The following is a 144,179-nucleotide window of genomic DNA, read 5'->3' as shown; positions in this document are numbered from 1 at the left end:
AGCTCATTTACCTTATTTCGTATACTGCGTCCATTCAGATACAACACCTTCAGTCCTGTATTTCCCGTCCCCTTTCTCATTGTCGTCTTTTTATCTGATGTGCTTGAAGTTAGATTCCTAGCCCTTTCCAGACACTCTTCTATTTTGTGTTCTGGAGACTTTAATAGCCTCTCCTGAACTCTCCTTTCTTTTCAGTTTTTTCATAATTTTCCATGAAGTTGAATCCACCCCCCCCTTACGCTAACCTGCTGCTTTGTTTCCCAATAGTCATACTTCTTGGAGTTTTACCTTCCCTCCCCCCCAACTTTCTAGTTTAAAGTCCTGTTGCCCACCTTATTTACCCTTTTCGCTAGAACATTGATCCCAGATTGGTTCAGATGGAGACCGTCCCAACGGTACAGATCCCTCCTTTGTAACGTCATCCCTTGTATTGCACTCTGCACAGAAGCTCCAATATCCATAATCCTGCAACTGGCTTTCCACTGAGATTAACTCCAATTCCACTGACCACAGGGAAAATCTTTAGTATCGCACTTTAGTGTTGATGATAGAGTAGTTACTATAAACACTCAGCTAGGTTAATGGTCCATGGTGGTCATTCAGAGTTTGTAGGTGTTACTTGAAACCTGAAATTTAATTGTAGCTTTATACTCGTCCCCTTTTTTACCTTTATGCTTGAGAAGCAATAGCAAACATCAATGTTTTATGTTGAAATGACATTGTTGTTAAGCGTTGTGCTGTTGACTTCTGTCTGATTGGATATCTGTGATGTGCCTTGAGAAGTTTTTTTCTACTGATAGTTCATGGTGCAGAACTTTCTGCTTCATTCTGGGCTTCAAAAATTATAAATGCTCACTTAAATTAAATACTCTAAGATGTTGATGTTTTTAAAGTGGGAAGACCTAGCTAACTGTACAATGTGTTAACTTTGTTCTACTCCAGTAACCAGTTGTTTACATGCAGCAGTGCCAGTTGTTGCTGACTGTGTCTAATGTTATAAGTAATATCTAATTGATTGAGATGGTCATTTTGACCTAACTGGGCATTTATCTTATTACTATTTACAAAATTCTATTCTGTTTGTCTACATTAAAACATTCCACGAGTAATTCATTAGCTGTGAAACGCTTTGGAACAACTTGTGAACACAAAATATGCTGTACAAACAAGTTCCTTCCCTTTCTTCCTAAACAATGTATATGTTTCACCAGGAGAATGTGCATGTAAAATCAAAGGTTCATCATCGTTTGAGCTCTGCAAAAACCCCTACTCCTCGTGCCCCATTACAAGATGAAAACTCTGCTTCAAATAAACAAATGAAGTTCCAAGTGAAATGTACTGTCAAACGTGAAATGCAGAAAGAGGAAGGAGGTATGCGAGGTTAACAGCTGCAGATGTTTCAGGAGCACTTCTGTTAAGAAAGCAAACAGTTTCAGTTTCAGTAGGCTTCTATTTTTGCTTAGTGTATCGTTATAATGGTTGGTGCAGGACGTTAAACACAGTGTTGCTTCGTAGGGTAAGATTGTACATATGCTATATAATTACAGAAATGCATTGTACATCGGGATCCAGATAATCCTTAAGGCCAGAATATTTGTGTCGGTGCGAGGTGTTAACAAAATGCAAATGTAATTATTTGCTGGTTTATTTTGAGTTGAATGGCTTACATTTTTGCCTGCTACATGCTATGCTGTAATGGTGCATTAATAGTGGCCTGAGTCTGGTTGCTGAGCACAGCTTCAAGTAAGGCCTACTATGTGCATGCTGCATGGCTTAAACTGCAATCCTCTTGTATAGCAGGAAGCTCCAGTTAAAATTCAAACACCCAGTGCCTAAGTTCTACCCATTTAAATAAATCTATTCCAATTACATTTTAGCAGTGCTTTTAAGAACAAAGAGCTCAGCAGCATTTTTAAATTCAGTCTGGCACTTGTCAAACCAAAGAGAAACACAGGAACAGGAGGAGGCCATTCAGCCCTCCAGCCTGATCTGTCAATGAATTAGATCATCGCTGACCTGTATCCTCTGAGTTGGTTTACTTGTGATCCTTAATCACTTGATACCTTTACCTAACAATCTTCACTATTAACATATTGAAAATTTTAATCATGCCCAGCAGCCCCCATCCCCTCACTTTATGTGAAGAAATGCTTTCTGAAATCACCCCTGAACAGCCTTGCTCCAATTTTACATTTCTGCCCCTTGTTTTGGACCCTGCCCTCATTATACAGTATTCCTTTTATCATTTTAAAGAGCTCAGTTAATGGATTTTTTTTTAACCCTCGGAGTTGGGTTGGCTTTGTCTCCTGTTATGCTGTAACATTGTGCCTCAAGGAAGTGGAACAGCTCTGCAGTAGTGCCAAACAGCAGTATGCATCATGCAGTCCTCAGCCTTATAAAGCACTTCACTCAAATGTCCAACTGTGTTCCTTAATGCAAATGTGAGATTTGAGAGGTTTGTTGGTCAGATTTCCAGCTGATTAACTGCCCAGCTAGGCATGGAATTATTTATTCCAACCAGACTCCATTAGTCAATGATGTAGAAGCAAGTGGAGCAGTGATTCATGCCGCAATCTGTTCTGGAGGAGGGGCTCAAGTTAGCCTTTGAATAACAATTGAGACTAGTGTGGTTCCATTTCCAACATGTTGAAGCCACAAATCAGGATTATTCTATTTCAAGATATATTAATTATATCAAATCATGCAACTGGGAAGACCACTCAGCATACCATGCCTGTGCTGGCTCCATGGAAGAGCTATTCAACTAGTTCCACATCTGGTTCTTAACCCATAGTCCTGCAAGATTTTACTTTTTCAAGTATTTATCCAATTTCCTTTTTAGTTATTGTTGATTGTCTTTTTATTTCCCATTTTATTGCTGGTCTTGATGAGAGATTTGGACATCTTCGTTTCATGGAGACAGAAACATAAGGCTGGTTACTGTGTGAGCAGAATGGCTTTTTTGAGTTAATTCTTTATTTTTAATAATTTAGGCTTATAATTTTCAAATCTGTTATACCTGCAGATGAACAAAACGGTTGTGTGTTTGATGCTGACAGTTCCACTAAGTCCAGTAAGGAGTTGAACAGTGAAAGAAATGCGGCTATTGAGGAAGGAGCAGAGACTGCAGCAACTGTCACACCCACTGGCTGTGAGACTGCTATAAAGGATGAGCCTACTGCTCAGCTTTCTGTGGGCAAGAATGGCACTAAAACAAATGCAAAACCTGTTCAGCGGAAAGGTAAAGGGAAGTCTCCAAAACGCACAGGGTAAGTTAAACACTTCATAATGACTTTGTTAATCACCTGCATTTGAGCTTTTCCCCCTATAGCAAAGGCTATTGCCTCTAGTTTCAATAGCATAGGGAATGAGAAACTGTTTCCAGTGATGATAATCACAGGATATAGGGAATGAGAAACTGTTTCCAGTGATGATAATCACAGGATATAGGGAATGAGGAACTGTTTCCAGTGATGATAATCACAGGATATAGGGAATGAGGAACTGTTTCCAGTGATGATAATCACAGGATATAGGGAATGAGGAACTGTTTCCAGTGATGATAATCACAGGATATAGGGAATGAGGAACTGTTTCCAGTGATGATAATCACAGGATATAGGGAATGAGGAACTGTTTCCAGTGATGATAATCACAGGATATAGGGAATGAGGAACTGTTTCCAGTGATGATAATCACAGGATATAGGGAATGAGGAACTGTTTCCAGTGATGATAATCACAGGATATAGGGAATGAGGAACTGTTTCCAGTGATGATAATCACAGGATATAGGGAATGAGGAACTGTTTCCAGTGATGATAATCACAGGATATGGATTTAAGATCATGGGAGGTGGGGAGAGGTTTTTTTTTTACTCAGCAAATTGTGATCTGCAGTGCGCTGCCTGGAAGCGTGGTGGTTGCAGATTCAATAGTAACGTCAAAAAGAGAATAGTATAAATGCTTTTTTTAAAAAAAATATAGGAATAATTTGCAAGGCTGTGGGGAACAAGCAGGGAATTGGGATTACTGGACAGCTTTATCAAAGGGCCAGCAGCATATGCATGATAGGGTGAAGGCCTCCTATGCTGTGTAATTTTGTATTTCTGTCAAATCCCTAATATTTATTTTAGATCAGATGGCTCTGGGCAGCAGGCAACGCCTTGCCTCCAGACCACTGGCTGTGCTCTTTCGGACGGCTGGTCAAGAATAAATGTTGCAACCTTGGCAGCACTTCGTTTAGGGACACACAGGAGCCTCTGTGCTCCAGGTCATGTGAACTGAACAGAGCGAGGGTTTGGAGTTCCAACACCTTCACCCTCCCCGCCCCTTGACTTGATTATGTTGGTACAGCAGCAACGGCATCATCCCCTGAGGTGCGCTTGTTTTCTAATTGAGCAATTGTATAAGCTGTGGGGAGGGAGGAGGCAATTTCCACAAAAGGTATTGCCCAAACGTTTGAAGTACCTGGGTGGGATCTTATTGCTGGTGTGTTTGCCTCAGCTGAGCCATGTGCTGGGATAGGGAAGTAACTCCCGTTCAGTCATTTAGGAGATGAATGGAGGTGAATCTTTCTGGCTTTCATTCTGCAAATTCTGTGCTGCTTCTGACTGTTTTGTTCTCTTTTATCCCGTCTCCATCAGTGTGAAAAACTCAACAGGACAGAATCGTAAGGTCACTGATTATTATCCTGTTCGCAGAAGTTACAGGAAGTGTGAAGGGCAGCTGAAGGTAAATATTTATTAACAACCCTTGGTCTTAATTTAAAGTCACATGAGTCACTCTCCATACTGCCTGGTGCTGCTGGGATGGGTGGTTGACTTGAAACCATTACTGTACAATGCACAGACTGACACTGGAAATTCCAAAGACCCATCGACTGGATCTGTTTTTTATTCTCCCAATAGTCAGAAGAAAAGAAAATAATCGATGATCTGATTCGCAATGGGAAGGAAGAAGGAATGAAGGTAACATTGAAATATGGAAAGTGTGACATGAAAAGTTGACTTGCCTGGAGGTCTGGATGGTTCAGTGGGTTTGCCAAAGTCATGACTTCAAAGCCAGCCCAGGCTGGTAGGATGTTGCCATGTGTGAACTGTAAGGTTATGTTGTGAAAGTAACTTGACCAGTGGTCCAGTGCATAGTGGATTTGGGCCTGCATTAAGCTGGCACTAATTGGCATTCTAGGACACCTATGGCTTAGGAGATGGCCAATGTACGTCTGATTTCCCCCTCCCCATTTACCTGTATCATGTTTTTCCTGTATTAGTGCTTGAGGCTGAAACATTGTCCATCGTCTCACCTGTGGCTAGTCAGTGACTCTTGGACAAGCCCTCTTCTAACTGTTGCCTTCATTCTCACAGGTTGGTATAATTGATGGAAAAGGTCGTGGTGTGATGGCCACAAAACCTTTTCAACGTGGAGAGTTTGTGGTGGAATACAATGGAGACCTCATTGAATTTACAGATGCAAAGAGTCGAGAGGCGAAGTACGCACAAGATCCTTCCACTGGCTGCTACATGTACTACTTTCAATACCTCAGTAAAAATTACTGGTGAGTCCTCCTCCTGTTCTCCTTCCCTTCTGTTAGGCTACACTTGCTGAATTCACCATCAGTATTGACTAGTTATATAATAATTTTGACCTGGATTTTCATGAGAGTAGTGGAGACTTTGGGGACCATCCAGAATGGCAGGCAAGACCCTGGTGCCAAAGTCCTGCCCCATTTCCACCAGGTTCTATTTTCGCCACAGGTGGGAGGGGCAATGGGGTGGGTGGGCGGGATGTGACTCCTACATGTGGGTAACCCAGAACTCGGCACTGAGTTCAAACAGACCCCGTTTTCACTGGAGCGAGGGCCTCGTCCTGCAGTAAGGGGAGTTACAAACCTTTAGAGAGATTGTAAATGCTCTGAAAGGCAGCTAAGGTCTATAGAACTTACAAGTTATCAATTGATTTAAAGGGTCAACCCTTTTTTAAAAAAACTGACAGCCTGTGTCTGGGAGTTGGGGGGGAAAAAACTTCTGCAATTTCAATAGCTGGTGACATAACCCTAAGTTGCTATCATTATAGCATTATTGATGCTTGGCTGCTTTCAACAATGTTTTTATTCATTCATGGGATGTGGGCTTTGCTGGCTGGGCCAGCATTTATTGCCCATCCCTAGTTGCCCTTGAGAGGATGGTGATGAGCTGCCTCCTTTAACTGCTGCAGTCCATGTGGTGTTGGGAAGGGAGTTCCAGGATTTTGACACAGCGACAAGGAAGGAACGGTGATATATTTCCAAGTCAGGATGGTGAGAGTTCCCATCTTTCTGCTGCTGTTGTCCTTCTAGAGGGTAGTGGTCGTGGGTTTCAGATGTGCTGTTGGAGGAGGCTTGGTGAATTCCTGCAGTGCATCTTGTAGCTGGTGTACACTGCTATTGTGTGTTGGTGGTGGAGGGAGCGAATGTTTGTGGATGTGGTGCCAATCAAGCAGGCTGCTTTGTCCTGGATGGTGCCAAGCTTATTGAGTGTTGTGGGAGCTGCACTCATCCAGGCAAGTGGGGAGTATTCCACCACACTCCTTACTTGTGCCTTGTAGATGGTGGACAGGCTTTGAGGAGTCAGGAGGTGAGTTACTTGCCACAAGATTCCTAGCCTCTGACCTGCTCTTGTAGCCACCAGTTCAGTTTCTGGTCGATGGTAACCCCCAGGATAGTGATAATGGGGGATTCAGTGATGGTAATGCCATTGAATGTCAAGGGGTGATGGTTAAATTCTCTCTCTTGTTGGAGATGGTCATTGCTTGGCACTTGTGTGCCACATATGTTATTTGTCAGCCCAAGCCTGGATGTTGTCTGGGTCTTGTTGCATTTGGATATGGACTGCATCAGTATCTGAGGTATCGTGAATGGTGCTGAACGTTGTGCAATCATCAGCGAACATCCCCACTTCTGACCGTATGATGGAAGGTAGGTCATTGATGAAGCAGCTGAAGATGGTTGGACTGAGGACGCAACCCTGAGGAACTCCTGCAGTGATGTCCTGGAACTGAGATGACTGACCTCCAACAACCATAACCATCTTCCTTTGTGCTAGGTATGACTCCAACCAGTGGGGAGTTTTCCCCCCATTCCCATTGACTCCAGTTTTGCTAGTGCTCTTTGATGCCACACTCCGGTCAAATGTGGCCTTGATGTAAGGGCAGTCACTCAACTCACCTCGGGAGTTCAGCTCTTTTGTCCATGTTTGAACCAAGATTATAATGAGGTCAGGAGCTGAGTGGCCCTGGCGGAAACCCAAACTGGGTGTCAGTGAGTTGCTTAGCATGTGCCGTTTAATAGAGCACTTTTGATGGCCCCTTCCATTACTTTTTGATAATCGAGAGTAGATTGACAGGGCAGAAATTGGCCTGGTTGGATTTGTCCTGCTTTTTGTGTACAAGGTATACCTGGGCAATTTTCCACATTGCCTGGTAGATGCCAGTGTTGTAGCTGTACTGGAACAGCTTGGCTAGGGGTGTGGCAAGTTTTGGAGCACAAATCTTCAGTACTATTGCCGGAATATTGTCAGGGCCCATAGCCTTTGCAGTATCCAGTGTCTTTAGCTGTTTATTGATGTCTTGCGGAGTGCATCAAATTGGCTAAAGTGATGATATCTGTGATGCTGGGGAGCTCCAGAGAAGGCCAAGATGGATCATCCACTCGGCATTTCTGGTTGAAGATTATAGCAAATGCTTCAGCTTTATCTTTTGCCCTGATGTGCTGTGCTCCCCCATTATGAGGATGGGTATATTTGTGGAGTTACCTCCTCTACTGAGTTGTTTAATTGTTCACCAGTCATGACTGGATATGGCAGGACTGCAGAGCTTAGATCTAATCTGTTGGTTGTGGGATCGCTTAGCTTTGTCTATCACTTGCTGCTTATGCTATTTGGCACGCAAGTAGTCCTGTGTTGTAGCTTCACCAGGTTGACACCTTATTTTTAGGTATGCCTGGTGCTGCTCCTGGTATGCCCTTCTGCAGTCTTCATTGAACCAGGGTTGATCCCCTAGTTTGATGGTAATGGTAGAGTGGGGGATATGCTGGGCCATGAGGTTACAGATTGTGGTTGAGTACAATTCTGTTGCTGCTGATGGCCCACAGCACCTCATGGATGCCCAGTCTTGAGTTGCTGGATCTGTTCAGAATCTATCCTATTTAGCACGGTGGTGGTGCCACACAACACGATGGAGGGTATGCTCAATTTGAAGGCAGGACTTCGTCTCCACAACAACTCTGCAATGGTCACTCCTACCGAGACTCTTGGAGCGATGCATCTGAGGCAGGCAGGTTGGAGAGGTTGAGGTCAAGTATGTTGTACCCTCACCCCTGCTACAGACCCAGCCTAGCAGCTACTGAGCTACTGCTGGTGATGAACGTTGAAGTCCCCCAGTAGAGTACCTTATGTGTTCTTGCCACCCTCATTGCTTCCTCCAAGTATGTTCAACACGGAGGAGCACTGATTCATCAGCTGTGGGAGTGTGGTACGTGGTGATCAGCAGGAGGTTATCTTGCCCATGTTTGACCTGATACCATGAGACTTCATGGGGTCTGGAGTTGAGGACTCCCAGGGCAACTTCCTCCCGACTGTATACCACTGTGCTGGGTCTGTCCTGCTGGTGAGATAAGACACAACCAGGGATGGTGATGGTGGTGTCTGGAATATTATCTGTAAGGTATGATTCCATGAGGATGACTGTCAGGCTGTTGCTTGAGTAGTCTGTGAGACAGCTATCCCAATTTTGGCACTAGCCCCCCAGATGTTAGTAAGGAGGACTTTGCATGGTCGACAGGGCTGAGATTGCCATTGTCCTTTCCAACGCCTAGGTCGATGATGGGTGTGATGGGTGGTCCCTCCAGTTTCATTCCTTTCTTGAGATTTCGTAGCGGTTTGATGCAACTGAGTGGCTTGCTCATACATTTCGGAGGGAAGTTAAGAGTCAAGCACATTGCTGTGGGTCTGGAGTCACATGTAGACCAGGTAAGGACAGCAGTTTTCCTTCTCTGAAGGACTTTAGTGAACCAGATGGGTTTTTACAACAGTTGACTGTGGTTTCATGGTCATCATCAGACTTTTAATTCTGGAATTTTTTTTCATTGAATTCAAATTCCACCATCTACCGTGGTGGCATTTGAACCCAGCATAACTCTGGGTTTCTGGATTATGCCATGGCCAGCACTATGCCATCGCCTCCCCCAAACCTGCCATTACCACAGTGGGGGTGGGGTTGTAAATTCATAGTTTGTCTCTTTGTGGGACTATGAATACAAGTGTTTGTTTTATAAAGTACTTAGGATCTAAACGTATTAAATGGGCTTTTGTAAATGGGAGGGATTTTTATATATAGTGAAGCCTGTAATAAATGTTTAGAACTTTATTTTATTTCATCTCAGCATGGCTCCTAAGGTCTTTGGTGGGTACTGGGTGAGATGTCATTGAGGGTGTAAGGGCAAAGGTGAGTGCAGGGGGCATGAGTTGGCACTAAGCTGGCATAGGGGCTATAAGGGTCCTAATTTTTAAGAAAACAACCAAGACCAAGTGCTAGAGAAAAGAGGTTGGCCTCCTAAATAGCCCACCTCAGCAGTCTCAGTGACTGCCTCTGATCTGCGTCCTGGGGCAGTGGGCCCAACTCCATTGCATCCATTTAGGACACTTATTTCCCAAGGTGGGTGCAGCGAGCTTGGGAAATTTCCTAACTCCAGCTACCTGACTCAGGACCAAAAATCCAGGCCCTTGAATCTGCATGCACTTCCTGTTAATTTTGCCATTCTAAATTCTGCTGTCCCTTAATCGAGTTTGCCTATTTAAACTTTCCTCACTGTAATCACTCCCTCCTGCCTGCGCTGTTCACTTTATGTATTTGTTCTGTCCTCAAACTTGTTGTCGCTGTTATTTTAAACTTTATTATTGGGCGATTGTAGGACAAGGCAGTAAAAGTTAAAATTCCCATTCCTCCCTGTATGTAGTACCACAGGAGATCAGCTAGTATATTATGAACATTTTAAACTTTGAACATTGCAGCACATCATTGCTGACCCCACATCCCAACTTTGGCCTTGACTATGACTAACAATATTTTATCCTCCATTACATGGACAGAAGTAGATTTTAAAGACAATTAGTTCTATTGCTTTCAGTAAAGCAGAAAATACTAGGAACTCAGTAGGTCAGTCAGCCTCTGTTACAAGAGAAACAGTTCATGTTTCAGATCAAGGACATTTTTATATTTGTTCACAGAATGAGTATCACTGGCAAGGCCAACACTCGTTGCCCATTCTTAATTACCTTTGAAGGTGGTGGTGAGCCTCCTTGAACCGCTGCAGTCCATGTGGTGTTGGTACACCCAGAGTGCTGTTAGGAAGGGAGTTCCAGGATTTTGACCCAGTGACAGTGAAGGAACGGTGCTATAGTTTCAAGTCAGGATGGTGTGAGACTTGGAGGGGAACTTTCAGGTGATGGTGTTCCCAAGCACCTGGTGCCATTGTCATTCTAGGTGGGTGCAGTTGTATGTTTGGAAGGTGCTGTCAGAGGAGGCTTGGCAAACTGCTATAGTGCATCACCTGCTGCATGTCTCCAGCATTTTCCATTTATTTCTGATTTCCAGCATCCACAATATCTAGCTTTGTTTGCTTCTATTGTTTTAAGCTTCACTTTCAATGATCAGAAATGCAAAGGCACTTTAATGAGTGTGCTCTATACAATGGAGTGAATGCATGTACAATGTGGAGTAGTGACAGGATTACAGGTGTATCATGTGAGCTGGCACCTAGGGGGGAGGTGGTGGCATAGTTGTATTGTCACTGGACTAGTATTCCAGAGACCTAGGGCAATGTTCTGGGGACCTGGATTTGAATATCTCCATGGCAGATGGTGAAATTTGAATCAGTAAAAATCTGATGGTGACCACGAAACCATTGCCGATTAGTGAACCAGGTGGGCTTTTATGATACAAAAACAGAAAATGCTAGAAAAATTCAGCAGGTCTAACAGCAACTGTGGAGAAGAAAAAAAAAGCTAACATTTCAAGTCTGTATAACTCCTCTTCAGAGCTCTGAAGAAGAATCGTACAGACTTGAAACGTTAATTGTTTTTTTTCTCTACAGATGCTGTTAGACCTCCTGAGTTTTTCCAGCATTTTCTGTTTTTGTTTCAGATTTCCAGCATCTGCAGTATTTTGCTTTTATCTTGGGTTTTTATGATGTCCTTTAGGGAAGGAAATCTGCTGTCCTTACCTGATCTGGCCTAAAAGCCCTCCGAATAACGGATGGGCAATAAATGCTAGCCTAGCCAGTGACGTCCACATCCCATGAATGAATTTTTAAAAGTACAGCATAATTCTCTCAGACACAGCTGGTCATCATTGAACTCAGGCTGGATCAGAACTGCAAATAGCTGACTGGAAAACCTTAATCCTGCTGTGTGAACAACTAGTGGAGTTGTTAAAATATTTTTCACAACATCATCTGTTTCAAAAGAAGCATGAACGAAGGTTTATCTGATCTTCTCTTCCAGAAGCAGTGTGTTTCTTAAGATGAATCCACACTCTCTGGCAATGAAGATGGAAAGGGCTCTCTCTATACATGCAATAGTTTTATTGGCAGATTTTATATTCCCAGCTTTCACTGGGTTTCAGTGCTGTGTGAAGTATGGTTCACAAAGTATTTCCGCTTGAGAGTGATCAATGGAGACTTTTATCAGAACACTAATTTTCTTAGCTCTCTTTATTTAAGATGTAGAACGTGTAGTTTCTTTTAAATATAAGAAATAGGAGCAGGAGCAATGCCACTTTAACCTTCTTTCATCTCTATCGAGGAGTTACCTTGAGACTACAGCTCAAATTGCTGGGAATCTTGCAGTATTCAGATTTTTGTCCAGAATTCATTCATTTGAATAGCTTACTTGCTTTACCCAGATAGTGGGTTAAAATGTGGATCTTGCTACCATATGGAGTTAGCCAAGGTATGGATGCATTCAGGGGGAACCTAGACAAATGCATAAGGAAGAAAACAGGAAAAGAATATCCTGATAGCGCAAAATGTATAGGGTGTGAGGAGGTTTGTGCATAAACCACTTGGGCTGAATAGCCTGTTTCTGTGCTAGATATTCTATGTAACTGTTGTGCCCTGGTATCCTGCTGTTTGTAACCTTTTGAGGATTTTTTTTCTAAATATTATTAGTTTAAATTTTTTTTTTTTAGTGTGGATGCAACGAAGGAAACCACACGTCTCGGTCGCCTGATCAATCACAGCAAGAACGGGAACTGTCAAACTAAGTTACATAACGTTGATGGGAAGCCTCACCTTATACTTGTTGCCTCTCGGGACATTGCAAAGGGCGAGGAGCTGCTTTATGATTATGGAGACAGAAGCAAAGCATCAATTGCTGCACATCCCTGGCTGAAACAGTGAGCCAAATTTCAAAGTTTTAAAAGAGCATAACTATTTAAAGTATTTGGTTTGTTGCTTGCTCTGATTTGTGATGCAGCACTTAATCAAGATCGCCAAAAGAGACAACTGGATTCTACGAGCACTGCTGAGGAGGTGATCTGGCATCTTTAAAACTTTTATATCTTAATGCTTTTGTATATTTTGTACACTAGTGTGCTTTCGGAGCTTGCAGTCATGAGGCAGGTTGTGTTTTTTATATAAACTATTCAAGAATGTCCAGCTGTTGTACAGTATTAGTAACCTAGGTCTGCTTTGTGCTCTGAATCATAAATCTACTTTTGCCTATTTAAGAGATCAAATGGTATCATTTATCAAGTAATGAACCATTTTTAGCCCCCACATTCTGGATAATGAATTTGGTGTCACTTCCAACTGGAAGCTGCAATTGGACGTTACAGAATACGAAGTATGAACATTTATTTGCATTAGCTTGGAATCAATTTTAAAGCAGGGCTTCACATCATATGCCTGTGCGTCTGTTGTAAACAGCTATTTAAAGTTCGTATACAGAAGCTTCATGTTGAAGAATATTTAAATAAACTCTGTGACTTAATTGCATTGCAGGAGTGTTTTTTTAATTACTGGTGATTTGAGTGTGTAGATGGAGTGTTCAACACCTCTCCTAGAGACTCTTTGTTTGAATATACTTCAGTGAGATACTGGTCTCCTTCAGCCCACTGTAATGAGCCAGTGCTGAATAATCGTAATCCAGTTCTCGGTACAAAAGAATGGAATGGCTGCACAAATCTGCCATCTTGCACAATAGGAAAGGATGGATTGTTACTTGGCTTGCTGCATTGTTCCAGTGAAGCCCAACGCAAACTGGAGGAACAACACCTCATCTTCCGACTAGGGACTTTACAGCCTTCCGGACTGAATATTGAATTCAACAACTTTCGGTCGTGAGCTCCCTCCCCCATCCCCACCCCCTTTCTGTTACCCCCTTCTTTTTTTTCCAATAAATTATAAAGATTTTCCTTTTCCCACCTATTTCCATTATTTTAAAAAAAACCCACTAGAGCTATACCTTGAGTGCCCTACCATCCATTCTTAATTAGCACATTCGTTTAGATAATATCACCAACTTTAACTTTAACACCTATGTGTTCTATTGTACTATTGTCGTTGACATCTTTTGATGATCTGCTTCTATCACTGCTTGTTTGTCCCTACAACCACAACCCCCCCCTCCACCTCTTTGTTTCTCTATCTCTCCGCCCCCCACACACACACCTTAAACCAGCTTATATTTCAGCTCTTTCCTGGACTCGAACTCCAGTTCTGTCGAAGGGTCATGAGGACTCGAAACGTCAACTCTTTTCTTCACCGCCGATGCTGCCAGACCTGCTGAGTTTTTCCAGGTAATTCTGTTTTTGTTTTGGATTGTTACTGGTCTGTTTATAGCCTGATTGACCAGCATAGAAACTGCTTCACTGCCTCGAAAGGAACCATGCTATTTGATGTAAGTTAAGCACAACAACTAATCAGGATGTGGCCTGTTATGATCCATTCCATCCATACCTGTACACACGTGCTTCACAGTGTTAGCGGTGTGTGGATTCACTCGGCTCATTGTGGTGCTGATGGGCCATCATCTTGCAACATTTGCAGTTCGGAGGTTGACAGGGCAATTAGTAGTACTGAAATCGCATAGAGGGGCAGACCAGGCAAGGACATTGTAACTGGATCACCAGCTTTATGGACACTGACCAATGCTGCTTTTTGTTTTACTTCTAAATCTTTGTCACTAAAGTGAGTCTTGCCATTGAAATTTAATTAAAGATTTTCATGTTCCTGACAATTCTCAAGTGCAGGTGTGTTGCCTTTCTTTCAACACCTGTGAACACTATCATCTAGAAGGACAAGGGCAGCAGATGCATGGGAACACCACCACCTGAAAGTTCCCCTCCAAGTCACTCATCATCCTGACTTGGAGCTACATTGCTGTTCCTTCACTGTCACTGGATCAAAATCTGAAGCTCCCTTCCTAACGGCACTGTGGATGTACCTATACTACATGGATTGCAGCGATTCAAGAAGGCAACTTACCACCACTTAAGGGCAAGTGGGTTTGGGCAATAAATGCTGACCTAGCCAGCAACACCCACATCCCATGAATTGTAAGGAACGTATCTTTTTAATTTCTGTTGGGCAGTGGATTAGAATTACAATGGCTGCAGTTTAAAGGATATGTCCACTGGAACAGAATGAGACATATATACAATGTTGCAGTCCTAGAACAGTGTGTGCTATGAAAGACAGGATGGTGCCAGAAAGGAGTCCTGGACCAAGGGAGCTGCCTGACAACAGCATTTTAATTGGCTCCTGACCAGGTTTTTGTGTGAAAGCAGTGGAGCAGAAAGATTCTGGCCTGCAAAGAGAAAACATCTAATATCGCTCTTCCTCTGATATCTATAACCTGCCCTCTGAGGAAACCCCTGTAAAAAGGAAAAGAGGAAAACCACTGTTATATTGGAAAGCAAGTTTTCAACCAGTGAACTAAATACTGAAAGTGCTGGAAGACCACCTCATGTCATCAAGACTGAAAGGAATTTGGAAGACATCTATCAAAATTAACCCATCGAATCCTGTATCCAGATTGGTGCTATTGAACATTTTTATCCCATCCTTAAAACCCATGTTTTGTGTGTCTTGTGTGTTTTTTTAATTGTTCATGGGATGTGGACATCACTGGCTCGGCCAGCATTTATTGCCTATCTCTAATTGCCCTTGTTCAGGAGGCATTAAGGAGTCAGCCACATTGTGTATAGGGATTTAAGAAGTGGTTAGAGTTTAAGTCATAGCATTAGAAGATAGCAATTCATATTTTTCTTTTGCTGCCAGTTAAGGACAATTTGTTCAATATGTTATTTACTTATTAAGTTTACAAACCTGGTGCTCTTATTCTGTTTACCTAAATGAAACAGGTAGAATTGGGGCAATCTCGTGGTTTGGTCAGACTTTTCACATTTGTTGTGGCTCAGGGAACAGGTGGGGTTTGATGTTACAGCGCACCGTCCCCACTGAGTCACGACAATGAATAAATAAAAAATATAACTTGTATGGTAAGATTTGTGTGGTTGGATGCGTGGATTCAAACACAATGGGTCTAAAATGGCACTGAAATTCTGCAGGTATATTCAAATTTATCTACTCCCAGTATTTCTTCAGGTGTAACACTTTTGTCCTATTATATAAATAAAAATATTACAATGTTGGCCAGGATTACTCTTTTCCCCCCAAGTGACTATTTCTCTTCAATGCTAATTAATGACAAAAATACCATCACCCCTGTTTCCTAAATCAGTATCGCTGGCAGCATTTTAGAGAAATAACTAGGTAAATAAAATACATATTTTGGGTCTATAAAACACACGAATATGTAATCATGCAATTTTAGTTTGTTTTATTCTCTCTTTGCCTGTGTCAGTGGGGTTAAATTTATATAAAATGGAAGAATAATACAATCATTTGGGTAGCTTAATCCCATATTGGATTGGAGAACAGATGTGATGGGCCGAATAGCCATCTCTTGCTGTGGGATTGAGTCCTTTGCATTCCAATACTTGCTTTCTTGTCCATCTTCAGAGGTTTATTTTAACTTAAATTTGCACTTGTAACTCTGGAGCTAATTACAACAAACATGCTGTGCAAATTCGGAAAAATCTTTTCACACCCAAATCAGGTTTTTCTTCAATTAATGCAATGGGCTTCTTGATAGAATGGTGGGGCAGGAAACACAGGCATGGCCTATCACATGCCCTAATTGGGGCAGGAGGTAGTGGAAGAGAGGGCTGCTGTGTATTTCAACTGCTTTTTGTTTCTATTTTTTTGATTCCTTGAATTTTCATTTTTAAACATAAAATTTGACCTGGAGCCTGAAAATGCCTTTTCAAAGTCTGGACAAGGAGAAAAATGGAAAAGTTTTTTCTATTTTCTGTTGGCTTAGGGTGCGTTGAATAGTTGAACGAATGTTGCTCATGGCTCCGTGACTAACACACTTGCGTGAGGCTGCATTCTGGTGCTATGAACTCCTTGTTCATTTGCATTTCTGAATGTGAAGTTCACCAGTGTCCTGATAAAGAGATATGCATGAAATTTTGTCAGAGCTTTCTGATCATGTCAACATTGATGCAATTTGTAACAAAAACAGAAATACCTGAAAAATTCAGGTCTGGCAGCATCGGCGGAGAAGAGTACAGTTGACGTTTCGAGTCCTCACGACCCTTCAACAGAACTAAGTAAAAATAGGAAAGGGGTGAAATATAAGTTGGTTTTGGGGTGGGGGATGTTGTAAGGACAAGCAGTCAGTAATAGGTGGAGATAACCAAAAGAGCAATGAGGTGTTGAGGGTGGTGATATTATCTAAAGGAATGTGCTAATTAAGAGTAGAGAGCAGGATAGGCAAGGTAGATAGCTGTAGTGGGGGTGGGGTGAAATAATATTAAAAGGGCATAAAAGGTAGAGATAAACAATGGGTGGAAATACATTTAAAAATAATGGAAATAGGTGGGAAAAGAAAAATCTATATAAATTATTGGAAAAAAACAAAAAGGAGGGGGAAGAAACAGAAAGGGAGTGGGGATGGAGGAGAGAATTCAAGATCTAAAATTGTTGAACTCAGTTTTCAGTCCGGAAGGCTGTAAGGTGTCTAGTCGGAAGATGAGGTGCTGTTCCTCCAGTATCCGTTGAGCTTCACTGGAACAATGCAGCAGCCCAAGGACGGACATGTGGGCAAGAGAGCAGGGTGGAATGTTGAAATGGCAAGCGACAGGGAGGTCTGGGTAATGCTTGAGGACAGACCGAAGGTGTTCTGCAAAGCGGTCACCCAGTCTGCGTTTGGTGTCTCGAATGTAGAGGAAACCGCATTGGGAGCAACGAATGTAGTAGACTAAGCTGAGGGAAGTGCAAGTGAAAAGCTGCTTGACTTGAAAGGAGTGTTTGGGACCTTGGACGGTGAAGAGAGAGGAAGTGAAGGGGCAGGTGTTGCATCTTTTGCATTTGCATGGGAAGGTGCTGTGGGAGGGGGTTGAGGAGTAGAGGGTGATGCAGGAATGGACCAGGGTGTCACGGAGGGAACGATGCAATTGGTGATGTGAAAACTTTTATCCTCCCTTCAGCAGAAAGATAATCCTACAGGTTCAGCAATATGCCTGTTGAATACTAAACCACACCAGGCCTCCCTCCTCTTCCTGGAGTGGAATTAAGCTCACTGGCTCCTGTTGGGTATATTACCCCTGTTTCAGGCATAATTCTCCAGTATCTGATTACTCACTGAATCACAGAGTCTTAATGGCACCAGAAGGAATCCATTTGGCCCATCATGTCTGCACCAGCTCTCCAATGAGCATTATGACCTAGTGCCATTGCCCTGCCTTTTCCACAAACCCCTGCACATTGTTTCTATTCAAATAATCATCCAATATCCTCTTGAATGCCTCAATTAAACCTGCCTCTGCCATACTTCCAGGCCGTGCATTCTAGACCCGAACCACTCGTTGTTTGAGAGAGTTTTTCCTCATGTCACATGTCACATTTGCTTCTTTTGCAAATCACTTTAAACCTGTGCCCTCTCGTTCTCGATTCTTTTACGAGTGGGAACAGCTTAGACCATAAGACATGGGAGCAGAAATTAGGCCATTCAGCCCATCGAGTCTGCTCCACCATTCAATCAAGGCTGATAAGTTTCTCAACCCCATTCTCCCACCTTCTCCCCGTAACCTTTGATCCCCTTACCAATCAAGAACCTATCTATCTCAGTCTTAAATACACTCAATAACCTGGTCTCCACAGCCTTCTGTGGCAATGAATTCCATAGATTCACCACTCTAGCTAAAGAAGTTTCTCTTCATCTCTCTTCTAAAAGGTCTTCCCTTTACTCTGAGGCTGTGCCCTCGGGTCCTAGTCTCTCCTACTAAGGGAAATATTTTCCCCACGTCCACTCTATCCAGGCCTTTCAATATTCTGTAAGTTTCAATCAGATCCCCCCTCATCCTTCTAAACTCCATCAAGTGTAGACCCAGAGTCCTCAAACGTTCCTCATATGTTAAGCCTTTCATTCCTGGGATCGTTCTCGTGAACCTCCTCTGGACCCTTTCAGGGTCCTTCCTGAGATAAGGGGCCCAAAATTGCTCACAATATTCTAAATGTGGTCTTACCAGAGCCTTATAAAGCCTCAGCAGCACATCCCTGCTTTTATATTCTAGTCCTCTTGAAATAAATGCCAACATTGCATTTGCCTTCCTAACTACCGACTCAACCTGCAAGTTAACCTTAAGAGAATCCTGGACTAGGACTCCCAAGTCCCTTTGCACTCCAGATTTCTGAATTCTCTCCCCATTTAGAAAATAGTCCATGCCTCTATTCTTCCTACCAAAGTGCATGGCCTCACACTTCACCACCTTGTATTCCATCTGCCACTTCTTTGCCCATTCTCCTAACCTGTCCAAATCCTTCTGCAGCCTCCCCACCTCATCAATACTACCTGTCCCTCAACCTATCTTTGTATCATCTGCAAACTTAGCCAGGATGCTCTCAGTTCCTTCATCTAGATCATTAATGTATAAAGCGAAAAGTTGTGGTCCCAACACTGACCCCTGCGGAACTCCATTAGTCACAGGCCACCATCCTGAGAAGGACCCCCTTATCCCCATTCTCTGCCTCCTGCCAGACAGCCAATCTTCTATCCATGCTAGTACCTTGCCTCTAACACCATGGGCTCTTATCTTACTGAGCAGCCTCCTGTGCGGCACCTTGTCAAAGGCCTTCTGGAAGTCCAAGTAGATAACATCCATTGGCTCTCCTTTGTCTAACCTACTCGTTACCTCCTCAAAGAATTCTAACAGATTTGTCAGGCATGACCTCCCCTTGATGAAACCATGCTGACTTTGCCCTATTTTATCATGCATTTCCAAGTATTCTGAAATCTCATCCTTAATAATGGACTCTAAAATCTTACCAACGACCGAGGTCAGGCTAATCGGCCTGTAATTTCCCTTCTTTTGCCTCACTCCCTTCTTAAACAGGGGGGTTACATTAGCGATTTTCCAGTCCTCTGGGACCCTCCCTGACTGATTCCTGAAAGATCACCACTAACGCCTCCACTATCTCTTCAGCTATCTCTTTCAGAACTCTGGAGTGTAATCCATCTGGTCCAGGTGATTTATCCACCTTCAGACCTTTCAGTTTTCCTAGCACCTTCTCCTTGGTAATGGCCACCATACTCACCTCTGCCCCCCAAACTCTCTTGAACTTTGGGGATGTTACTCGTGTCTTCCACCGTGAAGACTGATGCAAAGTACCTATTCAGTTCCTCCGCCATTTCTTTGTTCCCCACTACTACTTCTCCAGCGTCAATTTCCAGCGGCCCAATGTCCACTTTTGTCTCTCTCTTACCCTTTATATATCTAAAAAGATTCTTGCAATTTTTTTTATATTACTGGCTAGTTTACCCTCATATTTAATCTCCCTCCTTATTTCTTTTTTACTTGTCCTCTGTTGGTCTTTGTAGGCTTCCCAATCCCCTGGTTTCTCACTGCTCTTCGCTGCATTGTATGTTTTCTCTTTAGCTTTTATGTTGTCCCTGACTTCCCTTGTCAGCCATGGTTGCCTCATCCTCCCTTTAGTATGCTTCTTCTTCCTAGGGATGAATTTTTGCTGTGTCTCCCAAATTACTCCCAGAAACTCCTGCCATTGTTGTTCCACTGTCTTTCCTGCTAGGCTCATCTCCCAGTAAATTCTGGCCAGCTCCTCCCTCATGCCTCTGTAGTTGCCTTTATTCAACTGTAATACTGTTACATTTGATTCCAGCTTTTTCCTCTCAAATTGCAGGGTAAATTCTATCATATTATGGTCACTTCCTCCTAAGGGTTCCTTCACCTTAAGCTCCCCTATCAAATCCGCCTCATTACACATCACTAAATCTAGAATTGCCTGTTCCCTAGTGGGCTCCACCACAAGCTGCTCCAAAAAGCCATCTCGTAGACATTCCACAAATTCCTTTTCTTGGGATCCATTACCAACCTGATTTTCCCAGTCTACCTGCATATTGAAATCCTACCTGTTTATTGATAGGATGTATATCCTTGGATATTTAGCTCCCAGTCCTGATCCCCATGCAGCCATGTCTCCGTGATGCCCACCACATCATACCTGCCAATTTCAATCTACGCCACAAGCTCATTTACCTTATTTCGTATACTGCGTCCATTCAGATACAACATCTTAAGTCCTGTATTTCCCATCCCCTTTCTCATTGTTATCCCTTTATCTGATGTGCTTGAAGCTAGATTCCTAGCCCTTTCCAAACACTCTGTCCTGTGTTCTGGAGACTTTAATAGCCTCTCCTGGGCTCTCCTTTCTTTTCAGTTTTTTCATAATTTTCCATGAAGTTGAATCCACCCCCCCACATGCTAACCTGCTGCTTTGTTTCCCATTAGTCATACTTCTTGGAGTTTTACCCATCCCTCCCCCCAACCCCACTTTCTATTTAAAGTCTTGTTGACCACCCTATTTACCCTTTTCACTAGAACATTGGTCCTAGATCGGTTCAGGTGGAGACCGTCCCAACGGTACAGATCTCTCCTGTTCCAATACTGATTCCAGTGCCCCATGAAATGGAACCCCTCTTTCCCGCACCACTCCTTAGCCACATGTTTACTTCCCTTAGTCTCACATCCCTATGCCAATTTGCACGTGGCTCAGGTAGTAATCCGGAGATTATAACTCTTGAGGACCTGTTCTTTAATTTAGTTCCTAGTTCCTGATAATCCCCAAACAGGTCCTCTTTCCTAGTCTTACCTATGTTATTTGTCCCAACTCAATCCTCCCCCTCCCTCTCCAATATCCTTTCAGGCCGGTCAGAGATGTCCCTCACCCTGGCACTGGGCAGGCAACATACCATGCTTCTCCCTATCTACTCTATGCAGCCCCCTCATGACTTTGAAAACTTCTATCAAGTCTCCTCTCAGCCTTCTCTTCAAGGAAAACAGTGCAAACTTTTCCAATCTATCCTCATAGCTGAAGTTCCTCATCCCTGGAACCATTTTTGTAAACCTCTTCTGCACTCTCTCCAATGTGTTCACATTCTTCCTATAATGTGGTGCCCAGACTGTACAATGTACCAGCTAAGGTCTAACGAGTATATTATATAAATCCAGCATAACCTCCCTGCTCTTGTACTTTATCCCCCTATTAATAAAGCTCAGGATGCTATATGCTTTATTAACTGTTCTCTCCACCTGTCCTGCCACCTTCAATGATCAATGCACATATACACCCAAGTCCCTCTATCCTGCACTCCCTTCAAAATTCCATTATTTTATATTGCCTGTCCATGTTCTTTCTACCAAAATGCATCACCTCACACTTCTCCACATTGAACTTTATCTGTCACCTATCTGCCCACTCAACCAACTTGTCTATGACCTTTTGAAGTTCCACACCGTCCTCCTCATAGTTCACATCACTCCCAAGCTTCATATCATCCACAAACTTAGAAATGGTCCCCTGCACACCTAGAGTCTAGATCATTAATATATATCAGGAAAAGTAAGGGTCCCAATACCAACCCCTGGGGAACTCCGCTACAAACCTTCCTCCAGCCCGAAAAACATCCATTAACCATTATTCTCTGCTTCCTATTTGTTAGCCAATTTTGTATCCACGTTGTTACTGTTTTTATTCCATGAGCAATAACTTTTCTCAAGTCTGTTGTGTGTCACTGTGTCAAATGCCTTTCAAAGTCCACGTATACCACATCAACAGCATTACCCTCATCGACCTTTTCTGTTACCTCTTCAAAAAACCCCAGAAAGTTAGTTGAACATGATTTCCCCTTCAGAAATCCAAGCTGGGTCTTCCTTATCAACCTATATTTTTCCATGTGGCTGCTAATTGTACCGCGAATAATTGTTTCGAGAATCTTTCCCACCTTGGAGTTAAACTGGTCTGTAATTGCTGGGCTTATTCTTACAACCTTGTTTGAACAAGGGAGTAATGTTTGCAATTCTCCGGTCCTCTTGCACCACCCCTGAATCTAGGGAAGACTGAAAGATTATTGCCAGTGTCCCTGCAATTTCTACTCTTACTTCCTTTAGTATCCTTGAATCCATCTTATCTGATCCTGGTGCCTTGTCAACTTTAAGTACCAACTGTCTATTCAACACTTCCTCCTTATCAATTTTAAACCTTTCTAGTGACAGAGTTTCCTTGTCTGTCACCATGGCCTGGGTAGCATCTACCTCCTTGGTAAAGATGGATGCAGAGTATTCATTTAATACCTCAGCCCCTTCACCCATGTGTAAATTCCCTTTTGGGTCCCGAATCAGTCCTACTCCTCCTTTCACCACCCTTTTACTATTTATATGCCTATAGATCAAAGGTTACGGGGAGAAGGTGGGAGAATGGGGTTGAGAAACTTATCAGCCGTGATTGAATGGCGGAGCAGACTCGATGGGCCGAATGGCCTCATTTCTGCTCCTATGTCTTATCATCTTATGTCTTATAGAAGACTTAGGGATTCCCCTTTATGTTGGCTGCCAGTCTTTTCTCATAATCCCTCTTTGCTTCTCTAATATGATTTTTTCACCTCCCCTTAGAGCCTTCTGTATTCCTCTTGGTTCTTAATTGTATTTTCTACCTAACACGTGTCATAAGCACACTTTCTCTTCTTTATCTTAATTTCAATTTCCTTTTTCATCCGGAGAGCTCTGGATTCGTTTGCCCTACCTTTCCTTTTCGATGGAATATACCTTGACTGTGCCCAAACCAATTATTTTTTTGAAGGTAGCCCATTATTCAGCTAGTTTTTCCTGCCAATCTTTCATTCCAGTCTATCTGGCCCAGCTCCATTCCTGCCCCATCAAAGTCTGCTTTTGTCTAGTTAATTATTTTCACTCTGGATTGCCTATCGTCCTTTTCTATCATCATCCTAAAACAAACAATGCAATGATCACTGTCTCCTAAATGTTCCCCCACTGACACTAGATCTGCTTGGCCCACCTCATTTCCAAGAACCAGGTCCAACAGTGCGTCTTGTTGGATTGGACACATACTGCTGTCGGGACTTTTCCCTCTCTCCACCCTTTACAGTACCACTGTCCCAGTCAACATTTGGATAATTAAAGTCTCCCATTATAACTACTCCTAATACCTGCATCTCTCTGTAATTTCCCTGCAGTTTTGTTCTTCTACATCCTTCTCACTATTTGGTGGTCTATAGACTACACCGAGCAATGTAATTGCACCCTTTTTGTTCCTTATCTCTAGCCAAATTGATTCTGTCCTTGAACCCTCTGGGACATCCTCTTTCTCCAGCACTGCAATGTTCTCCTTAACCAATACCGCAACCCCTTCTCCTTTCCTATCTTTTGTACCCAGGAATATTTAACACCCAGTTCTCCCCTTCCTTGAGCCAGGTCTCTGTTATTGCCACAACATCGTATTTCCACATGGCAATCTGCGTCTGTAACTCCCCAATCTTATTTACTATACTCTGTGCATTTACATACAGGCATAGTAACCCTGATTTAGATTTTGTTACTTTCTCCCTTACCCCAACTTTACCGATTAACTTATTCTCTATACTAGTGCTATCTGTCCCTCCCAGTATTTTGTGCACCCTGGTATTCCTGTCTAATATTTTTCTTGGTTCCCACACCCCTGCCGAGTTAGTTTAAAACCTTCCCAACAGCACCAACATAACGCCCCACAAGGAACTCAGTCCTAGCTCTGTCCAGGTGCAACCCGTCCAGCTTTTACAGGTGCCATCTCCCCCAGAGCCTGTCCCAGGAATCTAAAGACCTCCCTCCTGCACCATCTTTCCAGCCACGCATTCATCTGCCTTATCCTCCTATTTCTGTACTCACTGGCATGTGGCAGTGGGAGCAATCCGGAGATTACTACATCAGAGGTCCTGCTTGCTAATTTTCTACTGAGCTCCCTAAATTCTGATTGCAGGACCACATCCCCCTTCCTACCTAAGTCATTGGTCCCAGTATGGACCACAACCTCTGGCTGATCACCGTCCCCCAGAAAAATGTCCTGCAGCCACTTTGTGACATCCTTGACCCTGACACCAGGGACGTAACATACAATCCTGGAGTCACATCTATGGCCACAGAAATGCCTGTCTGTTCCCCTAACTAATGAATCCCCTGTCACTATAGCTCTTCCTTTCTTCTCCCTCCCCTCCTGTATAGCCGAGCCGCTCGTGCTGCCACAAACCTGGCTCTGACTGCTCTCCTCTGAGGAATCAGCTTCCTCACCAGCTTCCAAAATGGAAAACCGATTTGTGAGTGGGACCCCAGGGACTCCTGCACTACCTGCCTACTACCCTTGGACTACCTGGTGGTCACCATTCTCTCTCTGTCTCCAAGCCCTTAAGCTGCGGTGTGACCACCTCTCTGAACGTGCTATCCACATAGCTCTCAGCATCGAGGATGTGCCACACTGACTCCAGACACCGCTCGAGCTCTGAAACCCGGGGCTCAAGTTTCTGCAGCTGGCAGGACTTCCTGCTCATGTGGTCGTCTAGGACACCAGTAGCATCCATAACTTCACACATATTACAGGACACACATTCCAATTGACTGAGCTGCCCTGCCATGCCTTAACTCTACTTCCCTTACGTTAACCTTATTCTACTTTGGATTATTTATATTACTTTATTATATTGGCCCTAGATTTCCCTTATTCCTGGCGCTTCTGTTAAATCCAAGTAGATGAACTTTAAAAATAGTACAAATTTCTAATGTACTCACCAGTTCCTACTTACCAAGGCTGCCACTCTTCTTGCTGAGGAAAAGTAGAAAAGAAAGAAGCACCTCCTCCCTTCTCACCAAACTCCTTCAGTCAGCAAACTCTAACTGAAGCACTCTACTGCAGCCAAAGACAGCACTCCAGGGCAGACAAAGTCAGCACTATAAAGTTGCTTTTATACTCTCTGAACCGAGCCTCTGAAAACCTGATTAAGTGAGTTATCTAATTAACTAGTTTCAGTTGCAAGCAGAGCCTGTATGAGCCCTGTTTTAAGGCTGGACTAAAACTTATCTTCTTCCAACCCTAATAGCAACAGTTAATTGCTAAATTAAAGAAAGACTAGACTTTAGATAGAATTTAACCCTTAAACTCCCTCAGTCACCAATCTCCAACTGAAGATCTCTACTGCAGCCAAACACAGCACTCCAGTGCACAGCTGCTATGTTTCAGGATTTTATTCCTTCCCCCTCTGCTGTTTGCTAACCTGTCTACACTGGATATATACAGTATTTCTGTCATTGGGACACCACCAGCAACTGGAACCATAGTTTTAGTCCAGATCCAAGAAATCAAGATAGCAATCAACAGCGTCTGCTTGATCTACAGCAACAGGTCCCCATTCACATTGTTTCACGGACTCTAGTTTGAGAACCGCTGCCATTATGATGCAATTATAATATCTACTCACATTCTAGCAAGTGTAATTTTCCCATTTCCAGTACTAGCACTTGCTTCATTGTCAATCTCCACAGCCTGAGGTTCCTCTTGAGCAATGATTATGTTGAGACAAGGATACATACATCGCCTCAACATAATTGAATAAAGATACATTTGCTGTACAAAGTGACTGAATCATAAAAGTGAAGTTTTTGTACTTATACATATCAGTCCTGTTTGCTTCTGCTTCTCCAAGTAGCACCCTCAATTATTTGGCAGTTGCCCCACCAAATATGCCTGTCCCTGCCTGTGTCAGCAGCAGCGATCTCTGGATCATGAACAGAATTTTCACTTCTGTACAACATGACCATGACAACATTTATGTTTTTCCACATTGTATTCCATCTGCCAGGTTGTTGCCCACTTAGTCTGTCTAAATCTCCTTGAAACCTCTTTGCATCCTTCTCACAACTCACATTCCCACCTAGTTTTGTGTCATCAGCAAACTTGGAAATATTACATTTGGTCCTCGCATCCAAATCATTGGTATGGATTGTGACTAGCCGGGGCCTAACCTTCTGAAAATCTAAATACACCACATCCACTGGTTCTCTCTTATCTATTCTGCTAGTTAGATTCTCTAGAAACTCCAGCAGGTTTGTCAAGCATGATATGTCTTTCATAAATCCGTGTTAACTCTGCCCAATCCTATCATTATTTTCTATGTGTCCAGTTATCACATCCTTTATCATCATAGTGGGGAAAATGTTAGAATCTAACAGGTCTGTAGTTTCCTGTTTTCTCTCTGGATCATATTTTCTCCCTCCCAATCCACAGGAACCATTCCAGAATTTGTAGAATTTTGGTTCATTCACCAGATTCTCTTCAGTTTCCCCTCATGCCCTCTCTGAGCTCATCTTGTCCATGAGACCTACCTCCTGCTCCCTTGACCCAAAGCCACTAAACTGCTGGCCACCAACTTCCCCTACAGGTAACCATGTTAATTATTATTGTTAACTCCCTTTTCTTCAGATACCATCCCACTCTTCTGTCAATCTGTCATCATTAACTCCCTTTCAAAAGACTAACACTTGACCCCTTCTGTCTTGAAATTCCATGTTTGAATCCCTCCTATGTTTCTGTCCCTGCCACAGTCCTGAAAGGCTCTAATCAAAGTCACAGAGGACTTCCTGGGTGACTATGACAAAGGGAAACTATCCCTCCCTATCCTATCCTACCTGTCGGCAGCCATTGACACAATTGACTATATCATCATCCTCCAACGCCTCTCCAGTGGGTGGGACTGGCCTTGCCTGATTCCTTTCTTATTTACCTAATTGTAGCCTGGAATCACTTTCAGCGGCTTCTCTTCCTGCTTCTACACCATTACTTTCTATTGTCCATTAAGGATCTATCCTTGGCCCTCTCCCATTTCTCATCTACAGATTGCCATTTGGTGACATCATCTGAAAGCATTGTGTCAGTTTTCCTGTGTATGCTGATGACACACAGTTCTACCCCTTTCAACTCCTCCACTGTTGCTAAATTACCAGGTTACTTGTCCAGCTTTTGGTACTGAATACACAGAAATTTTCTCCAATTAAATGTTGGGAAGACTGAAGCCATTGCCTTTGGTCCCCACTACAAACATTTTTTCTTGTCTCCTGACTTATCTCTCCCTGGCAACTGATTGAGGCTGAATCTAAAATTCCCTAGATTCTGGAAAGTTCCCAGCAGATTGGCAAACTGCAAATGTAATACTTTTATTTGAGAAAAGGGGGAGACAGAAAGCAGGAAAGGATAGGCTAATTAGTCTAACATCTGTCATTCGGAAAATACTAGAATCCATTATTCAGGAATTATTTAGAAAATTATAACATGTTTTTATGGAATGGAAATCGTGCTTGGTAAATTTATTTGAGTTCTTTGAGGGCGTAACAAGAAGGTTATATAAAGGGGAACCAGCAGGTGTGTATTTAGATTTCCAAAAGGAATTCAATAAGGTGCCACTTAAAGGGTTACTAGAAACATAGAAAATAGAAACAGGAGTTATTCAGCCCTTCGAGCCTGCTCCGACATTCAATATGATCATGGCTGATCCTCTATCTCAACTACACAAGAGCTCATGGTGTTGGAGGTTATATATTAGCATGGATAGAGGATTGGCAAACAGGAAACAGAATCGGGATAAATGGGTCATTTTCAGGTGGGCAAACTAGTGGAGTGCCACATGGACCATTGCTGGGCCCTCAACTATTTATAAGCTATATTAATGACTTAGATGAAGGGACTGACTGTATTGTAGCTAAATTTGCTGATGACACAAAGATAGGTAGGAAAGCAAGTTGTGAGGACAAGAGTCTGCAAAAGGCTTAATTGAGAGGACAAAAAATCGGCAGATGGACTATAATGTGGGAAAATGTGAGGTTGTCCACTTTGGTGGAGAGAATAGAAAAACAGGATATTATTTACATAGGAGCAGGAGTAGGCCATTTGGCCCATCAAGCCTGCTCCAATGTTCAAACAGATCATGACCGATCATCTACCTTTACACAATTTTTCCCCATTTTCTCAAATCCAATAATATAATTTTTATCCAGAAATCTATTGATTTCTGTTTTGAACCTGCTCCAAAGCACTCTGGGATAGAAAATTCCAAAGATTCACCACCCACTGAGAGAAATGGAGAGAGACTGCAGAATGCTGTGGTACAGAGGGATCTGGGTGTCTTTTTACATGAATCATTAAAAGTTAGCATACAAGTACACCATGTAATTAGGAAGGTAAATGGAATGTTGACCATTATTGCAAAGGGAATGGAGTATGAAAGTAGGGAGGTATTGCTACAAATGTACAGGGCAATGGTGAGACTGCACCTGGATTACACTGTATAATTTTGATCTCCTTGTTTAAGGGGTGAGATGGGGTAAGAGGCAGGGTTGTTTCCTGGGATATAAACTAGGAGCAGGAACAGGCCGGCCCTTTGAGCCTGCTCTGCCATTCAATAGGATCATAGCTGCTCTGACTGTAACCTCCCCTCTATCCCTGGAAACCTTTCACCCCATTGCTTATCAGGAATCTATCTATCTCTGCCTTGAAGACATTCAAAGACTCTGATTCCACTGCCTTTTGAAGAACGGAATTCCAAATACTCATGACCCTCAGAGAAAAAAAACTCTTCACTTCTGTCTTAACGAGCGACCACTTATTTTTAAACAGAGACCCCTTGTTCTAGATTGGCCCACAAGTGGAAACATCCTCTCCATAACCACTCTGCCAGGACCCCTCAGGACCTTATGAGTTTTAATCAAGTCGCCTCTTACTCTTCTAAACTACAGCAGATACAAGCCTTGTCTGTCCAATCTTCCCTCATAAGACAACCTGCCAATTCCTGGTATTAGTTTAGTAAACCTTCTCTGAACTGCTTCCAATGCATATACATCCTTCCTTAAAGAAGACGACTAATACTGTCATTAGTATTCCAGATGTGGTCTGGAATATTTATATTTAATTCCCCTCGCAATAAACAATAACATTCTATTAGCTTTCTTAATTACTTGCTGTACCTGCATACTAGCCTTTAGCGATTCATGCGCTAGAACACCCAGATCCCTCTGCATCCCAGAGCTCTGCAATGTCTCACCATTTAGATAATATGTTTTTTCTTAATTCTTCCTGCCAAAATGGATAATTTCACATTTTCCCATATTATACTCCATTTGCCAGATCTTTGCCCCCTCACTTAACCCCTTGTAGTCTCCTTATGTCCTTTTCACAACTTACTTTCCTACCTATCTTTCCATCATCAGCAAATTTAGGATTCATACCTTTGGTCCTTTCACCCAAGTCATTTATAGGAGTTGTAAAAGGTTGAGGGCCCAGCACTGATCCCTGTGGCACACCACTAGTCACATCCCACCAACCTGATGTTGGGCTAGCTGGATGAAGGATTTGTCTAATGAGGATCGGTTGAGCCTATACTCATTGGAGTTCAGAAGAATGATAGGTGATTTTATTGAAACATGTAAGATCCTAGGGGGCTTGACAGGGTAGATGTTTAGAGAATGTTTCTACTCGTGGGGGAGTCTAAAAATATGGGGCACAGTTTCAAAATAAGGGGTCTCTCATTTAAGATGGAAATGAGGAGGAATTTCTTCTTTCAGAGTGTCATTAATTTTTGGAATTCTCTTCCCCGGAGAGCAGTGGAGGCTGGGTCATTGAATATACTCAAGGCTGAGTTAGATGGATTTTTGATCTAGTGGGGAAGCAGGGGTTATGGAGGGTGCAAGGCAGGACAGTGGAGTTAAGGCATCGTTCAGGCCAGCCATGGCATCATTCAATGGTAAAGCAAGCCTGAGGAGCAAATTGGCTTATTCCTGCTCTTATTGTGTTCTTATCTAGGCTGAACCAGATTATTCGTGACCTTAATGTCACATGACATGAGCTTTCAACTACATAAACACACCACCACTTAAACTGCCTAATTCAACCTCTGTAACATCACTTGATCCCTCCCCTGCCTCAGCTCATCTGCTGTTGAGCCTTAGTTACCTCCACCCCCGACTGTTCCAACAGTCTCCCACACTCCTTCCTCTTTAAGCTTCAGCTCATCCAAAACTCTGCTGCCCATGACCTGATTCATTCAAAGTCCCATTCACCTATCGCCCCCCCCGTGCTCACTGACCGACACTTGTTCCTGGTTAAACAAAGCCTCAATTTTAAAATGAACATTCTTGATTTCAAATCGCACCTTGACCTCGCCCTTCTCTGTCACTGTGATCTCATCCAAACCCCAATCCTCTGAGATACCTGTGCTCATTTAATTCTGGTCTCTTGTGCATCACTGATGCACAATTGGTGCATCCCTCAATTGGTGGATGTGCCTTGACCTAAACTCTAGAATTCCCTCCCTAACTCTCTCCACATCTGTTTCTTTATGGGCTCCTTTAAGATGCTCCTTAAAACCTATCTCTTTGACAAAACTTCTGGTCACTGGCCCTAATATTTCCATATACAGCCTGGTGTTAAATTCTGGTTCACAATGCTCTTCAGGTGCCTTGGAACTTTTTTTGGTGTTGAAGGTGCTATATAAAGGCACATGCTATGTGAATTGTGATTTGGGAGGAACTTTCTGAATGAGAACAGGAAGCAAACGCAATAGCAATTTTCAAAAATGGGATTTGTTAAGTACTTGTAAAAAGAAAAATTTGCAGGGCTATGGGCAAAAAGTAGGGGGAGTGAGACTAATAGGACGCCCATTTTAGAGAGGTGGTACACACATGATGGCCTCCTTACTGTTTGTTTCTATTGAAATACAGACTAAAATCTTGGGTCTCCATCTAACTTGGGGTGTTAAAGTGCAGATTCAAAGTAAGGAAACTAGTTATATTCTTCTATCTTGTTTTAATCTTTTGATAACCCAATCCAGCACCAAGATTAGGAGGCAGGAATTTACAAGTGGCTTCCAAACTAGAGAACCAACAATGAGCCAATTTAGCCTCCTGCCACTGGGTCAGGCCTTAACCCGCAAAGTATCTCTACTTCAGCAGTGAATTATCATAACCAGGTCTAAACCCCAGACTATCCAAAGGCAATGCCACACTACTGGAGATCAGTGAGTAATAATTGAAAACATATTAAATGTATCCTTACCAGCTCCTCCTCTGTGTTACTAGCTTTATTTTGAAGTTCTCCAATAATTCTTCCTGGTTCTGTTTTCGGATTGGCTCACTCAAATTTCAATTCTTCCAGAGTCGAGTTTTATTTGTTTACCAGTATTTCAAACCTTTCTAAAACTTTAATTCAGAAATTGTACACTAATTTTGTGAGCTGCTAATTTTCACCATGTGGTGGCCAACAACATAAGTTAAATCATTGACATCTCCAGCAGTCAGCTTGAATTTTTCTGATATTCTTTCATGGGATGTGGGCATCACTGGCAAGACCAGCGTTTGTTGTCCATCCCTAATTTCCCTTGAACTGAGTCGCTTGTTGGACCATTCCAGATTACTTGTGGGTCTCGCAGATTGTGTAAGGACAGCAGATTTCCTTCACTAAAGGCCATTAGTGAACCAGATGGGTTTTTACAATAACTGATGGTAGCTTCAGGGTCACTATTACTGAGATTAGCTTTTCAATTCCAGATCATTAATGGAACTTAAATTCCACCATCCACTGTTTTGGGATTTGAACCCATGTCCCCAGAACATTAGCCAACCCCTCTGTGCTATGATGTTACCACAATGCCACTGTCTCCCCCATAAAGGACCTTTATCAAAGGCTGAACTGGGACCAAATTCCATGTTTTCCCTTGGTTCCCAAATCTTGATTTACAGAATGTGACTTAAGCAAAACCAAAGATCTGATTGAAAAATTTGCAACAATTTTTTTAAAAAAGTAAGCAACACATTTTTTATATCCATTAAAAAAACTCTTGTCACACAATTATCTTCAATTCCTAATCTCTACAGAAAGTTCAACCGACTGGAGGTAGTTGGGAGGGAACTTTTCTTGACTCACTCAGTTTGTGGCTGTGTTGATGCCAGTTGCTCGGCAACAGCAGTTAGAGAGAGGGGCTCGGATGAAAGGTACGGACCTGATACACAATTAGGTACAGGGTACCTTCCTGCACTGCACATCTGAATCTAAACACAGAATAATTCCAGGATACTGGAAATCTGAAATAAAAACAGAAAATGCTGGACAAAACTCAGCAGGTTAGGCTGTGAAGAGAGAGAAAAACAGTGTTAATGTTTCAGGTCTGTGACCAATCATTAGGACAGGGAACAGTTAGAGATGTAATTGGTTTTGAGCAAGGGAAGGTGGGACAAAGACAACAGGAAAGTCTGTGATAAGGTGGAAGATAAAAGAGATTGAATGACAGAAAGGTTAGTTTTCCAGAGCCATTGGGAATGGTGATGGGGCAATCCAACATTTTCTGTTTTTATTACTTCGCATCTGAATGTTTTCCTTTAACAGTGTCTATCCATGCATTGGTGTTACACTTCAGAGGTCAAAGTGTCAGAAGTTTTTGTTTAAATAAAAAGGAAGTAATTTCATATTGCCTTTATCTGGTCTACTTATCTTTGGCTAAACAAGGTTATCAAATGGTTCAAAACAGGAGAATTTACTTTTAACATCTCGTGACAGGGAGATGTAAGACTTTCGTCTGTACATCAAAGAATCATACAGCAGAGAATGAGGCCATTCAGCCCATCGTGCCTTTGCCAGTTCTCAAAGTGATATCTCATTAGTCCCATTTCCCCCTACTGTTTGTCTATATTTACCCAAATCCCTTTTGAAAGTTACTGTTGAATCCACTTCCACCACCTGGTATTGTGCAACTTTATCAACAGGTAACAATTCAACTGATTGACCTCAGGGCCCATGTAGTCCACCTACCCACATGAGGTGGTGAACAGGGACCTGTTAGCAGCTGACTGTACTCCAGATCCAAGACTGGTTGATAAAGGTAGAATGAAAAAAAAATTAAATGCTTTCAAGATTGAAAGATTGGATTAGTGGCAGTTTCTAAGGCACTAGACTCTGAAATTCACTCTTTAAAGCTCTCCACCCCTCCAATGCTCTTAAGCTGGACCTTACCTGTTCTATTATCTCCTTGCATAGCTCAGCGTCAAATTTTGGTTTATAATGCTCCTATGAAGCAGCTTTGGGACATTTTACTACGTTAAAGGCACTATATATATCGCCAAGTTTGCAGATGACACAAAAATAAGTGGGAAGGCAAGCAGTGAAGATGACACAAAGAGTCTACACAGGGAGGGATATAGACCGGTTAAGTGAATGAGCAAAAACATGGCAGATGGAATATAATGTGGGAAAATGTGAGGTTATGCACTTTGGCGGGAAGAATAGAGGAGCTGAATATTATTTAAATGGAGAAAGACTGCAGAAAGCTGCAGCACAGAGGGATTTGGGGGTCCTTCTGCATGAATCCCAAAAAGCTAACATACAAGTTCAGCAGGTAATAGGGAAGGCAAATGGAATGTTGGCCTTTATTTCAAAGGGAATGGAGTATAAAAATAGGGAAGTCTTACTAAAACTATACAAGGCACCAGTTAGACCACACCTAGAATACTGTGAACAGTTTTGTTCTCCTTATCTAAGGAAAGATATACTGACATTGGAGGCAGTCCAGAGAAGATTCACTACGTTGATCCCGGGTATGGAGGGATTTTCTTATGAGGAGAGATTGAGTAGGTTGGGCCTGTGCTCATTGGAGTTTAGAAGAATGAGAGGCAGCCTAATTGAAACATATAAGATTCTTAGGAGGCTTGACAGGGGAGATACTGAGAGGTTATTTCCCCTTGTGGGAGAGTCTAGGACCAGAGGGCATAATCTCAGAGTAAGGGGTCACCCATTTAAAACAGAGATGAGGAGGAATTTCTTCTCTCAGAGGGTAATTAATCTGTGGAATTCTGTACCGCAGAGGGCTGTAAAGGCTGGGTCATTAAATATATTCAAGGCTGAGATAGACAGATTTTTGATCAGTAAGGGAATCAAGGGTTCTGGGGAAAAGACAGGAAAGTGGAATTGAGGATTATTAGATCAGCCATGATCTCATTGAAAGGTGGAGCAGACTCGATGGGCTGAGTGGCTACTTCTGCTCCTACATCTCATAACAATCCAAGCTGCAGTTGTTGTCCATTAGCATTCTCCAGCCCACAATCTAATCTGCCATTTCAGTGCAGTTGGGTGAAAGGTGAATGTTGGATAGGGCATTGGTTGTTCTCCTGCTGTCTTGGCCAACATTCATCTCCCAAACATCTCCACCAGCTATCAGTTGACTTAACCATTCATCTTGTTTGCAGTTTGTGGGAATTGGTATGCACAAATTAACTGTCAAATTTCCCCAAGTAATGATGAATCAAAATTATTTATTTGGCTGTGATGCATCTCCCCTCCCACACAGTAGGTGTAATGCTTGTGAGTTCCATACCTCCCCCACAGAATCTGTCTGGCTGAGCCAGATGCAGCACCAAAACATGCTCGAGAGTTGTTCATCCCCTGAGCTGACTACAATTCCAGAGCTTGTGCAGTAGGGGGCAGCGTTGCACTGGCTGGCAGAACCAGAATAGATTCCTGTATACAAAAAAAAAATAAAAATACCTAGAAAAACTCAGCAGGTCTGGCAGCATCTGCAGAGAGAAACACAGTTAATGTTTCGAGTTCAACAGAACTAAGTAAAAATAGAAGAGAGGTGAAATATAAGCTGGTTTAAGGGGGGGATGAGACAGGTAGAGCTGGATAGAGAGCCAGTGATAGGTGGAGATAACCAAAAGATGTCACAGACAAAAGGACAAAGGGGTGTTGAAGGTGGTGATATTATCTAAGGAATGTGCTAATTAAAGGTAGAAAGCAGAACAAGCAAGGTACAGATAGCCCTAGTGGGGGTGGGGTGGGGTGAAGGGAAGGGATCGAAAAAGGCTAAAAGGTAGAGATAAAACAATGGATGGAAATACATTTAAAAATAATGGAAATAGGTGGGAAAAGAAAAACTTATATAAATTATTCGGGGGAAAAAAAGGGGGATCGGAAAGGGGGTGGGGATGGAGGAGAGAGTTCATGATCTAAAATTATTGAACTTAATATTCAGTCCGGAAGGCTGTAAAGTGCCTAGTCGGAAGATGAGGTGCTGGTCCTCCAGTTTGCGTTGAGCTTCACTAGAACAATGCAGCAAGCCAAGGACGGACATGTGGGCATGAGAGCAGGGTGGAGTGTTGAAATAGCAAGCGACAGGGAGATCTGGGTCATGCTTGCGGACAGACCGAAGGTGTTCTGCAAAGCGGTCACCCAGTCTGCATTTGGTCTTTCCAATGTAGAGGAAACCGCATTGGAGCAGCGAATGCAGTAGACTAAGTTGGGGGAAATGCAAGTGAAATGTTGCTTCACTTGAAAGGAGTGTTTGGGCCCTTGGACAGTGAGGAGAGAGGAAGTGAAGGGGCAGGTGTTGCACCTTCTGCAGTTGCATGGGAAGGTGCCTTCGGAGGGGGTTGAGGAGTAGGGGGTGATGGAGGAGTGGACCAGGTGTCCCGGAGGGAACGATCCCTACGGAATGCCGTCAGGGGGATGAAGGGAAGATGTGTTTGGTGGTGGCATCATGCTGGAGTTGGCGGAAATGGCGGAGGATGGTCCTTTGAATGCGGAGGCTGGTGGGGTGATAAGTGAGAACAAGGGGGACCCTATCATAGTTCTGGGAGGGAGGAGAAGGCGTGAGGGCGGATGCGCGGGAGATGGGCCGGACACGGTTGAGGGCCCTGTCAACGACCGTGGGTGGAAAACCTCGGTTAAGGAAGAAGGAGGACATGTCAGAGGAACTGTTTTTGAAGGTAGCATCATCAGAACAGATGCGATGGAGGTGAAGGAACTGAGAGAACGGGATGGAGTCCTTACAGGAAGCAGGGTGTGAGGAGCTGTAGTCGAGGTAGCTGTGGGAGTCGGAAGGCTTGTAATGGATATTGGTGGACAGTCTATCACCAGAAATTGAGACAGAGAGGTCAAGGAAGGGAAGTGTCAGAGATGAACCATGTGAAAATGATGGTGAGGTGGAAATTGGAAGCAAAATTAATAAATTTTTCCAGGTTCAGACAAGAGCATGAAGCAGCACCGAAGTAATCATTGATATACTGGAGAAAGAGTTGTGGAAGGGGCCCGGAGTAGGACTGGAACAAGGAATGTTCCACATAACCCATAAAAAGACAGGCATAACTGGGGCCCATGCAGGTACCCATAGTCACACCTTTTATTTGGAGGAAGTGAGAGGAGTTAAAGGAGAAATTGTTCAGCGTGAGAACAAGTTCAGCCAGACGGAGGAGAGTAGTGGTGGATGGGGATTGTTCGGGCCTCTGTTCGAGGAAGAAGCAGAGAGCCCTCAGACCATCCCAGTGGGGGATGGAGGTGTAGAGGGATTGGACGGTTGGGGCCAGGAAACTGGAAGTTGTTGATATGATGTAGGGTGTGAGAGGAATCGCGGATGAGGTGGGAAGGGACTGGACAAGGGGAGAGAGAATGGAGTCAAGATAGCAAGAAATGAGTTCTGTGGGGCAGGAACAGGCTGACACAATCAGTCTGCCGGGGCAGTTCTGTTTGTGGATTTTGGGTAGGAGGTAGAAGCAGGCCGTCCGAGGTTGGGAGACTATGAGGATGGAAGCTGTGGAAGGAAGATCTCCAGAGGAGATGAGGTCAGTGACAGTCCTGGAAACAATGGCTTGATGTTCAGTTGTGGGGTCATGGTCCAGGGAGAGGTAGGAGGAAGTGTCTGCGAGTTGACGCTCAGCCTCTGCGAGGTAGAGGTCAGTGCGCCAGACAACAGCACCACCCTTGTCAGCAGGTTTGATGATAATGTCAGGGTTGGACCTGAGAGAACAGAGTGCAGTGAGTTCAGAAAGAGACAGGTTAGAGTGGGTGAGAGGAGCAGAGAAATTGAGACGACTAATGTCGCGCCGACAGTTCTCAATGAAAAGACCAAGAGAAGGTAAGAATCCAGAGGGAGGGGTCCAGGTGGAGGGAGAATATTGGAGGTGGGTAAAAGGATCTGTTGAACAGGGAGAAGACTCCTGCCCAAAGAATTGAGCACGGAGACGATGACGGCGGAAGAAGAGTTCAGCATCGTGCCGAGCCCGAAATTCATTGAGATGAGGGCGTAAGGGTATGAAACTAAATCCTTTGCTGAGCACTGAACATTCAGTGTCGGAGAGGGGAAGGTCAGCGAGTATGGTGAATACACGGCTGGGGCTGGGATTGGAAGACGGGGTGGGGACAGAGGGACAGGCTGGGGTGGAGGGTCCTGGATGGGTGTTGGTGTCGATGAGTTGTTGGAGTTTGCGTTCCTTTGCACCTGAAAGAAAGAGACAAAGTTTCTTGTTGAGGCGTCGGATGAGACGAAGACTAAAATGAAACTGGGGGCAAGGACAGCTTAGAAATAGGGTGAGTTGGTGCTGCTGGAGGGAGAGGTTGAGTGTGTTCATATGGCGGCGCATGGCACTGAGTGTGGATCTCAGAATACGACGAGAACAGCAGTCCGCGGAGCGTTGTATGTCCTGGAGATACCTGTAATCCTGGGTGGGTTCAAAACATGAGGGATGCAACTTCAGTTGGAATCCATGTGGGGTAAGTCAGAGACGGAGACAGTCACTGAGGAAGGAAATATGACTGTGAAAGCGAGTTTTAGTAAACACCTTGTCAAACACCAGGAGAGAAATGGAAAGCAATGAAGTGAACAAGGCAAAAGAGAGAGGCAGAGAACCTGTCGGAGAGAAGAGCAATACTTCTTCAAGGTAGGCATTCCTTGAAGAGAAGTGGCAGTCAATTAAACACTAAGATAAAAGCAAAAAATTGCGGATGCTGGAAATCCAAAACAAAAACAAAAACAAAAATACCTGGAAAAACTCAGCAGGTCTGACAGCATCTGCGGAGAGGAACATAGTTAACGTTTCGAGTCGGTATGACTCTTCACCAGAACTAAGGAAAAACAGAAGCGAGGTGAAATATAAGCTGGTTTAAGTGGAGGGGGAGGGGGGTGGGGAGTGGGACAGGTAAAGCTGGATAGAGGGCCAGTGATAGGTGGAGATTGCCAAAAAATGTCAAAAGAGCCAGATTCCTGTATCCCTTCTCTCCATTCCTCAGAAACAACAACTTGCATCACACAAACTGTTTCACAGAAGCATAATCAGACCAACCTGAACACTGAGCCACAAGAAGAGACACGATGAACGTTTGGTCAAAGCACTAGGTTATATCTGCCTTTGCTCCATATCTGTTAATAGCTTTGGTTAACAAAAATCTATCAATCTCAGATTTAAAATTAATCAACTGCAGTTTGCAGAAAGGACTTCAAAATTTCTATCAACCGATGCAGTTTCACTCCTGGCTCTAATTTTTAGACTAGCCTTTGATTTCCTAACCAGCAAAAAGCATTTTTCTATCAACCTAATCAGTTCCCCTCAATGTCTTGAAACCTTCGATCAATTCATCCTGTAACCTTATAAATTCCTGGGAATGCAACCCTATAATCTTTCCTCGTAAATTTAACTCTTGAATTCCAGCTATCAATCCAGTAAATTTACAGCCAATTCCCTCCAACTGCCTATATGCCCTTTCTAAGCTGTGGCACCCAGAGCTGCCCACAGTTACCCCAGGGGCAAAATTTTTAGCTCGGTGGATGGGCATGCGCCTGACCTGCTCGAGTGTGAAATGATGCACGTTGATGTCAGGCCAGCGTCCCGATGTTAATGCACAGTTGCTCAATATTTCAGTCAGTGGGCACCGCCAGAGTCGGACTTTTATCTCCACCTTTTAGCCTATTTCGATCCCTTGCCCCCACCCCACCCCCACTAGGGCTATCTGTACCTTGCTTGTCCTGTTTTCTACCCTTAATGTCACCATTAGCACATTGCTCAGCTAATATCACCACCATCAACACCCCTTTGTCCTCTTGTTTATGACATCTTTGGCAATCTCTTCTTTGCCTCCACCAATCACTGGCCCTCTATCCAGCTCTCCCTGTCCCACCCCCCTCAGCCAGTTTATATTTCACCTTATTTCTATATTTCCTTAGTTCTGATGAAGAATCATATAGGCTCGAAAGGTTAACTCTGTCTCTCTCTCCGCAGATGCTGTCAGACCTGCTGAGTTATTCCTATTTTTATTTTTGTTTCAGAAAGCAGTTGGTCTGACCTTGTACAGACACTATTAACTTTATTTGCAGATGCTTAGTTTTCAAGTGTTTTGTCTACAGATCTAATATAAAGTGGAAGCGATTCCTCCATGTAGATTCTCTTAGTATTGGCATAATTTTAAACACTTCACTTCCTTCACTGCTGATTATTGTGAGGGAAGTGGAGCTGACACTGTGCATTAATGAATGAATGAAACTTGTGCATTTATGGATTCATAAACTATCAGGGGTTCATCTCCTCTAACTATAGGTCAACAAGATTTATCCAGTAAATAATTGTTACATACAGTCTGGAAAGGGCTCAGTTTTGATGTCAGGTCTGTCATACAGGAAGCAGGTAGATTACCTATCCATTGCCTTGGTGTTCTTTATCATCCAGAGTTTAGTGAATTAATGGAGGTTAACCTACCTACAGGCTCTCAGAGAAAGCAGCATGATATGTTTGGTGTCCACTCCTTTCTGACATTGACACAGGCATTGTCCATGTACCTAGGTGGGGCACCAGCAGGACCAGCTGGTACTGGCAAAACAGAGACAACTAAAGACTTGGCCAAGGCTCTTGGATTGTTTTGTGTTGTAACTAATTGTGGGGAAGGCATGGATTTCAAAGTAAGGATTAATAATCGCTCTTTATTATATTTCAGATTTGATAAAGAATTAGTGATTAACTTGCTGTACATAGATTTTAACTGGAAGCTTGGGAAAAGAGCCCTTTGGCTAAGGATGTGAAAGCATTGAAGAGAGTGCAGAAAAGATTCACAAAAATGGTTCCAGGATGAGGAACTTCAGTCATGAAGATTGATTGGAGAGGTTAGGACTGTTTTCCTTGGAGAAAAGAAGGTTGAGAGGAGATTTGATTGAGGTATTCAAAATCATGGGGGGTCTGGACAGAGTAGATAGAGAGAAACTGTTCCCATTCATGAAAGGATCAAAAACGAGGGGGCACAGATTTAAAGTAATTGGCAAAAGAAGCAAAAGCGATATGAGTAACATAATTTTCACGCAGCGAATGTTGAAGGTCTGGAATGCACTGCCTGAGAGTCTGGTGGAGGCAGGTTCAATCGAAGCATTCAAAAGGGAATTAGACTGTTATCTAAAAGGAAGAATGTGCAAGGTTACGGGGAGAATGGCACTAAGTGAATTACTCATTTGGTGAGCCAGTGCAGACACGATGGGCCAAATGGCCTCCTGCGCTGTAACAATTCTGTGATTCTATCCTGGAATATTATCACAAGAACAGCTGGAGGTCGTTCAGCCTATTGAATGGTGGAACAGGCTCAATCAGATCATGGTTGAACTGTATCAACTCCATTTACCCACCTTTTCCCCCCTATCCGGTGATATTCTTTCCAAACAAAAGTATCTAGCTGATCCACACAGTTTAATCAGAGCTTTATACCTCTAACCCCTCGTTGTCCAGTGCCTTTGAGATAAAGTTTTCGAAATCAGATTACATCGGGATGATTTTAGTGTGCTGATTTCAAAGGTCAGGTTTCTGATGCCAAATGGATGGGATGAAGGCAGAGTAACTTGGGGACAATGCTCACCTTCACCAGCTGGTCAGTGGTCAGGCATCAGCCCACTGTCAAAGCTGCTCCATGGTCATTCTATCGATTACAGTGGGATGAAAAATGAATGGATTTACCATGGACAGGTGATGGGCAACACACAATGAGCAGGCGATGAGTGTTGTCACATTTCTGCAAGTCAAGAAGGTGAACGGTACTCTCTGTAGAACAGTTTGTTGATAAGGAAACCACCAGCTAAACATAAGAGATGTCTTCATATTAAAAGGTTGCTAACTTTTATTGTGCAAAATCCACTCGTATCAGCTGTGGCTCAGTGATAACTCTTGAAGCCTGAAGGGCATATATTCAAGTGGCACTTCAAGAGTTTGAGCATGTAACAAGGTAAAGCTCTCAGTAGAGTACTGAGGGAGCACTACACGGTCAGAGGTGCTGCTTTTGGACAAGATGTTAAATCATCTGTCCTTGCGGATGGACGAAAAAGATCCCATGGCACAATCTGAAGAGCAGGGGAGTTCTGCCCAGTGTCCTGGTCCTTATTAAAAAGTGGATGTAAGACTAAAGGAAGTCACTAAGGGAGGGTGGGGCAACCTATATAAACAGACGAGAGCATAGCAATCCTCGGCTGAAAAAGTCCAAGCTTCACCTGCTCCACCTTCTACCATCTTGGTAATCACATGATAATAGAGTTGACTAATCAGTGATTAGTCTCTCTCAACAGACCCAGACATTACTGAAACAAAAACAGAATTACCTGGAAAAACTCAGCAGGTCTGGCAGCATCGGCGGAGAAGAAAAGAGTTGACGTTTCGAGTCCTCATGACCCTTCGACAGAACTTAGACATTACTGAACCCCAATTCAGGGGGAGAGCTTTGGGAACCATAGGTCCAACTTCACATGTTCCTCTCATGCACATTCCAATCACCACACACTGAGTCATAAATTACTCATACTGTATCCCAAAATTGATCTGATTTGCATGAGAATTAACATAAACTGCTCCCAGTGCCTCCCGTGTCATGGGTTAGCCGCACATGTCTCCCAGGAAAAGTTTAAGACCAATTAAGATACCTTTTGGATTAGTTTCAATTCTGAAAATAATTTCAACTGAATAATTAAACAACTGTAGTATGCATGAATAAAATAAGTGAATTACACTTTTATCTTAACTTGCACCAAGCCCTGTTCAACCTTACAGTGGCTGCCAGTTAAGCAACACCTTGATTTTTAAAAGTCTCATCCTTGTTTTCAAATCCCTCCATGGCCTTGTCCCTCCCTATCTCTGTAATTTCCTTCAGCTCCATAACTCTGAGGTATCTGCAGTTATCTAATTTCAGCCTCTTAAGCAGACCTGATTTTAATTGCTCTAACATTAACAGCTCTGCCTTCAACTGCCTGGACCCCCACCTTTGGAATTACCTCCCTAAACCTCTCTGCCTCCCTCTCCTTGAGCTTTTGATCACCTGTCCTAAGATCTAGTGTGGCTCGATGACAACATTTGTTTGATAACACTCTTGTGAAGTGCCTTGGGATGTTTTAATATATAAAAGGCACTACATAAATGCAAGCTGTTGGTGTCAATCTTCCATATCGCACAAGGAATTAAGAACAAGTGTGGTCTTCGGATAAAGTGGGTTTCAAGGTCAGGTGTAATTGGATCAGGAGATAGTTACAATTTAACCTCCATTAGAAAATCAATAATTCATTGTTCTTTATATTTCCATAATAAATTCCTAAATCCACTTTTAGAATGGAAACTGCCCATGTGTATGTGTCACGTAGTAATTACACCCTCCAGCCAGCAGTGCTGCTGCAGTAGCTCCGCTGCTGGGAGGGCGCAGTCACACTGTGACAAGCTTACATACAGTTTCCATTCTAAATATGTACATAGAAACTTATAATGGTAAAAATATTGAAAGAAAATGCCCGTAGATGCAATACTTTTATTATAGATAAACACACATTAGATGCCTACCAGCTGTATGGGTTACATTGTACTTTAATCAGTAGCCACTCTTCAGTTAATACTTCACAACTACTTTGGCAAAACAGAAGGTATTTGCGAGTTGGAGCATCCATGTAGTATCTATGTTATTTTAAAGAAATATTAAAGGCACAAAATTAAAACCTACAGTTAACAAATGTGATTCCACAGTCTATCCCACTGAAGTATACATTTTGTTGGAGCATGAAATTTGTTTTTAATCTGTTCTTTCAAAAGATACAATGACGAAGCAGAAATCTGCTGTGCTTCCAGATTAGGGCATCTGATCAGTATCCTAAATTCACCAATGTGCTGGTTCAACTCATGTTGGCCTGTATGAATAGCTCAGAGTTAAGCAGCGTCAAGCTGATGATTTGTTGTTACCTCCACTGTAAAACAATGGCAGTTTTAATATGAATAGTGTCAGGACCTTGCTGAGAATCTGCTTCACTGCTCAAGACAACCTCCAAGCTCACAAGGAGTTTCTGCTCCTGATGAGTCATTTACCCATGAACCACTTGTAATGAATTTGCATTGTCAGCTGTAAATTTACAGACAAGCACAAATGTGGCATTAAGCTGGGCGTCAGTTGAACACGTCCTCAACCTGCACTGATTACACTCCTTCAGCACGCACACAGGTTACTTCCTGCAATCATCCTCACAAACAGCAATTACATGCTCAACATTCATTTTGAATGAAAATTATCCATGTAAACATGTCATGCTGTAATGACACCCACCCACCAGTGGTGGTGCTATAGCATCTATGTAGGTAGGAAGATGTAATTACAGCACAAAGTACTGCATTGAATTTATTCAACATTCAATTTTGGGGGCAAATTGTGACTTTAGTGGAACATTATGATTTTTTGAATCATAAATAACATGTTGCTTGGCCATATTCAGTATATTTTGCTGGGGCTGTATCTGATTGTAATGACCAAAGAAGTTTACAAAAATTAATTTTGCCTTTAGTTGATGTGGGACATGTTGTTAGTTTTGCAAATACTCAAAACATGAATTTATCTAAGCAGCTGTAACAAACTTTGGCATATTCCATTTTGCTTTCCTCAGTCAAAGATCTGTACAGTTTAGGTGACCTGCAAACTAATGTACAGTATAATACTGAAATTAACATCCCTTTTAAAAAAACTGTTAAATACAATGTTAAATTATCTGTGCACAGGTCACTGTAGACTTATCGTGTTGTGTTCAGTGATACACAACACAGAAACGGTTAACAGAAATGGACAAAGCTTCAAATTAAAAACCTGTTCCTTTTGACCTGAAATTCAGAAACATGTTCCTCATATTCCTCCTACAGAGAGGAATGCTCTAACCGTCAGCTTGTAATTTGAGACCGTATATACTTGGGAAATAGGTTGTGTCTGATTCTTCAGAAAGCACACGTTGGAATTGCCTTTTATGTGACGGTTATTGGAACACAGCAGGCTGTATAATCCACAGATAAATACCTTCTGGGTTTGGTGTATAACATTGCAGGTTCTGCATACACAAGAGAAGCCAATACTATTACTATCATGATGCTGTGAGGTCATCACATTAATTTACCTTTCCAAAAATAAGGTTAGTGATTAGAATACAACAGTTCACCACTGTAGGCAATCCAGTTCTCGCAGCCCATTAACTGTTAACCTGCACTCGGATTTTTCAATGTTAAAGATTTGAGAAAAGTCACTTTCCAATGATTCTCATTATTCAGTTGCAAAAAGCGACTTTCCGGATTCCTAAACCAGAGGACCTGTCCAGGGGCTGCAGTTATAGATGTTGTAGTGCTTCTTGACCTTGCTCTGTGACGATCCCTTCCTGCTCTGAAATTCCCCAAACTCCACCAGATCCCTGCCATCGATGACGCATTTCCGCTCGTTTGTCCCGTGAAAATAAATTAAACCTGGGCAGGACACAAAAATAAATGATTTTTATTACACGGCAAACTGCGTTTCAAAGTCCGCAAAATTTATTTTCTCATATTCCACTCAAAAAAAAAAATGGAGTTAAATGGAACTTGCCTGTAAAATAATTCAAGAGAAGACAGCATGTTTGTCACCACTGATTTATTTAACAGCTTAACGTATCCCAGAACTCTACTCAAACACTAATCATACAGTAATTAAAGGCTAGAAAACTCCTCAGACTCCATAAGAAAATCTTAGAACACAAATACTGCAAGGACTTTTCGAAGAAAGTTCAGTTTCCATTCAATATTATAGAATTATACAGCAAATGAGGCTATTCAGCTCTTTGAAAAGAGTGATCCAAAAAGGCCCAATCCTCCCTGCTTTTTCCCCATAGTCCTGAAAATATTTCCTTTTCTATTATAAATCCTGTTCTGGAAGCAGATTCAACAGTAATTTTCAAAGGGAATTGCATATATAGATGAAGAAAACATTTTGGGATCATGGGTAAAGAATTGGGTGGGTGGGGGGGGGGGGGGGTGGGTGCAGGAAAGTCAGGATGGATAAATTGGATAGCTCTCTTAAACAGCCAGAACAGTCATGATGTTCTGAATGACTTTCTTCTTGTGCTGTAAGATTATATCATTCCAACCACTAGCAGATATCCCATGGTGTCACTCAGGTGTAGTCAGGGGTCAGTATAGTTGTGATCTTTTATTAATCAAGTCCTCCATGTTGGATTCTACAGAGTTACCGTTCTCCATAAACTGCTCAAATCAATTACAGATCAGTAAATTGCTTGTAAATTTCAGGTCCAGGTCAACAAATTGTTCTGATGTTAATCAACTGATCACACACTGTTTTAGAAGCACCAAATGATGCTAAATGTATTTGCCTAATGCTAACCTGAAGCTCTGCCCCTTTAAAGACCCAAAGTCCAACTGCTATTGAGTAAACTAGGTGAGGTCAGAGTTTAATTGCTATTTCGAATACAAGTTCAAATGCTGGAGTTTATCCTATTTTGAAATAACATGGTGATTGATGAAGATCACACAGGAGGTACAGAAGTTCTGGCTCCTGCATCATAATTATTTTTCTTTACTCTTGTATATCCACAGAAATTTAAAAGCAATGCTTGAAGTGTGATATGTAGGGAAGGAGAACTATGTCAGTTGGGCTGCAGATCAGAAGCACCCGGCGTTTAAAAATTGTTTTGCATCTGTAACAATCTGTGGTGCACATGAACCGATTTTCTATTTTAAAGTCAGCATATCATGGAATTATACAGCACAGACAGAAGAGAGCCATTCAGCCCATCATGCCGGTGGTCAACTCTTTAAAAAGGTCTATCCAAATGGTCCTGCTCTCCTGCCTTTTCACCGCAATTTTTTGTTTGCACCTGGTTACTGGTTTTAACAAAAGTCACTCAATACTGAGGTGTTCTCCTGCTGGCTGGAGACATTTCTTCATTCAGAGAGTTGTGAACCTTTGGAATTCTCTACCCCAGAGGACTGTGCATGCTCAGCCTTTGAGTATATTCAAGACTGAAACTGAGATACGGGGATAGTGTGGGAAAGCGACGCTGAAGTTGAAGATCAGCCATGATATTATTGGATGATGGGGCAGGCTCGGGGTCCACATTGTCTACACCTGCTTGTTATTTTTTCCATAGAGAGAGTGCAACGAAGGTTCACCAGATTAATTCCTGGGATGGTGGAATTGTCCCTATGGGGAGATACTGAGGAGACTGGGCCTGTATGCTGTAGAGTTTAGAAGAATGAGAATGTTCTCACTGAAGCATGCAAAGTTCTCACAGGGCTCGACAGGAAGGATGTTTCCCCTGGCTTGATGGGGTTGGAGGGGGTGGGGTGGGGGGCGGAGTGGGGGTGGTGGTGTGGTTCTAAAGCCAGGGGCCAAGAACATATGAACAAGGAGCAGGAGTAGGCCATTCGGCCCCTCAAGTCTGCTCCACGAATCAATAAGATCATGGCTGATCCGAATGTAACCTCAACTCCACATTCCCGCCTACCCCTAATAAACTATCACCCCCTTGCTCACCAGGAATCTATCCACCTCTGCCTTAAAAATATTCAAAGACCCTGCTTCCACCACCCTTGCAGGAAGAGAGTTCCAACTCCAGGTTCACGACCCTGTAACAGAAAAAAATTCACCTCATCTCAGTTTTAAATGGGCATTTTGAACAGTGACCCCCAGTTCTAGATTCTCCCACAAGAGGAAACTTCCTCTCCACATCCACCCTGTCAAGACCCCTCAGGGCCTTAAATATTTCAGTTAAGTCACCTCTTACTCTTCTAAACTCCAGTGGAGACAAGCCTAACCTGCCAAACCTTTCCTCATAAGACAACCCACCCATTCCAGGTATTAGCCTAGTAAACCTTCCCTGAACTGCTTCCAATGCATTTACATCTTTCCTTAAATAAGGAGACCAATACTGTACACTGTACTCCAGATGTGGTCTCACCACTGCCCTGTATAACTGAAGCTTAATCTCCTTACTTTTGTATTCCATTCCCCTTGCAATAAATGACAACATTCTATTAGCTTTCCTAACTTTTATTAATTTTCCTGATTTTCACAGTCTCAGAATAAGGGACAGGCCAGTTAGGACTGAGATGAGGAGGAATTTCTTCACTCGGGGTTATAAATCTTTGGAATTCTCAGGGCTGTGGAGGCTCAGTTATTTGAGTACATTCAAGACCAGGATTGATAAATTTGTAGATAATAAAGATACTAAGGGATTTGGGGATAGTGCTGGAAAATGCCATTGAGTTGAAGATCGGCCATGATGTCGCTGAATGCTGGAATAGGCTCCAAGGGCCGAATGGCCTACTCCTGTTCCTCTGTTGTGGGACACGAACATTGAACTTTATTTGATCTACTGAGATAATCTACTAAGTTCCACAATGCAAGTCACCTTGGTGATTTTTATTATAAACATTTTCAAACATGTCCATTGATGCCTCTCTCAAATAGAAAAAGCTGATATCAGAGATGTTTTCTTAACCTGAACCAGGTCCCTTCACATCTTAGAAATTATTCATTCAGCGTGAAATGATCTAACCACAGTGTATAAAACAAACATGGCCAAAAACTGCTAAATGAAAATAAATCATGAATATTCATGATAATTTCATGAATACATTAACTCACAACTTCAGAGGTGTGAAATGAGGTATTTTGGAAGGAGGATTGAGGAGAAGCAATATCATTTACCTGGTACAATTTTAAATAGGTGCAGGATGAGGGATTCCAGTTATATGGAGAGACTAGAGTATTGTTATTCGTAATAATCATCAATCACAAATTTCAAAAGGGAATTTTGCAGGTGCACGGGGAAAGAGCAGTGTGAGTGGGACAGATTGGATAACTCTTTCAAAGAGTTGGCACAGGCACGATGGGATGAATGGCCTCCTTCTGTGCTGTATCATTGTGTGTGTTCTAATTACTTTGGGCATGAGACAGAGCACTCATGCTTTGAGAGCACTCACCACGCAACCTGCCTTCAAAATCAAAATTTCACCTACTAGAATTGGGTAGAGACACCAGTACAAAAGCAAAATACAAACAAAAACAGAATTACCTGGAAATACTCAGCAGGTCTGGCAGCATCGGCGGAGAAGAAAAGAGTTGACGTTTATTTATTTGACGATTTATTTATTTATTTATTTATTACATCTTTTATGCTCTCCCCACCCCCACTAGAGCTATACCTTGAGTGCCCTACGATCCATTCTTAATTAGCACATTCGTTTAGATAATATCACCAACTTTAACACCTATGTGTTCTTTTGTATTATTGTCGTTGACATCTTTTGATGATCTGCTTCTATCACTGCTTGTTTGTCTCTACAACCACACCCCCACTCCACCTCTCTCTCTCTCTCCGCCCCCCACACACACACCTTAAACCAGCTTATATTTCAACTCTTTCTTGGACTCGAACTCAAGTTCTGTCGAAGGGTCATGAGGACTCGAAACGTCAACTCTTTTCTTCTCCGCCGATGCTGCCAGACCTGCTGAGTTTTTCCAGGTCATTCTGTTTTTGTTTTTGTTTTGGATTTCCAGCATCCGCAGTTTTTTTGTTTTTATCAAAAGCAAAATACTGCAGCTGCTGAAAATCAGAAATAAAAATAGAAAATGCTGGAAATATTCGGGCAGGTCAGGCAGCTCATGTGGAGAGAAACAGAGTTAATGTTTCAGATCTGTGATCCTTCAGCAGCTCCGAAAAAGTCATTGACCTGAAACATGGGCAGAATCTTCCAGTCCTGTCAGCAGTGAGAACCCTGGCACGTGGGGGAACTTAATTTTGCGAGGGACAAAAAATGAGTTTCCTGACGTTGGGATGAACCTTTTTGGAAATGTGTTCTCAGGACTGTAAAGGCAGGTCGAACTTCCGGCGAACGATGTTGGGAAGCCCTCTAGCTTGTCCTGCGTGCTCATGAAAAATCCACCCCCGCTGGAATCAAGCTCCCCATTGGTCAGAAATTCAAATGTTCACTTTTAAGACTGTACATAAGTGACGTGCACCTGATGAGCTTCACTTCTTCCATGACTTTGAGGTGAGTAGATGCTGCTTTCGCCTCCTTGTGGTCCGCTCACAGCTTGACACTTATCAGGTGTCAGTGGGACATGTTGTGTGAAGGCTGGACATGGGGAGCAGGCAAAGTTGGGGGGGCGGGGTGCGGAAGGTGGTGGGTAGGGTGGAGCAGAGGCTGGACATGGGGGATATGTGAACGGGAAGAGGCTGACCAGGGAAGGGAGAGACTGCCTGGGGAAGGGAGGGAGGCAGTGAGGGAATGCGAGGGCGCAGCGACATGGGACAGAGGGAAGGGTCTTTATTGTTGTGTCTGAGGTTCCTGTGGTTGGGTAGGGGAAGGAGGGTTTCCAGCAAGGATGGTTGGAGAGAGAGAGAGAGAGAGAGAGAGAGAGCGAGCGAGCAAGAGAGAGAGAGCAAGCGAGAGGGGGAGAGAGAGAGAGAGCGCGAGCGAGATGGGGGAGAGAGAGAGAGACCTAATGGGTGGTGTCAGCGCTGTCGATGGTAGGGTCCTGGGGGTTGAACTGAAGGTATTGGGAAGTGGAGGGCACTGTCAGAGGGTGGAATGGGAATGCAGCAGGGTGGTAAGTCCAGGGTGATAGAAATGTGGTGAAAGTTTCATTGAGGGGGTTATGAAAGCGAATGAAACATGTGGCTCAAATAATGAGAGGGGTCAGGGTCAGGGTGGGAATGGGGACAGTGAAGTGTGTAGGCTTAGAGTGGAGTGAAGGCATGTAGAGGTGGATGGCAAGAGGGTCCAGGGCAACAGGGTGGGGTGGGGAGATTCCAGGGTGACAGAGGGGAGAGGGATAGTTATACTGGGTGGGTCAAGGACGATGAGGGCAAGTTGGTGGGTGACAGGGGGAGGGTTGAAGGTTGTGGAGTGATTTGCAAAGCTAACATGCACCATTTTTTGATTATCAACAATGCAACGCAGCCGATATAAAACTGCGATACCTTGAAGTGAGAGGGAGGTCTTTTTAGGTGGGTGGAGTTCAAGGGCAGCACAATTGGATGGCTAAAGGGACACCTAAATAATCACGAGGCAACTGAATGAGAACAATACTCAGCGTGTCCTCCTCTCTACGGTGAAGCCCACAAAGCCGCAGGTTTGTTCCTGACTCATGGCTCTCATAACATCGAGGTCCCGGCGAGGTGTGGAACTGCCGATCGTTCTGTTGGCTTTTGCCATCGGCTGCAGTCAGGGGCAGGGCTGAAGGGAGGTAGGGAGGGAGGTGGATGCCTCCAAGGGGCATGGCTGGTGGAGGACAGCCAACCCGTGACTTCAAACCTCCATCCTCCCAAGTGATGGTCATGGCTGACAAGGGATCATGCTTTTTATGCTGCCAAGTCAATGATCTCTCTATAGAGTCTCGAGGGTAGTGGAGACAAGTGAAACAGTGAGAGAGGGAGGGTTCTCGCACATAGTTCTCATCACCCTGGTCAAAGAGCAATGTCTTCATGCACATTCATGTATGAGCAGGAGAAATACTAATCTGTTCTTCCAGGAGACGCCATGTCTAGATGGACCCAGGCACAGGGCTTAGCACTGATTTGCTGGCTCTGAGATGGAGGCAAACCTGAAAAGAATGTGCTCACTAGAATGATTACTGCAATCCGTTCACAGATCTACTGAGGCCTAGATGATACAGGCTCCAGGGAACCCTGCCTTTCTACTGGCTCTCGTCCAGATGAGGAGGAGGGGGGACTGGTGCAGGTTGGCACAGGGGCCAGGAGAAGCAACAGCCTGAGCAGCAAGAGGCAGCGAGACCTCAAGGTCAGCATACTGGCAAACAGGGTCCACTGCAATGGTGAGCACTGGGCCGATCACGGATATATCGCAAACGGTGCAGCGTCTACAGGTGAGCGAGAGGCAATGCCGGAGGTACCTTCGAATGCCCCAGAATGGGGTTCCTCACATCTGTCAGCTTTTCCACAATGACCTGCAGCCACAATGACCTGTAGATGATCTCATGCTGGTGGCATTAAAGGTCACTGCTGCCTTAAACCTTTTTGTCTGTGGCTCCTTCCAGGGCACCACTGGGGACCTGTACTGCATCTTCCAGTCAGAGACACACAAGTGCATCCAGACAGATGCCCTGATCAGGAGAGTGCACCAATTTGTCTCATTCTGCCTGGATTCTGAAAGCCAGGCTGCAAGAACATTGGCTTTTGCAGCAATCTCAGGTTTCCTGCCAAGTGCAGGACGCTATTAACTGTACACATGTGGCCTTGAGAGTTCCCTGGCAACAGCCAGTCACATTCATCAACGGTAAAGGTGCAGCCAATACGTGATCACAGAAGGCAAATCCTGTATGTTTGTGCTCGGTTCCCAGGGAGCTCTCACGATGTCTACATTCTGAGCTACTCCCAGGTGCCACAGGCTTTTGAGAGACCTCAGCAATTGCAGGGACAAAGGATACTCCCACAGGATCTGACTGGTGACACCAGTTCACCATCCACAAAGTGCCACTGAGGAGAGGTAACAATGCCACACATTCTGCCACCTGGTCCACGGCTGAGCAGATGATAGGTCTCCTCAGGACGAGGTGCAGATGTTTGGACTGGTGAGGTGGACCTCTCCAACACTCAGCATAGAGTGTGTCCTGCATCATCATCGTCTGCTGTGCCCTGCATAAGTTCGCGCAACACAGGGGGCGGGATTTTTGGCTCAGGGAGATATGGAGAACTGAGACGTCTCCTCCAATGATGAGGATGGTGAATGAGATGAAGGTGATGAGGTCCAGATGTTGCCAAGCCACATTGCAAGGATACATTGAGGCAGACAATCTGATAGCTAACAGGTTCCAGGCAGAGTAAGCTGCTGAGTCATGTTCTTTACTCTTTGGTTTGCTATCCTCTGCTGGCTGGCAGCCCCCAGCTCCTTCTTGGTAACGTTCCTTGATACATGATAGTGAATCAAATTGCACGACTTAATGCTGGGGGTTGGATCCTTTGCTTGTGCCAAACTGTGCTGATATACAGAGCCCTGGCGCTAAATGCACACATTCGAACCAGCAAAGCACTCCGTTCTCCTGCAACCTCAGGCACCTGTGAGTAGAATTGAGATTTTTCCCATGTCCTCACAAAGTCAGTGTGCATGGCTACATGGGAGCAACATAAAATCTAACCTCAGCAGGGACGCACTCATATCTCACTCACACCTGCTCCTAATGGGGGACAGACCTTGCTGAGAGCTCTTTCAGGCAGAACTAGATAGATGGGTCCACAGGGAGAAGCAACATGAGAACACCATTTGGCCCCACGAAATCGCTCCTCCATGCAGATTGATCAGGGAAGATGGTGCTCCTATCCCCCCATCGCCACTTGCCCACAGTAAACCCATATCCCTTAACATCTTTATCACACTGAAAAGTTTCGCGGTTGCTTTGGAGTCCACTCACTGAGAGTGCCTTGGCTGCAAGGGTTGTTGAGTAGTAACCAGACTGGACCCTCCAATTGAAAAGACTCCTACAAGTCTTAGTCCGGGTTTGCCTTCGTATTAGTGCAAGAGTGTGATCCATCATTGTGACCACTCCAGCCAAGGTAAACATCTTTTCTGCATGGACTCTGCTGAGGCCTGTTAGAGTTGCTGATGCTCCACAAGGATAGTCTCATAGTCCTCGCCATGGTCCAGCACACAGGCCCATTCTACTCTCTCTCACCTCATGGACTAAGACCCCAGTTTTTCAATGAACTCCGATGCACTTTGATTGCAAACCCTTTATGTGAGGTCTACTGCCACCCTTGACAAGGTGGTGAGCAGGCCAAACAAATCTCCAAGCGAGGTCTGACAAAGGCTTCGCACACACCTCTTTCATCTTACACTCAATCCCTCTTGCAGTCAAGGCTAACTTGCCTGTTGCCTCTCAAAATGACAAATCACCAAGAATGGCCAGCAACAATTGGATATGCCCACGAAAGCTTTCTCCAAACATGTAGGCAAGGCTCTGGTTTGTTAGGACGACAGTGCAGAGTTTATATCTCTCAGCCCTGAAATTGCAACTGCTGTGTTCCCTGTCACTCACATGGCCTAACTCCTTTTGAGTACTCCTTGCATCCATCCCACATTTCACATCAGGGCAACAGCAGCAGGAGATGCAATGACCTCACTGGAAACTCTGCACAAACATCATTCTCAGAACCTGGTGAGCTGCAAGTAATGGATTGCACAATGTGTACCCAGACCGCACACTCACAAATGATGGTCAGTGTTTAACCATCCCCACGTTGGAATATTCAGTAATCACAATGTTGATAATGTGAGAGAAGTGAATCTATAGGAATTCATTATCGGACTCCGATAGGGGCCCACATTCCGGATCCTTAAATGCCCACAACCATTGAAGCAACGAGCAGCAAGATAGAATCCAGGAAACTTCCAAACTGTGCATGTGAACATATACTTACAAGTGTCGGAAATATATACAATGGTTGTACATTTGTGCCACCTGTGTGCCTTCCAAACGTCTTTATCATTCTTTCTCTACCATGATGTCCAGGTGCAATCCCGACACTCACAGCTGAGGTGGAGGCAGCCTGCTGACTGCTGTGCCCTGTTGACTGTGATGACTTTGGCGGGTGTCCTCTGGTAGTCCGAGGCCTTGAGGGCCCTGGCCTGCTTAAGGGTTTCCTGTTCAGGTGCAGGTTCACCTCCTTGGCCTGACCTGTTGGAGGTGAAGGGTCACTAGCAGAGGGGAGGTGGAGAGGCAGGGCACCCTTGGAGTGTCCTGGGATGAAGCCCCTGGGATCCTGGCTGCCACTCTTGCTTCCAGTGGGTGCCTCATGGCACCTCCCTGATTCCTTGAGGAGAAGGGACACCTGGAGGGGGTCGAGGTGCCCAGTCCCGCTCTCACCTGGCCACTGCTGCACTGCACCCATGGCTAAAGTGACGGAGTGCAGGTCAAAGCACATATCCAGCAGACACTGTGGATGCTGCTGGACCTGGGTCTCCAAGGCAGCTGCCACCCTGTCCATGGAGGCAGCCAAGCACTCGCATGCCGGAGTCACAACATCAGACAGAACGTGGACTGACTCCTCCAGCCTTCGGTCCAGTCTGCGCATGGCCTCTGGCATCTCTGTCTGATGTTCCCCTGTCTGTCTCTGTATCTCCATCGGGTCTCTTATGGCCAAGTCTAGAGGCTCATCATCTGCATGGGGCTGAGCAGGGGCCTGGTCTCCAGCACTCCTCCGAGTAGCAGAGACCTCGGCTGTCACTTCCTCTGCCAGCTGTGGACCCATGTCTGTGATGGTCACCAGATTGTGACCCTGAACCTATTGTAAAACATGCACCCACCGAGGTGACAGTATCTGCTCGGGTGGAGGGTGCAGGTGAATCTCGTGATGGTGAATCCTCTGAGGCTTTGGAGGCATCCTCCTCAGAGGGTTTGGACATGGAGCTGTGGCTGGTCTCTGTTGTCAGCCTCCCCCTTTTTGTGCTTGTAACTAAAATGGAGAAATGGAGGATTTAGTGGATGCCTAAACAGGTTCCTTAAATAAAGCAATGTATTATTCTGTGGATGCAGCTGACAACTGAAGACTGGAGGCATCCTTACTGGCTTCCTGGAAGAGTCCTATCTCTCCTTTAGCACAAGCACAGTCCTGCTCCTCCCTGACTAGCTCAGTGACCTCCTCCTCTTACAGGGTGGGAATCGAATGTCTGGAATGCTGTCTCTGATCTTTGTCTGCTCCCTCTTATTGTGGGCATTTTTATCCTGCAGACAGACACAAGGATTGATTGCCATCCCAATGGGTGCATGAGCAGTTTAGGAGCATGCATGCCTATGTCAGCTGCTGAGCCCAAGCAGGGTGTCCTGCAACTGATAGAAGATTGAGCGCATGAAGTGAGTGGCAAACATTCAGTGCACACATCCCATCTTCTACTGAGTCCTGCAACCCAAACTCCTGCCTGACATCCCTCTGCACTCCCACCCTTACACTGCCTGACGCCCTTACGAGTGTCACTTTGCAGTGAGAGTAAATGGTGCACTTACCCTGGTGGAGTGCAGCAGATCATTCATCCCCTTTCGAAACTGCTGGGCGTTTCTGTGCTGGGCCCCAGGGGTGCTAACCTCTGCTGTGACCTTGGTCTAGGCTGCCATGGTCAGTTAGGAGGGCCTCTTGCTGCCGTCCCAGAGAAACAGCACCTCATGCCTTTCCTGGGCGGCCGGGAGGAGAGTCTGCAGGGAGGCTTCTCTGAACTGTGGGGCCGCACGATGTTTTCTTCTCTGGGACCTGCTCGTGCAGTGCTGAATGGCAGCCAGACTGAAGCTCCTGGCCTGCAGTGAGTCAATGGCTGTCCAGGTGCCCTTTCAATATGGTGTCAAGAGCTTTGACCCCACGAGGTAACTGTGGGTACGGCGACTTCCTGCCCGCCCTCGCCGCAAGATTTGCCATATAGTTCCAAACTATGCGAGTGAGCATATAACTACAAGTGCCAGAAATATATACATTGGTTGTACACCCAAGACGTCTGTGCAGTTCCAAAACTTCTTAACCTTTCTTTGCCTGTTACTATGTCCAGGTGCAACGCCGACACTCACAGCTGAGGTGGAGGCAGCCTGCTGACTGCTGTGCCCTGTTGACTGTGATGACTTTGGCGGGCGGCCTCTGGTGGTCTGAGGCCTTGAGGGCCCTGGCCTGCTGAAGGGTTTCCTGTTCAGGTGCAGGTTCACCTCCTTGGCCTCCCACCCACAGTTTGGAAGTTTCCTGGATTCCATCTTGCTGCTGGTTGCGTGAATGGTCCTGGGCATACTTTTACTGTTTCTTACTCTAGAGTCACCTGTCTCACCCAATCCTTTGAGCACTTGTTTCTCCTTTCGATTGCTACATCTTGGTTGCGTGAATGGTCCTGGGCATATTTAATGAGCCGATCAACAGAAGATCGCACGCGGTCAGCTATCCTGCTCCACAGCGTACACCACTCCGGCTTCCACTCCCACCACCGAACTTAGACTCCAGAATGGAAGATTCCGCCCATTAACTCTGTTTCTTTCTCAGCAGATGCTGCTTGGCCTGAGTGTTTCTATCATTTTCTGTGTTTATTGGATACAGGGACGTGCCCATGAGGAGTACATGCAGGACAGGAAGAAGAGCCTCAGTTTTCAGTGACAGATTCAGGCACAAGCTGTGATTGAGAGTGAAGAGGGAGTGTATGCAAGTGTGTCTCACACTCCTGTCAAATACACTACTTGATCGCATGGGACCTGGCTACAGGATGGACTGGGAAATTGGCAAGTCGTCATAGAAACCACAAGACTTAAAGCTCCGACTTTACTTCAACAATACCGTCATTTACATTCCAGGTTTGCTATTTTTAAAATCAAATTTACCAATTTCTCAAATCAGATGCATTAAAAAGCAAGCAATAAAACACAGAGAAAGGCACACGTCAAAGGTTAGCACACAGAACGGCGCAGGTTAAAGGTCAGCACACAGAGAAAGCCACGGGTCAGAGGTTAACACACAAGAAAGGCATGGGTCAAAGGTTAACACACGAAAGACAAAATGGCTGATTACGCAAACAACATGCATTCAGTGCTTTGATTGGCTGATTTAAAAATCCTTCGATCAACCGATCAGAATGACATCAGTAGAGGTCAGTTTCATGCAAGAAGCTAAAAATGGGAAGATAATAAAATAACTGATCGTACAAGGGAAACAAGTCTTCTGATTGGCTGTAATGTGGGATCATCTGGAATCAATCCAGCTGCTACCATTGGCATTATGGCAGTAAAGATCCTGGTCAGAGAGTAACAGACACACAGAATAAACAGCAGGAAACAGGTCAAACAGATGCTCATTCCAGTACAGCACAGCAAGAGATTGCGACTGAACAATTACTGCTTTCAAAATTGGTTCTGGTATCATGACAGAAAACCCTTCTCTACATTCATTGTGATGGCCCCACTCCAGCAACCTACACATTCTACACAGAGATTGATGACTGATCAAATCCACAGGGAGAGAAGAGAATCAGTTACTAACACTGCATAGAAATTCATTCCATTGGTGATATTTTAGTAAGATGTTGTAAATTAATTTATGTCGGAAAAATGGAATTAACAAGATTAGACAAACGTGAACATTTCACAGTCAGTAGAAAAATGGAATAGGGACAAATTAAATTATCCAATCAGTTTTTGTGCATTAAAGGGAGGGAGAAAATCATGTGCAGCTCCTTAAGCTGCAGTGTAGCTGATAGCACTGCAGGGCACCCAGCAACACTGCACGGCAACATGCGACGCTGCAGGGCACCCAGCAACACTGCACGGCAACATGCGACGCTGCAGGGCACCCAGCAACACTGCACGGCAACATGCGACGCTGCAGGACACCCAGCAACACTGCACGGCAACATGTGACGCTGCAGGGCACCCAGCAACACTGCACGGCAACATGCGACGCTGCAGGGCACCCAGCAACACTGCACGGCAACATGCGACGCTGCAGGGCACCCAGCAACACTGCACGGCAACATGCGACGCTGCAGGGCACCCAGCAACACTGCACGGCAACATGCGACGCTGCAGGGCACCCAGCAACACTGCACGGCAACATGCGACGCTGCAGGGCACCCAGCAACACTGCACGGCAACATGCGACGCTGCAGGACACCCAGCAACACTGCACGGCAACATGCGACGCTGCAGGGCACCCAGCAACACTGCACGGCAACATGCGACGCTGCAGGGCACCCAGCAACACTGCACGGCAACATGCGACGCTGCAGGACACCCAGCAACACTGCACGGCAACATGCGACGCTGCAGGACACCCAGCAACACTGCACGGCAACATGCGACGCTGCAGGACACCCAGTAACACTGCACGGCAACATGCGACGCTGCAGGACACCCAGCACAATGCAGCAAGTCCTGCAACAATATAAGGCACAAAGCAACATTCAAACTCAACCACCAAGTTAGGGAAAGCAGCCAGAAATCACCTCTTTTAACAACTAGGGCATCTTAACCTCAAGCACATCACTGGGACTGAAAATGTTTCTCTGATCTAGAAAAGATGGCTTTCCCAAAAGTACATTCATGAAAAAATACAAACAGAATCAGGCCAATGATTTATTTACTGTGAACATTATTGCCAAACTTCAACAAAAGTGAACTATGTCACTGAACGCCACCATACATTAGGAAGGCCTGGGACCAGGTGCAGAGGAGTTTTCTTAGAATGGGACCAGGGGTGAGAGACCTCAGTCCTGTGGAGAAACTGGAGAAGCTGGGCCTGTTCCTCTGAGAGAAGATTAAGGAGCACGAAGAAATTATAAAGGATTTGGATATAGTAAATGAGGAGAAACTGTTGCCACTGTTGAAATTGTCAGTAACCAGAGGACATAGGTTAATATAATTGGCAAAAGAACCAGAGGGGAGATGAAGAGTTTTTTCAAAACAAGAAGAGTGAGTTGTGATGATCTGAAATATGCAGCCAGAAATTGCGGTGGAAGCGGATTCACTAACTGTTCTTGATAGAGAATTTGATATATATTTGAAGAGGGAAATTTTCAGGGCTGTGGGGAAAGAGCAGGTTGTGTGGGATTTACTGGTAGCTCCTGTATAGAACCAGCAGGGGAATGATGGGCCAAACAATTTTTTTGTGCTAGAAGATTCTAAGAAAAAAATCTTGTTCCTGAGCTATAATCAGATTAAAGTCGTAACAAGGAAATGGACTGCTGGACCGAGTGTGGTGTGAGCTGTGGGACTGTCAGTCTGCTGGACCGAGTGTTATCTGAGCTGTGGGACTGTCAGTCTGCTGGATCGAGTGTTATCTGGGCTGTGGGACTGTCAGTCTGCTGGATCGAGTGTTATCTGAGCTGTGGGACTGTCAGTCTGCTGGATCGAGTGTAATCTGAGCTGTGGGACTGTCAGGCTGCTGGATCGAGTGTTATCTGAGCTGTGGGACTGCCAGTCTGCTGGATCGAGTGTTATCTGAGCTGTGGGACTGTCAGGCTGCTGGACCGAGTGTTATCGGAGCTGTGGGACTGTCAGTCTGCTGGATCGAGTGTTATCTGAGCTGTGGGACTGTCAGGCTGCTGGACCGAGTGTTATCTGAGCTGTGGGACTGTCAGGCTGCTGGACCGAGTGTTATCTGAGCTGTGGGACTGTCAGGCTGCTGGACCGAGTGTTATCTGAGCTGTGGGACTGTCAGGCTGCTGCAGAGAGCATCATGGGTAAAATCCTACATCTGCTGCTGTGTTTTGCCTCATCAGCACCAGGAGAGGCTGGTGAGATCACTCGAACACAGGATGTGCAAGGGCAGGGGAACTGAAGCACTGAGTAAAAATAATTTTAACCATTCTCTGAGCTAATGGTACAACATTAAGCCTCAGACATCAGAGGTTTTTGCTGCAATCCTTGCTGTGGGCAGAATTAAAAAGAATGAACTAAGAAACTTGCATTTCTACAGTGCATTTCACTTCCTCAGGAAATCCCAAAGTGCTTTACAGCCAGTGAAGAACTTTTGAAGTGTAATGACTATTGTAATCTAGGGAAACACAGCAGTCAATGTGTGCACAGCAAGATCCCACAAACAGCAATATGATAAAAACCAGCTGTTCTTTAGTGATGTTGATTGGGGACTAAATACTGGCCAGGACAGCAGGGAGTACTCCCTTTCTCTACTTCAAAACTGTACCACTTGATGGGATAGAGAGGGCCTCAGTTGAAAGTCTCATAAAAAAAGCAGTAACTCTGACAATGCAGCACTCCCTCAGTACTGGCCAGTCTTACTGAGAAAATACCTCCCAACTAAAACTATCTACGGTGACAATGAGCACAAAGATGTGAAGACCTGAAGATCTTTTGCTAATCATTGAGTCAATAAATCACATGAATTTCAGAGGCTATGCTTTGAACTGTAAAACCACAGACCAGGCCAGGCTTTTATTTGAGATGTAGAAAGTTTGAAGTGACGATGCCAAGTCACAGTGATTAGCCAGCTGAATATCTCTGTGCAATAAGGAAGGAGTCACACTTTAACTTTACGTCTATTATTACAGGTAGGAGAATACAGAGCAAGCCTGAGGTTAGCGAGTTAGTACTGTTTAGTTGCAATATATCACTGGAGAGAAGGTGACCTCACTGTGAATGAACAAGTTGCAGGTTAATTAACTGAAAAAGCTGCTGCTGTGACAGAACTCAAGCCAGCCAGTGCAGACATGATGGGCCGAAAGGCCTCCTTCTACACCGTACCAATTCTGAGATTCTGGGATAGACCCGATTGCTCTTAAAGGGTCAAGTGATGAACTGCTCACCTCCTACTAAAAGCCAAGTCCACAGGTTCTTAATGGAAAATCAGTCTCAATCATTTCAGACATCCAGGAAAAAAAACACAGCAAAAGTAACTGATGCACTTCGAGTCACAGAGCTCTGAATGAGCAATGGGTCTCATTTTGAAATTTTAAATATAAACTTGGTTTTAAAAACTCAGCAGTTAACAAGAACAATTTTCTTTGTGAGCACTCCATGTAGATCAGCCATTCGAGCACGTTTTGCATGTCTGAGTGGAGATTATGAGGACAATTTGCATAATTTTGGTTGCATTCCTTTGAGATTAGAAGGCTGAGCAGTGATCTGATCGAGACGTTTAAAATAGTAAAAGGAATTTGATTGGTTAAATACAGAGAAACTTTTCTCTAGTGGGAGAATCCAGAACAGAGGGCACAAACTTAAATTTAGTGCCAGGTCAAGCACTTTCTTCACACAAAGAACATAACAAGTAGGAGCAGGGGTGAAACCTGCACCACTCTTCAAAAGGGAGAAACAACAGCTTAGTCACTATGTCGCTGGACTAATAATAGAGGTCCAGGCTAATGGTCTGGGGAGGTGGGTTCAAATCCCACAACAATTTAGATTCAATTATTAAAATCTGGAATTGAAAATTAGTCTCGGTAATGGTGACCATGAAACTATCGATTGCCGTAAAAACCTATCTGGCCCTTTAGGGAAGGAAATCTTCCAACCTTCCCTGATCGAGCCTACGTGTGATTCCAACTCACAGAGCGGACCAGCGAGCCGCTCTATTCAAGGGCAGTTGGCGATAGGCAACAAATGCTGGCCTTGCCAGTGACGCCCATCAGAGAAGAAGAAGAAAAAAATCAACTCCAAAGGGTTGTAGAAATCTGGAACTCACTCCCCAAAGGTTGTGGATTCTGGATTTGTTGGTGCTTTCAAGATTAAGATCGATAGGTTTTTGTTGGGTAAGGGTGTTGAGCGACTAAGGAAGGTAAATGGAGTTGGAGGTACAGATTACTCATGAACAAACTGAACAGCTGAACAATTTTGAGGGGCTGAATGGCCTCCTCCTGTTGCTATATAAATTGTGAAATCATGCACTGTATTGGCAAAGCAGGTCCATGAGATTCAGTGTATGAGACCAGCTGTATAACACTCACGGGCTGGATGGCTAATGGATATTCGTGATGATGCTGGTGCCCAGCCCTGTTTAAACATGGACCAATGAAGGGAAATGGGAGCCAGTTACACTTGTCAACAGTGGCTTACTATCACCAAAAAACACCATCAGTCCAGCAACCTGCAGGACCCTGCACTGCACAACTTTCAAATTAGACATACGCATCGAATGAGCAACAGAGCCAGACAATGAATCTTCTGGATACTATTATGCCAAGAGGAAAGCTGCCTTTACTTACAATCGCCTGATGCCGGATTCTGGCTGGGTTGCCGTTTTTGGCTGCAAGTGTGGGGTGGGGGGAGGGTTTGAAGGCCCATTTTCTTCCTCCGATTCCTCGCTGTGAAAACAAGGCGGACAATTAACACCAGCCGCTCATGGTGGAGCGAAGGATGTCAATCTGAACACAGAAACCTGGCTGGGAGAAACAAATCCCTACCTTTTGTAATAAGCCATTTCTTCCTGGAGGAGGAAGACCTTTGCCTTCAGCTCATTCCTCTCATGGAGGACATCCCTCAGCTCTTGTAACGTGAAGCGAGGCCGATTGGGATCATTTAAATCTAGAAGCGTCTTATCCGATTGAAAGTCTTCTTCACTCATGGGTTCTGTCTGTTAAAAAAAAATAACCTATTGTCAATCTTTACCCAACAATCAATGGCGTGAGTATCACTCACCCCCTTGCATCTTAATCAACATTTGGCTCAATAACATGAGACTCCACAACAGAGGTGGCACCCGGTGGCTGTCAGGCCCCAATCATTTTGAGATCGGCTAATGTGGTTTCGCAAAAATCGCTTCCATTTTACTCCAAGGAGCCTCTGTCACCGTCTTCAGTCTCCTGGTTTGATGTGTGCACCCAGCTCTATCACCTTCCTTCCTGCCAAACCTCAACCTTGAGCACTGCATCCCCCACATCTCAACAGCAGCCCCAAGGTTACCACACCATTGCCAAAAAACACACACAAGGACAAAACAGTTAAAATGCTTTCAGAAGAGGCTGACCTTTGTCTCCAAGGTGGAGACAGTAAAGAACAGCACCAAATGTTGGTAGCGATGTCACAAGAAAGCAATGCTGAGACAGCCTTCGGAGTAAAGGCACCACCCTTTTAAAAAGGGGTAGAAGCAGTTAGCACAAACAGTTCAACCAAGCCATATCAGAATTATGCAATATCACATTCCTTCAGCTTACAAAAGGCCATCACACACTGAACTTAAACACAGCAAGCGGGGAAGCAATCTGTACAACGTTCATCACACAGCAACTGCTCTGGCTTTGGTCATCATTCAAACCCAATATCACTGATGTCCTTCAGTGGAGGGACCCTGCCAGTCTCAACCTATAGTGTGACGTGACTCCAGTCCCACCCTGTCTGATTGATGCTTAATGGTGTCTGAAGTGGCAGAGCAACCACTTCAGTTGTGCAAGCAACAGGCCTATGGCGAGATTGCCAATGTCTCCGGGGAGACTGTCAGTGTGAAGCACAGAACAAGAGAGTTTGTCAGATGGGTCACCTTGTCACCTTTAACAAAGCAAAATGTCCCTCTGTGCTTCACATGAAAGTTATCAGACAAATTATGACACTGAGCCATGTAAGGAGATATTAGGACAAATGACCAATAGCTCGGCCAAAGTAGGTTTTAAAGAGGAGAGAGTGGGAATTCCAGAGCTTAGGGCCTAGCCAACTGAAGGCACTGCCACCAATGGTGGAACAATGAAAATCAGGGGATGCTGAAGAGGCCAGAGTTAGAGAAGCACGGGGACCCCAGGGTGCTGTAGAGCTGGAGGGGGTTAAGGAGATAGGGAGGCCTGAGGCCAGGGAGGGATAGAAACACAAGGAAAAGAACTTTAAAATCAAAGTATTGCTTAACTCAGAGCCTAGGTAGCTCAGCAAGCACAGGGGTGATGGATAAACAGGACTTGACGTGAGTTAGGTTACACAGCAGAGTTTTGGGTGAACTGGAGTCTATGGAGGGTGGAAAGTTGGAGAGGAATGGTCGGGGACCGTTGCTGAGTGAGCAGCATGTGTATTGGGGTGGGGGAGGACTCTACACAGTCCGAAGGTAAATGCAATTGCAAACATCTGTGTAATTGGTTGCAATGAACAGCCAGCTGTGAGCCAGTGGTTTGTGCAGCTGATGCGAATGGTCAAACAGGACAATCTGGCAATGTTTTGGATGCTTGACAGGTTCTGTCCCCACAAGTGAGCCATCGCCACCCCATCATTATGGAACGGCCTTAGGACAATACCATAGATTCAAAACAATATTAAACATATCTTAGAATAGATAGGTGCTGGCACGGACACGATGGGCTAAGGGGCCTGTTTCTGGGCTGTAAACTCCATGACTCTATAAATTGAGCAAAACAAGAGGCACTGGACAATGTGTAAAAGTAGTTACAAGGATTAGAATTGAGAAGTTATAACTATCTGAAAAGACTGAACAGGCTGGGACTCTTGTCTCTTGAAGTGTGAAGGTTGGGGGTGACCTGATGGAGTTCTTTAAGCTTACAAAGGGGTTTGATGGGGTAGACATTGGGAAGATGTTTCCACTTGTGGGGCAGACCAGAATTGGGGACCATGAATATGAGATAGTCACCAATAAATCCAATAGGAAATTCAGGAGAAACGTCTTTACGCAGGGAATGGTGACAATGTGGAACTATGAGAAAAGTTTGAGCAAGTTATTCATTGGAAATTAGAAGAATGAGCAATGATCTTATTAAAACATATAAAGGTTCTGAGGGGGGTTGACAAGGTAGATGCTGAGAGGATGATTCCCCTCATGGGGGAATAGACAACTAGGGTAGGGTTTAAAAATAAGGAGTCTCCCATTTAAGATAGAGATGAGGAGGAATTTCTTTTCTCAGGGGGTGGTTAGTCTTTGGGATTCTATACTCCAGAGAGCAGTGGAGGCTGGGTCAGTGAATATATTCAAGGCTGAGTTAGACAGATTTTTGCTTGACAAGGGAATCAAGGGTTATTGTGGGCAGACAGGAAAGTGGAGTTAAGGCCGCAAACATATCAGCCATGATCATATTGAATGGTGGAGCAGGGTTGAGGGGCCGAATGACCCACTCCTGCTCCTATTTCGTATGATCTCATGAAGTAAGGAGGAGGTGACTGATGGGATGGGCAGAATGGCCTGTTTCAGTGCTGTATGTTCTGTATAAAGTTAAAACTTCCAAATTAAATGTTTCTATTACACATAACTTGCAATTACTGAAGCTGAAAGTCATAATTACTAATATTGGTTGATTTTATTTCTATATATAGTTATGTTTTCCAAATTAATATTGCATCAAAGCTTTTGAAAGCAAGATCAAACACTCATGCATTGTGCCATATTTTTGGAAGTTCCTACACTGATGCTGATGACCTTGGGGAGATTTTAGACGTGCAATCTCTCAGGTCAGACGTAGGAGGATGTCAGCACGAACCAGCTTCTGGTGTCAGAACAGAGGGAAAAGCACTGCAGACACTGCACCAAGACAGCTGGAATGTCAGCAATTAGAATGCAGGTCATTATATATGAGCACAGTACTAGGCCTGGCACAGTTAACTCTGACTGCAGCAACACCTGCTGGGGAGAAGTTCCTTGACCTTCTGCATAACACAAATCTCAAGTACAACGTAACCATGCTCTCACTGTTAAAACCAAACAAATATTGATATAATGGTGTTCTAAAAATGATCTACCCTTGGTTTTTGGGCATCACTGCCAAGGCCTTTCAGAAGCTGTCTTCTTGAACAATTACAGTCCATGTGGTGTAGGTACACCCACTGTGCAGTTAGGAAGGGAGTTCCAGGATTTTGACCCAGGGGCAGGGAAGGGGTGGACGATACATTGCCAAGTCAGGATGATGTGTGACTTGTAGGTGATGGTTTTCCCACGATGTTACTGCTTCCGTCCTGATTGGTGATGGAGGGTTGTGGGGTCAGGAGGTGTTGTCGAAATTCGTTCATCAATACAACGATGGACACACAGTGATCCAGAGAGGTAGGATGAGAAGGGATTTGATCTCCCATTCTGGGGTTATCCAACTTGACTCCAGCACCTGAAACTCCTGCCTTAACTTCAACACTCACAGCGCAAAGTCAACCTCATTGGCCAAAATCTACCAATCAGGAAGCAGCCTTTCCCAGCCAGCTAGGCTCAGGCAGTATGAAGGGCAGAATGACTTCCTGTGTTTTTAGAGAGGGGGAACTGAAATATGTGACATTTTAATTGCACCTTAAGGAAAAAGTTAAAAGCTGGAACCAAACATACATTACATCCTTCTAAATTTCCACAGGGGTTCTTTTTTGGTTTCACCTTGACAAACCCCCTGCTGCAAAAATCAATGGTAGGTTCCGAACTCCATTGGTCCCATCCAGACTCAGCTGATGTCAGTAAAGCAACATCCCTGATTCCTGAATTTATTGTTTTGCTTTCAGAGTAGCTTTATTAAGTTTAAAATGATTAAAGTTCTGGAAGTTTTACTTTATTGGGAATAAACATGTTTCACATATTACTTTTCACACATTATAACGAGAGATCAGCTTTAAAACCCAAACAGGCAAACGCAACTCAATCCTCTACGTGCGCACACAGCAGAAGGAAATACTGCAACACAACCAAAGCATTACCATGAAATACTCCCTTTCATATTCCTCAAAGCTCGGGAAGAAGGCCAGGCGATGTACCTGAAGGTAATGAACAGAGCAACAACAGGTTACTCACACAACCCATTATCCCCTAGGCAGTGAACCCCTTTCACAGAACAGGTTTACAGTTGGTGTAGTGTGTCAGTTACACAGCGGGGGGGATGCCGAAACATTTCGGAAACCAGAGTGTTGCTCACACCCTGAAAATATACTTCACATCACAGTCACAGAAATGAGTGCAACCTGCTTTTTTAATGTAGTTTTTTTCAATCGAATGCCAAAGGGAACACATTGAAGGCAAATGCTTCAGGAAGAACGGAAGACAGAAAGAATCCTCCTTCCCCGGCTCTGAAGTTAATCCACAACATAAAACAGGGCAGTGTGGTCAAAGAAACGCCAGCTTTGTCTGTGAACCTGAGGCAGTATTACACCAAACATATTTCCGAAATTGCCCGTGCTTTCACATGCTCTGTGGAATCATAAAGAAAGGAACAAACTTGCATTTCCATTTCAGGATGACCCAAGGAGCTTCTTGGTCAATCAAGTACTTTGAGGCGCACTCAGAACAGGTTTATCCCACTGCAGTTTGTGGGACCTGGCAGTGTGTAAATTAGCGGCTTCATTCTCTGACAACAGGAAGGACTCACAAGAAGTACTTCATTCACTCGGGTTGTGAAAGGTGCTACGAAGTTCAAGTCTTTTTAACGCTCAAAGCTGCAGATAAATGGAAGGGCCAATTTTGCGATCATGTCGAGCTTTGTCCGGTGACAGCAGCAGAGTGGGAAGCTGCAGCTGTTTCTCCACTCAAATGCAAACTTGTAGGGACTGCACCCACGGTCACCTGGGGGGGGGGGAAGGCTCGGGCTCTGAACATCCAACAGGAATATTAGGAGCCGGGGTCTCTGGGACTGCTGCTGAAAGCATTCCCAGTGTACAAATGAAGGAAGAGGCCCAGATTTGGTCCCACATCAACCAACTGAACATGTAGGATGAATTGGGAACAGACACAAGACACTGTAGCCAAGTCTAACTATTTTAACCATGTGAAAGGTGTTAATATTCCAATTCTTCCTGTGTGAACATTGAGCTGTTTGGCCATTGCGGCATCACACCTGCCCTGGTCCTGCCTTCACTTGGTCACCACACAAATGCACTTTCCCTCTTTAAAATGTTGTGACCCAGCTAACACAGCAAAAATCAAAAATCAAACCTGGACCCTCCTCACTGGTGAAATAAACCCACCGAGAGCCACCAAGGAGCCCAAAAGATTCTCACAAACACATCAAAGAAACAAAATACCTTCAGCTGCTCGTTTCCATTTTCTGTGGGCTGTCCCTGGAATTTCTCCCTCAGCTTCCCGATCTCCATCCTCATGTTTCCCATTTCCTGTTCTTTGGTCTGCAAAGTGGTTTCCAGCTCCACTTTCTGCTCGATCAGCCCTTTCCCCTGGGCATCGATCACTGTCACCTTGTGTCGCAGCTCGTGGTTTATCTTCATCAGCCTGTTCTGCTGCAGCTGTAACTGAAAGGGACAGAAGGACAAGGGCAGCACTTGGTGAATAGATCAAGGACACGTTACAGTCCCATCCTAAAGACAGGGACACGTTACAGTCCCATCCTAAAGACAGGGACACGTTACTGTCCCATCCTAAAGACAGCGACACGTTACAGTCCCATCCTAAAGACAGGGACACATTACAGTCCCATCCTAAAGACAGCGACACGTTACAGTCCCATCCTAAAGACAGCGACACGTTACAGTCCCATCCTAAAGACAGGGACACGTTACAGTCCCATCCTAAAGACAGGGACACGTTACAGTCCCATCCTAAAGACAGGGACACGTTACAACCCCATCCTAAAGACAGGGACACGTTACAACCCCATCCTAAAGACAGGGACACGTTACAACCCCATCCTAAAGACAGGGACACGTTACAACCCCATCCTAAAGACAGGGACACGTTACAACCCCATCCTAAAGACAGGGACACGTTACAATCCCATCCTAAAGACAGGGACACGTTACAACCCCATCCTAAAGACAGGGACACGTTACAACCCCATCCTAAAGACAGGGACACGTTACAACCCCATCCTAAAGACAGGGACACGTTACAACCCCATCCTAAAGACAGGGACACGTTACAACCCCATCCTAAAGACAGGGACACGTTACAACCCCATCCTAAAGACAGGGACACGTTACAACCCCATCCTAAAGACAGGGACACGTTACAACCCCATCCTAAAGACAGGGACACGTTACAACCCCATCCTAAAGACAGCGACACGTTACAGTCCCATCCTAAAGACAGCGACACGTTACAGTCCCATCCTAAAGACAGCGACACGTTACAGTCCCATCCGAAAGACAGGGACACGTTACAGTCCCATCCTAAAGACAGCGACACGTTACAACCCCATCCTAAAGACAGCGACACGTTACAACCCCATCCTAAAGACAGCGACACTTTACAGTCCCATCCTAAAGACAGCGACACGTTACAGTCCCATCCTAAAGACAGCGACACGTTACAGTCCCATCCTAAAGACAGCGACACGTTACAGTCCCATCCTAAAGACAGCGACACGTTACAGTCCCATCCTAAAGACAGCGACACGTTACAGTCCCATCCTAAAGACAGCGACACGTTACAGTCCCATCCTAAAGACAGCGACACGACACGTTACAGTCCCATCCTAAAGACAGTGACACGTTACAGTCCCATCCTAAAGACAGCGACACGTTACAGTCCCATCCTAAAGACAGCGACACGTTACAATCCCATCCTAAAGACAGCGACACGTTACAACCCCATCCTAAAGACAGGGACACGTTACAACCCCATCCTAAAGACAGGGACACGTTACAACCCCATCCTAAAGACAGGGACACGTTACAACCCCATCCTAAAGACAGCAACACATTACAGTTCCGATCCTAAAGACAGTGACACGTTACAGTCCCATCCTAAAGACAGGGACACGTTACAACCCCATCCTAAAGACAGCGACACTTTACAATCCTATCCTAAAGACAGCGACACATTACAACTCCATCCTAAAGACAGCGACACGTTACAACCCCATCCTAAAGACAGGGACACGTTACAATCCCATCCTAAAGACAGGGACACGTTACAGTCCCATCTTAAAGACAGCGACACTTTACAACCCCATCCTAAAGACAAGGACACGTTACAGTCCCATCCTAAAGACAGGGACACATTACAACCCCATCCTAAAGACAGCGACACGTTACAATCCCATCCTAAAGACAGCGATACGTTACAATCCCATCCGAAAGACAGCGACACGTTACAACCCCATCCTAAAGACAGCAACACATTACAATCCCATCCTAAAGACAGGGACACGTTACAATCCCATCCTAAAGACAGCGACACGTTACAATCCCATCCTAAAGACAGCGACACGTTACAACCCCATCCTAAAGACAGCGACACGTTACAACCCCATCCTAAAGACAGCGACACGTTACAACCCCATCCTAAAGACAAGGACACGTTACAGTCCCATCCTAAAGACAGGGACACGTTACAACCCCATCCTAAAGACAGCGACACGTTACAACCCCATCCGAAAGACAGCGACACGTTACAACCCCATCCTAAAGACAGCGACACGTTACAACCCCATCCTAAAGACAGCGACACATTACAACCCCATCCTAAAGACAGCGACACGTTACAATCCCACTCACCCACACGAAGCATCACCAGTTAGGATATGTCAACAAAACAATGCAAACTTGCACAAGTGATGTTTCAGAGCAATAATCCAGGAAAGGTTTGAACCAACAATGGCCCAATTTTCACCCTGCAGGGTTCAGTATAAGGAACTGATGGATCAAAGGGCAACACATACTCACTGTACAGGTCAGGTGTTTTACCACACCCTGAGCTCACTGTGATGGCACAACACAACATCTTAACAACTCACATTTCTTTCTCCTCACTTCTCTAATCTGGTCAGTGTGTCTCTTCCAGATTCCCCAGGGAGATTCGACATCATAGGTCAGTGGTCCTCGACGTTTGACGATTCTTCCCAGGAGCCACTTTGTTGTTCCACAGTAATTTCAGGCCCAAACAGACTGATTCAGATTAAACTCACAAGCTGGTTTACTTGTGTCACGTCACCTTTTCTGGTCAAGCTGCCTTGAACCAATCTTTCCTTTCAAATCCGGACACAGTAAATCCATTCTGGTACACAGTCGTCTTCCAAACATCAGCTCAGCAGGAGGTATGCCTGTTGTTGAATGTGGGGTGTTGTGATATATCATCAAAAAGTTCTTCAGTTTCAACTTCCAATCAGTTTGTGTCCTCCTCTTCAATATGGCTGTTTTGAATGGCTGGACAAAGTGCTCCGCTTCACCACTTGAGGGTGGGTGTGAGATGAGATGAGAATCTGCTTGGTCCCGTTGTTTTTCAGGAATGTTTGAAATTCAAATGATGTGAACTGTGTGCCATTGTCAGACACAATCTGCTCCGGCAATCCAGAAGTAGTGATCACATTCCGAAGAGCATCAATGGTCTTTGCTGAAATCGTTGACTTCATGGGAATAACGAGACCACTTTGTGAGGGCATCCAACACAATCAGGAACGTATGTCCGAGAAGTGGTCCGGCAAAGTCCATGTGAAGTCTCTGCCATGGGGAGGTCAGTTCAAGCCCACTGATGTAATGGGGCAGGTACAGGAAAAGACCTCATTTCTTGGCCTGGAAGACAATCACTGACTGTGCCTTCAATGTCTTAATCCAGGTGTGGCCACCATGCTATGTAGATGAGCTAATGTTTTCATTTTGACGATTCCCATGTGACTGAGGTGAAGTTCATCCAACACTCATGTTTGGAATTTTGGAGGAATAACAACTCTGATTCCCCATAACAAACAACTGTCTTGCAGAATCAGCACAAACCTACGCATGTAGTAAGATTTAAGCTCAGTAGTCACTTCTTGAGGTACACACCAACCCTTCCATGTGTACATTAGAGACCACAGCATCCCTCTGCATCTCAAGTTGAATTTGATCCGCTTTAACAGGTAACATGTCTACCTGGTTCACACTGGAAGCAGTGACTTCACTTCGGGTTGTGGAGCTGTGATGTAACGGAATTCTGGAAAGTGCGTCCACCAGCTCTTTAAAGCTTTCAGCTGCTGGCTTGTCAGGAGCAGTGAGATTTTGAAGTAAAAATGCAATTTTTCATTCCGATGACTATAAGAAATACTGAGGCCTGCTTTTCCCCTTCAACCTCATTTTCAATAAAAAACTGTTCCATTTGCTCCACATAAACTACAGGGTCCATAGTAGTTGGATCAAAAGCCTCTAATAATGATCCCATCCTCATCACCATTTGAAATGTTTTGTCACTTGTTAACAGTTAAGAATACACACACACAGCTATCTGCTTCTGAACTCCAACTTCCTGTGTGAAAAACAGGAGGCTCCTTTATTCCTTATTCTCTGCCAGAGGGCAAAACATCTGGGACTTAGCGCACCTTACTGGCAGGTTTTATACAACAATGCTTTTTAATGAAAATGTCTTTTTACAAAAAAAGTATAAACATTAAACACAAGCATCACGCACACTGGACAACATCTAGTCATCAGGTGTCAGGTAATCAATGGGGAGGTTTAAAGCTACAGTGAGGGGGTCTGAATAATGATCAGGGGTGAACAGTGATCGGGGTGAGGGGAACTCTGTGCAACTTTCTCTTTCCCTTGTATGGAAACAGAAAATTCTGGAAATACTGAACAGGTCAGACTGCATCGGTGGGGTAAGAAACAGTTAATGTTTCAGATCGATGAACTTCCATCACAATAGATGCGAGATCATAGAATAGAAATATTTCTGACTCCACATGTGCTGCCCGAATTGCTGAGTATTTTTTTTTTATCATTTTCTGTTTTATTTCAGATTTTTTCAGCAGCCATGATATTTTGCTCGAGTATCTCCTTTTATTGGGTAGAATGGGATGATACTCTCTGGAGTTCAGAAGAATGACTGGTGATCTCATTGGAACAAATAAAATTCTTAGCAAGTTTAACAGGTTAGATGGCTGAGGAGTAACATAACAGTTAGGAGCAGGAGTAGGTCATTCGGCCCCTCGAGCCTGCTCCCCCATTCAATGTGATCATCGCTGATCCTCTTTGTCAACACCATATTCCCGTGCTCTCCGCATACCGCTTGACGCTTTTAGAGTCTAGAAATCTATTTCCTTCTTAAATATATTCAGTCACTTGGCCTCCACAATCTCTGTCGTAGAGAATTCCACAGGTTCATCATCCTCTGTGTGAAGAAACTTTTCCCCATCCCAATCTTAAATGGTCTACCCCATATCCTGAGACTGTGACCCCCTTGTTCTTGACCCCGCCCCCCCCCGGACCCCAGCCAGAGGTAACATCATCTCTGCATCCAGTCTGTCCATCCCTGTCAGAATTTTATATGTTTCAAATGAGATCCCCTCTCATTCTTCTAAACTCCAGTGAATACAGGCCTAGTCGTCCCAATCTCTCCTCATATGACAATCCTGCCATCCCAGGAATCAGTCTGGTGAACCTTCGCTGCACTCCCTCTATGGCAAGTATGTCCTTTCTTAGGTAAGGAGATCAAAATTGCACACAATACTCCAGGTGTGGTCTCACCAAGTCCTGTATAGCTGCAGTAAGACATCCGTGCTCCTGTACTCAAGTCCTCTCGCAATGAAGGCCAACATACCATTTGCCTTCCTAACTGCTTGCTGCACCTGCATGCTTGCTTTCAGTGACTGGTGTACAAGGACACCCAGGTCCCTTTGTACATCAACACTTCCCAATCTATCACTATTTAAATAATACTCTGCCATTCTGTTTTTCCTACCAAAGTGGATAACATCACACTTTCCCATGTTATACTGCATCTGCCATGTATTTGCCCACTCACTCAACATTCTAAATCGCCTTGAAGCCTCTTAACGTCCTCCTCACCACTCACATTCCCAAGTAGTTTTGTGTCGTCAGTAAATTTGGAAATACTACATTTGGTTCCCTCATCCAAATCATTGATATATATTGTGAATAGCTGGGGCCCAAGCACTGATCCGAGGTACCCCAATAGTCACTGCCTGCCATTCGGAAAAAGATCCATTTAATCTTACTCTGTTTCCTGTTTGCTAACCAATTCTCAATCCATGCCAAAATATTTCCCCAATCCCATGTGTTTTAATTTTACACATTAACCTCTTACATGGGATTTTATCAAAAGCTTTCTGAAAATCCAAATACACCACATCCACTGGTTCTCCCTTATCTATTTTGCTAGTTACGTCCTTGAAAAACTCTAATTGAACTATAGAACCATATTAAGGTTACGGTGCAGAAAGAGGCCATGACCTGGAGTTGTTGAACTCAATATTCAGTCCGGAAGGCTGTAAAGTGCCTAGTCGGAAGATGAGGTGTTGTTCCTCCAGTTTGCGTTGAGCTTCACTGGAACAATGCAGCAGGTCAAGGACGGACATGTGTGCATGAGAGCAGGGTGGTGTGTTGAAATGGCAAGCGACAGGGAGGTCTGGGTCATGCATGTGGACAGACCGAAGGTGTTCCGCAAAGCGGTCACCCAGTCTGCATTTGGTCTCTCCAATGTAGAGGAAACCGCATTGGAAGCAGCAAATGCAGTAGACTAAATTGAGGGAAGTGCAAGTGAAATGCTGCTTCACTTGAAAGGAGTGTTTGGGCCCTTGGACAGTGAGGAAAGGGGAAGTAAAGGGGCAGGTGTTGCACCTTCTGCAGTTGCATGGGAAGGTGCCGTGGGAGGCGGTTGAGCTGTAGGGGGTGATGGAGGAGTGGACCAAGGTGTCCGGGAGGGAACGGTCCCTACGGAATGCCGACAGTGGGGGTGAAGGGAAGATGTGTTTGGTGGTGGCATCATGCTGGAGTTGGCGGAAATGGTGGAGGATGATCCTTTGAATGCGGAGGCTGGTGGGGTGATAAGTGAGGACAAGGGGGACCCTACCATGTTTCTGGGAGGGAGGAGAAGGCGTGAGGGCGGATGCGCGGGAGATGGGTCGGACACGGTTGAGGGCCCTGTCAACGACCGTGGGTGGGGAAACCTCAGTTAAGGAAGATATGTCAGAAGTGCCGTTTTGAAAAGTGGCATCATCGGAACAGATGCAACGGAGGCGAAGGAACTGAGAGAATGGGATGGAGTCCTTACAAGAAGCAGGGTGTGAGGAGCTGTAGTCGAGGTAGCTGTGGGAGTCGGTAGGCTTGTAATGGATATTGGTGGACAGTCTATCACCAGAAATTGAGACAGAAAGGTCAAGGAAGGGAAGGGAAGTGTCAGTGATGAACCACGTGAAAGTGATGGAGGGATGGAGATTGGAAGCAAAATTAATAAATTTTCCAAGATCCAGACGAGAGCATGAAGCCACACTGAAGCAGTCATCGATGTACCGGAGAAAGAGTTGTGGGAGGGGGTCTGAGTAGGACTGGAACAAGGAATGTTCCACATACCCCAGAAAGAGACAGGCATAACTGGGGCCCATGCGGGTACACATAGCCACACCTTTTATTTGGAGGAAGTGAGACGAGTTTAAGGAGAAATTGTTCAGTGAGAGAACAAGTTCAGCCAGACGGAGGAGAGTAGTGGTGGATGGGGATTGTTTGGGCCTCTTTTCAAGGAAGAAATGGAGAGCCACCAGACCATCCTGGTGGGGGATGGAGGTGTAGAGGGATTGGACGTCCATGGTGGGGGATGGAGGTGTAGAGGGATTGGACGTCCATGGTGGGGGATGGAGGTGTAGAGGGATTGGACGTCCATGGTGGGGGATGGAGGTGTAGAGGGATTGGACGTCCATGGTGGGGGATGGAGGTGTAGAGGGATTGGACGTCCATGGTGGGGGATGGAGGTGTAGAGGGATTGGACGTCCATGGTGGGGGATGGAGGTGTAGAGGGATTGGACGTCCATGGTGGGGGATGGAGGTGTAGAGGGATTGGACGTCCATGGTGGGGGATGGAGGTGTAGAGGGATTGGACGTCCATGGTGGGGGATGGAGGTGTAGAGGGATTGGACGTCCATGGTGGGGGATGGAGGTGTAGAGGGATTGGACGTCCATGGTGAAGAGGAGGCGGTTGGGGCCAGGGAAGTGGAAATTGTTGATATGATTTAGGCAGTGAATTCCAGGCGGCCACCACTCTCTAGATGAAAAGATTTTTCCTCATGCCTCCCCTAATCCTTCTATCAATCATCTTAAATCTATGCCCCCTGGTAACTGACCCCTCAGCTATGGGAAACAGGTCTTTCCTGTCTATCATATCCAGGCCCCTCATAGTTTTGTGCACCTCAATTAGGTCACCCCTTAGCCTCCTCTGTTCTAAGGAAAACAACCCCAGCCTATCCAATCTCTCCTCATAGCTGCAATTTTCAAGCCCTGGCAACATTCTTGTAAATCTCCTCTGCACGTTCTCCAGAACTGTGTTGTTATGTTGTGACCAGAACTGTACACAAAATTCTAGCTGTGGCCTAACTAGCATTTTATACAGTTCCGTCATTATGTCTCTGCTTTTGTATTCAATACCTCGCCCAATAAAGGAAAGCATTCTATATGCTTTCTCGACCACCTTGTCCACCAGTCCTACCACCTTCAAGGACCTGTGACCATGCACTCCAAGGTCTCTCACTTCCTCAACCACTTTCAATAACTTCCCGTTTATTTGAGTATTCCCTTGCTTTGTTTGCCCTCCCAAAATGCATTATCTCACTCATTTCAGGACTGAATTCCATTTGCCACTTCTCCGCCCATTCAACCGGGCCATTGATATCATTCTGGAGTTGATCGCTATCCTCTTCGCTATCAGCTACATGGCCAATTGTGTGTCATCTGCAAATTTCCCAATCATGCCTCCCACATTTAAGTCTAAATCATTAAAATATACAACAAACTGCAAGGGCCCTAACACTGAGCCCTGTGGAACACCACTGGAAGCCAGATTCCATTTGCAAAAACATCCATCAACCATTGCCCTTTGTCTCCTGTCACTGAGCCAATTTTAGATCCAATCTGCCACCTTCCCCTCAATCCCATGGGATCTCACTTTCCTGACCAGTCTGCTATGTGGCACCTTTACTGAAATCCATGCAGGCAACATCCACTACACCACCCTCATCAACCCTCTTCGTTAGATCCTTTAAAAATTCTAATAAGTTAGTAAAACACTGCCTTCCCCTAAAAAGCCATGCTGACTATAAACATGATTTCCCTTTCATAAATCCATGCTGACTTTGTGTAACCCTGTTGATATTTTCTAAGTGTCCTGTTATTACATTCTTTAAAATAGATTCTAGCATTTTCCCTACTACTGATGTTAGGCTAACCGGTCTGTAATTCCCTGTTTTCTCCCGCCCTCCTTTTGTAAATAGTGGGGTTACATTTGCCACCCTCCAATTTGGCAGGAGTGTTCCAGAATCTATAGAATTTGGAAGATGATAACCAACACTTCCACTATTTGCACAGCCACCTCCTTTAGTACCCTGGGATTATCAGGCCCTGGGGATTTATCAGCTTTCAGTCCCAGTAATTCCTCCAGCACTGTTTTTTCACTAATACTAATTTCCTTCAATTCCTTTTCTCAATAGACCTTTGGTTCCCTAGCATTTCTGGGAAGTTATGTGTGTTTCCTCCGTGAAGACGGAACTAAAGTAGTGTTTAATTGCTCTGCTATATCCTTGTTCTCTATTATAAATTCACCCCTTTCCAACTGTAAGGGACCTACAATTGTCTTCACTAATCATCTTCGTTTTACATACTTATAGAAGCTTTTACAGTCCACTTTTACGTTTTTTTGCAAGTTTACCCTCATACTCTATTTTTCCTCTATTAATCAATCTCTTGGTTCTCCTTTGGTGAATTCTAAACTGCTCCCAATCCTCAGGCTTGCCACTTTTTCTAGCAACTTTATATGACTCCTCTTTAGATCTAATATTATCCTTAATTTCTTTTATTAGCTATGGTTGGGCCGCTTTTCCTGTTGTGTTTTTGCGCCAGTAAGGAATGTATAACTGTTGCAATGCATGCATTCGTTCCTTAACTATTCACCATTGCCTATCTACTGTCATGCCTTTTAATGAAGTTCCCCAATGTATCTTAGCCAACTCACCCCTCATACCTTCGTAGTTTCCTTTTTATAGATTTAGGACCCTAGTTTCAGATTGGGCTACTTCACTTTCCAACCTAATGAAGAATTCTGTCTTGTTATGATCACTGTTCCCTAAAGGTGCCCGCACAACAAGATCATTAATTAACACCTTCTCGTTGCACAATATCAAATCTAGGATAGCCTGTTCCCTAGTTGGTTCCTTGACAACTGGTCTAAAACACCATCTTGTACACACTCCAGGAATTCATCCACCACAGTATTGTTGCTAATTTGGTTTGCACAGTCTACATGTAGATTAAAGTCACCTATGATTATATTAGTACCCTTGTTACGGGAATCTCTAATTCCCTGTTTAATGCCACCCCCTACCTTACCACTACTGTTTGGAGACCTGTAGACAACTCCCATTAATGTTTTCTGCCCTTTGTTGCTTCTTAGCTCCACCCAGACTGATTCTACACCTAGATTTTCTGAGCCAATATCCTCTCTCACTATCGCACTGATTTCATCCTTAACTAACAATGTCATGCCACCTCCTTTTCCTTTTTTCCTGTCCTTCCTAAATATTGAGTACCCTTGGATATTCAGTTCCCAGCCTTGGTCACCCTGCAACTAAGTCACTGTAATTGCATTCATATCGTACCCGTTTACATCTATTTGAGCTGTTAATTCATCTACTTTATTGCGAATGCTCCGTGCATTCAGATACAATGCCTTTAGACTTGTCTTTTTAACATTTTTACACACTTTTTTGTACTACGGCTCTATTTGCTGCCAGCCCTTGTTTCTTTGGTCTTCCACCTTTTGCTTTCTCCTTTTGTCTTTTATTTTTATCTTTGTTTCACTCTCATGCCTTCCTGCTCAGGTTCCCATCCCCCTGCCACTCTGGTTTAAATCCTCCCCCATAGTGCTAGTGAATACCTCTGTGAGGATATTGGTCCCGGTCCTGATGGGGTGCAACCCGTCCAGTTTGTACAGGTCACATCTTCCCCAGAATCTGTCCCAATGCCTCAGGAGTCTAAATCCTACCCTCCTACACCATCCCTCCAAGCATGCATTCATCTTGTCTATTCTCCTATTCCTGATCTCACTAACACGTGGCACTGGGAGTAATCCTGAGATTACTACTTTTGAGGTCCTGCTTTTTAATTTATTTCCTAGCTCCATATATTCTGCTTTCAGGACCTCTCCCTCTTTTTACTTATGTTGTTGGTACCGATATGGACCATGACCTCTGGCTGATCACCCTCCCCCTTCAGAATGTCCTGCAGCCGCTCAATGACATCCTTGACCCTGGCACCATGGAGGCAACATACCACCCTAGTGGCCACAGAAATATCTATCTGTTCCCCTCAGGATACAATCCTCTATCACTATTGCTCTTCCACTTTTTTTTCTCCCTCGCTCTCCCCGTGCAGCTGAGCCACTCCTGGTGCCACAGATTTGGCTCTTGCTGCATCCCCTGAGAAACCATCTCCCCCATCAGTATCCAAAATGGACAACCTGTTGGAGAGGGAGATGGACCCAGGGGACTCCTGCACTACATGCCTCGTGCCTTTACTCTGTCTGGCAGATACCCTTTCTGGCTGTGCACTCTTCACCAGCGGTGTAACCACCTCAGTGGCTATCTGACAGTCTAAGCGTGCTATCCACGAAGGTCTCATCCTTGTGGATGCTCCGATGGAGAGTTTAGAAAACAGGGTTATAGCAACAGGATAAGGGTTCAGCCAATTAAGGCTGGGATGATGAGAAATTTCTTCAATCAAAGGATTGTGAATCTTTATAATTCTCTACCCAAGAGTTGTGGATGTCAGTCTTTGTATATACTCAAAGATTGAGATGGATGTATTTTTGCTCACTAAGGGATATGGGGATAGTGCGGGAAAGTGCAGTTCATGTGGAAAATCAGCCGTGACGTTATTGAATGGTGGAGCAGGCCTGACTTTAGTCTTTTCATGTTCCTAATGCTGGTATTCTTATGTAACCCCTCACTAACCTGCTGAGAGAAAGTAACTGGACGCAAGCAAATGTGGGACTTGGCAATGGACCAGTACCACAAGACATGGGCTGTTCACATTTCAAGACATCCAGTGCCAGGTCCCAAGCGGACAACATGCTATTCCAGAGGCTGCCTGGGAACGTATACAATATAACCAGGCAAACCCCCCTAACCACACCCAATCCGGAGTTGGAAATTATCGCTGCTTCTGCATCATCGCTGTGTCAAAGTCCTGGAACTCAACACCCTCATGTCACATACTGCAGAGGTTCAAACTGCCACTGTGGGATTTGATGTTGCATCCTCTGGATTACTAATCCAGTAACGTATTAACTACACTGTCATACTCCATGATCTATGTTCCTGTACTGGACCTCACCAGCCTGCTCTGCTGGCTTCAAAAGGCATCAAATATCCTACACCATAACAGGAACTATAATCCAAAGTAGCCCATCACTTCGGAATGTCTCCAAGAGACGAGACAAGGCACTCTCAGTCCAAGTCCGGGCCGCGAGTGAACTAATTAGGGTGTAGCTACTTCTGGTCATTTAATCCACTTCTTTCCAAAGCTTTTATCAATGTCAGGGAACCATTGTAATAATTTCCTTGGAAACAGGGAAGAGTGAAAATTACAAGTAAAAGCGACATGCCCTGCATCAGAGGTATTATTAATCTCAGTCCATGTTGAAGGGACAAACACTTACTGCCTCCACATCTTCGTTTTTCAGAGTTAGCTCTCGGTCTTTAGCTCTGAGCTCGTCCCGCTGTTTATCAACCACCTCCTTCAGCTTCTTCATCACTTGCCATTCCCTTTCTGACATCCCAGCTGAAAGACAAGTGAGAGGTGTTAGTGGAGAACAGTAAGCGAGAGCTACCAATCAGGTCTTTCTTTTCCAACTCTCCTGTTAGAATATTAAATCAATTTTCAGGGACATGGGCATCACTGGCATTTATTGCCCACTTCATGCTCGCAGGTGTCAAAGCTGTGTAACTTGCTTGCCGCTTCAAAGACCCTGCGATAGAGAGAGTGAGGAGTGGTATCATGCTGGAGTGTGACCAGATTGAGTTATCAGATATTTGAACGACAAAGACTGTGTAAATAAGCAAATCTGTTGAGCTGGTTGTAGCATATTGTGCAATGCTATGTTTTATAAGGATAGGAAACTGCCACGTTAAACAGATAATACACTGGAGCTAAAATGCACATGCAAGATCCTTTGAGGACACAGAGATTATCTCTGTTAAACTATGATTGAGTTCATATAACAATCAGTTATGGGACTGCAGATAGTCTGGCTCTGGCCCCTGAAGAACTCCTTTTTTAAAAATATTATTTTTGAAAGGGTAACACAGAAATTTGACTTTGAGACAGGAAATATATACCAGACATTGTTTTTAATAATCAATTGACAGATAAAATTCCATCTGGTCGTATTACCAGCAGCATACTGAAACAATTGCGTACTGCAGACCCGGATGATATGCTCGGGTGTGAATACCTCAGTCAGAAGGCAGCAATTAAAGCCGTGAGCCTCTGATCTCAAGACAAGCGGCCCAATTTACATGGACCACTCTTGTCAGAGTGATTCCAATATCGATTCCACTCTCTAACAAATCAATAAGACTGTTAAATATATTCTGAACATAACAAACTTGTGACTTAGGATACAATAAATAAATATCTGGTGTGACATTCAATGGAGTCAGTATCCTACAGAGAACAGAATAGTCATTGCTCTCCAGCTCTCCTTTGAGAGTGGAACAGATCAGCATCGAGATCTGGGAAGCTTTCAAATGGGGAGCTGGAGCTACTCCCCAAGCTCATTTCATTTAGTCTCCTTCGTGGGGCAAGTTTAACCTGACCTGCTCCATATGGAGACTGACAGGATTGGGAGCAATGCTCATTTTATGACCCTCTCGACTTTACTCTCTATTGAAATCAGTGCAATAACGAGTGGTGTGTAAAAATTGGCATTCCCATGGAATTCCACTCAGTGAACTGAACTCAGCTAAAATTTCTCCGTCAGAATCAGGAGGGGGAGGAGCTCATAATCATTAGTCTGGGCTGGAATCCAATTAGATTCCACACACAAGGGTGCTCAAATTCACTTGTGCTGCTTATTGTGACTAGACAATTCTGCTTGTGGTAAAAATACATTTAATTTTCCTTACAAAATGACTTGACCTTTGGTATTTTGATCTCTTTTCACATATCAAAGTTCAAATATAAGGGCTCACCAGAAACACAGAAGTGGGTCTCCACATTAAGATGTACTCTTCATGCTTTAGATGTCATCCTGTGAGACTTAGGGGGCATACGGTGGTCAAGAGTCTCCCCAGCAAGGTCTGACTGATCTCTAGGTGTGTTTAGCACCTGCTAATCCACTCAGGCCTTAGGGCGGGGAGGTGGGATTGAATCTCAGCTTAGAACATCCAGGAAACAAAAATAACTTTACAAATTAATGTCAGAGGGCTCTCAGATATTTAGATGACAGATCCTGAATTCTGTTTCTATTTTAGTTCTCACATCACATCCCAGGATACCGAAAACACAGCCTGCTGTTGCAATGCACTTCATAATGTCACTCATTGTTTGAGGCATTTTAGGATAAAGCACTCGATGTAAGTGGGGATATTATTAGAAGAGTCAAAGTTTTACATGCCTATTCCACATTTGTATTCATATATGTGACCAGATGGAATTTTATCTGTCAACTGATTATTAAAAACAATGTTTGGTATATATTTCCTGTCTCATACCTCAAGTTTCACAGTCAAATTTCTGTGTTACCCTTCCAAAAAGGAGTTCTTTGGGGGCCAGAGCCAGAATACCTGCAGTGTGCAGGAAACGTGTGTTTGGACACATCAAATCCAGAATTGTACTAGGAACAACTGGATTTCGGAAGCTCCTCCCACAAGCTCAGTGTGCCCCAAAGTGCTTTGCAGCCATTGGAGTACCTCTGAAACAAAGATATTACTGCGATGTCAGTAACACAGCAGCCAACGTGCACACGTCAATCTCTGCCAAACAAGGGAACAGAGAAAATAGGAACAGGAGTCAGCCATTTGACCCCTGAAGCCTGCTCTGCCTTTCAATAAGATTGTGGCTGATGTGATTATGCCCTTAACTCCCATTTCCTGCCTGTCCTACCCAACCTGCCCAATAACTCTGGACTCTCACAAAGATCAAAAACCTGCCTTGAGTATATTCAATGACCCTGACCTCTACTGCTCTCTGTGGAAGAGAATTCCAAAGATTAAACACCCTCAGAAAAGCAATTTCTCCTCTCCTCCATTTTAGGTGCGAGGCCCCTAGTTCTAGACTCCCCCACGAGGGGAAACATCCTCCCAGCATCCACCCTGTCAAACCCCCTCAGAATCTTATATGTTTCAATAAGATCACCTCTCATTCTTCTAAACTCCAGTTAGTATAGGCCCAACCTGCTAAACCATTCCTCACAAGACATTCATCCCAGGAATTACCTTAGTGAACCTTCTCTGAACTGCTTCCAATGCAAGTATGTCCTTCCTTAAATAAAGAGACTCTATACACAGTAGTCTAGACGCAGCCTCACCAATTGTACAGCTGCAGCAAGATTTCCCTACTTTAACACTCCACGCCCCTTTGCAATAAACAGTCCATTTGTTTTCTTAATTATTTGCAGTACCTGCATGCTAACTTTTAGTGATTCATGTACAAGGACACTCAGATCCCCCTAAACCACAGCATTCTGCAGTCTCTCTTCATTTAAAAAAAAGAGTCAAATCTTTACGAGCTGGCATATGCAGGGAACGGGTGATGCTGGTTAATCAAAAATGCTACTTCATGAAGAGTTTGGTTTACCAATGGAATACAGTGCAATATTGTAGCAGGAACTAATATGCAAATATTCACCAAGTAAAAAAAGTAGTCTTTTTACTTTGAATCTTCAACAGCACTTTAAAACATTAAGTATAAAAGAATACAGTCTCCAGGTACAGAATCCAGATAACTTTGCAACAGCTTCCAGTTAGTAAAGTGATGATTCATATTCGGGGAACATCAGAAATTCCGGTGAAAGGAGAATTCCAGTTGTTGAGTGCCGGATAACACAAAGTTTATTATATTGCTTGCTTACCTACCTTCGTACCGTCATCAAATTTGGCTAAAATACACTCGGTCCCTTCATGAAAGTCATTAACATAGATTGTAAATAGTTGAGGCCCCCACACTGAGCCTGTGGCTCTCTGCTAGTTAGTTTGCCCACCTGAAAATGACCCATTTATCCAGACTCTGTTTTCTGTTAGTTAGCCAGCCCTCTATCCATGCGAATATATTACGCCCAACTCCATGAGCTCTAATCTTGTGCAGCAACCTTTTATGTGCCATCTTATCAAATGCTTTTTGGAAATCCAAATACACTACATCTACTGGTTCCCTTATAACCACCCTGCTGGTTATATCCTCAAAGAACTTTGATAAATTTGTCAAACACGATTTCCCTTTCACAGAACCATGTTGACTTTGCTCAATTGTCTCATGGTTCTCGAAATCTCCTGCTCCTACTTCCTTAATAAAGGATTTCCAGCATTTTCCCAATCACAGATGCTAGGTTATGAAATTGTAATGAGTTAATGATCAGTTAATCTGTTTTAGTGATGTTGATTGAGTGGTAAATGCTGCTAGGACACTGGGGAGAACTCTCCTGCTCTTCTTTAATAGCGCGGTGGGAGTTTTTACTTGCTTCTGAGGGGGCAGATAGGGGCCTCCCCCCTCAGTCCTGCAAGGGGAGGGTCAGTCTAGACTTTTGTGTTCCAGTCTCTGGAGTGGGACTTGAACCCATGACCTTCTGATTCAGAGATGCAAAAGCGCCACCAATTGAACCAGAGGGAGGTCACAGGACAGATGACTAAAAGCTTGGTCAATGAGATAAGTTTTAAGGAGTGTCTTCAAGGTGAAGAGAAAGGTAGTGAAGCAGAGAGGTTGAGAGAGCGAATTCCAGAGTTTAGGATCTAGGCGGCTAAAGGCACAGAAGGGAAATGAAGGATGTACAAGAGGCCAGAGCTGAAGAAGTGCAGAGATCTTACAGGGCTGTGAGGTTGAAGGAGTTACAGAGATCGGGCAGGATGAGGCCACAGAGGAATTTGAAGACAAGGAAGAGAATTTTAAAAATTGAGCTGTTGCTCAATCAGGAGCCACTGTCAGTCAGTGAGTACAGAGGTGATGGATGAATAGGACTTGGTGTAAATTAGGATACGAACAGCAGGACGTTGGATGAGCTGAAGCTTATTAAAGGTGAAAGATGGGAGGTCAGCCAGGAGAACTTCAGAATAGTTGAGTATGGAGGTAACAAAAACATGGACGAGAATTTCAACAGCAGTTAACGGAGGTGGAGTTGGGCAATATTTAGCTGGTAGCAAGGGAAGAGTTTGTACAGGGGACCAAAAACAATGCCCTTGGATTTCCCAGTGTTTAACTGGACAAAACTGTCTTTCACCCTAGACTAGGTGGACGAAGCATGAAAGGATCCGTGAGGTGGTCAATGCAGCCCAGAAGAATGAAGCTTCAGGTGAGGAGGAACAGAAAAATACTCTGGATAGAGGTGGTGTTCAAATCCTCACATTGCCATTGTGGAATGTGATCATCTTCTCTGGATTAATAATCCAGTAAAATAAACACCACACCAGTCTCCCATACGGTGCAAGTGGGAGTAAACATAGAAACATAGGAACTGAAAGCCATTCAGCCCATCGAGCCTGCTCCACCATGCTGATCAAGCACTTCAATGCCTTTTTCCCACACTATCCCCATAACCCTTTATATTATTGTTAATCAGAAATCTATCAATCTCTACCTTAAACATACTCACTGACTGAGCTTCCACGGCCCTCTGGGGTAGAGAATTCCAACGATTCACAACCCTCTGAGTAAAGAAATTTCTTCTCCTCTTGGTCCTAAGTGGCTTCCCCCTTATTTTGAAATTGTGTCCCCTGGTTCTAGACTCCCCAACCAGGGGAAACATCTTCCTACATCTACCTTGTCTAGTCCTTTAAGTATTTTGTAGGTTTCAATGAGATCACCTCTCATTCTTCGAAACTCTAGAGAATACAGGCCCAGTTTCCCCAATCTCTCTTCATAAGACAGTCCCGCCAGCCCTGGAACAAGTCTGGTGAACCCTAGTTGCACTCCCTCTATGGCAATAATATCCTTTCTGAGGAAAGGGGACCAAAACTACACACAGTACTCCGAGTGCGGTCTAACCAAGCTTCTATAAATTGAAGCAAGACTTCACTACTCCTGCACTCAAATCCTCTTGTGATAAAGGCTAACATTCCATTAGCTTCCTAATTGCTGCTACACCTGCATGTTAGCTTTCAGTGACTTATGGACAAGGACACCCAAGTCCCTTTGTACATCTACACTTTCTAATCTCTTACCATTTAGGAAATACTCTGCACATCTCTTCCTTCTACCAAAGTGGATAACCTTGCATTTTTTCACATTATATCCCATCTATCATGTTCTTGCCCACTCACTAAGTCTGTCCAAATCCTCCTGCAGCCACTTTACATCTTCCTCACACCATCTAGCTTTGCATCGTCTGCGAGCTTGGAAATATTACATTTGGTCCCCACATCCACATCATTGATATATATATTGTGAACAGCTGGGGCCCAAACACTGATCCTTGCAGTACCCCACTAGTCACAGCCTGCCAACGCGAGAATGACCCGTTTATTCCTATTCTCTGTTTTCTGTCTATTCGTCAATTTTTAATCCATGCCAGTATACTGCCTCCTATCCCTTGTGCTTTTATTTTGCTAATCAACCTCCTGTGGGGGACTTTAACAAGAGCCTTCTGAAAATCCAAGTACACTATGTCCATTGACTCTCCTTTATCAATTTTGTTAGTAACATCCTCAAAAAACTTCAACAAGTTTGTCAAATATGATTTCCCATTCGCAAGTTCATGCAGACCATGCCCAATCAGAACTAGTTAAGCCCTCCTGGGAAGGTATATAAAGTACACCAGTCCCAAATTCTGATGCTCATCCTGTCCTGTTGGGCCAGTCAATCCATTTTGTTTTCCACTCCTCAATATCTGATTGTGTTAATGAGAACCACAGAATACACAGCACAGAAGGTGACCATTTCTCTCACCGAGTCTGCGCTGGCTCTTTCAAAGAGCAAGCCACTTAGTTCTACTCTCCTGCTCTTTTCCCATATCCCTGCAATACATTTCTCCAAACCATCCCTTTTGGAAGCCAATATTGAACCTGTATCCACCACTCATTCTACCAGTCAGTGCATTCCAAATCCTAACTACTTGTGTGAAAGGTTTTTGCCATTTGCCCCGGTTCTTTTGCTAATCATCTTAAATTTGGGCGAGTTATTGTAATATATCATTTCAATCGGAAACACTACATTCCACATGGAATCATTGTGCTGAATCCTGGGCTGTCCTGGGTAATTATTCTATGGTCAGTGATGGAACCAATCATTTCAAGCAACTGACAATAAATGGTGAGTTCAGGAATCTTCTTGTTTTTACCTTCCTGTTTCAGGATTTCTTCCTCAGTCAGGTTCACATCTTTGTGGGAAAGATTCATCGTCAGCTGTTTGTTTTCCTCCTGAAGTTTAGCGATCTGAGTGAGTAAATCCTGAGCTTCCCCTCTCCACACATCCTCGACAAGCACGAGCTCCTGATCAAAGACAGCAGTGTTAGAAAGTTCAGCGGACTCTGCTCCTGTAAACCTGCTCCCCACTCGCCTCCTGTACACTCACTATCCCAACAGGTTGGACTGTTTACTAACGGCTCCGTAACACTTCAGGGAACATCATCTGTGCAGCATGAAAATGAGAGTTACAGATAGTTTGCATTGGAGACAAAGTAGAGAAGGCAAAGCTTTGTTTACATCAGTACTGGATCAACAATTTTATCAATTTAGGACACCATCATTAAAAAAAGTAATAAATTGAATTACTGGCAGATCTCATGACACCCTGTGATCAGGGTCCCGAGCTCAGTTGTCAAGTGTAATTACCGCTCAGAAACAAGGCCACCCATCCAATAGACGATGCCACCATTTATGCTCCACAATTCCACTTCCACCTTACTTCATTGCACCCACTGTCCTGTCTTTCTAAGTTTTTACTAACAGTGATGAGAGCCATTGCTTGAATATCCTTCCAGGGAAATTCCTGAAAGAGATAAATCAAGGAAATTGTAACCACTCTTCACCTTGCTGATACGAGGCTCTCCCTGTTTCATCCTCTAGCACTGGCCACTCAGCTAGCCACATCATTCCTGTCTAGATCCCTCTGCCTTGCTACACACCTGCTCTCAGCATTCAAAAACCTCCTCCAAACCCTGCTCTTTCAGCCATGCTGATTATCCCATTTCATTTCCCTTCCTCTTGTTGACATTCAACCAGATAAAAGTTTTTTTGAAATCTTCCTTCACAAGGAGTGTGGTAGTTTATTTGATAACACCTCCCAAACCCACGACCACTACCATCTAGAAGGACAAGGGCAGCAGATAGATGGAAACACCAGCACCTGGAAGTTCCCCTCCAAGTCACTCACCATCCTGACTTGGAAATATATCAACGTTCCTTCACTGTCGCTGGGTCAAAATCCTGGAACTCCCTCCCTAACAGCACTGTGGGTGTACCTACACTACATGGACTGCAGCGGCTCAAGAAGGCAGCTCACCACCACCTTCTCAAGGGCAACTAGGGATAGACAATAAATGCTGGCCTAGCCAGTGACACTTATCCCAAGAATAAAAAAATACCAAAAATAACTGACTATCAGAGATCAGTCTAACAACATACCTGGCATCTTCAAGGACAATTTGATCAGTTTTAATAGAACAAGACACATTATTACAAAATAAGCACACCCTTTAACTGAACACAATACATAGGAATATGTAGAATTACAGCATGGAAACACACGACTTGGCCCAAGCTGTCCATGACGGTGGATCTACTTGATCCTTCTCCCATAATCCTTCATTTAAATTTATATTGGGGACCATCTATTCCCTTCGACCCAAGTGCTTGTCCAGCTCCCCTGAAATGCATCCATACTATTTGCTTCAAGCACTCCCTGTGGTAGCAAGTTCCACATTCTCAACACTTTTTGAGTAAAAAAAGTTTGTTGCCAATTTTCTGTTGGATTTCTTTGTGACTATCTTATATTGGTGACCTCTAGTGTTTTTCTTTCCATGAGGAAACATTCTCTCTGCTGTATCCACGCAATCAAAACCTTTCTTAATTTTAAAGACCTCAATTCGGTCACCCCTCAGTCTTCTGTTTGCAAGAGAGAAGGGACCCAGCCTGTCAATTCTTTCCTGATATGAATACTTGTCCCACGAATCTTCCCCTGACCATGGACAAATAAAAGGGTTGTTATTAAAGTCGCAATTTTATCACTCAACTTGCTGCCTTTATTATGTACAGACTTTTCTTCCAGTGAACTAGAAGAACTACTTAACACAATGACAAAAATCTAGATCTTTTTTATTCATTCACAGGATGTGGGCTTCGCTGGCTGGGCCAGCATTTATTGCCCATCCCTAGTTGCCCCTTGAGAAGGTGGTAGTGAGCTGCTTTCTTGAACCGCTGCAGTCCCTTGGTGTAGATACACCCACAGTGCTGTTAGGAAGAGAATTCCAGGATTTTGACCCAGCGACAGTGTAGGAACTGCAATATATTTCCAAATCAGGATGGTGAGTGGCTTAGAGGAGAACTTCCAGATGGTGGTGTTCCCATCTATCTGCTGCCCTTGACCTTCTAGGTGGTTGAGGTTGCGTGTTTGGAAGGTGCTGTTGAAGGAGCCTTAGTGAGTTGCTTGTGGCCCACAGCGCCTCATGGATGCCCAGTTTTGAGTTGCCAGATCTATTCAAAATCTATCCCATTTGGGTAGTGCCACACATTATGATGGAGGGTATCCTCAATGTGAAGATGGGAATTTGTCTCCACAAGGACTGCTTGATGGCCACTCCTACCGATATTGTCATGGACAGATGAATCTGTGACAGGAAGATTGGTGAGGATGAGGTCTCTTCGCATTGGTTCCCTCACCACCTGCCACAGACCCAGCCTAACAGCTATGTCCTTTAGGACCTAGCCAGCTCGGTCAGTAGTGGTGCTATCAAGACACTCTCAGTGATGGACAGTGAAATCCCCCACCCGGAGTATATTCTGCACCCTTGCCACCCTCAGTGCTTCCTCCAAGTGGTGCTCAACATGGAGGAGTACTGATTCACCAGCTGAAGGAGGGCGGTGTGTGGTAATCAGCAGGAGGTTTCCTTGCCCATGTTTGACCTGAGGCCATGAGACTTCATGAGGTCTGGAGTCGATGTTGAGGACTCTCAGGGCAACTCTCTCCCGACTGTATACCACTGTGTCCCCACCTCTACTGGGTCTGACCTGCCAGTGGGACAGGACATACCCAGGGATGGTGATGGTGGAGTCTATAAGATATGATTCCGTGAGTATGACTATGTCAGGCTGTTGCTTGACTAGTCTGTGGGACAGCTCTTTTGGCACAGGCCTGCCAGTGGGACAGGACATACCCAGGGATGGTGATGGTGGAGTCTATAAGATATGATTCCGTGAGTATGACTATGTCAGGCTGTTGCTTGACTAGTCTGTGGGACAGCTCTTTTGGCACAGGCCCCTGGATGTTAGTAAGGAGGACTTCGCAGGGTCGACATTGTTGATTCCGGTGCCTAGGTTGACGCTGGGTGGTCCGTCCAGTTTCGTTCCTTTTTGTAGGCTTCTGCTCGAACTGAGTGGCTTCCTAGGCCATTTCAGAGGGCATTTAAGAGTCAACCACAATGCTGTGGGCCTGGAGTCATGTTGGCCAGACCAGATAAGGATGGCAGATTTCCTTCCCTGGAAAGGACATGGTGAACCAGGTGGGTGTTGACAATGGGTTTATGGTCACTATTACCGAGGGCAGCTTTTAATTCCAGATTTATTAACTGTGCTGGGATTTTAACCTGTGTCCCCAGAGCATTAGCCTAGGCCTTGGATTGCTGGTGTGGTGACATTGCCACTATGTCACTGCTTCCCCCACAAAGAGGGGAAGATGCATTACACCGCCCATTAACTGGAGATCATTTGATATTCTCTGCTGGTGATGGGCGCGGCAGTCATTGTAACACAGCCGTCAACTAATCTGAACCACGGTTGAGATTAGAGTTTCACAATATGTCCAAGTGTCGCTGTGGGTCAGGCTGAGGGAAAAAGGTTGAGAGGAATCAGCCGGCATTCCAGGTCTGATCACTGCCTCGATGTCCATGTTGGAAACTGTGCATGAGAACATGTTGGGTGAAATGCAATCAGCCTCAGGCTATCAGGTTGTGCAGGAATTATCCTGGACGAGTTTAGATCACTGAAAGGGATTGGAGAGAACTTGCCAGATTTTATTTCCCCCCCGATTGGCCTGGGTTATTAATCTGGATGTTCATCTCTCCGAGGAGAATCCGATGGTTTTGGGTGGGGTGTAGAGTGTAAATTGAGTAAGTTGTGGGGGACAGGCTGGATGGAGCAGGGGGTCATTACCTGTCTGTCAATGTTCTTATCTGCCACATGCTGAATTGGAGAAAACTCAAGGAGAGCTGGCAATCAGGTGGGGACAAAGTGGTGACAGCCCCAGAGATCTCTCCCTACTCACAAATAAGCAGCTTCAGACAAGGATGGCCATAAAGCAGTGAAAAATAAAATAAAACGGCAACAATATGCAGAGCATGTCTGTGTCCAAAGAAGCCAGGAGTTGCAAGTACTGATTCTGACATTTACTTTTCCCAATTAAACCTTACCTCGGGTCTTTTAAAAAAACAATTAAAAGTGGCGTCACGGTAAATCTGTTATCTGATAGGCTGGTAGAGATTCTACACTGAATTTGAAACTAAAACATTGTTAAACTAATTAAACCAAATAAATTAATCACTTAATTAATAAGTAGAGGGTATCGAGACCAGAATCAGGGGATTACTGTTCTTAGAATTTAGCATTTATAGTAGAAATCTAGCCCTAGGGAACATATAGTTAATAAGGAGTCAATATGCAGTTATTAGATTTAAATTAATTTATTAAATAGTTCTAGAAATGGCAGTTGCTGGGGTGAAGTGCTTCACCTGTGGGATCTGGGAAATCTGTGATGCTTCAAGTGTCCCGGACAACTACATCTGCAGGAAGTTTACCCAATTGCAGCTCCTCACAGACCCGCATGGATCGGTTGGAGCAGCAGTTGGATGCACTTAGGAGCATTCAGATGGCAGAAAGCGTCATTGACAGGAGTTTTACAGACATGGTCACACCCAAGGTACAGACAGATAGATGGGTGACCGCTAGAAGGGGCAGGCAGTCAGTGCAGAAATCCCCTGTGGCTGTCCCCCTCTCTAACAGGTATACCGTTCTGGATACTGTTGGGGGGGATGGCCTATCAGGGGAAAACAACAGCAGTAGCAGAGCAGTGGCACCATGGCTGTCTCTGTTGTTCAGCAGGGGGGGTCAAAGCACAGAAGAGCAATTGTCATAGGGGAATCTATAGTCAGGGGCTCAGATAGATGCTTTGGTGGTCGTGAAAGAAACACCAGGATGGTATGTTGCTTCCCTGGTGCCAGGGTCCAGGACGTCTCTGATCAGGTACGGGACATTCTGAAGGGGGAGGTCGTTGGACACATTGGTACTAATGACAGAGGCAGGAAGAGTGACGAGTTCCTGCAGCAGGAGTTCAGGGAGTTAGGCAGAAAGTTAAAAAAAAGGACTTCTAGGGTTGTAATCTGAGGCTAGAAATAGGCTAAACACACGGTTGAACAGATGGTATAGGAGGGAGGGTTTCCGATATCTGGATCATTGGGATCTCTTCCGGGGCAGGTGGAACCTGTACAAGAAGGACAGGTTGCATCTAAACTGGAGGGGCACCAATATCCTGGCTGCGAGGTTTGCTAGTGTCACTCAGGAGGGTTTAAACTAGTATGGCAGGGGGGTAACCAGAGCAATAGGTCAGCAGGTGAAATAAATGACTGGGGACCAGTGAATATGGCCAGTAGGACTAAGAGGAAGGGCAGGCAGGGAGAAATTACTGAACACAGTGGGACTGGGGGTCTGAAATGCCTTTGTTTCAATGCGAGAAGTATTAGAAGCAAGGCGCAAGGCAGATGAGCTTAGAGCTTGGATTAGTACTTGGGACTATGATACTGCTATTACAGAGACTTGGTTGAAGGACGGACAGGATTGGCAGATAAACATTCCAGGATTGAGATGTTTCAGGCAGGATAGAGAGGGATGTAGAAGAGGTGGGGGAGTTGCACTGCTGGTTAAGGGGAATATCACAGCTGTACCACAGGAGGACACCTCGGTGGGCTCATGCAGCGAGGCAATATGGGTAGAGCTCCGGAATAGGAAGGGTGCAGTCACAATGTTGGGGGTTTACTATAGGCCTCCCAATTGCCGGCGGGAGATTGAGGAACAGTTATGTCAGCAGCTTTTGGAAAGATGTAAGAGCAATAGGGTTGTTGTGGTGGGTGATTTTAACTTTCCCTATATTGACTGGGAATCACTTAGTGCTAGGGGTTTGGATGGTGCAGAATTTGTAAGGTGCATCCAGGAGGGCTTCCTGAGACAATATGTAGATAGTCCAACTAGGCAAGGGGCAATACTGGACCTGGTATTAGGGAATGAACCCGGCCAGGTGGTCGAAGTTTCAGTAGGAGAGCATTTTGGGAAAATTATGGGAAAACCATAATTCAATAAGTTTCAAGGTACTGGTGGATAAGGATAACAGGAGTCCTGGGGTTAAGGTGCTTAATTGGAGGAAGGCTAATTATAACAATATTAGGCAGGAACTGAGGCATCTAGACTGAAGGCGGATGTTTGAGGGCAAATCAACAACTGACATGTGGGGGGCTTTCAAACATCAGTTGATAAGAATTCAGGACCGACATGTTCCTGCTAGGATGAAGGATAAGTATGGCAAGTTTCAGGAACCTTGGATAAGGAAGGATATTGTGAGATTAGTCAAAAAGAAAAGGGAAGCATTCGTAAGGGCTAGAAGGCTGGGAACAGATGAAGCCCGTGGAGAATATAAAGAAAGTAGGAAGAAGCTTAAGCAAGGAGTCAGGAGGGCTAAAAGGGGTCATGAAAAGTCATTGGCAACCAGGATTAAGGAAAACCCCAGGCCTTTTATACATATGTAAAAAGCAAGAGGGTAGCCAGGGAAAGGGTAGGCCCACTCAGGGACAGGGAATCTGTGTGTGGAGCCAGAAGAAATGGGAGAGGTACTAAATGAATACTTCTAATCAGTATTCACCAAAGAGAAGGACTTAGCAGTCAATTTGTCTAAGGAAGATTTGGCTAGGGAAAAGTGTGTAGATAGCCTGGATCATGTTGAGATCAAAAAAGAGGTGTTAGGCGTCTTGAAGAATATTAAGGTGGATAAGTCCCCAGGGCCAGATGGGATCCACCCTAGAGTACTGAGGGAGGCAAGGGAGGAGATTGCTGGGGCCTTGACAGAAATCTTTGTATCCTCATTGGCAACGAGTGAGGTCCCAGAGGACTGGAGAATGGCCAACGTTGTTCCATTGTTTAAGAAGGGTAGCAGGGATAATCCAGGAAATTACAGGCCAGTGAGCCTTACGTCAGTGGCAGAGAAATTATTGGAGAAGATTCTTCGTGACAGGATTTACTACCATTTGGAAGCAAATGGGTGTTTTAGTGAGAGGCAGCATGGTTTTGTGAAGGTGTGGTCATGTCCCACTAACTTGATCGAGTTTTTCGATGAAGTGACAAAGATGATCGATGATGGAAGGGCAGTGGATGTTATCTACATGGATTTCAATAAGGCCTTTGACAAGGTCCCTCATGGCAGACTGGTACAGAAGGTAAAGTCGCACGGGATCAACAGGGAGCTGGCAAGATGGATACAGAATTGGCTTGGTCATAGAAGACAGAGGGTGGCAGTGGAAGGCTGCTTTTCTGAATGGAGAGCTGTGACTAGTGGAGTTCCGCAGGGATCAGTGCTGGGACCTTTGCTGTTTGTGGTATACACAAATGATTTGGAGGAAAATGTAACTGGGCTAATTAGTAAGTTTGCAGACGACACTAAGGTTGCAGGAGTTGCAGATAGTGAAGAGGATTGTGAAAGGATACAACGGGATATAGATCGGTTGGAGACTTGGGCGGAGAAATGGCAGATGGAGTTTAATCTGGACAAATGTGAGGTAATGCATTTTGGAAGGTCTAATAGAGGCAGGAATTATACAGTAAATGGCAGAACCCTTAAGTGCATCGACGGGCAAAGGGATCTGGGTGTACAGGTCCACAGGTCACTGAAAGTGGCAGTGCAGGTGGATAAGGTAGTCAGGAAGGTATATGGCATGCTTGCCTTCATTGGCAGGGGTATTGAGTATAAAAGCTGGGAAGTCATGCTGCAGCTGTATAGAACCTTGGTTAGGCCACACTTGGAATATTGCGTGCAATTCTGGTCACCACATTACCAGAAGGATATGGAGGCATTGGAGAGGGTGCAGAGGAGGTTTACTAGGATACTGCCTGGTCTGGAGGTTATTAGCTATGAGGAGAGGTTGGAGAAACTCGGATTGTTCTCACTAGAGCGACGGAGATTGAGGGGCGACTTGATAGAAGTTTACAAAATTATGAATGGCATGGACAGAGTAGATAGTCAGAAGCTTTTTCCCAGGGTGGAACAGTCAATTACTAGGGGACATAGATTTAAGGTGAGAGGAGAAAACTACAGAGGAGATGTGCAGGGCAAGTTTTTTACACAGAGGGTAGTGAGTGTCTGGAATTTGCTGCCAGAGGAGGTGGTGGAAGCAGCTACGATAGTGGTGTTTAAGAGGCAGCTTGACAAATGCATGAATAGGATGGGAATAGAGGGATACGGACCCTGGAAGTGCAAAATGTTTTAGTTGACGGGCAATATGATCGGCGCAGGCTTGGAGGGCCGAAGGGCCTGTTCCTGTGCTGTACTTTTCTTTGTTCTTTTTTGTGGCGTTGGCAAATTCAACAGAGAGATTATTGCCCACAAATTCAAGGGCTTTTCAGAAACCCTCAAACTCCCCATCACTTGCCAACTAAACAGCAATTAGATCAACTGCCACCCACCCCTGGACAACATACTGAAAACAGCCGCATGGTAATTTTGTATCTGTTACTGAGTTTATGCAATTAGGGTCAATACAAACAGGAAAGCCATCAACAGGAGTTGCTATGTCCGATAATTAGATTTCCAGATGCACGTGGCAATTTTAGAAACATCGTGTCATTAACATGAGACTGACATAACCCAAGAGGACAGTCTGTTACCCAATCACAACCTTCAGGAAATTTCTCTCAGCCAGGAAGGTTCAGTGATGTACAGATAAGGTCCTTTATGTTTGGATCACAACATGCGTGTCAAAATGTGGGCGTAGCTATTGTCCAACTGAGATGTGCTATAAAAAGGACAGTGCCTGTGATGCCAGTGGTTGGATGTATTTGTGTGTTTACTCGGTTACCTATTAGTGACCGTGTCAAGTATTTTTCTCCCAGCCAGAGTTTATTTTGGGAGCTGGCATGATGCAGGAGCTGCTGCCAGTTGTTTAGATGCTTACGTCATCCCATAATAACAGCTCAGGACTAAACATGCAATCTTGTTAATGGCTGTATGATTCCATTCTGCTAAAATTACACCAGAAACTCTATGTTCAAACTCAGTCTGCTTTTGATTCTACCTTTCCAAAAGTTAGACTGCTTTCTCTTCGGATAAATGTCTGCGTAAGGTGGGTTTTGTGTCACCTATGGCTCAGTGAGTAGCATCCTTGCCTATGAGTCAACAGTTGTGGATTCAAGGCCTACTCCACAGTCACTTGAGCTCAAAATCCAGGTGGACACTCCCAGTCCAGTGCCCAAGGGGTGCCACACTATTGGGGGAGGGGGGGGGGAGCAGGGCGCCGCACTGTCAGGGGGAATGGTGCTGGAGGGGCGCCGCACTGTCAGGGGGAACAGTGCTGGAGGGGCGCCGCACTGTCAGGGGGAACAGTGCTGGAGGGGCACCGCACTGTCAGAGTGGGGGGGGAATGGTGCTGGAGGGGCACCGCACTGTCAGGGTGGGGGGGGAACAGTGCTGGAGGGGCACCGCACTGTCAGAGTGGGGGGGGAATGGTGCTGGAGGGGCGCCGCACTGTCAGAGTGGGGGGGGAATGGTGCTGGAGGGGCACCGCACTGTCAGAGTGGGGGGGGAACAGTGCTGGAGGGGCGCCGCACTGTCAGAGTGGGGGGGGAACAGTGCTGGAGGGGCGCCGCACTGTCAGAGTGGGGGGGGAACAGTGCTGGAGGGGCGCCGCACTGTCAGAGTGGGGGGGGAATGGTGCTGGAGGGGCGCCGCACTGTCAGAGTGGGGGGGGAACAGTGCTGGAGGGGCGCCGCACTGTCAGAGTGGGGGGGGAATGGTGCTGGAGGGGCGCCGCACTGTCAGAGTGGGGGGGGAACAGTGCTGGAGGGGCACCGCACTGTCAGAGTGGGGGGGGAACGGTGCTGGAGGGGCACCGCACTGTCAGAGTGGGGGGGGGAATGGTGCTGGAGGGGCACCGCACTGTCAGGGTGGGGGGGGAACAGTGCTGGAGGGGCGCCGCACTGTCAGGGGGAACAGTGCTGGAGGGGCGCCGCACTGTCAGAGTGGGGGGGGAACAGTGCTGGAGGGGCACCGCACTGTCAGAGTGGGGGGGGAATGGTGCTGGAGGGGCACCGCACTGTCAGAGTGGGGGGGGAACAGTGCTGGAGGGGCGCCGCACTGTCAGAGTGGGGGGGGAATGGTGCTGGAGGGGCGCCGCACTGTCAGGGGGAACAGTGCTGGAGGGGCACCGCACTGTCAGAGTGGGGGGGGAACAGTGCTGGAGGGGCGCCGCACTGTCAGAGTGGGGGGGGAACAGTGCTGGAGGGGCACCGCACTGTCAGGGGGAACAGTGCTGGAGGGGCACCGCACTGTCAGAGTGGGGGGGGAATGGTGCTGGAGGGGCACCGCACTGTCAGAGTGGGGGGGGGAACAGTGCTGGAGGGGCGCCGCACTGTCAGAGTGGGGGGGGAATGGTGCTGGAGGGGCGCCGCACTGTCAGGGGGAATGGTGCTGGAGGGGCACCGCACTGTCAGAGTGGGGGGGGAATGGTGCTGGAGGGGCGCCGCACTGTCAGAGTGGGGGGGGAATGGTGCTGGAGGGGCGCCGCACTGTCAGGGGGAACAGTGCTGGAGGGGCGCCGCACTGTCAGAGTGGGGGGGGAATGGTGCTGGAGGGGCGCCGCACTGTCAGGGGGAACAGTGCTGGAGGGGCACCGCACTGTCAGAGTGGGGGGGGAACAGTGCTGGAGGGGCACCGCACTGTCAGAGTGGGGGGGGAATGGTGCTGGAGGGGCGCCGCACTGTCAGAGTGGGGGGGGAATGGTGCTGGAGGGGCGCCGCACTGTCAGAGTGGGGGGGGGAACAGTGCTGGAGGGGCGCCGCACTGTCAGAGTGGGGGGGGAACGGTGCTGGAGGGGCACCGCACTGTCAGGGTGGGGGGGGAACAGTGCTGGAGGGGCGCCGCACTGTCAGAGTGGGGGGGGAACAGTGCTGGAGGGGCACCGCACTGTCAGAGTGGGGGGGGAATGGTGCTGGAGGGGCACCGCACTGTCAGAGTGGGGGGGGAACAGTGCTGGAGGGGCACCGCACTGTCAGAGTGGGGGGGGAACAGTGCTGGAGGGGCGCCGCACTGTCAGGGTGGGGGAGGAACAGTGCTGGAGGGGCACCGCACTGTCAGAGTGGGGGGGGAATGGTGCTGGAGGGGCGCCGCACTGTCAGAGTGGGGGGGGAATGGTGCTGGAGGGGCGCCGCACTGTCAGAGTGGGGGGGGAATGGTGCTGGAGGGGCACCGCACTGTCAGAGTGGGGGGGGAACAGTGCTGGAGGGGCACCGCACTGTCAGAGTGGGGGGGGAACAGTGCTGGAGGGGCGCCGCACTGTCAGAGTGGGGGGGGAACAGTGCTGGAGGGGCACCGCACTGTCAGAGTGGGGGGGGAACAGTGCTGGAGGGGCACCGCACTGTCAGAGTGGGGGGGGAACAGTGCTGGAGGGGCACCGCACTGTCAGGGGGAACAGTGCTGGAGGGGCACCGCACTGTCAGAGTGGGGGGGGGAACAGTGCTGGAGGGGCACCGCACTGTCAGGGGGAATGGTGCTGGAGGGGCACCGCACTGTCAGAGTGGGGGGGGAACAGTGCTGGAGGGGCACCGCACTGTCAGAGTGGGGGGGGAACAGTGCTGGAGGGGCACCGCACTGTCAGGGGGAACAGTGCTGGAGGGGCACCGCACTGTCAGGGGGAATAGTGCTGGAGGGGCACCGCACTGTCAGAGTGGGGGGGGGAATGGTGCTGGAGGGGCGCCGCACTGTCAGGGGGAACAGTGCTGGAGGGGCACCGCACTGTCAGAGTGGGGGGGGAATGGTGCTGGAGGGGCGCCGCACTGTCAGAGTGGGGGGGGAACAGTGCTGGAGGGGCACCGCACTGTCAGAGTGGGGGGGGGAATGGTGCTGGAGGGGCACCGCACTGTCAGAGTGGGGGGGGGAATGGTGCTGGAGGGGCGCCGCACTGTCAGAGTGGGGGGGGAACAGTGCTGGAGGGGTGCCGCACTGTCAGAGTGGGGGGGGGAATGGTGCTGGAGGGGCGCCGCACTGTCAGAGTGGGGGGGGAATGGTGCTGGAGGGGCGCCGCACTGTCAGGGTGGGGGGGGAATGGTGCTGGAGGGGCACCGCACTGTCAGAGTGGGGGGGGAATGGTGCTGGAGGGGCACCGCACTGTCAGAGTGGGGGGGGGAATGGTGCTGGAGGGGCACCGCACTGTCAGAGTGGGGGGGGAATGGTGCTGGAGGGGCGCCGCACTGTCAGAGTGGGGGGGGAATGGTGCTGGAGGGGCACCGCACTGTCAGAGTGGGGGGGGAATGGTGCTGGAGGGGCACCGCACTGTCAGAGTGGGGGGGGAACAGTGCTGGAGGGGCACCGCACTGTCAGAGTGGGGGGGGGAACAGTGCTGGAGGGGCACCGCACTGTCAGGGGGAACAGTGCTGGAGGGGCACCGCACTGTCAGAGTGGGGGGGGAATGGTGCTGGAGGGGCACCGCACTGTCAGAGTGGGGGGGGGAATGGTGCTGGAGGGGCGCCGCACTGTCAGAGTGGGGGGGGAATGGTGCTGGAGGGGCACCGCACTGTCAGAGTGGGGGGGGAACAGTGCTGGAGGGGCACCGCACTGTCAGGGGGAACAGTGCTGGAGGGGCACCGCACTGTCAGAGTGGGGGGGGAACAGTGCTGGAGGGGCACCGCACTGTCAGGGGGAACAGTGCTGGAGGGGCACCGCACTGTCAGGGGGAACAGTGCTGGAGGGGCACCGCACTGTCAGGGGGAAGAGTGCTGGAGGGGCGCTGCACTGTCAGAGTGGGGGGGGAACAGTGCTGGAGGGGCGCCGCACTGTCAGAGTGGGGGGGGAACAGTGCTGGAGGGGCGCCGCACTGTCAGGGGGAACAGTGCTGGAGGGGCACCGCACTGTCAGGGGGAATGGTGCTGGAGGGGCGCCGCACTGTCAGAGTGGGGGGGGAATGGTGCTGGAGGGGCGCCGCACTGTCAGAGTGGGGGGGGAACAGTGCTGGAGGGGCACCGCACTGTCAGAGTGGGGGGGGAATGGTGCTGGAGGGGCGCCGCACTGTCAGAGTGGGGGGGGAATGGTGCTGGAGGGGGCGCCGCACTGTCAGGGGGAACAGTGCTGGAGGGGCGCCGCACTGTCAGAGTGGGGGGGGGAACAGTGCTGGAGGGGCGCCGCACTGTCAGAATGGGGGGGGAACAGTGCTGGAGGGGCACCGCACTGTCAGAGTGGGGGGGGAACAGTGCTGGAGGGGCACCGCACTGTCAGGGGGAACAGTGCTGGAGGGGCGCCGCACTGTCAGAGTGGGGGGGGAACAGTGCTGGAGGGGCACCGCACTGTCAGTGTGGGGGGGGGAACAGTGCTGGAGGGGCGCCGCACTGTCAGAGTGGGGGGGGGGAATGGTGCTGGAGGGGCGCCGCACTGTCAGGGGGAACAGTGCTGGAGGGGCGCCGCACTGTCAGAGTGGGGGGGGAATGGTGCTGGAGGGGCACCGCACTGTCAGAGTGGGGGGGGAATGGTGCTGGAGGGGCGCCGCACTGTCAGAGTGGGGGGGGGAACAGTGCTGGAGGGGCACCGCACTGTCAGAGTGGGGGGGGAACAGTGCTGGAGGGGCGCCGCACTGTCAGAGTGGGGGGGGAACAGTGCTGGAGGGGCGCCGCACTGTCAGAGTGGGGGGGGAATGGTGCTGGAGGGGCGCCGCACTGTCAGGGTGGGGGGGGAATGGTGCTGGAGGGGCGCCGCACTGTCAGGGGGAACAGTGCTGGAGGGGCGCCGCACTGTCAGGGGGAACAGTGCTGGAGGGGCGCCGCACTGTCAGGGGGAACAGTGCTGGAGGGGCACCGCACTGTCAGAGTGGGGGGGGAATGGTGCTGGAGGGGCACCGCACTGTCAGAGTGGGGGGGGAACAGTGCTGGAGGGGCGCCGCACTGTCAGAGTGGGGGGGGAACAGAGCTGGAGGGGCACCGCACTGTCAGAGTGGGGGGGGAACAGTGCTGGAGGGGCACCGCACTGTCAGGGGGAACAGTGCTGGAGGGGCACCGCACTGTCAGAGTGGGGGGGGAACAGTGCTGGAGGGGCACCGCACTGTCAGAGTGGGGGGGGAACAGTGCTGGAGGGGCGCCGCACTGTCAGAGTGGGGGGGGAATGGTGCTGGAGGGGCACCGCACTGTCAGAGTGGGGGGGGAACAGTGCTGGAGGGGCGCCGCACTGTCAGAGTGGGGGGGGAATGGTGCTGGAGGGGCACCGCACTGTCAGAGTGGGGGGGGGAATGGTGCTGGAGGGGCACCGCACTGTCAGGGGGAACAGTGCTGGAGGGGCGCCGCACTGTCAGGGGGAATGATGCTGGAGGGGCGCCGCACTGTCAGGGGGAATGATGCTGGAGGGGCGCCGCACTGTCAGGGGGAACAGTGCTGGAGGGGCGCCGCACTGTCAGAGTGGGGGGGGAATGTTGCTGGAGGGGCACCGCACTGTCAGAGTGGGGGGGGAACAGTGCTGGAGGGGCGCCGCACTGTCAGAGTGGGGGGGGAACAGTGCTGGAGGGGCACCGCACTGTCAGAGTGGGGGGGGAACAGTGCTGGAGGGGCGCCGCACTGTCGGGAGGAATGGTGCTGGAGGGGCACCGCACTGTCAGAGTGGGGGGGGAACAGTGCTGGAGGGGCACCGCACTGTCAGAGTGGGGGGGGAATGATGCTGGAGGGGCACCGCACTGTCAGAGTGGGGGGGGGAACAGTGCTGGAGGGGCGCCGCACTGTCAGGGTGGGGGGGGAATGGTGCTGGAGGGGCGCCGCACTGTCAGGGGGAACAGTGCTGGAGGGGCACCGCACTGTCAGAGTGGGGGGGGAATGGTGCTGGAGGGGCGCCGCACTGTCAGAGTGGGGGGGGAACAGTGCTGGAGGGGCACCGCACTGTCAGAGTGGGGGGGGAATGGTGCTGGAGGGGCGCCGCACTGTCAGAGTGGGGGGGGAACAGTGCTGGAGGGGCGCCGCACTGTCAGAGTGGGGGGGGAACAGTGCTGGAGGGGCACCGCACTGTCAGAGTGGGGGGGGAATGGTGCTGGAGGGGCGCCGCACTGTCAGAGTGGGGGGGGAACAGTGCTGGAGGGGCACCGCACTGTCAGGGGGAACAGTGCTGGAGGGGCGCCGCACTGTCAGGGGGAATGGTGCTGGAGGGGCGCCGCACTGTCAGAGTGGGGGGGGAACAGTGCTGGAGGGGCGCCGCACTGTCAGGGGGAATGGTGCTGGAGGGGCACCGCACTGTCAGAGTGGGGGGGGAACAGTGCTGGAGGGGGCGCCGCACTGTCAGAGTGGGGGGGGAATGGTGTTGGAGGGGCGCCGCACTGTCAGAGTGGGGGGGGAACAGTGCTGGAGGGGCACCGCACTGTCAGGGGGAACAGTGCTGGAGGGGCACCGCACTGTCAGGGGGAACAGTGCTGGAGGGGCGCCGCACTGTCAGGGGGAACAGTGCTGGAGGGGCGCCGCACTGTCAGGGGGAACAGTGCTGGAGGGGCACCGCACTGTCAGAGTGGGGGGGGAACAGTGCTGGAGGGGCACCGCACTGTCAGGGGGAACAGTGCTGGAGGGGCGCCGCACTGTCAGAGTGGGGGGGGAATGGTGCTGGAGGGGCACCGCACTGTCAGGGGGAACAGTGCTGGAGGGGCACCGCACTGTCAGGGTGGGGGGGGAACGGTGCTGGAGGGGCACCGCACTGTCAGAGTGGGGGGGGAATGGTGCTGGAGGGGCGCCGCACTGTCAGGGGGGAATGGTGCTGGAGGGGCACCGCACTGTCAGAGTGGAGGGGGAACAGTGCTGGAGGGGCACCGCACTGTCAGAGTGGGGGGGGAATGGTGCTGGAGGGGCACCGCACTGTCAGAGTGGGGGGGGAACAGTGCTGGAGGGGCACCGCACTGTCAGAGTGGGGGGGGAATGGTGCTGGAGGGGCACCGCACTGTCAGAGTGGGGGGGGAACAGTGCTGGAGGGGCACCGCACTGTCAGAGTGGGGGGGGAATGGTGCTGGAGGGGCACCGCACTGTCAGAGTGGGGGGGGAACAGTGCTGGAGGGGCACCGCACTGTCAGAGTGGGGGGGGAATGGTGCTGGAGGGGCGCCGCACTGTCAGAGTGGGGGGGGAACAGTGCTGGAGGGGCGCCGCACTGTCAGAGTGGGGGGGGAACAGTGCTGGAGGGGCACCGCACTGTCAGAGTGGGGGGGGAATGGTGCTGGAGGGGCGCCGCACTGTCAGGGGGAACAGTGCTGGAGGGGCGCCGCACTGTCAGAGTGGGGGGGGAATGGTGCTGGAGGGGCACCGCACTGTCAGAGTGGGGGGGGAATGGTGCTGGAGGGGCACCGCACTGTCAGAGTGGGGGGGGAATGGTGCTGGAGGGGCGCCGCACTGTCAGAGTGGAGGGGGAACAGTGCTGGAGGGGCGCCGCACTGTCAGAGTGGGGGGGGGAACAGTGCTGGAGGGGCACCGCACTGTCAGAGTGGGGGGGGAACAGTGCTGGAGGGGCACCGCACTGTCAGAGTGGGGGGGGAACAGTGCTGGAGGGGCACCGCACTGTCAGAGTGGGGGGGGAACAGTGCTGGAGGGGCACCGCACTGTCAGGGGGAACAGTGCTGGAGGGGCGCCGCACTGTCAGAGTGGGGGGGGAACAGTGCTGGAGGGGCACCGCACTGTCAGGGGGAACAGTGCTGGAGGGGCGCCGCACTGTCAGGGGGAACAGTGCTGGAGGGGCACCGCACTGTCAGAGTGGGGGGGGAATGGTGCTGGAGGGGCACCGCACTGTCAGGGGGAACAGTGCTGGAGGGGCACCGCACTGTCAGAGTGGGGGGGGAATGGTGCTGGAGGGGCACCGCACTGTCAGGGTGGGGGGGGAATGGTGCTGGAGGGGCGCCGCACTGTCAGGGGGAACAGTGCTGGAGGGGCACCGCACTGTCAGAGTGGGGGGGGAATGGTGCTGGAGGGGCGCCGCACTGTCAGAGTGGGGGGGGAATGGTGCTGGAGGGGCACCGCACTGTCAGGGGGAATGTGCTGGAGGGGCACCGCACTGTCAGGGGGAACAGTGCTGGAGGGGCACCGCACTGTCAGAGTGGGGGGGGAATGGTGCTGGAGGGGCGCCGCACTGTCAGAGTGGGGGGGGGAATGGTGCTGGAGGGGCGCCGCACTGTCAGAGTGGGGGGGGAATGGTGCTGGAGGGGCGCCGCACTGTCAGAGTGGGGGGGGAATGGTGCTGGAGGGGCACCGCACTGTCAGGGGGAACAGTGCTGGAGGGGCACCGCACTGTCAGGGTGGGGGGGGAACGGTGCTGGAGGGGCACCGCACTGTCAGAGTGGGGGGGGAACAGTGCTGGAGGGGCGCCGCACTGTCAGAGTGGGGGGGGAACAGTGCTGGAGGGGCGCCGCACTGTCAGGGGGGAATGGTGCTGGAGGGGCACCGCACTGTCAGAGTGGGGGGGGAATGGTGCTGGAGGGGCGCCGCACTGTCAGAGTGGGGGGGGAATGGTGCTGGAGGGGCGCCGCACTGTCAGAGTGGGGGGGGAATGGTGCTGGAGGGGCACCGCACTGTCAGAGTGGGGGGGGAACAGTGCTGGAGGGGCGCCGCACTGTCAGAGTGGGGGGGGAACAGTGCTGGAGGGGCGCCGCACTGTCAGAGTGGGGGGGGAACAGTGCTGGAGGGGCGCCGCACTGTCAGGGGGGAATGGTGCTGGAGGGGCACCGCACTGTCAGAGTGGGGGGGGAATGGTGCTGGAGGGGCGCCGCACTGTCAGGGGGGAATGGTGCTGGAGGGGCACCGCACTGTCAGAGTGGGGGGGGAACAGTGCTGGAGGGGCACCGCACTGTCAGAGTGGGGGGGGAATGGTGCTGGAGGGGCACCGCACTGTCAGAGTGGGGGGGGAATGGTGCTGGAGGGGCGCCGCACTGTCAGAGTGGGGGGGGGAACAGTGCTGGAGGGGCGCCGCACTGTCAGAGTGGGGGGGGAACAGTGCTGGAGGGGCACCGCACTGTCAGAGTGGGGGGGGAATGGTGCTGGAGGGGCGCCGCACTGTCAGGGGGAACAGTGCTGGAGGGGCGCCGCACTGTCAGAGTGGGGGGGGGAATGGTGCTGGAGGGGCACCGCACTGTCAGAGTGGGGGGGGAACAGTGCTGGAGGGGCACCGCACTGTCAGAGTGGGGGGGGAATGGTGCTGGAGGGGCGCCGCACTGTCAGAGTGGGGGGGGGAACAGTGCTGGAGGGGCGCCGCACTGTCAGAGTGGAGGGGGAACAGTGCTGGAGGGGCGCCGCACTGTCAGAGTGGGGGGGGAACAGTGCTGGAGGGGCACCGCACTGTCAGAGTGGGGGGGGAACAGTGCTGGAGGGGCACCGCACTGTCAGAGTGGGGGGGGGAACGGTGCTGGAGGGGCGCCGCACTGTCAGAATGGGGGGGGAATGGTGCTGGAGGGGCACCGCACTGTCAGAGTGGGGGGGGAATGGTGCTGGAGGGGCACCGCACTGTCAGAGTGGGGGGGGGAACAGTGCTGGAGGGGCACCGCACTGTCAGAGTGGGGGGGGAACAGTGCTGGAGGGGCACCGCACTGTCAGAGTGGGGGGGGAACAGTGCTGGAGGGGCACCGCACTGTCAGAGTGGGGGGGGAATGGTGCTGGAGGGGCACCGCACTGTCAGAGTGGGGGGGGAACAGTGCTGGAGGGGCACCGCACTGTCAGGGGGAACAGTGCTGGAGGGGCGCCGCACTGTCAGAGTGGGGGGGGAACAGTGCTGGAGGGGCACCGCACTGTCAGGGGGAACAGTGCTGGAGGGGCGCCGCACTGTCAGAGTCGGGGGGGAACAGTGCTGGAGGGGCACCGCACTGTCAGAGTGGGGGGGGAATGGTGCTGGAGGGGCGCCGCACTGTCAGAGTGGGGGGGGAATGGTGCTGGAGGGGCGCCGCACTGTCAGAGTGGGGGGGAATGGTGCTGGAGGGGCGCCGCACTGTCAGAGTGGGGGGGGAATGGTGCTGGAGGGGCACCGCACTGTCAGGGTGGGGGGGGAATGGTGCTGGAGGGGCACCGCACTGTCAGGGGGAACAGTGCTGGAGGGGCGCCGCACTGTCAGGGGGAACAGTGCTGGAGGGGCGCCGCACTGTCAGGGGGAACAGTGCTGGAGGGGCACCGCACTGTCAGAGTGGGGGGGGAATGGTGCTGGAGGGGGCACCGCACTGTCAGAGTGGGGGGGGAACAGTGCTGGAGGGGCGCCGCACTGTCAGAGTGGGGGGGGAACAGTGCTGGAGGGGCACCGCACTGTCAGGGGGAACAGTGCTGGAGGGGCACCGCACTGTCAGAGTGGGGGGGGAACAGTGCTGGAGGGGCACCGCACTGTCAGAGTGGGGGGGGAACAGTGCTGGAGGGGCGCCGCACTGTCAGAGTGGGGGGGGGAATGGTGCTGGAGGGGCGCCGCACTGTCAGAGTGGGGGGGGAATGGTGCTGGAGGGGCACCGCACTGTCAGAGTGGGGGGGGGAACAGTGCTGGAGGGGCGCCGCACTGTCAGAGTGGGGGGGGAATGGTGCTGGAGGGGCACCGCACTGTCAGGGGGAACAGTGCTGGAGGGGCGCCGCACTGTCAGGGGGAACAGTGCTGGAGGGGCACCGCACTGTCAGAGTGGGGGGGGAACAGTGCTGGAGGGGCGCCGCACTGTCAGAGTGGGGGGGGAATGGTGCTGGAGGGGCGCCGCACTGTCAGAGTGGGGGGGGAATGGTGCTGGAGGGGCACCGCACTGTCAGAGTGGGGGGGGAACAGTGCTGGAGGGGCGCCGCACTGTCAGAGTGGGGGGGGAATGGTGCTGGAGGGGCACCGCACTGTCAGAGTGGGGGGGGAATGGTGCTGGAGGGGCACCGCACTGTCAGGGGGAACAGTGCTGGAGGGGCACCGCACTGTCAGGGGGAATGATGCTGGAGGGGCGCCGCACTGTCAGGGGGAATGATGCTGGAGGGGCGCCGCACTGTCAGGGGGAATGATGCTGGAGGGGCGCCGCACTGTCAGGGGGAACAGTGCTGGAGGGGCACCGCACTGTCAGAGTGGGGGGGGAACAGTGCTGGAGGGGCGCCGCACTGTCAGAGTGGGGGGGGAACAGTGCTGGAGGGGCGCCGCACTGTCGGGAGGAATGGTGCTGGAGGGGCACCACACTGTCAGAGTGGGGGGGGAACAGTGCTGGAGGGGCGCCGCACTGTCAGAGTGGGGGGGGAATGGTGCTGGAGGGGCACCGCACTGTCAGAGTGGAAGGGGAATGATGCTGGAGGGGCACCGCACTGTCAGAGTGGGGGGGGAACAGTGCTGGAGGGGCGCCGCACTGTCAGAGTGGGGGGGGAATGGTGCTGGAGGGGCGCCGCACTGTCAGGGGGAACAGTGCTGGAGGGGCACCGCACTGTCAGAGTGGGGGGGGAATGGTGCTGGAGGGGCGCCGCACTGTCAGAGTGGGGGGGGAACAGTGCTGGAGGGGCACCGCACTGTCAGAGTGGGGGGGGAATGGTGCTGGAGGGCACCGCACTGTCAGAGTGGGGGGGGGAACAGTGCTGGAGGGGCACCGCACTGTCAGGGGGAACAGTGCTGGAGGGGCGCCGCACTGTCAGGGGGAATGGTGCTGGAGGGGCGCCGCACTGTCAGAGTGGGGGGGGAACGGTGCTGGAGGGGCACCGCACTGTCAGGGGGAACAGTGCTGGAGGGGCGCCGCACTGTCAGAGTGGGGGGGGGAACAGTGCTGGAGGGGCACCGCACTGTCAGGGGGAACAGTGCTGGAGGGGCACCGCACTGTCAGAGTGGGGGGGGAACAGTGCTGGAGGGGCGCCGCACTGTCAGAGTGGGGGGGGAACAGTGCTGGAGGGGCACCGCACTGTCAGGGGGAACAGTGCTGGAGGGGCACCGCACTGTCAGGGGGAACAGTGCTGGAGGGGCACCGCACTGTCAGGGGGAAGAGTGCTGGAGGGGCGCCGCACTGTCAGAGTGGGGGGGGGAACAGTGCTGGAGGGGCACCGCACTGTCAGAGTGGGGGGGGAATGGTGCTGGAGGGGCGCCGCACTGTCAGAGTGGGGGGGGAACAGTGCTGGAGGGGCGCCGCACTGTCAGAGTGGGGGGGGGAACAGTGCTGGAGGGGCACCGCACTGTCAGGGGGAACAGTGCTGGAGGGGCGCCGCACTGTCAGGGGGAACAGTGCTGGAGGGGCGCCGCACTGTCAGAGTGGGGGGGGGAATGGTGCTGGAGGGGCACCGCACTGTCAGGGGGAACAGTGCTGGAGGGGCGCCGCACTGTCAGAGTGGGGGGGGAACAGTGCTGGAGGGGCACCGCACTGTCAGGGGGAACAGTGCTGGAGGGGCGCCGCACTGTCAGGGGGAACAGTGCTGGAGGGGCACCGCACTGTCAGAGTGGGGGGGGAATGGTGCTGGAGGGGCACCGCACTGTCAGAGTGGGGGGGGAATGGTGCTGGAGGGGCGCCGCACTGTCAGGGGGAACAGTGCTGGAGGGGCACCGCACTGTCAGAGTGGGGGGGGAATGGTGCTGGAGGGGCACCGCACTGTCAGAGTGGGGGGGGAATGGTGCTGGAGGGGCGCCGCACTGTCAGGGGGAACAGTGCTGGAGGGGCACCGCACTGTCAGAGTGGGGGGGGAATGGTGCTGGAGGGGCGCCGCACTGTCAGAGTGGGGGGGGAATGGTGCTGGAGGGGCACCGCACTGTCAGGGGGAATGGTGCTGGAGGGGCACCGCACTGTCAGGGGGAACAGTGCTGGAGGGGCACCGCACTGTCAGAGTGGGGGGGGGAATGGTGCTGGAGGGGCGCCGCACTGTCAGAGTGGGGGGGGGAACAGTGCTGGAGGGGCACCGCACTGTCAGAGTGGGGGGGGAACAGTGCCGGAGGGGCACCGCACTGTCAGAGTGGGGGGGGAACAGTACTGGAGGGGCACCGCACTGTCAGAGTGGGGGGGGAACAGTACTGGAGGGGCACCGCACTGTCAGAGTGGGGGGGGAACAGTACTGGAGGGGCACCGCACTGTCAGGGTGGGGGGGGAACAGTGCCGGAGGGGTGCCGCACTGTCAGAGTGGGGGGGGAACAGTGCTGGAGGGGCACCGCACTGTCAGAGTGGGGGGGGAACAGTGCTGGAGGGGCGCCGCACTGTCAGGGGGAACAGTGCTGGAGGGGCGCCGCACTGTCAGAGTGGGGGGGGAATGGTGCTGGAGGGGCACCGCACTGTCAGAGTGGGGGGGGGAACAGTGCTGGAGGGGCGCCGCACTGTCAGGGGGAACAGTGCTGGATGGGCGCCGCACTGTCAGAGTGGGGGGGGGAATGGTGCTGGAGGGGCGCCGCACTGTCAGAGTGGGGGGGGGGAACAGTGCTGGAGGGGCGCCGCACTGTCAGAGTGGGGGGGGAATGGTGCTGGAGGGGCACCGCACTGTCAGAGTGGGGGGGGAACAGTGCTGGAGGGGCGCCGCACTGTCAGAGTGGGGGGGGAATGGTGCTGGAGGGGCACCGCACTGTCAGAGTGGGGGGGGAACAGTGCTGGAGGGGCACCGCACTGTCAGGGGGAACAGTGCTGGAGGGGCGCCGCACTGTCAGAGTGGGGGGGGAATGGTGCTGGAGGGGCGCCGCACTGTCAGAGTGGGGGGGGAATGGTGCTGGAGGGGCACCGCACTGTCAGGGGGAACAGTGCTGGAGGGGCGCCGCACTGTCAGAGTGGGGGGGGAATGGTGCTGGAGGGGCACCGCACTGTCAGAGTGGGGGGGGAATGGTGCTGGAGGGGCGCCGCACTGTCAGAGTGGGGGGGGAACAGTGCTGGAGGGGCACCGCACTGTCAGAGTGGGGGGGGAATGGTGCTGGAGGGGCACCGCACTGTCAGGGGGAACAGTGCTGGAGGGGCACCGCACTGTCAGGGGGAACAGTGCTGGAGGGGCGCCGCACTGTCAGAGTGGGGGGGGAACAGTGCTGGAGGGGCACCGCACTGTCAGAGTGGGGGGGGAATGGTGCTGGAGGGGCGCCGCACTGTCAGAGTGGGGGGGGAACAGAGCTGGAGGGGCACCGCACTGTCAGGGGGAACAGTGCTGGAGGGGCACCGCACTGTCAGAGTGGGGGGGGAATGGTGCTGGAGGGGCGCCGCACTGTCAGGGGGAACAGTGCTGGAGGGGCACCGCACTGTCAGAGTGGGGGGGGGAATGGTGCTGGAGGGGCACCGCACTGTCAGAGTGGGGGGGGAACAGTGCTGGAGGGGCACCGCACTGTCAGAGTGGGGGGGGAACAGTGCTGGAGGGGCACCGCACTGTCAGGGGGAACAGTGCTGGAGGGGCGCCGCACTGTCAGGGGGAACAGTGCTGGAGGGGCACCGCACTGTCAGGGGGAACAGTGCTGGAGGGGCACCGCACTGTCAGAGTGGGGGGGAAACAGTGCTGGAGGGGCACCGCACTGTCAGAGTGGGGGGGGAATGGTGCTGGAGGGGCGCCGCACTGTCAGAGTGGGGGGGGAACAGTGCTGGAGGGGCACCGCACTGTCAGGGGGAACAGTGCTGGAGGGGCGCCGCACTGTCAGGGGGAACAGTGCTGGAGGGGCGCCGCACTGTCAGAGTGGGGGGGGAATGGTGCTGGAGGGGCACCGCACTGTCAGAGTGGGGGGGGGAACAGTGCTGGAGGGGCACCGCACTGTCAGGGTGGGGGGGGAACAGTGCTGGAGGGGCACCGCACTGTCAGAGTGGGGGGGGAACAGTGCTGGAGGGGCACCGCACTGTCAGAGTGGGGGGGGAACAGTGCTGGAGGGGCGCCGCACTGTCAGAGTGGGGGGGGAATGGTGCTGGAGGGGCGCCGCACTGTCAGGGGGGAATGGTGCTGGAGGGGCGCCGCACTGTCAGAGTGGGGGGGGAATGGTGCTGGAGGGGCGCCGCACTGTCAGAGTGGGGGGGGAACAGTGCTGGAGGGGCACCGCACTGTTGGGGGGGAAACAGTGCTGGAGGGGCGCCGCACTGTCAGGGGGAACAGTGCTGGAGGGGCGCCGCACTGTCAGGGGGAACAGTGCTGGAGGGGCACCGCACTGTCAGAGTGGGGGGGGAATGGTGCTGGAGGGGCACCACAGTGTCAGAGTGGGGGGGGAATGGTGCTGGAGGGGCGCCGCACTGTTGGGGGGGAAACAGTGCTGGAGGGGCGCCGCACTGTCAGGGGGCACAGTGCTGGAGGGGCGCCGCACTGTCAGGGGGAACAGTGCTGGAGGGGCACCGCACTGTCAGAGTGGGGGGGGAACAGTGCTGGAGGGGCGCCGCACTGTCAGGGGGAACAGTGCTGGAGGGGCGCCGCACTGTCAGAGTGGGGGGGGGAACAGTGCTGGAGGGGCACCGCACTGTCAGGGGGAACAGTGCTGGAGGGGCACCGCACTGTCAGAGTGGGGGGGGAATGTTGCTGGAGGGGCACCGCACTGTCAGAGTGGGGGGGGAATGGTGCTGGAGGGGCACCGCACTGTCAGGGGGAACAGTGCTGGAGGGGCGCCGCACTGTCAGAGTGGGGGGGGAACAGTGCTGGAGGGGCGCCGCACTGTCAGAGTGGGGGGGGAACAGTGCTGGAGGGGCACCGCACTGTCAGAGTGGGGGGGGAATGGTGCTGGAGGGGCGCCGCACTGTCAGAGTGGGGGGGGAATGGTGCTGGAGGGGCGCCGCACTGTCAGAGTGGGGGGGGAACAGTGCTGGAGGGGCACCGCACTGTCAGAGTGGGGGGGGAACAGTGCGGGAGGGGCACCGCACTGTCAGAGTGGGGGGGGAATGGTGCTGGAGGGGCGCCGCACTATCAGGGGGAACAGTGCTGGAGGGGCACCGCACTGTCAGAGTGGGGGGGGAACAGTGCTGGAGGGGCACCGCACTGTCAGGGGGAATGGTGCTGGAGGGGCACCGCACTGTCAGGGGGAACAGTGCTGGAGGGGCACCGCACTGTCAGAGTGGGGGGGGAACAGTGCTGGAGGGGCACCGCACTGTCAGAGTGGGGGGGGAACAGTGCTGGAGGGGCACCGCACTGTCAGAGTGGGGGGGGAATGGTGCTGGAGGGGCACCGCACTGTCAGGGGGAACAGTGCTGGAGGGGCGCCGCACTGTCAGAGTGGGGGGGGAACAGTGCTGGAGGGGCGCCGCACTGTCAGGGGGAACAGTGCTGGAGGGGCGCCGCACTGTCAGAGTGGGGGGGGAATGGTGCTGGAGGGGCACTGCACTGTCAGGGGGAACAGTGCTGGAGGGGCACCGCACTGTCAGAGTGGGGGGGGAACAGTGCTGGAGGGGCGCCGCACTGTCAGAGTGGGGGGGGGGAACAGTGCTGGAGGGGCACCGCACTGTCAGAGTGGGGGGGGAATGGTGCTGGAGGGACGCCGCACTGTCAGGGGGAACAGTGCTGGAGGGGCACCGCACTGTCAGAGTGGGGGGGGGAACAGTGCTGGAGGGGCACCGCACTGTCAGAGTGGGGGGGGAACAGTGCTGGAGGGGCACCGCACTGTCAGAGTGGGGGGGGAACAGTGCTGGAGGGGCGCCGCACTGTCAGAGTGGGGGGGGGAACAGTGCTGGAGGGGCACCGCACTGTCAGAGTGGGGGGGGAATGGTGCTGGAGGGGCGCCGCACTGTCAGAGTGGGGGGGGAACAGTGCTGGAGGGGCGCCGCACTGTCAGAGTGGGGGGGGAATGGTGCTGGAGGGGCGCCGCACTGTCAGAGTGGGGGGGGAATGGTGCTGGAGGGGCGCCGCACTGTCAGAGTGGGGGGGGAACAGTGCTGGAGGGGCACCGCACTGTCAGAGTGGGGGGGGAACAGTGCTGGAGGGGCACCGCACTGTCAGAGTGGGGGGGGAATGGTGCTGGAGGGGCACCGCGCTGTCAGAGTGGGGGGGGGAACAGTGCTGGAGGGGCGCCGCACTGTCAGAGTGGAGGGGGAACAGTGCTGGAGGGGCGCCGCACTGTCAGAGTGGGGGGGGAACAGTGCTGGAGGGGCACCGCACTGTCAGAGTGGGGGGGGAACAGTGCTGGAGGGGCACCGCACTGTCAGAGTGGGGGGGAACAGTGCTGGAGGGGCGCCGCACTGTCAGAGTGGGGGGGGAATGTTGCTGGAGGGGCGCCGCACTGTCAGAGTGGGGGGGGAATGGTGCTGGAGGGGCACCGCACTGTCAGGGGGAACAGTGCTGGAGGGGCGCTGCACTGTCAGAGTGGGGGGGGAACAGTGCTGGAGGGGCACCGCACTGTCAGAGTGGGGGGGAACAGTGCTGGAGGGGCGCCGCACTGTCAGAGTGGGGGGGGAATGTTGCTGGAGGGGCGCCGCACTGTCAGAGTGGGGGGGGAATGGTGCTGGAGGGGCACCGCACTGTCAGGGGGAACAGTGCTGGAGGGGCGCCGCACTGTCAGAGTGGGGGGGGAATGTTGCTGGAGGGGCGCCGCACTGTCAGAGTGGGGGGGGAATGGTGCTGGAGGGGCGCCGCACTGTCAGGGGGAATGGTGCTGGAGGGGCACCGCACTGTCAGAGTGGGGGGGGAACAGTGCGGGAGGGGCACCGCACTGTCAGAGTGGGGGGGGAATGGTGCTGGAGGGGCACCGCACTGTCAGAGTGGGGGGGAACAGTGCTGGAGGGGCACCGCACTGTCAGAGTGGGGGGGGAACAGTGCTGGAGGGGCACCGCACTGTCAGAGTGGGGGGGGAACAGTGCTGGAGGGGCACCGCACTGTCAGAGTGGGGGGGGAATGGTGCTGGAGGGGCACCGCACTGTCAGAGTGGGGGGGGAATGGTGCTGGAGGGGCACCGCACTGTCAGAGTGGGGGGGGAACAGTGCTGGAGGGGCACCGCACTGTCGGGGGGGAACAGTGCTGGAGGGGCACCGCACTGTCAGAGTGGGGGGGGAACAGTGCTGGAGGGGCACTGCACTGTCAGAGTGGGGGGGGAACAGTGCTGGAGGGGCACCGCACTGTCAGAGTGGGGGGGGGAACAGTGCTGGAGGGGCACCGCACTGTCAGAGTGGGGGGGGAACAGTGCTGGAGGGGCACCGCACTGTCAGAGTGGGGGGGAACAGTGCTGGAGGGGCACCGCACTGTCAGAGTGGGGGGGGGAACAGTGCTGGAGGGGCACCGCACTGTCAGAGTGGGGGGGGAACAGTGCTGGAGGGGCACCGCACTGTCAGGGGGAACAGTGCTGGAGGGGCACCGCACTGTCAGGGGGAACAGTGCTGGAGGGGCACCGCACTGTCAGGGGGAACAGTGCTGGAGGGGCACCGCACTGTCAGAGTGGGGGGGGAATGGTGCTGGAGGGGCGCCGCACTGTCAGAGTGGGGGGGGAACAGTGCTGGAGGGGCGCCCGCACTGTCAGAGTGGGGGGGGAATGTTGCTGGAGGGGCGCCGCACTGTCAGAGTGGGGGGGGAACAGTGCTGGAGGGGCGCCGCACTGTCAGAGTGGGGGGGGAACAGTGCTGGAGGGGCGCCGCACTGTCAGAGTGGGGGGGGAACAGTGCTGGAGGGGCGCCGCACTGTCAGAGTGGGGGGGGGAATGGTGCTGGAGGGGCGCCGCACTGTCAGAGTGGGGGGGGAATGGTGCTGGAGGGGCGCCGCACTGTCAGAGTGGGGGGGGAATGGTGCTGGAGGGGCGCCGCACTGTCAGAGTGGGGGGGGAATGGTGTTGGAGGGGCACCGCACTGTCAGAGTGGGGGGGGAATGATGCTGGAGGGGCACCGCACTGTCAGAGTGGGGGGGGAAAAGTGCTGGAGGGGCGCCGCACTGTCAGAGTGGGGGGGGAACAGTGCTGGAGGGGCGCCGCACTGTCAGAGTGGGGGGGGAACAGTGCCGGAGGGGCGCCGCACTGTCAGAGTGGGGGGGGAACAGTGCTGGAGGGGCACCGCACTGTCAGGGGGAATGATGCTGGAGGGGCACCGCACTGTCAGAGTGGGGGGGGAACAGTGCTGGAGGGGCGCCGCACTGTCAGAGTGGGGGGGGAATGTTGCTGGAGGGGCGCCGCACTGTCAGAGTGGGGGGGGGAATGGTGCTGGAGGGGCACCGCACTGTCAGAGTGGGGGGGGAACAGTGCTGGAGGGGCACCGCACTGTCAGAGTGGGGGGGGAACAGTGCTGGAGGGGCGCCGCACTGTCAGGGGGAACAGTGCTGGAGGGGCGCTGCACTGTCAGAGTGGGGGGGGAATGGTGCTGGAGGGGCGCCGCACTGTCAGAGTGGGGGGGGAATGGTGCTGGAGGGGCACCGCACTGTCAGAGTGGGGGGGGAACAGTGCTGGAGGGGCGCCGCACTGTCAGAGTGGGGGGGGAACAGTGCTGGAGGGGCACCGCACTGTCAGAGTGGGGGGGGAACAGTGCTGGAGGGGCGCCGCACTGTCAGAGTGGGGGGGGAATGGTGCTGGAGGGGCGCCGCACTGTCAGAGTGGGGGGGGGAACAGTGCTGGAGGGGCACCGCACTGTCAGAGTGGGGGGGGAATGGTGCTGGAGGGGCGCCGCACTGTCAGAGTGGGGGGGGGAACAGTGCTGGAGGGGCGCCGCACTGTCAGGGGGAACAGTGCAGAAGCATTGCATTGTCAGAGTAGCAATACCAGCAGAGAGCTTGCATGATCTGAGCGGGGGTAACTGAGGGACTGTTGCAGTGTTGGGGGTGCTGTCTTTGAGAAGACCCATTTCTGCATCGTCTCAAAAAAGCAAAATACTGCAAATCTGAAAACTGGGTCCCAAAGAAGTCAGATTGGACTTGAAACGTTAACTCTACTGCTCTCTCCACAGATGCTGACAGATCTGCTGCGTGTTTACATCAGGTTGCCCTGAAAACTGCCTTCATAACAATCACAGCAGCTCAAAGTAATTCATTGTGAGTCACTTTAAGATGCTTCTGAGAATGCAATAAAGCTCTAAATAACTTGTGTTCTTTCTTAAGGTGCTAATTACGTGTGTAATAATTTAGGTGCTGACTGATCCAAGATCCATTTCAGGCTCAGTCTCTCCCCCTGTGAAAAGGGATCTGTGAACAATGTGGTTGACTCTCAAGCGCCCTCTGAAATGGCCAAACAAGCCATTCTGTTGTATCAAACCGCTACAAAGTCTCAAAAAAAGGAATGAAACCGGACAGACCACCCATCATCGACCTAGGCACCAGAAACGACAGTGGCAAACTCCCCTTTACCAACATCTGGGGGCTAGTGCCAAAATTGGGAGAGCTGTCTCACAGACTAGTCAAGCAACAGCCTGACATAGTCACCCTCACGGAATCATATCTTACAGAAAATGTCCCAGACTCCACCATCACCGTCCCTGGGTATGTCCTGACCCACTGGCAGGACAGACCCCAGCAGAGGTGACAGCACAGTGGTATACAGTCAGGAGGGAGTTGCCCTGGGAGAGCTCAACTTCGGCTCCGGACCCCATGAAGTCTCATGACATCAGCTCATACTTGGGCAAGGAAACCTCCTGCTGGTTACCACATACCGCCCTCCCTTAGCTGATGAATCAGTGCCCCCCCATGTTGAACATCACTTGGAGGAAGCACTGAGGGTGGCAAGGGTGCAGAATGTACTCTGGGTGGGGGACTTCAATGTTCATCACCAAGAGTGGTTCAGTGGCACCACTACTGACCAGGCTGGCCGAGTCCTAAACGACAAAGTTGCTAGACTGGGTCTGCGGCAGGTGGTGAGGGAACCAACAAGAGGGAAAAACATACTTGACCTCACCCTCACCAACCTGCCTGTCGCAGATGCATCTATCCATGATAGTATCGGTAGGACTGACCACCACACAGTCATTGTGGAGATGAAGTCCCGTCTTCACATTGAGGATACCCTCCATCGTGTTGTGTGGCACTACCACCGTGAAAGATGGGACAGGTTTCAAACAGATCTAGCAACTCAAAACTGGGCATCCATGAGACTGTGGGCCATCAGCAGCAGCAGAATTGTACTCAAACACAATCTGTAACCTCATGGCCCAGCGCATCCCCCACTCTACCATAACCATCAAGCCAGGGGATCAACCCTGGTTTAATGAAGAGTGCAGGAGGGCATGCCAGGAGCAGCACCAGGCATACCTAAAAATCAGGTGTTAATCTGGTGAAGCTATAACACAGGACTACTTGTGTGCCAAACAGCATAAGCAGCAAGTGATAGACAGAGCTAAGTGATCCCACAACCGATGGATCAGATCTAAGCTCTGCAGTCCTGTCACATCCAGTCGTGAATGGTGGTGACAATTAAACAACTCACTGGAGGAGGAGGCTCCACAAATATCCCCATCCTCAATGATGGAGGAGCCCAGCACATCTGTGCAAAAGATAAGGCTGAACATTTGCTACAATCTTCAGCCAGAAGTGCCTAGTGGATGATCCATCTCAGCCTCCTCTGGAGGTCCCCAGCATCATAGAAGCCAGTCTTCAGCCAATTCAATTCACTCCACGTGATATCAAGAAACGGCTGAAGGCACTGGATACTGCAAAGGCTATGGGCCCTCACAATATTCCGGCAATAGTACTGAAGACTTGCGCTCCAAAACTTGCTGTGCCCCTAGCCAAGCTGGTCCACTACAGCTACAACACTGGCATCTACCTAACTATGTGGAAAATTGCCCAGGTATGTCCTGTACTCAAAAAGCAGGTCAAATCCATCCCAGCCAATTACCGCCCCATCAGTCTACTCTCCATCATCAGTAAAGTAATGGAAGGGGTCATCAACAGTACGGTCAAGTGGCACTTGCTTAGCAATAACCTGCTCACTGATGCCCAGTTTGGGTTCCGCCAGGGCCACTCAGCTCCTGATCTCATCACACCCTGGTTCAAACATGGACAGAAGTGCTGAACTTTCAAGGTAAGGTGAGAGTGACTGTCCTTGACATCATGGCAGCATTTGACCGAGTGTGGCATCAAGGAGCCCCAGCAAAACTGGAGTCAATGGGAATCAGGGGGAAAACTCTCCACTGGTTTGAATCATACCTAGCACCAAGGAAGATGGTTGTGGTTGTTGGAGGTCAGTCATCTCAGCTCCAGGACATCACTACAGGAGTTCCTCAGGGTAGTGTCCTCGGCCCAACCATCTTCAGCTGCTTCATCAATGACCTTCCTTCCATCATAAGGTCAGAAGTGGGGATGTTCGCTGATGATTGCACAATGTTCAGCACCATTCGTGACTCCTCAGATGCTGAAGCAGTTCATGTCCAAATGCAGCAAGATCTGAGCAATATCCAGGCTTGCGCTGACAAGTGGCAAGTAACATTTGTGCCACACAAGTGTCAGGCAATGACCATTTCCAACAAGAGAGAATCTAACCATCGCCCCATGACATTCAATGGCATTACCATCACTGAAGCCCCCACTATCAACATCCTGGGGGTTACCATTAACCAGAAACTGAACTGGACTAGCCATATAAATACTGTGGCTACAACAGCAGGTCAGAGACTAGGAATCCTGCAATGAGTCCTGACTCCCCAAAGCCTGTCCATCATCTATAAGGCACAAGTCAGGAGTGTGATGGAATATTCCCCACTTGCCTGGATGAGTGCAGCTCCAACAACACTCAAGAAACTTCACTTCATCCAGGACAAAGCAGCCCACTTGATTGGCATCACATCTACAAACATTCACTCCCTCCACCACCGACACACAGTAGCAGTAGTGTGTACCATCTACAAGATGCACTGCAAGAATTCACCAAGGTTCCTTCGACAGCACCTTCCAAACCCACGACCGCTACCATCGAGAAGGACAAGGGCAGCAGATAGATGGGAACACCACCACCTGGAAGTTCCCCTCCAAGTCACTCACCATCCTGACTTTGAAATATATCACCGTACCTTCACTGTCGCTGGGTCAAAATCCTGGAACTTCCTAACAGCACTGTGGGTGTACCTACACCACATGGATTGCCATGGTCCAAGAAGGCAGCTCACCACCACCTTCTCAAAGGCAAATAGGGATGGGCAATAAATGCTGGCCTAGCCAACGACACCCACATCCCATTGAAGAATAAAAAAAATTTGTGCCTATTGTTGTGTTGTAGTTTTGTTATTGATGAGACAGGTGACAACGCCGGATTGAGATGGAGACTGAGCGAATTAGGTTCACGTGCTAAGTTCTGGTAAGTCATTTTCAGGTTTTAACTATAGATTAAGAATCAAGATCTGACACAGTACTAACCTTTAAGTAAGTTAGGTTAGCTTGTCAAACAGAGAACTGCTTGGAGTGGCAGTTATCTGTCAATCACCTGAAAGTAGTTGGTTCAAGTGGTAATTACTCTAGCAGGAAACCAAACTAGCTAGTGACTCACCAGAGGGTCTGTGAAAGACACAGGGTTTTCAAATCACAGATCGGGAAGCGATGTGCAAAGAGATAGGAGACAACCCTGGAGTGAGATGGAGATTGAGTGAGACATGAATTAAGTTGACGTGGGAATTCAGTGCACGGGGGAAAGAGTTGTAATATACATAGGAATTATTCTAAGTTAATTAAGTAAGTAAATTAACTGAATAACATAAGTAATAATGGCAGGACAGGTGTTATGTTGCAGCTGTGGAATATGGAATGATCTCTAGATTATTACCTGTGCAATGTGCAAATTGGCATAGGGCAAATGTGATTAGAGAAATGAATTCGTGGCTCAGAGACAAGTGAATGAGAAGTGGGTTTTGGTTCGTGGGGCACTGGCATCAGTCGTGGGGAGAGTGCAGGTTGTACCATTGGGATAGTCCAAATCTGAACCAGCCTGGGACGTGTGTTCTTGTGAGTTACACATCAACCACATTGCTGTGGGCCTGCAGTCACACGTAGGCCAGATCAGGTAAGGAAGGCAGATTTATTTCCCTAAATGACATTAGTGAACCAGATGGGTTTTTACAACAATCGACAACGGTTTCATGGTCATCATCAGACTTTTAATTCCAGATTTTTATTGAATTCAAATTCCACCATCTGCCGTGGTGGGATTCGAACCCAGGTCCCCAGAGCATTACCCTGGATCTCTGGATTACTAGGGCAGTGACAATACCACTATGGCATCACCTTTCCATTACGGTGGTGACTGCAGGATGCCAAGCATTGGGTCCTGAATATTGAGGAGTATATGATATTCAAGAAGAAGAGGAAGCTAGGTAAAGGTGAAGGGGTAGCACTGTTGATTAAGGATGGCATTGATGTAATAGTTAGAGATGACCTTGGTTCAGCAGATCAGGATGTAGAATTGGTTTGGGTGGAGATGAGGAATAGTAGGGGAAAGAAGTCACTAGTGGGGGTGGTCTAAAGACCCCCTAACAGTAACCACAATGTAGGACAAAGTGTACAAAAAGAAATATTGGGTGCTTGTGATAAAAGAACAGCAATAATCATGGGTGATTTTCTACATATAAACTGGAAAAATCAGATTGGCAGTAATAGCCTGTATGAAGAGTTCATAGAATGCTTTCAAGATAGTTTCTTAGAGCAACACATTCTGGAACCAACCAGAGAGTAGGTTATATTAGACTTGGTATTGTATAATGCAGATTAAGAATGACCTCAGAGTAAAGGCACCGCTAGGTAGCAGTGAGCACAATATGATTGAATTTTACAACCAGTTTGAAAGGGAGAAGAGTGGGTCTAAGACTAGTATCTTAAACTTAAATAAGGACAACTATGCGGGCATGAAAGCTGAGCTAGCTGGAATGAACTGGGATACTAGGTAAGGGGATATTTCAGAATGCTCAGACTAAGTATATTCCTACGAGAAATAAAAATTCCAAAGGGAGGACCCACCATCCATGGTTAACTAAGGAAGTTAAGGAATACATCAAACTTAAGGAAAAAGCACACAACTGCGCAAAGATGAGTAGCAGGTCAGATGATTGGTCAGAATATAAAGAATAGCAGAGAATGACTAAAGGGTTAATCAGGAAAAAGATATTAGAGTATGAGAGCTAGCTAGAAATGGATAAATGGACAGCAAGAGTTTCTACAGGTATTTAAAAAGGAAAGGAGGAAGTAAAGTGTGTAAGGCCCTCCAGAGAGTGGGGAGTTAATAGTAGATAATAAGGAAATTGCGGATGAAGTGAATAAATATTTTGCTTCTATCTTCACCATAGCGGATACAAAAAACATTCCAGTAATAGCTGTAAATCAGGCAGTGGGAGGGACAGGGGAACTTGGTGAAATTACAATCACTAGGGAAGCTGTACTGAGCAAACTGATGGAGTTGTAGGCTGACAAGGCTCTGGGTCCTGATTGACTTCATCCTCGGATCTTAAAAGAGGTGGCTAATGAGGTAGTGGATGCACTGGTATTAATTTTCCAAAATTCCCTAGATTCTGGAAAGGTTCCATCAGGCCGGAAAGTAACAAATATAACCCCTCTATTCAAGAAGAAAGAAAGGCAGAAAACAGGAAACTATAGGCCAGTTAGCTTGATGTCTGTCATGGGGAAGGTGTTAGAATCGATCATTAAGGTGCTTAATGCTGGGCACTTAGAAAAACTCAAGGTAATTGGGAAGAATCAGCATGGTTTTGTGAAAGGGAAATCATGTTGGACCAATTTATTGGAGTTTTTTGAAGGAATTACATGCACTGCGGGTAAAGAGGAGCCTATAGATGTGCTGTACATGGATTTCCAGAAGGTGTGTGATAAAGCACCACATTAAAGGTTATTGCTGAAAATAAAAGCTCCTGGTGTAGGGGGTGATATATTAACATGGATAGAAGATTGGCTGGCTGGCAGAAAGCAGAGTATGCGTAAGTGGGTCTTTTTCTGATTGGCAGGATGTGGAGTCCCACAGGGATCTGTGCTGGGGCCTCAACTTTTTACAATTTATAACAATGACTTAGATGAGGGAAGTAAAGGTATGACACAAGATGACACAAAGGTAGGTAGGAAAGTATGTTGTGAAGAGGTCACAAGGAGGTGCAGACAGCTATAGACAGGTTGAGTGAGTGGGCAAAAATCTGGGAGATGGAGTATATTGTAGGAAAATGTTAAGTTGTTCACTTTGGCAGGAACAATAAAAAAGCAGAGTACTGTTAGGAACTAGAGATAGCTTAAGTGAATTATGTTGGTATTTGTAGGTGTTAGGAATGAGTTTTAGCTTTAAAGTTTAAGTTTGATTTGTATTTCTGTATCTGTGCATTAAGAAAGGTCAAATTGAATTTTAGTTTCACTTTAAAAGGTGCCTTTATTTCTAATGAGCTTTTTTAGGACTGTTGCAACCAAGGTAAACAAACAAAAGTAGAAGAATGGGGCTGTTGCTTAGTAACAGGGGTCCAGAGAGGCAGGTACCTCCCACAGACACACATAGAAAAGCTAAAAACAGCAGCTTGATTTTGGAAGCTGTTTGAGTTCAGCTAGTTTTGAAGGCAGCTGCCAGGACAGACTGGAGCAAAGGGGAAAGATAGCCAGTCCCAAGCTAAAGAAAAGACCCCGACTTCCAGGAGTGGAACAGGGGAAAGTCCTAAGCAGACCTTCTAGTCAAAGGAAGGACAGGTACCTGGAAAAGGTCTTGTTAAGAGTGAGGGGCAGAGAAAGGCTTCAAGTTTAAAGAGATAAAGGCAAGAAGATCCAAAGAAACAACTGAAGGTCTGTAACTCTTTCCTATGAACATGTAAAGCACTGGTACTGTTGATGGCTAAGTCAGTGAGGTAGAGTGCGTAGAAGACAGCTTGAATGGTGAGCCAGGGGAGAGGAACATCGGAAAGAGAGTTCAAAACCCTGGAGGTGAATCCTTGCAGAAGGCATCTGAGAGAAAGCATTGGTTTGGAAGATTCCAAGGTGAGTTCGTGGAGAGTGGAGTTTGGAAACCCCTGTGTGAAAGACAGGGTTCAGTGAGATTGTTTGGCTCGTGGTATGACAAGTGTCTGGGCGGAGTTGAGGAGAGATCCATAGCATCTGGTTAAGGTGGCATCTGTCACTTGGTTTCAGAGCGTGATGTGTCTGACCACAGGGTGTCTATTGGTACATGGACAGTGTACTTACTGTGGACATTAGAATATAAGATAGCTTTTGTATAACTTGAGTTATCCTTACAAAAATCTATATATATCTATAAAGGTATAGCTGTGGGTTAAGGAGTATTGTAATATAGTTCATTGTTTTTTGTTGAATAAACGTTTTATTCTTTTATTAAAAGTTCATCAGCTGATTTCTGTGTCTCTGTTCAATAGCTGCTCTCCATGTATCTAAATAAACAAATAAAAGTTAGGATCTATCAAGCTGGATTCCACTCTGGGATCAGACTTGTCCAGGGGTAACCTCAGCTGGGATCGTTATAGTATTACTTAAACTGAGAATGGCTGTAGAATTCCAAGATGCAGAGGGATCTAGGTGTTCTAGTGCATGAGTCACAAAAAGTTAGTATGCAGGTAGAGCAAGTAATTAAGGAGGCTAATTGAATCTATTCTTATTACAAGAGGAACTTAACATAAAAGTAAACTTTTAAAAGTAAACGTTATGCTTCAGTTATATAGGGCATTGGTGAAACTGCATCTCTAATATGGTGTGCAGTTTTGGACTCCTTTCTTAAGGAAGGATGTAAACAGATTGGAGGTGGTTCAGAGGAGGTTTACTAGATTGATACCTGGAATGAACAGGTTGTCTTTTGAGGAAGGGTTACACAGACTAGGCTTGTTTCCACTGGAGTTTAGAAGAGTGATTCAAGTATACAAGACCCTGAACAATATTGACAAGGTGAATGTGGAAAGGATGTTTCCCCTGGTAGGTGAGTCCAGAACTAGGGGGCACTGTTTTAAAATTAGGGACAGAGATGAGGAGAAATTTTTTCTCAGAGGATTGTGCAACTTTGGAATTCTCTGCCTCAGGGAGCGGTGGAGTCAATGAATATTTTTAAGGCAGAGGTAGATTGATTCCATTGTCTGACAAAAATCTAAGGTTATCAGGGTTAGAGGAAATGTTGAATTTGAAACACAGACAGATCAACCATGATCTTATTGAATGACAGTGCAGGCTCGAAGGGCCGAATGGCCTACTTCTGCTCCTATTTTGTATGTTCTTATATTGTGTTTTTGCTGTGTCATTGCTACACAGAGACTTGGTCAGGCCCCATCTGGAGAACTGCGTTTGCTGCACCTCAGGCAGGATATAGTGACCTTGGAAGAGGTGCAACGCAGATTCACCAGAATGATACTGGGGGTAAAAGGATTAAATTGAAGCCAGGTTTCATAAATTTGGCAAGGATTTTAAGATTGGAAGTAATCTGATCAAGATGTTGAAAATGATTGAAGGGTTTATTTGATAGTTTCTCTCTCTCTACCCTATTTCCTCTTTTGGAGGAAACCAGAACAAGGGGGTCAACCTTAAAATTAGGGTCAGGCCTGTCAGGGGTGGAGACAAGAAGCACTTCTTCACACAAAGGGTAGTGGAAACCTGGTACTCTCAACTCTAAAAGGCTGAGGTTTGGGATCACTTGGAGCTTTCAACACAAGAAATCAGAGTGGGCCATACAGCCCATGGAGCCTGCTCCACCATTCAATACAATCATGGCGGATCTTGGGCTTCAACTCCACTTTCCCACCTGCTCCTCAAATCTTTTGAATGCTTGAGACAAGAGAAATCTGGCTATCCAAACCTTAAATGTACCCAACAATGCATCCTCAATCCTCTGGGGTACAGAATCCAAAGGTTCACAACCCTTTGAGTGAAGTAATCTCTCCTCATCTCTGTCCGTGTCCCTCTCACAGAATCTCACAGTGCAGAGGAGGCCCTTCGGCCCATCGAGTCTGCACCGACACGTGAGAAACACCTGACCTACCTACCTAACCCCATTTACCAGCACTTGGTCCATAGCCTTGAATGTTATGATGTGCCAAGTGCTCATCCAGGTACTTTTTAAAGGATGCGAAGCAACCCGCCTCCACCACCCTCCCAGGCAGCGCATTCCAGACTGTCATCACCCTCTGGGTAAAAAAGCTTTTCCTCACATCCCCCTAAACCTCCTGCCCCTCACCTTGAACTTATGTCCCCTTGTGACTGACCCTTCAACTAAGGGGAACAGCTGCTCCCTATCCACCCTGTCCATGCCCCTCATAATCTTGTACACCTCGATCAGGTCGTCCCTCAGACTTCTCTGCTCCAACTAAAACAACCCAAGTCTATCCAACCTCTCTTCATAACTTAAATGTTTCATCCCAGGCAACATCCTGGTGAATCTCCCCTGCACCCCCTCCAGTGCAATCACATCCTTCCTATAATGTGGCGACCAGAACTGCACATAGTACTCCAGCTGTGGCCTCACCAAGGTTCTATACAACTCCAACATGACCTCCCTACTTTTGTAATCTATGCCTTGATTGATAAAGGCAATTGTCCCATACGCCTTTTTCACCACCCCACTAACATGCCCCTCTGCCTTCAGAGATCTATGGACACACACGCCAAGGTCCCTTTGTTCCTCAGAACTTCTTAGTGTCATGCCGTTCATTGAATACTTACTTGTCAAATTACTCCTTCCAAAGTGTATCACCTCACACTTCTCAGGGTTAAATTCCATCTGCCACTTATCTACCCATTTGACCATCCTGTCTATATATTCCTGTAGCCCAAGACACTCAACATCACTGTTAACCACCCGGCCAATCTTTGTGTCATCTGCAAACTTACTAATCCTACCCCCCACATAGTCATCTATGTCATTTATATAGATGACAAATAATAGGGGACTGAGTACAGATCCCTGTGGTACGCCACTGACACTGGCTTCCAGTCACTAAAGCATCCTTCTGTCATCACCCTCTGTCTCCTACAACTAAGCCAATTTTGAATCCACCTTCTCAAATTACCCTGTATCCCATGTGCATTTGCCTTCTTTATAAGTCTCCCATGTGGGACCTTGTCAAAGGCTTTGCTGAAATCCATATAAACTATATCAACTGCACTACCCTCATCTACACACCTGGTTACATCCTCAAAAAATTCAATCAAATTTGTTAAGCATGACCGCCCTCTGACAAAGCCATGCTGACTATCTCTGATCAAACCTTGCCTCTCCAAGTGGAGATAGATTCTCTCCTTCAGAATTTTCTCCTATAATTTCTCTACCATTGATGCGAGACTCACTGGCCTGTAGTTCCCTGGCTTATCTCTACAACCCTTCTTAAATAGCGGAACCACATTAGCTATTCTCCAGTCCTCTGGTACCTCCCCCGTGGCCAGAGGGGATTAAAAATTTAGGTTAGAGCCCCTGCGATCTCCTCCCTTGCCTCCTTCAGCAGCCTGGGACACAAATCATCTGGACCTGGAGATTTGTCCACTTTTAAGCCTGCCAACACCTCTAATACCTTGTCACTCCCTATATCAATTTGCTTAAGAACCTCACAGTCTCTCTCCCAGAGTTCGATACCTTCATCCTCATTCTCTTGGGTGAAGGCAGATGTGAAGTATTCATTCAACACTCTAGCGATGTCCTCTGGCTCCATCCATAGATTGCCCCCATTGGTCCCTTATGGGCCCTACTCTTTCCCTGGTTATCCTCTTCCCATTGATATACTTATAGAATATCTTGGGATTTTCCCTACTTTTACCAGCCAGAGTTTTCTCATATCCCTCTTTGCTCTCCTAATTGCTTTCTTAAGCTCCACCCTGCACTGTCTGTACCCCACTAATGCCTCCACTGATTTGCTTCCCTTGTACCTGCTAAAAGCCTCTCTTTTCCTTCTCATCGTAACCTGAACATCTCTGGTCATCTCTGAGCTTGTTACTCCTTCCTATTACCCTGGAGGGAACATTTTGAGCCTGTACCCTCCCCATTTCCTTTTTGAACATCCCCCACTAGATTTCCCCACAAGTAGCTGTTCCCAGTCTACCTTGGCCAGATCCTGCCTTATTTTACTAAAGACCACTCTTCCCCCAATCCAAAACATTGTTTTGCAACTTTTCGATTTATTTGTCCATAACAAACTTAAACTGTACCATGTTGAGGTCGCTATCGCTAAAATGCTCTCCCACCACCTCAGCCACCTGTCCAGCTTCATTCCCCAGAATTAGGTCCAGCGCTGCGCCGTCCCTTGTTGGACCCTCTACATATTGACCTAAAAAGTTCTCCCCTCCTTATCTTGACCATGGCTCCATCTGCAATCACCCACTTGTAAGGCCAGCCCTGCTGCTCAGTAAACATCTTCAGATTATTTTGCATTTGTCCTGGAGACTGTGCCCCCGTGTTTTAGATTCCCCAACCAGTGAAAACAACCTCTCAAGATTGTAAACAATAGATTTTTGTTAAGGTATAGCTATCAAGGGAAATAGAATAAAGGCAGGTGAATGGAGTTAAGATACAGATCAGCCTTGATCTGACTGAATGAATGCAGGAACTAGCTCCAGGAGTTGAATACCCTCCTCCAGTTCGTTGTACATTAAAATAGCATAACTGTTGGTTCTGCCAGAAAAGTATCACAATTTGTTATTTAGGTCAATGCTACTCAAACATTTTTTGGTTCCAGGATCCCTTTCCAAGTGGATTGGTAATCATGGACCTGCCCATGTCACTTGGGCAAATGGCATCCTGGGTGAACTTGTATTCTGGTACTCTGAGTTTAAGCATGTGGTACTTAAATATTTAAAAAGACTCCCCTCTCTGAACGAGACTGAATTCACCTGGTTCTCACCGCCAGTCTCATTCTACTCAGCGATCTTCCTGCCACTGTCAGCGCTCCTCCATGTCTGCTCCCCTCCAAGATGAGGCAGTCAGCTCACTGTGCTGCAGATGTGACAGTCACACTCCACTACCTCCTCCAGTTTCGCACCAAACCCACCTCCAGTCATCGCTGATTTACTTCCTCTTGAGCATGGTACCCAAGGAAAGTACCCACCTATAAGGCCAGCTCAGTTCAATAAGCACTTTCAGATTATTTTACATTCGCTCTGGAGAATCTTTACAGACCCCCTGGGGTCTGCAGGCCTGTTTGAGAAATGCTGGTTTAGGTGACTTTGTCATTTTCCTGTTGGGAACTTTTATTTTACACACAGGTTGAACAGGTTTCAAGAACACATTCCCACTCATCTTCAACTCTAACTCGGTTTCCAAGGTAATCATAGCTACAATGACAGACACAGTAAACAGGGTCATCTGCTTTTCACAGCGAATCTGCATACAAAACCAGAATTATCATCTCTTTCCATTAAAAAAAATTAATTCATGGGATGTGGGTGTTGCTGGCTGGGCCAGCATTTATTGCCCATCCCTAATTGCCCTTGAGAAGGTGGGGGTGAGCTGCCTTCTTGAACAGCTGCAGTCCATGAAGACAGCTCACCACCACCTTCTCAAGGGCAATTAGGGATGGGCAATAAATGCTGGCCTAGTCAGCGACACCCACACCCCACCAATGAATTTAAAAAAGCATTGTAGAGCCAATATGCTACATAAAATATCAGTAAGGCCAAATGAATGTTTCAATCCTGCAACAATATGTTGCTTGTGTGGTGCAATTATCCATCAGTCAAACTTTTCCTCTCAATACTGAGTGACCAGCATTAGAACTCAAATTTCCAGCTTCAACTAGACAAGTTCAAAAGGGCAAAATCTGCATCAGCAAAACTTTCCGACTGTGTTTTCACAAGCAATGGAATTAGCCACCAACAATCACATTTATCCTCCTGTTAATCCTGCAAAACTAATGTTCCCGGAAATACCAAATGCAACACAAGAATTTTGTTTTTACCATGATTGACCTTGAAGATTGTGTTTTGCACAAGAATATTTTAATTGAACAATTGAGTTTCAAACATAAGGTTCATACAAACTACAGCAACGGTTACCAAAACCTTTCTTTCAGAGGACCCAACTACTCCAACACGCGCCTGACTGATCCCCCACATTCTACCCTCATAAATTTGAGGTAATCCAAGATTCTGCTGCCCATGTCTTAACTCGCACCAAGTCCCGTTCCCCCATCACCCCTGTGCTCACAAACCTACATTGGCTCCCAGTCAAGCAACATCTTGATTTTAGAATTCTTATCCTTATTTCCAAATCCCTCCTTGGCCTCATTCCTTCCCATCTCTGTAATTTCCTCCAGCCCCCCACACTTGGGAGATCTCTGCGCTCCTCGAATTCTGGCCTCTTGCAGCATTCTAGATCTTTATTGTTGCACCATTGGTGGCTGCGCCTTCAGTTTCCTAGGCCCTAAGCACTGGAATTCTCTCGCTAAACCACTCAGCCCCTCTACCTCGCTTTCTTCCTGTAAGACACTCCTTAAAATCAACTCTTTGATCCAGCTTTTGGTCATCTGACATAATCTCTCCTTATGTGACTCGATATTAAATTACTTCATCTTATATTACTCCTGTGAATCAAAGGGGAGATGGTGGCATAGTGGTAATATCACCGAACTGGTACTGCAAAGGCCCAGGCTAATGCTGGCATGGGTTCAAATCCCATTAGAGTAGCTGGTGAAATTTAAATTCAAATAATAAAATCTGGCATTGAAAACTAGTCTCAGTATTGGTGACCATGAAACTATTATTGATTATAGTTAAAATCCCAATGTTCACGAATGTCCTTTAGTGAAGGGAAGGAAATATGCCATCTTTACATGGTCCACAGTAATGTGACTCTTAACTGCCATCACAAATGGCCTAGCAAGCCACTCAGTTCAAGTGCAAAAGGTATGGGTAACAAATGCTGACATTGCCAGTGATGCCCACATCCCAAGAAATAATATTGAAAAAAATACCCTGGGATGTTTTCTATGTTAAAGGCACTATATGAAGGTTATCCTTGTAGTTGTTGTTGACCCACCACCACCCCCTTATAAATGTCGACAAACTCCCAAAGAACCCCTGTAAATACTGGGACCCCTGCAGACAGTGTGTGATCACATCGGATGAGTAGAGAATCATAGAAACATAGGAAATAGGAGGACTGGGTCATTCAGCCCTTCGAGCATGCTCAATCATTCAATATGATCATGGCTGGTCCTCTATCTCAACACCGTACTCCTGCTCTCTCCCCATACCCCTTGACGCCTTTAGTGTCTAGAAATCTATTTCCCCCTTAAATATTTTCAGTCACATGGCCTCCACAGGTTCACCATCCTCTGAGTGAAGAAATTTTTCCTCATTTCAATCCTAAATGGCCTACCTCGTATCCTGAGACTGTGACCCTTTGTTCTAGACCCCCCCCAGCCAGAGGTAACATCATCCCTGCATTCAATCTGTCCATCCCTGTCAGAATTTTATACATTTCAATGAGATCCCCTCTCATTCTTCTGAACTCCAGTGAATACAGGCCTAGTTGATCCAATCTCTCCTCATGCGACAATCCTGCCATCCCAGGAATCAGTCTGGTGAACCTTTGCTGCACTCCCTCAATGGCAAGTATATCCTTTCTTAGTAAGGAGACAAAAATGGCACACAATACTCCAGGCTTGGTCTCACCAAGGCCCTGTACAGATGCAGTAAGACATCCTTGCTCCTGTACTCAAATCCTCTCAGAATCAAGGCCAACATACCATTTGCCTTCCTAACTGCTTGCTGCACCTGCATGCTTGCTTTCAGTGATTGGTATACAAGGACACCCAGGTCCCTTTGTATCTGAACATTTCCCAACCTATCACCATTTAAATAAAGCTCTGACATTCTGTTTTTCCTACTGAAGTGGATAACTTCACACTTTCCCACGTTACACTGAATCTGCCAATGTAGTTGCCCATTCACTCAACTTGTCTAAATTGCCTTAAAGCCTCTTAACGTCCTCCTCACCACTCACGTTCCCATCTAGTTTTGTGTGGTCAGCAAACTTGGAAATATTGCACTTGGTTCCCTCATCCAAGTCATTGATATGTATATTATGAATAGCTGGGGCCCAAGCAGTGATCCCAGCGGTATCCCACTAGTCACCACCTGCTACTCTGAAAAAGACTAATTTATTCCTACTCTGTTTCCTGTCTGCTAATCAATACTCAATCCATGCCAATATATTACCCCAAATTCCATGTGCTTTAATTTTACACGCTAACCTCTTTTGTGGGACTTTATCAAAAGCATTCTGAAAATCCAAATACACCACATCCACTGGTTCTCCCTTATCTATTCTGCTAGTTACATCCTCAAAAAATTCCAGTAGGTTTGTCGAACATGATTTCCCTTTCATAAATCCACGCTGACTCTGCCTAAACCCACTGATACTTTGGAAAGTGTCCTGTTATCACATCATTTTCCCCACTAATTGTCTCTGTTTTCTCCCTCCTTTTGTAAATTGTGGGGTTACATTTGCCACCCTCCAATCTGCCACCCTCCAATCTAGAGAATTTTGGAAGATGATAACCAACACATCAACTATTATCATCGCCACCTTCTTTAGTACCCTGGGATGTAGATTATCAGGCCCTTGGGGTTTATCGGCTTTCAATACCAATAATTTCTTCAGCACTTTTTTTACTAATACTAATTTCCTTCAAGTCCCCTTCTCACTAAACCCTTGGTTCCCTAGCATTTCCGGAAAGTTGGGTGTCTTCTTCCGTGACGACAGAACTAAAGTAGTTGTTTAATTGCTCTGCCATTTCCTTGTTCTCTATTAAAGATTCTCCCATTTCGGACTGTAAGGGACCTACGTTTGTCTTCACTAATCTTTTTTCTTTTACATACTTATTGAAGCTTTTAGAGTCAGCTTTTATGTTTCTTGCAAATTTACACTCATACTCCATTTTTCCCCTGTTGATCAATCTCTTGGTTCTCCTTTGCTGAATTCTAAACTGCTCCCAATCCTCAGGCTTGTTACTTTTTCTAGCAACTTTAAATCACTCCACTTTAGATCTAATACTCTCCTTAATTTGATGGCCACGGTTGGGCTACTTTTCCTGTTGTGTTTTTGTGCCAGTAAGGAATGTATAACTGTTGCAATGCCTGCATTCATTCCTTAAATATTAGCCATTGCCTATCCACTGTCATGCCTTTTAATGAAGTTCCCCAATCTATCATAGCCAACTCACCCCTCACAGCTTCATAGTTTCCTTTGTTTAGATTTAGGACCCTAGTTTCAGATTAGACAACTTCACTTTCCAACCTAATGAAGAATTTTATCATGTTATGGTCACTCTCTCCTAAAGTACCCCACACAACAAGATTATTAATTAACCCCTTCTCATTGCACAATACCTAGGATAGCCTGATCCCTAGATGGTTCCTTGATGTACTGATCTAGCAAAAAACCATCTCGTACACACTCCAGGAACTCAGCTGCCACAGTATTACTGCTAATTTGATTTGCCCAGTGGATTAAAGTCACTCATGATTACTGTAGCACCCTTGTTACATGCATCTCTAATTTCCTGTTTAATACTGTCCCCTACATTACCACTACGTTTGGAGGCCTGTAGACAATTCTTACTAATGCTTCCTACCCCTTCTTGCTTCTTAGCTCCACCCAGACTGATCCTACATCTAGATTTTCTGAGCTAATTTCATCTCTCACTATTGCACTGATTTCATTCCTTTACCAACAATGCCAAGCCACTTCCTTTTCCTTTTTGCCTGTCCTTCCTAAATATTGAGTACCCTTGGATATTCAGTTCCCAGCCTTGGTCACGCTGCAGCATGTCTCCATAATCGCAATCATATCATACCCATTTACATCTATTTTCACTGTTAATTCATCTACCTTATTTCAAATGCTCCCCACATTTAGATACAGTGCCTTTAGAGTTGTCTTTTTAACTTTTTTATACCTTTTTTTGTGCTATGGCCCTATTTGCTGCCAGTCCTTGTTTCCTCTGCCTTCCACTTTTGCTTTTTACTTTCCTATCTTTCATTTCTATCTTTATTTCCCTCTTGTCTCCCCAATGAGACTCCACTGTAATGCCTTCGTGACTGACTAGCTTGATGTCACTCACTGCCAAATCCCAGACATAATTAAGTCCTTTAGGGAATTGACAGACATCAAACTGAAGCCCAAAGCAATCAACACATTCAGGAGAGGAAATAAAAACAGAAAATGTTGGAGATAATCAGTAGGTCAGGCAGCATCTGCAGAGAGGGAGACCTTTCAGTTAACGTTTCAGATTGGTGAATTTTGATTAGAAAGTTCACTCGTTCTGATCAAGGGTGATTGACCTGAAACTCTGTTCTCTCTGTACTGATGCTGCCTGACCTAATGAATATTTCCAGCATTTGCAGTTTTTATTTCAGATTTCCAACTTCTGCAGTATTTTGCTTTTGCTTCAGTAGAGGAGATAGCTTGTGAGGGAAAAAAAAAACCATTTCCTTGTGCACTTGGTTAAAAATGCTGAATATAATATAGATTACACTGGCCAATTAGCAGAATATCTGACAGCCACTACAGACATTACTTACACCTGTTCTGGCAGGTGGGATGTGGCTCGTTGTCTTTCTGAGTCCCATGGGCCCAGGTGTAAAGTTTAAATCAACGATCTGATTAATTTTCAGCTATTTGGAGTTACTGACATGAACAGATCTGTACTCTAATTTAAGATGCTTCATCTGTGAGGTACAAACCAGCACTAAGCCCTCTCCTAAATCTTCAGGCCTACAAGATTCAGCCAGGACAAAGAATGGACCGAGTTTACTAGACTTGAGGATCCAGTGGTCAAAAATATGAACAGCTTAATTCCAGTATCAAAGATGGTAGTTTTGCTTTAGTTCATTATGCAATAGTTAGTGCTTTCTAGGTGCTCATTCTATCACATTTAACACTTGTTAAGTTGCATTAGTATCTAATGGATATCAAAGATTAGACTGCAAGTTCAAGACAACATTCTTTACATAGGGGGTGGATAGAATGTGGAAATCTCAGCCACAAACCGTCAGAGTCCAGAAATAAATTCTTTTAAAGGGTAGTTACCTGAAGAAGTGGAACATTAAAGGTTATGGGGAGTGAATGAGAGAGAGAGTGGGTGGGGATATTAAAGGATCTGGTGAGTGGGGTAAGACTGGGTGGAATTGATTTAATGGCCCCAGTTCCTGTTATGGTTTTAATTTGCACAATAGGATGTTTTCAATGAACATTTCCCCCAGACTGTTGGAAATATTGAAATAATTGAATTTTGGCTTGGTTCCGCACTGGGCTGGATGGATTGGGCTGGGGGGGTTTAAACAGCGCAGGGCTCAGACTCCACTCCCTGGGGGCAGATCCCTGGGGGCAGATTCCCCCCCCACCCCCACCCCCACCGACCTGCTGGTGTTTCCTTTCCTTCTCGATGCGGTCCATTCTCTCCACCCGCAGCCGGTCCAGCTCCAGGCGGAGCTCGTCCATCTCCGGATTCATCTGGTTGCGGCTCACCAGCACCTCCAGCATCTCCAGGACCCGCACCACTTTGGGCATCAGCTTGGCGATCGCCTCGCAGCCGAATACGTCGATGATGCGCTCGAATTCCTGGCCGACCACCGCCGCGATATCATAGACATCCATCACCGACAGCTCGGTGGCCGTCTTGTCCAGCGCTGACACCGCACCTTCCATCGTCCCCCACCCACCCCGGATACCCCCCACCCACCTCTCTCTCCCTCTCCCTTTGTCTAACACCTTCTCCCTATTCCTAATTTTCCGGCATCGGAACTTTAAAGAAATTCCCTTTCTCAGCCTCTCCTCCTCTTCCTCCTCCTCCTCCTCCTCTTGTTTTTATTATTGATTTACTTTTTCAAACTCTTCTCCGCCTCGCCCAGGACTTCCCCGCAAACATCCTGCTGGAAATTCCGCTAAAGTGCAGCTAACGCCGACATTGAGAAAGGCAGATCCCCGCAGGCGGAGGGCAGACACTGCGCATGAGCCCTCCCCCCAACCGGAGCCGGGAGGGGCTGCATATTTTCCCAAGCTTCATTCCAGCAGAGAGAGAGGGAGGGAGGTGTCGCTTGGAAAAACACAGCTCAGTGCCCAGACTGCAGGAAACTCTCTGTCTGCTCCTCCCGACCGCCCCCAAAACTCCAGCAATTAAAGATTAAACACCCCCCCCCCCTCCCACCCCACCGACACTACTGCAGGGAGAAATCAAAGCTTTATTTTTTTTGTACACTTTCCTCTAGGAGTTACAAGAAAAAAGTAAGAACTGCCATTCTCAGGACATCCCAAAGCACTTCGCAGTTAATTAAGTACTTCTGAAGTGCAGTTATGGATATCACCTAATGCAGCAGCCAATTTGTGCACAGCAAACTCCCATAAACAGCAATGAAATAACGACAAAACAAAAACAGAATTACCTGGAAAAACTCAGCAGGTCTGGCAGCATCGGCGGAGAAGAAAAGAGTTGACGTTTCGAGTCCTCATGACCCTTCGACAGAAGGGTCATGAGGACTCGAAACGTCAACTCTTTTCTTCTCCGCCGAGAAGGGTCACGAGGACTCGAAACGTCAACTCTTTTCTTCTCCGCCGAGAAGGGTCATGAGGACTCGAAACGTCAACTCTTCTCCGCCGAGAAGGGTCACGAGGACTCGAAACGTCAACTCTTCTCCGCCGAGAAGGGTCACGAGGACTCGAAACGTCAACCCTTTTCTTCTCCGCCGAGAAGGGTCATGAGGACTCGAAACGTCAACTCTTTTCTTCTCCGCCGAGAAGGGTCACGAGGACTCGAAACGTCAACTCTTTTCTTCTCCGCCGAGAAGGGTCACGAGGACTCGAAACGTCAACTCTTTTCTTCTCCGCCGAGAAGGGTCATGAGGACTCGAAACGTCAACTCTTTTCTTCTCCGCCGAAGCTGCCAGACCTGCTGAGTTTTTCCAGGTAATTCTGTTTTTGTTTTGGATTTCCAGCATCAGCAGTTTTTTTGTTTTTATCTCATGAAATAATGACTTCTTATTCTGTTGAATGAGGGATAAACATTGGCCAGGGGACCTGGAGATCACTCCTACTCTGCTTTGAAATATTGCCATCATCTTTAACATCCACCTGAGAGCAAAGACAGGCCTTGGTTTCACACCTCACTCCCAACAGTGCAGCAATCCCCCAGTACTGCACTGCAAGTGTCAGCCTAGATGATCCATTTAAATTTCTATACTGAGATTTAAGTCCACAACTTTCTGACTCATTGAAGTATGAGGAATGCCAGGGTTTACACCTCAGACTGGAGATGGGGGGGTGGGTAAAAGTTGTTTGACTGACTGGAGAATCACCCAATCAGATAATGAAGAGTCTGGTTGGCATGGAGAAGACAGGGCACCATGAGAATTGCTATAAAAACAGAACATGCAGAAAATACTCAGCAGGTCTGACAGCATCTGTGGAAAGAAAAGGCTAACGTTTCAGGTGTGTGACCTTTCATCAGAAACAGGATTGATATAAAAACAAAAAACTGCGGATGCTGGAAATCCAAAAGAAAAACAGAATTACCTGGAAAAACTCAGCAGGTCTGGCAGCCTCGGTGGAGAAGCAAAGTGTTGATGTTTTGAGTCCTCATGACCCTTCAGCAGAACTGAATAATATTAGGAGGGGTGAAATATAAGCTGGTTTAAGGTGGGGGAGGGGGGGGGGGGGGGGGGGGGGGGGTGGGGGGTGGGGGGGGGGGGTTGGGGGGAGAGAGAGAAGTGGGTGGGGGGGAGTTGTAGGGACAAGCAAGCAGTGATAGGAGCAGATAATCGAAAAATGTCACAGACAAAAGAACAAAGAGGTGTAGAAGGTGGTGATAATTGATTTGTTGGGTGACCAATGGTAGGGGTGGGATGTTTAGCAGAGAGATGTCATTGAATGAAACCTGCTGGCCCAAAGCAACTTTCTGTCATTGCCTGATGATGATGCAGTTTTACAACAAACTTTTGCTGTGGATTATCAGAAGTGGACTGGATACTGTAAATTTTAGATAATATCCACAGCACAGAAACAGGCCATTCAGCCTAACTGGTCTGTACTGGTATTTATATGCTACACAAGCCTCCTGTCATCTTACATTATCTCACCCTATCTACACATCCTTCTATTCCTTTCTCCCTCATCTAGCTTCCTCTTAAAGGTATCTAAGGTATTTGCCTCAACTACGCCATGTGGCAATATATGGTATGGTTATTAAACAGAAAGGTGGTACTTTATTAGATGAGAAAACAAAAATCAAATACGTTTTAAAAGATTAACAATCAAAGAAATCATGAATTCATGAAAGGCTATTTGCCGTATTCCACACTTCCCACAGGCCAAATGCAATTAACTCTGTCAGTAACTCTACCCAACAAAAAATTCTCATCTCCCAAATTAAAGAGAAAGCCATGCTTTTGCATTTAGGTAAGCCTTCATTTACCAACACACTGAGAAGCTTTGGGACATTTAAATAGTTTTTCAGTGTGTCAGTGAATGAGTGTGAGTGAGGTCAATGGGTAAGTGGCAGGGTGGTAGGTGGCAAGCTAGGTAGGTGGGGGAGTTGGAGGGCAGGGGAGAGTCAGGAGAGTAGGTCAGGCGGGGGTGTCAGTCAAGGAAGGTTGGCAAGGCCGAGGGAGAGTCAGAGGAGTCAGAGGGTTGGGGGCAAATCAGAGGGTTGGGGTGGGGTGGGAGGGGGGGGGTGGTGGAGAGGTGGGGGTGGTCCGTTATATAGTTACTAGTTACCCAGGAGCTAGACATGGTTTTTCTGTCTAACATTTCCTGGGTAACTATCCAGGTACATAAGTCGGAACCCTCCAAAGTCTTTGACTCTAACACAGAGTTGAGACTTTGGAGGGACTCCATGGGATTTGCCCAGGAGTTTCTCAGGGTAGTGTGCTCAGCCCAACCATCTTCAGCTGCTTCATCAATGACCTTCCTTCCATCATAAGGTCAGAAGTGATGATTCACTGATGATTGCACAATGTTCAGCACCATTCGTAACTCCTCTCGTATTGAAGCAGTCCATGTCCAAAGACAATATCCAGGCTTGGGCTGACAAGTGGTAAGTAACATTCATGCCACACAAGTGCCAGGCAATGACCATCTCCAATAAGAGAGAATCTCTTGCCCCTTGGCATTCAATAGCGTTACCATCACTGAATCCCCCACGATCAACATCCTGGGGGTTACCATTGACCAGAAACTGAACTGGATGAGCCATATAAATACTATGGCTACAAGAGCAGGTCAGAAGCTGGGAATCCTGCAGCGAGTAACTCACCTCCTGACTCCCCAAAACCTGTCCATTATTTACAAGACACAAGCCAGGAGTGTGATGGAATACTCCCCACTTGCCTGGATGAGTGCAGCTCCAACAACACTCAAGAAGCTTGACACCATTCAGGGCAAAGCAGCCTACTTGGTTGGCACCACATCCACAAACATTTACTCCCTCCACCACCGACACACAGTGGCAGCAGTGTGTATCATCTATAAGAAGCACCAAGACTCCTTAGACAGCACCTTCCAAACCCACAACTACTCCCATCTAGGACAAGGGCAGCAGATAGATAGGAACACCGCCACCTGCAAGTTCCCCTCAAAATGACTCAGTGTCGTGATTTGGAAATATATCGTCGTTCCTTCACTGTCGCTGGGTCTAAATCCTAGAACTCCCTCCCTAACAACACTGTGGGTGTACCTACACCACGAGGTCTGCAGCAGTTCAATGAGGCAGCTCACCACCTCCTTCTCAAGGGCAATTTAAGATGGGCAATAAATGCTGGCCCAGCCAGCGATGCCCACATCCCATGAATAAATTAAAACCTGGTTGCAGAACTCTATGGTACAGAAAGATCTGGGTGTCCTGGTACATAAATCACAAAAAGTTAGGATACAGTTACAGCAAGTGATTAGAAAGGCAAATGGAATGTTGTCATATATCACAAGGGGAATGGAATATATAAGTAGAGATGTTTTGCCGCAGTTATACAGGGCATTGGGAGTGAGACCACATTGAGAGTAATGTGTACAGTTTTGGTCTCATTTTAGAAAGGACATAATTGCATTAGAAGCAGTTCAAGAAGTTCACTCAAATTATTCCTGCGATGAGGGACGTTACCTGATGAGGAAATGTTGGACATGCTGGACCTGTACCCACTGGAGTTTAGAAAAATGAGAGGTGATCTTATTGAAACATATAAGATCCTGAGGGGACTTGACAGGGTGGATCCTTGTGGGAGAGACTAGAACAATGGGACAAAGTTTAAAAATTAGGGGTCTCCCATTTAAGATGGAGATGAGGAGAATTTTTTTCTCAGGGTCCTGAGTGTGTGGAACTCTCTTCCCCAGAGAGTGGTAGAGGGAAAATCATTGAATATTTTTAAGGCTGAGTTAGATTCTTGGTTGACAAGGGAGTCAAAGGCTATAGGGGGTAGGAAGGGAAGAGGAGTTGAGGCCACAATTAGATCAGCCATGATCAGAAGGCTCTAGGAGCCATGTGGCCTACTTCTGCTCCTAATGCGTATGTTCGTATGGCTGGAAATCTATCTGACAGAAAGGTGTGGGTTGTCAGAGGTCAATCTTTGCAGTCCCAAGACTTTGCTGCAGGAATTCCTCAGAGAAGTCTCTGAGGCCCAACCATCTTCAGCTGCTACATTAATAGAATAGCCTTTCCTCCATCACAAAGACAGGTGGTGATTATTCCCCGATAATTTCACATGTTCAGATCCAACACCTATAATAATAAACACCTTGTGCCAGACTACAGCACAATCTGGATAAGGTTCAGACTTTGGGCTGACAAGCGGCAGGTAACATTCACACTATAGTAGTTCCAGGTAATGCTCATCTGGAACAGGAGAAACCCTAGCCATTTCCCATGATCTTCAATAGCATTGCCATCACTAATCTTCTCACCATAAACATCCTGAGGGCCACCAATGAGCATGAGTTTAAGTGGACCAGCTATATCAAAATGGCCAGAAAAGTATGGCAGAGGTTGAGTAGTTTGTGGCTAGTAGCTCACCTCCTGACCCCTCAAAAGCCTGCAAGACTCTCTACCTCCCAGGATGGTTGTAGCCACAAAAACACAGGGATACTTAAAAATCTCAACACTATCCAAGACAATAAAGTCCACTTGACACTGACACTGGAATTGATACCTTAGCCTCGATCACCTGCACACATTCATTGTGTTATGTACCTGTCTGACTGTTGCCCATCTATTTTGTTCCACTCTGTGTGGCATGAATGCACATTGTTGTAATTTAACAAGAATTGGAAATCAGAAAAAAAGAACATAAAATGTTGGAAAGGAAGTTTGAGGCTGATCAGCCATGATCTCATTGAGTAGTAGCACAGACTCAAGGGCCTGCAAAACTTATTCCTGCTCTGATTTCTTATCATCTTATGAAATATACAAGCGAGTCAGGATCTGGATAGAGACAGGTTAACATTTCGTGTGCAAGAAAATTATTTATAGTGAGATGACGCTATAAAAACCTGCGATGTTAGGCTTTTCTCACTAGCGCTAAGAGATGTCATGTGATAAAGATGTTCACAATCATGAAAGGTCCTGATGAAGTAAATAGAGAGAGATTATTCCCATTGGTCAGCGTAAAATTAGCAATGGAGAATGAATTTAAAATGGTAAGAATTAAAGGGTAAGTTAGAAATAATTTCCTTACTGAGTTAGAATATGGACTTTTCTTACACAAATCCATTTTGAAGCAGAGTTGATAAATTCGTTTAAAAAGGAATTACACTGTTGCTTGAAAAATAGATATCAAAAGGAATTTACGAAAGGGACTTGCATTTAAAGAACTCAGAAATTCCTAAAGCGCCTCACGTCCGTTTTTTTTAATTCATTCATGGGATGTGGGCATCACTGCCTAGGCCAACATTTATTACCTAGCCCTAATTGCATTTTAAGAGTCAACCACATCGCTGTGGGTCTGGAGTCACATGGAGGCCATACCAGGTAAGGACAGTAGATTTCCTTCCCTAAAAGATATTAGTGAACCAGATGGGTTTTTACAACAATCAGCAATGGTTTCATTGACATTGTCAGTCTTTTCATTCCAGATTTTTATTGAATTCAAATTCCAGCATCTGCCATGGTGCGATTCAAGCCCAGGACCTGACAGCATTACCCTGGGTCTCTGGAATACTAGTCAGTGACAATACTGCCATGCCACCACCTCTCCTTGTAAAGTGTGAATTATAACAGTCAATTGTACAGCAAGATCCCACAAACAACAATGTAATAATCTGCTTCGTAATGTTGCCTGGGGGATAAATATTGGCCAGGATATCAGGGAGGACTCATCTGCCATGGGATCTTTTATGAGAGGGCAATTAGGGCCTTGGTAATGCTCCTTCCGACAGTGTAGCACTCCTTCAGTACTGACCCTAAAATAGTGCGGCACTCCCTCTGTATTGAGCCTCCGACAGTGCAGCACTCCCTCAGTACTGACCCTCCGACAGTGCAGCGCTCCCTCAGCACTAACCCTCTAACAGTGCGACGCTCCCTTAGTACTGACACTCCAACAGTGCTGCACTTCCTCAGTACTGACCCTCCGACAGTGCTGCACTCCCTCAGTACTGACCCTCCGACAGTGCTGCACTCCTTCAGTACTGACCCTCTGACAGTGCAGCACTCCCTCAGTAATGACCCTCTGACAGTGCAGCACTCCCTCAGCACTGACCCTCTGACAGTGCTGCACTCCCTCAGTACTGATCCTCTGACAGTGCAGCACTCCCTCAGTACTGACTCTCTGACAGTGCAGCACTCCCTCAGTACTGACACTCCAACAGTGCTGCACTCCCTCAGTACTGACCCTCCGACAGTGCTGCACTCCTTCAGTACTGACCCTCTGACAGTGCTGCACTCCCTCAGTACTGACCCTCTGACAGTGCTGCACTCCTTCAGTACTGACCCTCTGACAGTGCTGCACTCCCTCAGTACTGACCCTCTGACAGTGCAGCACTCCCTCAGTACTGACCCTCCGACAGTGCAGCGCTCCCTCAGCACTAACCCTCTGACAGTGCGACGCTCCCTTAGTACTGACACTCCAACAGTGCTGCACTTCCTCAGTACTGACCCTCCGACAGTGTTGCACTCCCTCAGTACTGACCGTCTGACAGTGCTGCACTCCTTCAGTACTGACCCTCTGACAGTGCAGCACTCCCTCAGTACTGACCCTCTGACAGTGCTGCACTCCCTCAGTACTGACCCTCTGACAGTGCAGCACTCCCTCAGTACTGACCCTCTGACAGTGCAGCACTCCCTCAGTACTGACCCTCCAACAGTGCAGCACTCCCTCAGTACTGACCCTCTGACAGTGCTGCACTCCCTTGGTACTGACCCTCCGACAGTGCTGCACTCCCTCAGTACTGACCCTCCAACAGTGCTGCACTCCCTCAGTACTGACCCTCCGACAGTGCAGCACTCCCTCAGTACTGACCCTCCGACAGTGCAGCACTCCCTCAGTACTGACCCTCCGACAGTGCTGCACTCCCTCAGTACTGACCCTCTGACAGTGCAGCACTCCCTCAGTACTGACCCTCTGACAGCGCAGCACTCCCTCAGTACTGACCCTCTGACAGCGCAGCACTCCCTCAGTACTGACCCTCTGACAGCGCAGCACTCCCTCAGTACTGACCCTCTGACAGCGCAGCACTCCCTCAGTACTGACCCTCCGACAGTGCAGCACTCCCTCAGTACTGACCCTCTGACAGTGCAGCACTCCCTCAGTACTGACCCTCTGACAGTGCAGCACTCCCTCAGTACTGAACCTCCGACAGTGCGGCACTCCCTCAGTACTGACCCTCCGACAGTGCGGCACTCCCTCAGTACTGACCCTCCGACAGTGCAGCACTCCCTCAGTACTGACCCTCCGACAGTGCGGCACTCCCTCAGTACTGACCTTCTGACAGTGCGGCACTCCCTCAGTACTGACCCTCTGACAGCGCAGCACTCCCTCAGTACTGACCCTCTGACAGTGCAGCACTCCCTCAGTACTGAACCTCCGACAGTGCGGCACTCCCTCAGTACTGACCCTCCGACAGTGCGGCACTCCCTCAGTACTGAACCTCCGACAGTGCGGCACTCCCTCAGTACTGACCCTCTGACAGTGCAGCACTCCCTCAGTACTGACCCTCCGACAGTGCAGCACTCCCTCAGTACTGACCCTCTGACAGTGCAGCACTCCCTCAGTACTGACCCTCTGACAGTGCAGCACTCCCTCAGTACTGACCCTCTGACAGTGCAGCACTCCCTCAGTACTGAACCTCCGACAGTGCTGCGCTCCCTCAGTACTGACCCTCTGACAGTGCAGCACTCCCTCAGTACTGACCCTCCGACAGTGCAGCACTCCCTCAGTACTGACCCTCCGACAGTGCGGCACTCCCTCAGTACTGACCCTCTGACAGTGCAGCACTCCCTCAGTACTGACCCTCCGACAGTGCGGCACTCCCTCAGTACTGACCCTCCGACAGTGCGGCACTCCCTCAGTACTGACCCTCCGACAGTGCAGCACTCCCTCAGTACTGACCCTCCGACAGTGCGGCACTCCCTCAGTACTGACCCTCTGACAGTGCGGCACTCCCTCAGTACTGACCCTCTGACAGCGCGGCACTCCCTCAGTACTGACCCTCTGACAGTGCAGCACTCCCTCAGTACTGAACCTCCGACAGTGCGGCACTCCCTCAGTACTGACCCTCCGACAGTGCGGCACTCCCTCAGTACTGACCCTCCGACAGTGCGGCACTCCCTCAGTACTGACCCTCCGACAGTGCAGCACTCCCTCAGTACTGACCCTCCGACAGTGCGGCACTCCCTCAGTACTGACCCTCTGACAGTGCGGCACTCCCTCAGTACTGACCCTCTGACAGCGCGGCACTCCCTCAGTACTGACCCTCTGACAGTGCAGCACTCCCTCAGTACTGAACCTCCGACAGTGCGGCACTCCCTCAGTACTGACCCTCCCGACAGTGCGGCACTCCCTCAGTACTGACCCTCCCGACAGTGCGGCACTCCCTCAGTACTGACCCTCCCGACAGTGC

The 144,179-nt window shown here is 48.0% G+C and overlaps 2 protein-coding genes across 3 annotated transcripts in view; one reads left to right on the top strand and one right to left on the bottom strand.

Annotated features, from left to right (window-relative positions):
* The window catches only part of kmt5aa (lysine methyltransferase 5Aa), a 40,751-nt gene extending 27,728 nt beyond the window's left edge, over positions 1-13,023 (top strand). The window contains exons 3-8 of the mRNA XM_041202791.1: positions 1,212-1,371; positions 3,026-3,269; positions 4,645-4,732; positions 4,909-4,968; positions 5,365-5,555; positions 12,221-13,023. Coding sequence (XP_041058725.1) covers positions 1,212-1,371; positions 3,026-3,269; positions 4,645-4,732; positions 4,909-4,968; positions 5,365-5,555; positions 12,221-12,431 — 954 coding nt within the window. The 3' untranslated portion in view covers positions 12,432-13,023. The remainder of the gene's footprint in view (positions 1-1,211; positions 1,372-3,025; positions 3,270-4,644; positions 4,733-4,908; positions 4,969-5,364; positions 5,556-12,220) is intronic.
* Positions 13,024-43,038: 30,015 nt separating this feature from the next.
* On the bottom strand, positions 43,039-134,795 carry rilpl1 (Rab interacting lysosomal protein-like 1). Of its 2 annotated transcripts, XM_041203508.1 has the most exons (8): positions 134,508-134,795; positions 87,325-87,475; positions 80,497-80,618; positions 67,935-68,156; positions 62,429-62,598; positions 62,231-62,329; positions 57,219-57,306; positions 44,876-45,007 (listed from the first exon to the last, which is right to left on the bottom strand). In XM_041203508.1, exons 1-8 carry the CDS (start codon positions 134,793-134,795, stop codon positions 45,002-45,004), a joined length of 1,146 nt encoding a protein of 381 aa, XP_041059442.1. In that variant the 3' UTR covers positions 44,876-45,001. The 2 variants fall into 2 exon arrangements, with proteins under 2 accessions (XP_041059441.1, XP_041059442.1); XM_041203507.1 differs by lacking the exon at positions 57,219-57,306 and having other exon boundaries at positions 43,039-45,007.
* Between the last annotated feature and the right edge of the window lie 9,384 nt (positions 134,796-144,179).

The sequence above is a fragment of the Carcharodon carcharias genome, chromosome 13 (assembly GCF_017639515.1).
Source record: "Carcharodon carcharias isolate sCarCar2 chromosome 13, sCarCar2.pri, whole genome shotgun sequence".
Taxonomy (NCBI): Eukaryota; Metazoa; Chordata; class Chondrichthyes; order Lamniformes; family Lamnidae; genus Carcharodon; species Carcharodon carcharias.
The sequence above is the reverse complement of the archived record's forward strand: the minus strand, read 5'-3'. Positions and strand labels throughout refer to the sequence as shown.

Excerpts from the sequence above, each read along its gene's own strand:
- rilpl1 (XM_041203507.1), bottom strand. The coding sequence starts at position 134,795 with ATGGAAGGTGCGGTGTCAGCGCTGGACAAGACGGCCACCGAGCTGTCG. Across the intron at positions 62,330-62,428 it reads GAAATGGCTTATTACAAAAG|CGAGGAATCGGAGGAAGAAA; the intron begins GTAGGGATTTGT and ends TTGTTTTCACAG. Across the intron at positions 45,008-62,230 it reads GAATCCGGCATCAGGCGATT|GTTTAATTTATTTTCACGGG; the intron begins GTAAGTAAAGGC and ends TGTCCTGCCCAG.